We start from the raw sequence: 144,179 nt of genomic DNA on the forward strand, positions 1-144,179 counted from the left end.
CTTTTGTATTTAATATATTTGTATTTATTTGTTTTGCATTTATTGCATATATGTTTTTACGCACCGTCAGGATTGCTATTTTTTAATTTCGTTGTACTCGTTGCAACGACAATAAATGAATATTATTATTATTATTATTATTATTATCTTTCAGTTTGATGAGATAATCTGGTCTGTCAGGGCGATAAACCCCCAATGAACAGACGGCAGAGTGAGAAATGTGTGGCTGTGTCTTTGATGTGGTGTTTACGTGCAGTAACATGATTCCAAAGCTGTATCTTCACTTGTCATAGAGTCGTGCAGTATGTAAAAAAACTCATCCATGCCGACCAACGCGCACCATCTAAGCTCTAGTTTGGATATTCAGCAAGGAAACAGGCCCTTCAACCCACCGGGTCCGCGCCGACCAGCGATCACCCCGCACACTAGCACTATCCTACACAGTAGAGACAATTTACAATTTACAGAAGCCAATTAACCTACAAACCCGCATGTCCTTGGAGTGTGCGAGGAAACCAGAGCACCCGGAGAAAACCCACGCGGTCACAGGGAGAACGTGCAAACTCTGTACAGACGGCACCCAAGGTCAGGATCAAACCCGGGTCTTTGGCGCTGTGAGGCAGCAACTCTACCGCTGCGCCAAAGTGCCATCCTAATCCCACCTCCGCGTGTTTGCCCCATTTCCCTCTAAACCTTTCCTATCCATGTACCTGCCCAAATGTCTTTTAAATGTTGTTGCAGTCTTTGTGTTGTCTATGTGCTGTTGATGCCACTGCAAGCAAGGTTTTCATTGTACCTGTACCTCACCGTGCTTGTGCATCTGATAATAAACTCAACATGATTGTCCACTCGACATCTCAACCACTGTACACCACAGCTCGTGGGCGTGACAGCGCCCCCTCCCTCGGATGTCTCTCCGATCCCCATCACTGCAGACAGGCCACGGAGGCCAATCCCCAGCATCAGTGCCAACAGATAGGGCCAATTAGCTGGTTTTGAATGGCCACCTGAACCTGGTCAACCTGCTCCCTATAAACCCAGGCCATTCTGCCAGAGGTCAGGTCTCAGTGGCTGGAGCAAGCATGAGGCGCCAGTGCCTCTTCTGAGCCACGGACAATGAGGGACTGCACCCACACACAGAGACTGAGATGCCAGGACAAGCCCGAGACTGCCAGGACCCCCATTCACGAGCCCTCACTAAGATGGACAGCACCCCCTTGTGGTCCTGGACTTTCTTGTTGCTGTAATTTAAACATACCGCGTGGGTTCACTGTACTGCGAGATGACATCTCCCATGCCACAAGGTATATGGGCCAAACATGCGCAAATGGGACTAGAGTAGATGGGCAAAAAATTACAGCATGAATGTGATGGACTGAAGCACCAGTTTCTGTGCTCCATGACGCTAACCACCAAGCTCCTTTGTCAAGCCTTTAACTGTTTTAGTTTAGTTTAGGTTTAAGATTATTATTGTCACGTGTACAGAGGTAGTTTATTATTGACAGGTGTACTGAGACGCAGTGAAAAGCTTTTGTGTACTGTCCAGTTAGCGGAAAGACTATACAAGATTACAATTGAGCCACTCAGTGTACAGATACAGGATAAAGGGAATAATGGAAGGTAAAGTCCAATTAAAGATAGCCCGAGGGTCTTGAAGGAGGTAGATGGGAGGTCAGGACCCTTCTCCATTTGTTGACTGGATGGTTCGGTTCCCTGATAAGTCTACATGCCTGTGATGCTATTGCAAGCTGGTTTTCCATTGGCATCTATGGTGAGGTAGAGGTACAATAAACCTGACTTTGATTTGGTTGGTGAGGTGATTGGAGAGATAATAAAATACAAAAGCAAAACCAGATTTCACCTTGTACAAATGGAGTTGCTAAGCAGCAGCCAGCCATTGCAAATGACACTCCGTCTCTGCATTGAAAAGGCAGGAATGATGTTCAGCTGGATTGGAAACACAAATTGCTCACTTTGTTGTGATAATGCTGTGGATTTCTAACCCCAAATCAGACTGCCAGCTTGTTTCTTTACTCTGTCTGAGCCAAAGGGAATCATGGAACATGGAACATGGAACATAGAACATGCGGCACAATGTACGGCGGCACGGTGGCGCAGCGGTGGAGTTGCTGCCTTGCAGCTCCAGAGACCCAGGTTCGATCCTGACTACGGGTCCTGTCTGTACAGAGTTTGCACTTTCTCCCTGTGACTGAGTGGGTTTTCTCCGGGTACTCCGGTTTCCTCCCACACTCCAAGCACATACAGGTTGTAGGTTAATTCGATAAATTTAAAAATTGTCCGTAGTGTGTAGGATAGTGCTAGTGTACAGGGTGGTTGCTGGTCAGTGCGGACTCGCTGTGTCCAAGGGACTATTTCTACGCTGTATCTCTATAGTCCTAATTTGAAACTCAGAGCAAGAGAAAGTGGCGTCATAGGTAGACAGGGTGATGAAGAAAGCTTTCGGCACACTGGCCTTCAATCAGTCAAGGTATTGAGTACAGAAGTTGGGATACGATGCTACAGTTGTACAAGACATTTGTGAAGCCGCACTTGGAGTAATGTGTTCTTTTTTGGTCACCCTGCCGTTCGGAAGGATGTTGTTAGCTGGAGTGAGTGCAGAGAAGATTCACGAGGATGTTGCCCGGACTCGAGTGCCTGGGCTACGGGGAGAGGTTGAACAGGCTGGGATTATAATCCTTGGAGTGCAGAAGGCTGAGGGATGATCTTATAGAGGTGTATAAAATCATGAGATGAATAGATACGGTGAATGCACAGAGTCTTTATTCAGATAGGGTAGGTTTATAGGGGCACAGGCAGTGGGACTAGTGTAGATGGGATATGTTGGCCAGTGTGGACAAGTTGGGCCGAAGGGTCTGTTTCCACACTGTATGACTATGACTCTCGTTTGGGAATCAAGAACCAGAGGACATAGATTTGAGGTGAGAGAGGAAAGATTTAATAGGAACCAAAGGGGCAACCGAGGGTCGTAGGTGTATGGGATAAGCTGCCAGAGGAGGTAGTTGAGGTAGGCACTATAACTCATTTTGCATGGATAGGAAAGGTTAAGGGGATGTGGAGGGTTTCGCTCAAAGGAGAGGTAGGACGAACCTGGAACTCTTGGGGTTGTTTGGATTCATGATAGAAGTATATAAAATTAGGAGAGGTACAGATAGGGTAGATAGTCAGCAACTTTTTTCCCCAAGGTGGAAATGTCAAAGAGAGCATAGCTTTAAGGTGAGGAAAGTTTAAAGGAGATGTATGGGTCAAGGTTTTTACACAGAGGGTGGAACCATGCTGCCATGGGGTGGTGGTGGAGGCAGATACGATAGTGGCATTTAAACGGCTTTTAAACAGGCACGTGGATATGCAGGGAATGGATCATGTGCAGGAATTGGTTTAATTTGGCATCATATTCAACACCAACTTTGTGGGCCAAGGGCCGGCTCTTGTTTAGAGAGATATGAGCCAAACCCAAGTAAATTGGAACTAGTGTAGATGGGGTATCCTGGTCTGCATGGACGAATGGGGCTGAAGGGCCTGTTTCCGTGCTGTATGACTTCATGAGTACTTTTAGATTTTAGACTTTAGAGTTACAGCGTGGAAACAGGCCCTTCAGCCCATCAGGTCTGTGCCGACCAGCGATCACCCCGTACACTAACACGAACCTACACACAAGGGGAAATGTACAATTTCAACAAGGCCAATTAACCTGCAAACCTGGACGTCTTTGGAGTGTGGGGGGAAACCAGAGCACCCGGAGAAAACCCACGCAGTCACAGGAAGAACGTACAAACTTTGTACAGAGAGCACCTGTAGTCAGGATCAAACTCAGGTCACTGGTGCTCTGGGGCAGTAACTCTATCCCTGCCACCGTGCCACCTCTACCTTTAGAAACATATGTCTAGAGGGAGGCCATTCAGCCCTTCGAGTATGTTCTACCATTTAATAAGATCACGGCCGATCTAATTAAATTAGAGGTGAATCTGTGGAACTCATTGCCACAGACAGTGGGGGGAGGTTGTCATTGGTATTTTCAAAGCGGAGATTGACAGGTTCTTGGTTAGTAAGGGAGTCAAGGTTATGGGGAGCAGGCAGGAGAATGGGATTCAGAGAGAAAGGTAGATCGGCCACAATTGAATGGCGGAGTAGACTAGGTGGGCTGAATGGCCTAATTCTGCTCCTGTGACTTATGAACTTATGAATTGCAGCCTCAGTCAATCTGCCGATACTGGTTTACACCAAAGGGCACAGTGCTGGAGGAACAGCGAGTCAGGCATAACCTCTGGAGAACAGGGACCTGAAACATCACCTGTCCATCTTCTCCACAGATGCCGCCTTTTACACAAAGGGTGGAGGGTGTATGGAACGAGCTGTCAGAGGGGGTAGTTGAGGCAGGGACTATCGCAACATTTAATAAACATTTAGTCTGTTGCGTGGATAGGACAGGGTCAGAGCGATATGGGCCAAATGCAGGCAGGTGAGGATGAGTGTGGATGGGGCATGTTGGTCGGCGTAGGCAAGTTGGGCTGAAGGGCCTGTTTCCCTGCTGTAATGACGCAAAGACCTGCTGAATTTCTCCAGTACTTTGTGCCCTTTTAGTTACCACCTCATTTCAGTGCACTCAATAATTGTAGCCTCAGGTTTCACCCCCCACCCCCGTGGGTTGGGTAACATAGAAACATAGACAATAGGTGCAGGAGGAGGCCATTTGGCCCTTCAAGCCAGCACCACCATTCAATATGATCATGGCTGATCATCCAAAATCAGTACCCCAGATTTCTCCCCAGATCCCTTGATTCCCTTAACCCTAAGAGAATCGTTCTATTGGGAACCTGCTTCCAAAGTTTCAACACCACCCCACCCTCTCCCTCTATGTGTGTGTGTGTGTGTGTGTGTGTGTGTGTGTGGGGGGGGGGTATAACAAAATAACCTTTAATTCACACTTCAATTGATTGGTTTCCAAGGAAGTATGCGGAAAAGCATGCATCCCTCTGCAAATGTATGGATGTTGTTGTCTTGGAAACAGATGGGCAAAGGAGGGGTGGGTGGGAGGGAGGGAGGGAGGGGGAGTGACGGAGGGAAATGCTTCGAGCAACTAGTGAGCAGCGAGTTTTACCGTGTGAGCGAGCTGTCAATCAGTAGCCGGCTAAGGAGAGGCCGGCAGTGAGAACACACACAGACACAGAGGGGCAGAGAGAGAGAGAGAGAGAGAGGCAGAGCCGCAAGCATGGCTACAATAACATGTACCCGTTTCAGCGAAGAATTCCAGATGTACGAGGAATTGGGAAAGTAAGGAGCGTGGGTTTCTTACCGCCCTTGGCACTGGCGAGAGAGTATTGCCCTTTAACTTTCACTCTGACCGTAAGCGTGTGAGTGTGAGTCCGTGTCCATGTTCGTCTGTGTGTGTGGGTGTGTATGTTTGCCCGTGTATGTGTGTGTCCCCGTGTGTGTGCCCGTGTATGTGTCTCTGTGTGTGTGTGTCTGTGTGCGCCCATATGTGTGTGTCCCCGTGTGTGTCTGTGTGTGTGTGTGTGTCTGTGTGTGTGTGTGCGCCCATGTGTGTGTGTGCCCGTGTTTCTGTGTGTGTGCCCGTGTGTGTGTGGGTCTGTGTGTGTGTCCGTGTGTGTGACTGTGTGTGTGTGCCTGTGCGTGTGTGTGAGCCTGTGTGTGTGTGTGCCTGTGTGTGTGTGTATGTGCCCGTGTGTGTGTGCCTGTGTGTGTGTGTATGTGCCCGTGTGTGTGTGCCTGTGTGTGTGTGTGCCTGTGTGTGTGTGTGTGTGACTGTGTGTGTGTGCCTGTGCGTGTGTGTGAGCCTGTGTGTGTGTGTGCCTGTGTGTGTGTGTATGTGCCCGTGTGTGTGTGCCTGTGTGTGTGTGTATGTGCCCGTGTGTGTGTGCCTGTGTGTGTGTGTGCCTGTGTGTGTGTGCCTGTGTGTGTGTGTGTGCCTGTGTGTGTGTGTGTGTGTGTGTGTGTGCCTGTGTGTGTGCCTGTGTGTGTGGGTGGGTGTGTCTCTATGTGCGCCTGTGTGTGTGTGTGTGTGTGTCTATGTGTGCCTGTGTGGGTGTGTGCCTGTGTGTTCCTGTGTGTTCCTGTGTGTGTGTGCCTCTGTGTGCCCGTGTGTGTGTGCCTGTGTGTGTCTGTGCCTGTGTGTTCCTGTGCCCGTGTTCCTGTGCCCGTGTGTGTGAGTGAGTGAGTGTGCCCGTGTGTGTGTGTGTGTGAGTGAGTGAGTGTGTGTGACTGACTGTTCACTGTTTGCTGATTTCAGAGGTGCCTTCTCCATTGTCAAACGCTGTGTGAAGATTTTGACAGGACAGGAGTATGCAGCGAAGATCATCAACACAAAGAAACTGTCGGCCAGGGGTAAGTGCCCTTTGGTGCGGCGAGCCCGAGGCCAAGAGGGGGAGAGGCGTGGGGAGGGAGGGAGGGAGGGAGGGAGGGAGAGATTGTGTACCCCGTGTGTGAGTGTGTGTTCATTGCCAGAGGAAGGGTGGGGGGAGAGAAGCGTTCCTTCTGTCTGTATTTGGTTCACTGCGTTGGATTTGCAAATACATCCCCCTCTCCCCCCCCCCTCTCCTCCCCCCCCCTCTCCTCCCCCCCTCTCCTCCCCCCCCCCTCTCCTCCCCCCCCCTCTCCTCCCCCCACTCTCCTCCCCCCCCTCTCCTCCCCCCTCTCCTCCCCCCCTCTCCTCCCCCCCTCTCCTCCCCCCCTCTCCTCCCCCCCTCTCCTCCCCCCCTCTCCTCCCCCCCTCTCCTCCCCCCCCTCTCCTCCCCCCCTCTCCTCCCCCCCTCTCCTCTCCCCCCTCTCCTCCCCCCCTCTCCTCCCCCCCTCTCCTCCCCCCTCTCCTCCCCCCCTCTCCTCCCCCCCTCTCCTCTCCTCTCTCCCCTCTCCTCTCCCCCCTCTCCTCTCCCCCCTCTCCTCTCCCCCCTCTCCTCTCCCCCCTCTCCTCTCCCCCCTCTCCTCTCCCCCTCTCCTCCCCCCTCTCCTCCCCCCCTCTCCTCTCCTCTCTCCCCTCTCCTCCCCCCCCTCCTCTCCCCCTCTCCTCTCCCCCCTCTCCTCTCCCCCTCTCCTCTCCCCCCTCTCCTACCCCCCCTCTCCTCTCCTCTCTCCCCTCTCCTCCCCCCCTCTCCTCTCCTCTCCCCCCTCTCCTCTCCCCCCTCTCCTCCCCCCTCTCCCCCTTTCTTCTCCCCTCCCCCTTTCTTCTCCCCTCCCCCTTTCTTCTCCCCTCTCCTCCCTCCCCCTTTCTCCCCGTGGGAGGGGCTGCAGATAGCTAGTCTGGGCTCAGTGGGCCGAATGGCTTTAGTCTGTGCCTTCACTGAGGCAGGCAGGGAGGGGGTGATGATGGGAGGGTGGGGTGAGGGGAGAGAGGTGGGAGAGGAGAGAGGGTAAGGAAGGGGGTGAGGGGCAGGGGTTTGAGGGGAGGAAAGTGAAGGGGAGGGATAGGGGAACGGCCAGGAGTGAGATGGGAGAGAGGGGATGGGGAAGGAGCGGGAGGAAGGGAGGGGGTGAAGGGAAGGGAGGGAGCAGGATGCGAGAGGGCGAGAGAGAGGGTGGTGGTGAAGGGGAGGAGAGGAGAGGGGTTGAAGGGGTGGCTAGTTTAGTTGAAGCAAGTCTCTCCCCCCCCCTGTTGTTCCCCCCCTGCCCTGGGAAGGGGCCATTATAGGTCACCTCCCTCCCCTTCTGTCTGCACAGGAGATTCAGGAGGGGGGAGAGTTTAACAGACCCCCTAAGCCAAGGGGTGGTGCAGTGAGAGGGCCACGTAGTTTCCCCCCTCCCCATGGGGACTGTTCCTGCCCCCACCCCTGTAACTGGGAATGGGGCTCACAAACAACCCCCCACACCTGCCCCCTACTCCCACCCCTCCCTCCTCTTCATCCTCTCCTGCCTCCTCCCCCTCCCTTTCACTCCCTCCCCCTCTCCACCCCGACTTCTCTCCTCACTCTCTCCCTTCCCCCTCCCTTTCACTTCCTCTTCCTCTGCCCCCACTCACTCTCCCCTGACCCTGCTCCCTCCTCCTTCACCCTCCCTCATCCACCTCGTTCAACCCCCTCTCTTCCCATCAACTCCCTCCACCTTTCCCTTTACTCTACCCCTCCCCTCTCTCCATGCTGTCCCTCCCCTTCACTCCACTCTGCTCCTTTGGATACAGGGTGGAGGGGGGGTGGAGGGGGGGTGATTGGGAGATGGTTGGACATAGGCCAAAGATGAAAAGACAAAATATGTGAGATAATGAGGTGTAAAATGTGAAGCCAGAAGACAAAATACCCAAAGTGGGTCAGGCAGCATCTCTGGGGACATGGATAGTTGACATTTCGGGTCAGGAGCCACCTCTTTTGTGTCCTTTTGTGTAAACCAGCATCTGCAGTTCATAGTTTTTAAGAAGACTGCATTTTAAGAGATCCGAAACGTTGCCTATCCATGTTCTTCAGCGATGCTACCTGAGCCACTGAGTTACTCCAGCACTTTGTGCCCTTTCACCATCTGTGTGTGAAGTTTGCACGTTCTCCCGGTGACCGTGTGGGTTTTCTCCGGGTGCTCCGGTTTCCTCCCACGTCCAAAAGACGAGCGACTTCGTAGTTTAATTGGCCCTTTGTAAAGTGTCAAAACGAGGAACTGCAGATGCTGGTTTACCAAAAAAGACACAAAGTGCTGGAGTAACTCAGCGGGTCAGGCAGCATCGCTGGAGGACGTTTCAGGTCGGGACCCTTATGCAAGCCATGCTGAAGAACACATTAAACCCTCTGTTTTATTTCCCCATTGAGATAATAGTCTGCTTTTAGATTCCACTTAACTGCATCACCTCACACATCCCCACATTATCTCTCCTTGCCAAGATTCCACCCACTTGCTCCACCTATCTAGATCTTGCTGCGGTCTTAATCTTGCAACCTGCCCTCCCACTTACTTTCATGCCAGCCGCAAACTTGGACACCAGGAGAGAGAAACAAATTCTTTGCTCCTGTAATCCGAGAACAGAACAAAGAATAGTGCAGCACAAGAACATGCCCTTCAGCCCACAATGTCCGTGCTAGACATGATGCCAAGACCAACTATTATCAACCTGCATGTAATCCACATGCCTTCACCACAGTGGTGCAGAGGTAGAGCTGCTGCCTTACAGCGCCAGACACCTGGGTTCGATCCTGACTACGGGTGATGTCCATACAGAGTTTGTATGTTCTCACTGTGACCGCATTGGATTTTCTCCAGGTGCTCTCACATGCCAAGCCCGTGCGGGTTTGTAGATTAATGGGCCTCAGAAAAAATTGCAAATTTTCATTACTGCTAGTGTACGAGGACTCGATGGGTTGAAGGGTTTGTTCTAACACTGTATCTCTAAAGTCTCGTTCCATATCCATGTGCCTATCCAAAAGCCGATCTTAAATACCACTATCATAACTGTTTCCCGGGCAGAGAGTTCCAGGCACCCACCAATCAGTGTAAAAAAAAAAATTGGCCCGCACATCTCCTTTAATCTTTGCCCCTTAAAGCTATGCCCTCTAATATTTGATATTTCTATCTTGGGGAGAAAAAGGTTCTGACTGTCTACCCTATCTATACCTCTCATCTTTAAGCTATGCAAGCTAGTATGTGATTTTTAATAATGAAACGTAATGCACTTGAGTGGAGCTAAGAAACAAAACAAACACCCTGTGGGGAGTTGTCTCTGGTCTTCCAAACAATTGTGCTACCGTTGGGTAGAGTATAACTAGAGGTTAATGTAACAAAGGTGGAGTCTTTAATGCACATATTATCTGCGTAAGACAGGTGAGTTTATAAATTGGATCAACCAAATGAACAGTGATCATGCGGCGGGTGAATTTGCAAGATGGTATGAGAGTCAGTATGTTGTGGGAACAGTGAGGAGCACAGCGCATTGGTGGAGCAGTAAACTTGCTGCCACAGCGTTGGTGACTGAAGTTTTGATCCTGACTCGATGTGGTGTCTGTGCGAGTTTGTAAAGCTCCCTGTGACCACTTGAGTTTTCTCTGGGTGCTCTGGTTTAGTCCCACATCCCAAAGACGTGCGGGTTTGTAGATGAATTGCTTCTGTAAATTGTAAACTGTCACTAGTGTACGGGTTGATCGCTGGTCGGCATGGATTCGGTGCACTGAAGGGCTTGTTTCCACGTTGTATCTTTAAACGAAACTAAACGACACTAGACTATTTTAGATCAATTATTATGCAATCAGAAAGTGTCCATTGATGAGTTGGTAACTGATCACTTTGGGGAAAAGTGATCATAATGTGAAAGATTTTTCTACATAAAGTGATTTACATAAATGACTGGAAAATGTGGTTCAAAAGTGGTTGACAAGAGTTGAAGGTAATATATAAAAAGCAAATGTGGATAACTTTGTGGAAACAAAAGTAGTGAACCTGATGGTGGGGAAATTTCACGATTCAACAGACGCAAAAATAATGATAAAGGGAACTTGGAGTCCTAGGCTAGGAAGAAGCTGATTGTAAGAACCTGCGTGGGTGCACAAAAAGAAAACGATGAAGGAAGGTTGATAGGGGTCTCCTAATGAAGTTATTTTGGGGAAAAGGGAAATAGCAGAGAAATTAAACAACATGGGTTCTTTCAGTATTTATTGCCTATTGTCTCTCAAAACCCATCCCTATTTTAACCCCAACTCCCCATTTACTGGTGGCCTCCCCCATTCTTCATTTACTGGTGCCCACCCCCATTCTTCATTTACTGGTGCCCACCCCCATTCTTCATTTACTAGTGCTTGGGTAATAGAATTGGGGGGAGGGGGGGGAGTAAATGGGAATGTAGAGGGAGTCAATGGATTATAGGGCTCAGGTGTGCCTGTTTCTGCGCTGAATGATTCTATGGTTTGAGTAACGAAGAGGAGGGATCTTCTTCGTAAGACTGCATTTGGAATGCACCAAGGCAAATTCCTTGTACGTATACATACTTGGCGAATAAAATTTATTCAATTCAATATTGTGATAGAAATACATAAAATCATGAGAGGCATAGAAACAGGGTAGACCCAGAATCTTTTCCCCAGGGTGGAAATGTCCAACACTATAACTAAGAGGTGAGAGGGGGAAAGTTTAAAGGCGATGCGCTGGGCAAGTTCCTTTTCTACAGTGAGGGTAAGTAGCAATTGTTTTTACAGTGAGTGTGGTGGGTGCCTGGAACGTGCTGCCAGGGGTGGTGTTGGAGGCAGATACGATAGTGGTATTTAAGAGGCCTTTAGAAGTGGGATAGAGGGATATGGATCACACGCAGGGAGATGAGATCAGTTTAACTTGACATCACGTCTGGCGCGAACACCGTGGGTCGCAGGGCACGGTTCCTGTGCTGCACGGTTGTTCTGGTTGATGTTCTGTGTAACTCCTGGAATCTTGAGGAAAACACAAAATGCTGGAGGGACTCAGCAGGTCAGGCAGCATCTGTGGTGAGAAGGGACCAAAGACCTTTCTCCCAGCAACTGCAGTCTCTTGCAACTACATTAAGCTTCAATGAGAGTCGCGAGCATGTCTCCAAGATTGCTTTCAATCCTGTCCAGGGTGAGGTGTGATTGCAAGTGACTGAGGGCACAGGTCCCATACATAGGGCGCTGGTTGTAGCTTTCAATCAGGCCTTGGAGGAGGCGATCCAGTGATGCGTGACTCACTTTCATGCATGTCGATAGTGCAAAAAACAATTATTGTGGAAATTATCATAAATGCAATGAATGTGGCTGAAAACCTGAGTGTCGAGAGTGGGAAGTGAAAAAAGGTGGGTGTCAAAAATGTTCACCAACTTAGAGTGGGTGTGTGAATTATCCGGGCAAATCTAGAACAATGAGCAGATTTAATTAATTTTACTATTTAACTGTTTTGGCTCTTGTTGGGGTACTGTACAAGTGGGGATGGGTCTGTCTCTGTATAACACTGGGGTACAGTACTGGTGGGGATGGGTCTGTCTCTGTATAACACTGGGGTACAGTACTGGTGGGGATGGGTCTGTCTCTGTATAACACTGGGGTACAGTACTGGTGGGGATGGGTCTGTCTCTGTATAACACTGGGGTACAGTACTGGTGGGGATGGGTCTGTCACTCTATAACACTGGGGTACAGTACCAGTAGGGAAGGGTCTATTGTTGTATAACATTGGGGTACAGTACCGGTGGGGACGGGTCTGTCACTGTATAACACTGGGGTACAGTACTGGTGGGGATTGATGCTACAGAACATTGCATTTCAGTGAGATCTGGGGTTCAGGTAATTGAATTGCAAATATGTTAGCGGCAGGAACAGAAAGCCGGCTTTTTTTGCAAGAATAGTGCAGGAGAAATCTACTCCAAGTCTTAAAGGCTTTGGTGAGATGGCGTAATGTTTCATTGAAGGGCCGATGAACATGCGTTACAGGCAAGGTGGTGGGTGTGCAGACCGAGCTGCCAGAGGAGGTAGATGAGGCAGGTACTATCATAACATTTAATAGACACGCATTTAATGGACAGGTAAATGGCTAGGAAAGTTTTAGAGAGTTATGGGCCAATCGCGAGCAGTGGGACTAGTGTAGATGGGCATCTTGGTCAGCATGGACGACTTGGGCCGCAGGGCTTGTTTCCGTGCTGTATGACTCTGAGATGTGCCAAATATACTTTGGAACTAAACAGTCAATCCAATTATTTTATGAGTTTTATCGTATTTGAATAATCTTGACATTAGTGAGGCAAGTAATGTTCATTATTTTGTACAGTGTTCTGCAAAATGTCGTTACTTGACTGACTTGACATGCTAAATAGCTTTCCTGAGATGTGCAACTCCTGGATAATGGGACCCTGAAGAGCTTTATTTAGCCACAATGTATTGGAGGTTGAATTAGACTTTTGATTTGCAAACAGTTGCAGTGAAGATCCACTGATAACTATTGGTAATGTACATTTCCTTCCAGCTACTTCATGGACATGACAAATGTGTGCATTTTGGAAACTGACCCTCAAGGCCAGGATTATGTGCAATCCAACTTCATCTGCTGTTCTAGGTGGGGACGATGTCAGCGAGACCAAGCACAGACCGGGCGATCGTTTCGCTGCACATCCCCGCTCAGCCCGCCTTGGCCTATGCGATCTCCTGGTTGTCAAACACTTTAACTATGTGGTCAAATCAAATCAGACTGTACATGAAGCCATGCACAAGCACAACAGGGTGGCACAACAGGGTGGCACAACAGGGTGGCACAACAGGGTTCGATCCTGACTATGGGTGTTGCCTGTGCTGCATTTGTACGTTCTCCCTGTGACCGCGTGGGTTTTCTCCGGATGCTCTGGTTTCCTGCCACTTCCCAAAGACGTACAGGGTTGTAGGTTAATTGGTTTCTGTAAATTGTCCCTAGTGTGTGTGATAAAACTAATGTACAGGCACCCGCTGGTTGGCATGGACTGGATGGGTTGAAGGGCCTGTTACTACGCAGTCTCTCGAAAGTAAACTAAAGATAAGAAGGAAAATGAGACTACCCCAATATGTCATCTTGGTCAGCATGGGCAAGGTGGGCTGAAGGGCCCGTTTCTGTGCTGTACAGCTACAATACACAATAGACAATAGGTGCAGGAGTAGGCCATTCGGCCCTTCAAGCCAGCACCGCCGTTCAATGTGATCATGGCTGATCATTCACAATCAGTACCCCGTTCCTGCCTTCTCCCCATACCCCCTGACTCCGCTATCTTTAAGAGCTGTATCTAGCTCTCTCCTGAAAGCATCCAGAGAATTGGCCTCCACTGCTTTCTGAGGCAGAGAATTCCATAGATTTACAACTCTCTGACTGAAAAAGGTTTTCCTCATCTCCGTTCTAAATGGCCTACCCCTTATTCGTAAACTGTGGCCCCTGGTTCTGGACTCCCCCAACATTGGGAACATGTTTCCTGCCTCTAACGTGTCCAATCCCTTAATAATCCTATATGTTTCAATAAGATCCCCTCTCATCCTTCTAAATTCCAGCGTATACAAGCCTAGTCGCTCCAGTCTTTCAACATACGACAGTCCCGCCATTCCGGGAATTTAACCTAGTGAATCTACGCTGCATGCCCTTAATAGCAAGAATATCCTTCCTCAAATTTGGAGACCCAAACTGCACACAGTACTCCAGGTGCGGTCTCATTAGGGCCCTGTACAACTGCAGAAGGACCTCTTTGCTCCTATACTCAACTCCTCTTGTCATAAAGGCTAACATGCCATTAACTTTCTTCACTGCCTGCTGAACCTGGATGCTAACTTTAAGTGACTGATGAACAAGGACACCCAGATCTCTTTGTACTTCCCCATTTCCTAACTTGACACCATTCAGATAATAATCTGCCTTCCTATTCTTTCCACCATAACCTCACATTTATCCACATTAAACTGCATCTGCCATGCATCCGCCCACTCACATAACCTGTCCAAGTCACCCTGCAACGTCATAGGATCCTCCTCACAGTTCACACTGCCACCCAGCTTTGTGTCATCTGCAAATTTGCTAATGAAATTTCTACATATCTTCATGGTTGAGAGTAAACTATCTCTGTGGTTAAGCTGAGAACTCATGACCCATGTTTTACCTGTTAGGCAAATGAGTTAGAAGTGGATTTGCATTATTACATAGAATGGACATAGGCAAATGTTGGGACAGACTATTGCACACAGTTTTTCCCTAGGTGACTGTTCTCTGCAAAATTGTATTTAGCGATACAGTGTGGAAACAGGCCCTTCAGCACACCGAGTCCACGCGACCAGCAATATCCTACACACTAGCACTATTTTACACACTCGAGACACTTTACAATTTTTACCAAAGCCAATTAACCTACAAACCCGCACTTCTTTGGGATGTGGGAGGAAACCGGAGCACCTGGAGAAGCACTCCCTGTAACACAGGCCCTCGAATCCCGGCAACATCTTCATAAATTATCTCTGCAGTCTTTCCAGTTTAATGACATCATTCCAAAAGCAAGCTCACCAAAGCTGAACACAATACTCCAAATGTGGCTTCACCAATATCTTGTACAACTGTAAAATAAGGTTAAAGGGAACTATAAACCTGCACTCCTAGATGGCCCCTGCTCTACAACACTCCCTATCTACCTGTGATGCCACTTTCAGGGAACTGTGTACCTCTGCTCTACAACACTTCCCAGGGCCCTGCCATTCACTATGTAGGTCCTGCCTTGGATTGACTTCAAACCTGGTTTGACACAGTGCTGGAGGAACTCAGCGGGTCAGAGAGCATCTCTGGAGGATATAGGTAGGCAATGTTTTGGGTTTTCAAACCAAGGCCGTGGTCGTGCAAGAGGTGGTCCATAGTGTTCCGTTGCTGAGGGAGGATTAGCGTTGTGCAGGTCGCTTCAAGAACCTGATTGTTGTAAGAAAGTAGCTGTTCCTGAACCTGGTGGTGTGGGACTTCAGGCTTCTGTACCTCCTGCCCGATGGTAGCAGTGAGAAGAGGGCACAGCCTGGATAGTGGGGATCCTCTATGATAGATTTTGCTTTCTCGGGGCAGCGCCTTTTATGGAAAGAGTGTTAATGCTTCCGGTTGAAGATCCATCATCAGAGAATATTGAGATATCATTGGATGGACTTTCTGAGATGAGGAAGCAGCAGTTTAGTGGTGAACTGTAGGGGTGAAGATTGGAAAGAGTGTTACTGTATTGGTAACTTTGAAGACTCTCCCACAACTGGTGACTGACACAGGTTCAATGATTAAGTTTAGATCTAAGACTGACGGACATTTGATCACAAAATTATTCCAGGATAAAGTGCATCCAAAGTGAGGTGACGTAGGGCAGCACGGTGGTGCAATGGTAGAGTTGCTGCCTCACGACGCCAGAGACCGGTGTTCAATCCTGACCACGGCTGCTGTCTGTACGGAGTTTGTACGTTCTCCCTGTGACCGCGTGGGATTCCTCCAGGTGCACCGGTTTCCTCCCACACTCCAAAGACGTGCAGGTTTGTAGTTTAATTGTCTTCTGTAAATTGTCCCTAGTGTGTAGGATAGAACTAGTGTGCGGATGATCGTTGGACCGAAGGGCCTGTTTCCACGCTGCTCATGTAAACTAAATTAAACTGAAGTCTCTCACTGACTGACAGAACAGGTCAAAGTTCCAAAAACTAACTTGTTTTCCTATGTTTCTGACCGATGCAAAGATTGGTGTATTTGTTGGTGTCATCTCTCTGTCCTCTGTTGACATGGAATATAGCCCGAGGAAATAGTCATGTCACACAACACGGGAGCAGGCCCTTCAGCCCAACTTGCCCACGCCGACCAACATGTCCCACCCACACTAGTCCCACCTGCCTGCGTTTGGTCCATATCCCTCTAAACTCTTGACTCAGGACATTTCATGAGAACGGTGCCACAGAAATGCAAGTTCTTTATGAGTCTGCTCTGTTGAGTTCTTTGAACGTAACTGCACTTTCCCTTCATAAGCCACATCTGTTGATGGAGTCTGTGGTTTGTTGTCACGGTGGCAATGGAGCATGAAATGTTTTGGAAGGCAGTCTGGTAAATCACATCAATTAAACCAACGTGGTTATGCTGCCTGACCTGCTGAGTACTCCAGCACTTTGTGTTTTGCCCAAGATTCCAGGATCTGAAGTTTCTTGTGTCTCCAAGCTTACTTGTTGTGTGCAGAGGGTGCAGAGGAGGTTTACTAGACTGATACCTGGATCAGGGATAAGATTTGATAGGAACTTTTTTCACACAAAGGGTGGTAGGTGTATCAGAACAACCAATTGCAGTGAAAGGTAGTCACAATAGTGTCCGTGGCTGAGTTAATCCAGGCTGACCAAGTTCTTTACCTTCATCGAGACCTTGCATAGGCAGGGCACGCAGATACCAATGTCCGGAGGCAAATGAAAGTCACAAGAGTCATACAGCATGGAAACAGGCCCTTCAGCCCAAATTGCCCATCCCGACCTACATGCCCCATCGACACTAATCCCACCTGCTTGTTTTTGGCCATATCCCTCTAAACCTGCCCTATTCATGTACTTGTCTAACTATCTAACGATGCGATAGTATCTGCCTCAACTACCTCCTCCAGCAGCTCGTTCCACTCACCTCTGTGCAAAAAGGTTACCCCCTCAGGTTCCTGTTAAATCTTTCCCCTATCACCTTAAACCTATGTCCTCTAGTTCTCAATTCCCCTACTCTGGGCAAGACTCCTAGCCTACTCAACCTCTCCCTGTAGCTCAGGCCTCGGCTCGCATCCTAGCAACATCCTCGTAAATCTTCTCTGCCCCCTTGACGACATCTTTCCTATAACATGGTGACCAAAACTGGACACAACAATCTAAATCTGGTCTCACCAACTTCTTATATAACTTTAGGCTTTAAAGATACAGCGTGGAAACAGGCCCTTCGGCCCACTGAACCTGCACTGACCAGCGATCACCCCATACACTTGTGTACACAACTAAAATTGTGTTTTCGTCTTTTAGCTCATTAACGAAATGCCATATTTTCTAAAATCACGACAGTTTACTTACAGCAAGCTTACTGAAGAAGGGACCCGACCTGAAATACGGCCTTAGCTTTCCTTACATAGATGCTGCCTGACCTGCTGAGTACTCCAGCACTTTGTGTTTTGCCCAAGATTCCAGCATCTGCAGTTTCTTGTGTCTCCAAGCTTACTTGGAGTCTTGTGTGCAGTTCTGCTCGCGCCATTACCGAAAGGATGTAAAGGCTTTGGAGAGGGTGCAGAGGAGGTTTACTAGACTGATATCTGGATCGGGGGATAAGATTTGATAGGAACCTGAGGGGTAACTTTTTCACACAAAGGGATGTGGGTGTATGGAACGAGCAGTCGAGCACGTAGTTGAGGCAGGTACTGTAACAATATTTAAGAAACATTTGGACAGGTTAATGGATAGGACAAGTTTGCAGGGAGAGGAAGGACAGACTTGGATTATTTTCTCTGGAGCATCGGAGTCTCGGGGGAGACCTCATTGAAGTTTATAAACTTACGAGATGCACAGTTAGGGTACGCAGTCAGAACCTTTTCCCTGGGATGGAAATGCCAAAGTCCAGAGGGTCTAGCTTTAAGATGAGAGGGGCAAAGTTTAAAGATGGCGCAAGGTTTTACAGGTGGGGCACAGGGAAGTTCGTGTTAATAGACAATAGACAATAGGTGCAGGAGTAGGCCATTCAGCCCTTCGACCCAGCACCGCCATTCAGTGCGATCATGGCTGATCACTCTCAATCAGTACCCCGTTCCTGCCTTCTCCCCATACCCCCTCACTCCGCTATCCTTAAGAGCTCTATCCAGCTCTCTCTGGAAAGCATCCAACGAACTGGCCTCCACTGCCTTCTGAGGCAGAGAATTCCACACTTTCACCACTCTCTGACTGAAAATATTCTTCCTCATCTCCGTTCTAAATGGCCTACCCTTTATTCTTAAACTGTGGCTCCTTGTTCTGGACTCCCCCAACATTGGGAACATGTTTCCTGCCTCTAATGTGTCCAATCCCCTAATTATCTTATATGTTTCAATAAGATCCCCCTTCATCCTTCTAAATTTCAGTGTATACAAGCCCAATCGCTCCAGCCTTTCAACATACGACAGTCCCGCCATTCCGGGAATTAACCTAGTGAACCTACGCTGCACACCCTCCATAGCAAGAATATCCTTCCTCAAATTTGGAGACCAAAACTGCACACAGTACTCCAGGTGCGGTCTCACCAGGGCCCGGTTCATAAATTATCGGAGCAGAATGAGGTCATTTAGCCCATTGAGTCTACTTTGCCATTCAATCATGGCCGATCTATCTTTCCCTCTCAATCCCATTCTCCTGCTTTCTCCCCATAACCCCTGATACCGTACTAATCACGAATCTGTCAAACAGCACGTTAAAAATACCCCATGATTTGGTCCCCACAGCCATCTGTGGCAATAAATTCCACAAATTCACCACCCTCTGATTAAAGAAATTCCTCCTCATCTCCTTTCTAAAGGTACGTCCTTTTATTCTGAGGTTGTGCCCTCTGGTTCTAGACTCTCCCACTAGTGGAAACATCCTCTCCACATCCACTCTATCCAGGCCTTTCATTATTCGGGAGGTTTCAAGGAAGGCCGGGAGGGGGGGGAGTGGGGTTGTTTGAGGTTACTTAAAATTCATACCTTTGGGTTATAACCTACCCAAGCGGAATATGAGCTGCTGTTCCCCCAGTTTGAGTGTGGCCTCACTCTGGCAATGGGGAGGTTGCTTACTAAAACATCATGAAGATTTATAGATTGGAAACTGTGTACCAAATCATGAGAGGAATAGATCGGGTAGACGCACAGGAACTTTTGCCCAGAGTAGGGGAATCAAGAACCAGGGACATTGGTTTAAGGTGAGGTAGGAAAGATTTGATAGGAACCTGAGGGGTAACTTTTTCACACAAAGGGTGGTGGGTGTATGGAACGAGCTGTCGGAGCACGTACTATAACAATATTTAAGAAACATTTGGACAGGTTAATAGATAGGATTATCGGGTCTCGACCCGAAACGTCACCCATTCCTTCTCTCCCGAGATGCTGCCTGACCTGCTGAGTTACTCCAGCATTTTGTGAATAAATCGATTTGTACCAGCATCTGCAGTTATTTTCTTATATTAATAGATAGGACGTTTAGAGGGATATGGGCCAAACGCAAGCAGGTGGGACTAGTGTAGATGGGGCATGCTTGTCAGTGTGGACAAGTTGAGCCAAAGGACCTGTTTCCAAGTGGTATGACCATGACTCTAAATTGATTTATAAACGACATTCATCACAGTTTCTCTTACTACTGTTTAAAACCTGTCTAACGTCTACAGAAGGTGATCCTCATTTGAATTACACTGTGTGAGTACTCAAAGCAGCAATATAATGCTGTATGATTAATTCATGAAGCCCTTCTGTTCAACTAACCCACACGTGTCACATCACTTAAAATACACACCTATAGGAAGGTGGCAGCGGATGAAAGTTCAGAAGTTATAGAAGCAGAATTAGGCCATCCGGCCCATCAAGTCCATTCCGCCATTCAATTATGGCTGATCTATTATTCCCTCTCAACCCTATTCTCCTGCCTTCTCCCCATAACCCCTGAACACACTAACTAATCAAAAATCTGAGAATCTTCATCTTAAAAATACCCAATGACTTGGCCTCCACAGCCGTCTGTGGCAATGACTTCCACAGATTCACCACCCTCTGGCTAAAGACATACCTCATCTCCTTTCTAAAGGTATGTCCTTTAATTCTGAGGCTGTACCCTCTGGACCTAGACTCTCCCATCAGTAGAAACATCCTCTCCACATCCACTCTATCCAGGCCTTTCACTATTCGGTACGTTTCAATGTGGTCCCCCCTCATCTTTCAGCGAGTACAGGCCCAGAGCCGTCAAATACGCCTTACTCATCAACCCAATCATTCCTGGGATCGTTCTCGTAAACCTCCTCTGGACCCTCTCCAACGCCAACACATCCGTTCTCAGATATGTCACCCACCAAAGCAGTGGTATTACTGAAAACATTTGCAGAGAAGCAAAACTTTCCCTCCGCTGAGAATCAAAAGGTGCATGAATGAAATAATGAAACTTCCTTATATCTACTGATTGCCACAGACGGCTGTGGAGGCCAAGACAATGGATATTTTTAAGGTGGAGATCGATAGGACCTTGATTAGTAAGGATGTCGGGGGTTATGGGGCGATGGCAGGAGAATGGGGTTGAGAGGGAAAACTGATCAGTCATGATTGAATGGTGGAGTAGACGCAATGGGCCGAATGGCCTAATTCAGCTCCTATAACTTATGAACTTATGAGCTCCATTGCCAGAGTGAGGCCACATGCAAATTAGCGGAACAGCACCTCATATTCTTACAACCCAAGGGTATGAACGTTGAATTCTCCAATGTTAGGTAACTAATCAACAAATAACCTCCTCTCTTACAGCTTTCTCCTCCCCCTTACAATTACTCTGAAGAAATGTCCCGATCAGAAACATCTCCTATCCATGTTCTTCAGAGATACTGCATGACCCGCTGAGTTACTCCAGCACTTTGTGTCTTTGTTTGTAAACCAGCCTCTGCAGTTCCTCGTGTTTACTGATATGCTCCGTTGCCAGGGTGAAGCCACACACAAACTGGAGGACCAGCATCTCATAATCCCCTTGGGTAGCTTACAGCCCAGTGGTATGAACGTTGAATTCTCCAATGTTAGGTAACATCTAACAAGCCCCACCCCTCCTCCCCTGTGTTCCACCTGTAAAACTTTGCGCTGTCTTTAAACTTTGCCCCTCGCATTGTAAAGCTTTGCCTCGAGTCTTTGTAATGTTCAGCCTGGGAAAACATTTCCAACTGTCTACCTGATCTGTGCATCTCATAATTCCGTAAACTTTATTCACCCTATCTATTCCACTCATGATTTTGTATATGTATATGATCACTTCATTTGTGTGTGGAGTTTGTACGTTTTCCCTGTGACTGCATATGTTTTCTCTCGATGCTCCGGTGGTTGCCTCCCACCTTCCAAAGACGTGTGGGTTTGTAGGTTAATTGGTTTCTGTAAATGATCCCTGGTGGGTAGGTTAGTACTAGTGTATCGGTGATCACTGATTGGCTTGGACTCGGTGGGCTGAAGGGCATGTTTCCACGCTGTATCTCTGAAACTAATACCCAATAATAAACTTAAGCTAAACCCCAATTAGTCTGAGTGAGAAGAAGAGGTCAGGCAGGCAGGCCGGGGCTTTATTCCTTGGAGAGCAGGAGGCTCTTATAGAGTTGTGTAAAATCATGAGAAGAATAAATAGGGTGAATGCACAGTTTTTCATAGTGGAATCGTGAACAAGAGGACGTAGGTTTAAAGTGAGGGAGAAATTATTTAATAGGATTCTGAGGGGCAACTTCTTTACAGAGGGTGGTGGGTGTATGGAACAAAATGCCAGAGGAGGTACTGTAACAGTATTTAAAAGACACTTGGACAGATACATGGATAGGAAAGATTTAGAGGGATATGGGCTAAACGTGGACAAGTGAGATTAGTGTCGATGGGACATATAGGTCGGCATGGGCAGGTCGGGCCGAAGGGCCTGATTCCGTGCTGTATGACTCTATGATAAGTCTACATCCATCCTGAAGTAATACGTTTGTGTTGCGAAAGGAAATGTAGGGACCAAGAGACAGATTCCTCCATCAATAAACTTAATCCAATCACGAAGCAAAATTATTTTAAATATGTTTTCGAATAGTTTTTTGCACCAGTTGATCAATTAATCAGCCCAATGGCTGTTTCCAAGCACTGATTTGCCAAAGTTGACCAATTCTTAGACAAGAGCAATCAGTCAATTGATCGGAAATGAGTTGCAAAACTGTTATTACTTTTTGAAATGTTTTAAAATTTAAAGATACAGCATGGAAACAGGCTCTTCCGCCACCCCCCCCCCCCCCCCCGAGTCCACAGCGACCATCGATCACCCGGTCACACTTGTTCCATGATATCCCACTTCCCACACTTGGGGCAATTTACAGACAGCCAATTAACCTATAAACCCACACGTCTTTGGGACGTGGGACGAAACCGGAGCAACCAGAGGAAACCCACGCGGTCACAGGGAGAACATGCAAACTCCACATAGACAGCACCCAAGGTCAGCATCGAAGCTGTTTGGCACAGATATTGTGGGCCGAAGGACCTGCTCCTGTGCTGTACCGTTCTAAGTTAAGCTATCCGACAGTCAAACCCATCTCGGTTAATGAAGAAAGACACATAATGCTGTAGTATCTCTGCAGATCAATCAGCATTCCAGGAGAAAAGGAAAAGAGTTATAGAGTCATACAGCATGGAAATAGGCCAACTTGCCCACGCCGACCAACTTGCCCCATCTACGCTAGTCCTACCTGCCTGATCTTGGCCCATATCCCTGTAAACCTGCCCCATCTATATATCTGTCTAAATGTTGCCTCAACTACCTCCTCTGGCAACTCCTTCTATATACCCACTACCCTATGTGTTTACCTGATCTATTCCTCCCGTATACCTCTATAAGGTCATCCTACACTGCCTTGAGTAAAGTCCTATCCTGTCCAAACTCCCCCTACAGTTCAGGCCCTTGAATCCTGGCACAATCCTGGTAAATCTTCTCGACCCAAAACATCACCTATTTCTTTTCTCCAGAGGTGCTGCCTGAGTTACTCCAGCATTTTGTGTCTATCTTCGGCTAAAACCATCATCTGCTGTTCCTTCCTACACCATCTCAGTTGACAATCTTATATTAAAGATTTGCACCCAAAAGATATCACACATTTATTGCTCAACCCCACCCATTGCATTGACAAAAAATAATTCCCAGTCTTTGCCGTAATACAACATTGCTAAATAAATAAATTATCTGTTGCCGTGGCAACAGGAATTTAGCTCCTCCAGCCTACTACACCATTCCCTTAGGCTGTCAGAGAATTTTACCTCGGCCGTCTCTGCTTTTAAACATTATGTACGCTTCTTAAAGCTGTCAGTGTGTCTCAGTCACCTCAGAATCTCCCCTCTGAGAATTCAGCATCAAAGCCCCATGACCGTTTGTTTTAGTTTAGTTCAGAGATACAACACGGAAACAGACCCATCGGCCCAACTCGTCCTTGCCGACCAAGATCCCCCAAGCGGCACAGTGGTGCAGTGGGTAGAGTTTCTGCTTTACAGCACCAGAGACCCGGGGTGCTGTCTGTACGGAGTTTGGGCATTCTCCCTGTGACCGTGTGGGTTTTCTCTGGGTGCTCCGGTTTCCTCCCACCCTCCACAGACATACAGGATTGTTAGTTAATTGGCTTCTGCAAAATTGTAAATTGTCACCAGTGTGTAGGATAGTGTTAGTGTAAAAAGGGTGATCGCTGGAATGCCCGGGCTCAGTGGGCTGAAAAAACAGATTTCGCTCTGCATCTCTAAAGTCTAAAACTAAGCTTGTCCATTTGCCCACATTTGGCCCATATCTCCCTAAATGTTTCCTATCCGTTTATCTGTCCAAATATCTTCTGAAAATTACAATTATAGAGTAATTGAGTCATGCAGCATGGAAACTGGCACTTCAACCAACTTGTCAATGCCGACCAAGATGCCCCATCTACACCAGTCCCACCTGTCCACGTTTGGCCCATATCCCTCTAAACCTTTCCTATCCATGTATCTGTCCAAATGTCTTTTAAATGTTGTTATAGTACCTGCCTCAACTACCTCCTCTGGCAGCTGGTGCCATACACCCATCACCTTCTGTGTGTTCCTGGGCCGTGGGAGGGGATTCAGTGGGTGAGGAGCATATAAGATTGATGACGGAGAGTATCCATGAGATTAAATAGTTGCAGTTAACAATGGCAATGGGCTTGTACTTTAGACTTTCAAGATACAGTGTGGAAACAGGCCCTTCCGTGCCAACGAGCGATCACCCCGTGCACTAGCACTAACCTACACACAATGGACAATTTACAGTTTTACTGAAGTCAATTAACCTATAAACCTGTGCGACTTTAGAGTGTGAGAGGAAACCGGAGCACTCGGAGAAAACGCACGCGTTCATGGGGAAAACGTGCAAACTCCGTACAGACAGCACCCGTGGCCAGTATTGAACCCGGGTCTTGGCGCTGCGAGGCAGCAACTCTAGCACTGCACCACCGTGCCGCCCTTCTTGTACCTATGGAAAATATATTGCCTCAGGCACGGGATCACGTTGTCAGTGAAGTTGTCAGGGCTCAACCAGTCTCAGTGCGGACCCCTTCAGCCGTTGTCAAGCTAGTTATTACGCAGTTAGTCACCTTCTGAACCTCAGCGCCTCTGAGTGGTTCCGGAACTTTCACCCGGGTAATCATGCTGGCAGCCGTGCCCTGACCTGGGGCATGGATAAAACATTACGACCTCTTGGAGCAAACACTGTGTTTATCCACCTCCTCCACACGGCCATACAAGGTTAAGAACAGGGAGGCATTTGGACTGGAGTTGACACAAGCAGCTGCAATTATGGTACAGCAGGTCGAGCTGCTGCCTCACAGCCCCAGATACCTGGGTTCAATCCTGACCTCAGCCAGTGTCTGTCTGTGTGTGTGTGTGTGTGACGTTTGCGTGTTCTCCCTGTGACCATGTGAAATTTCTTTGGTGCTCCGGTTTCCTCCCACAATTTCTTATTGAGATGCAGGCCCTTCGGCCCACTGAGTCCGTGCCGACCAGCGATCAGCGTACACTAGCACTATCCTACACACTAGGGACAATTTACAATTTTACCAAAGCCAATTAACCTACAAAGCTGCACGTCTTTGGAATGTGGCAGGAAACCAGAGCACCCGGTTAAAACCCGTGCAGTCAGTAGGAGAACGTGCAAACTCCACACAGACAGCACCCATAGTCAGGATTGAATCTGGGTCTCTGGCCACCGTGCCTTCACATCCCAAAGACGTGTGGGTTTGTAGGTTAATTGTCCCTCTGTAAATGGTCCCTAGTGTGTAGGGAGTGAATAAGAGAGTGGGATAATGAAGAACTAGTGGAAATGGGTGATGGAAGGGTGGCGTGGACTCGGTGGCTGAAGGGCCTGTTTCCTTGCTGTATCTCGAAACTAAACTAAAATAAGCTGAAGTTCCAGCTAAACAAATTTCCTTCAGTCACGGGGAGAACATGCAAACTCCACATGCTCACATGCAGCACCTGGGGTCAGGATTTACCCACTGCCCCACTGTTGCGCCCCAGTGAAGCAGCTTTGGATAACATAGACACAAAGTACTGGAGTAAATCCGCGGGTCTGGCTGCTTCTCTGGATTTTGAAAGGGTTCCGACCCGAGACGTCACCCATCCCTTTCTCCAGAGATGCTGCCTGACCCGCTGCGTTACTCCAGCACTTTGTGACTGTCTTCAGTATAAACCGGCATCCGCAGTTCCTTTCCACACAAGATCACACTTCATTCTTGCAAATGCCAGGTAGAAACTCAAGCTTCTGGAAGTGAAGCAATATTTTGTTATTCCCAAGCAGAGGTGAAAATTTTCCTCTGCAGTCCTTGGTTTGAAGAAAGAATTCAATAAAGGCCAGCTAAGATTGACTGACAAAATAATGCAGCAATTCTCTAGATCTGGAAGAACAGCACACAGCCCAGCGATCTGAAACACAGCGGGTTTCCATAGCAACATTCAACCTCCTCACTGCAGTCTTAATGCACTCATGTGTTGGCAGAAGATGCGGGAAGAAGCGGCCCCTGGCTAAACTAATATTGCGATCGTTGTGTTACGTTCCCGGGTGTGGGGAGTGGCAGTTTGGTCCAAGTCACAGAGCCATACAGCATGGAAACGGGCCCTTCAGCCCAACTTGCACACGCCGACCAAGATGCCCCATCTACGCTAGTCCCACCTGCCTGTCTTTGGCCCACATCCCTCTAACCCTAAACTAGGGAGGAATCTCAAGACAAGGCTGGCTCCTTTAGAACTGAGATGAGACAATTTTCATACAGAGTTTCGGACCACTGAGTCCATGCCGACCATCGATCACCAGTTCACATTGGTTCTATGTTATCCCACTTTCTCATCCACTCCCTGCACACGAGGGGCAATTTACAGAGGGCCAATTAACCTACAAACCCACACATCTTTGGGATGTGGGAGGAAACCAGAGCACCCGGAGGAAACCCACGTAGTCTCAGGGAGAACGTGCAAACTCCACACAGATAGCAGTTTAGTTTAGCATAGTTTAGTTTTATTGTCACGTGTACCGGGATACTGTGAAAAGCTTTTTGTTGTGCGTAATCCAGTCAGCAGAAAGACTATATATGGTTACAATTGAGCCGTCGACAGTGCACAGATACAGGACAAAGGGAATAACGGTTAGTAAAGTCCAATTAAACATAGTCTCAGGCCGATATCCTTCTAAACATTTCCAAATGTTATAGTTTAGTTGAGAGATACAGCGTGGAAACAGGACCTTTGGCCCACTGAGTCCACGCCGGCCCTTGATTACCCAATTGAAGAACTGGAGAAAGCACCATTCATACCGCTGGGTTGTAAGCTGCCCAAGCGGAATAGGAGGTGCCATACCGCCAGTTTGCATGTGGCCTCACTCTGACAGTGGATGAGGCCCTGGACAGAAAGGTCAGTGTGGGAATTGAAATGGATTCATTCTGTGTGTGACTGACCCCAAGAGTGTGTGATGGGATGGTGAAGAGGGAGCTTCACTCTGTGACTGACCCCAAGAGTGTGTGATGTCCTGGTTGGGTTGCTGGTGGGCCTGGCCAAGCTGGCCATCCGCGACTCACGGCACCAGGCGGAAGAGGGCTCTGCCCGAGCCGGCTGCCTGCCCCTTTTCCGGGGTTATGTCCGCGCCCGGGTGGTGTTGGAGAGGGACTACGTGCTGTCCACAGGCACCCTGGGGGATTTCTGGGACCGGTGGGCACCGTGGGGGATTGGATGCATCCTGGATAGGGATTGTAATATAGTTGTATAATAGTTTCATTTGGTATATTTGTTTGTATTGTATTCTGGTGGTGGGTTCTGTTTTGTTTTATTGCATTGTAAATATTGTTTTTAAATAATTGAATACATTTTTTGATTAAAAAAAAGAGTGTGTGATGGGACAGAGGGAGCTTCACTCTGTGTCTGAGCACAGGAGTGTGTGATGGGACAGTGTAGAGGGAGCTTCACTCTGTGTCTGAGCACAGGAGTGTGTGATGGGACAGTGTAGAGGGAGCTTCACTCTGTGTCTGACCCTGGGAGTGTGTGATGGGACAGTGTAGAGGGAGCTTCACTCTGTGTCTGACCCTGGGAGTGTGTGATGGGACAGTGTAGAGGGAGCTTCACTCTGTGTCTGAGCACAGGAGTGTGTGATGGGACAGTGTAGAGGGAGCTTCACTCTGTGTCTGGCCCTGGGAGTGTGTGTTGGGACAGTGTAGAGGGAGCTTCACTCTGTGTCTGAGCACAGGAGTGTGTGATGGGACAGTGTAGAGGGAGCTTCACTCTGTGTCTGAGCACAGGAGTGTGTGATGGGACAGTGTAGAGGGAGCTTCACTCTGTGCCTGAGCACAGGAGTGTGTGATGGGACAGTGTAGAGGGAGCTTCACTCTGTGCCTGACCCTGGGAGTGTGTGATGGGACAGTGTAGAGGGAGCTTCACTCTGTGTCTGAGCACAGGAGTGTGCGATGGGACAGTGTAGAGGGAGCTTCACTCTGTGCCTGAGCACAGGAGTGTGTGATGGGACAGTGTAGAGGGAGCTTCACTCTGTGTCTGACCCTGGGAGTGTGTGATGGGATGGTGTAGAGGGAGCTTCACTCTGTGACTGACCCCTACAGTCACCCGGGAGAGCTGTGTGCAGTTCGTAACGCCTGTCCCTTTAAACGACGATCTCCAGACTGAGTAATTTAGTGGTAATCTGCAGTGTTTGAAGTAACAGCTCATGTACAGTTGCCAGCACAGAGTGTGGGTGGCTGTGTAGTGGGAGGACGGGGGATTAATGGGATAGGCATTAATCACAGACACTGCTTCGAGTGTGTGTCAAAACAACCCAACAAACAACTCATCTTCCACTCTCCCTCTGTGCTCCAGCACCCACCTCCAGTGCAGGGCGGCTGCTAAGTGGGACATAAACACAGGGAACTTCAGATGCTGGTTTACAAAAAAGGACACAAAGTGCTAGAGTAACTCAGCAAGTCAGGCAGCAATTCTCGAGGTCTGTATATCTAAAGATGTGCCGTTGGAAGCATTTTATAGAGTTGTAGAGTCATGCAATGTGAAAACAGCCCCTTCAGCACCACTTTCCCCCACCGACCAACATGTTCCATCTACACTAGTCCCACCTGCCTACGTTTGGCCCATTATCACTCTAGAACCTTTCCTTTCCATGTACCTGTCTAAATGTTTCTTAAACATTGCGATAGTACCTGCCTGAACTACCACCTCCGGCAGCTCGTTCCATATACCCACCACGCTCAGTGTAAAAAAAAAAAAGAATCCTCAGGTTTCTATTAAATATTTCACCCCTCACCTTAAACCCATGTCCTCTGGTTCTCAATTCCCGATTCTGGGCGAGAGGCACTGTACGTCTACACAATCTATTCCAATAGACAATAGACAATAGAAAATAGGTGCAGGAGAAGGCCATTCGGCCCTTCGAGCCAGCACCGCCATTCAATGTGATCATGGATGATCATTCTCAATCAGTACCCCGTTCCTGCCTTCTCCCCATACCCCCTGACTCCGCTATCCTTAAGAGCTCTATCTAGCTCTCTCTTGAATGTATTCCCGGTCTATTTTATTGGGATGGACCACAGCTTGGTTTGGGAACAGCACCAGACTACCACACAAACCAGCCTCCCTTCCATTTATACCTCATGCTGCCTCAGCAAGGCCACCAGCATAGTCAAGGATCAGTCTCACTCTGGCCACTCCCTCTCTCCCATTGGACAAAACATATAGAAGTGTGAAAACGCACACCTCCAGATTCAGGGACAGTTTCTTCCCAGTTGTCAGGAAACTGAACCATTCTATCACCAACTAGAGAGTAGCTATGACCTCCCTTCGCCATCATTGGAGACCCTCGGACTATCTTTAATTGGACTTTACTGGACTTTATCTTGCACAAAACGTCATTCTCTTTATTCTGTGTCTGTACACTGTGGACTGCTTGATTGTAATCAGGTATAGTCTTTATGCAGGCTGGATAGCACTTAACAAAAAGCTTTTCACTGTACCTTGACACATGTGACAATAAACTAAACGAAACTATACTCGGCTAGAGGGCATGTGGGGTGGTCTGTTACTGACCCCCTTTGATGCCCCCTCTTGGCATATTCCATTGTAAGGTCAGAAGGAGTCAGGAAATCACGATGCAGCTTTATAGGATTTCGGTCAGAGTGCATTTGGAGTATTGCGTGCAGTTCTGGTCACCCCATTGCAGGAAGGATGTGGAGGTTATAGAGAGGGTGCAGAGGAGATAGGGTGAATGTACAACCTTTTACCAGAAATACACATATCGCTGGAGTAACTCAGTGGGTCAGGCAGCAGCTCTGGAGAACATGGATAGGTGGCGTTTTGTGTTGGCACCCTAATCGTAGGTTTAAAAGAGGGGAAAGATTTAATAGGAACCTGAGGGGCAACCTTTTTACACAGGGGGTGGTGGGTGTATGGAATGTGCTGCCAAGGGAGGTAGTTGAGATGGGTACAATGACAGCGTTTAAAAGACATTTGGACGGGAACTCTGATTAGAAAGGTTTATTGGGATATGGGTTGAATGTGGGTTATTGGAACTCAGATGGGGCATCTTGGTCGGCATGGGCGAGTTGGGCCGAAGGGCCTGTTTTCGTGCTGTATGATTCTATGACTAAATGGGACTAGTGTAGATGGGACCACTTAGCCAGGATGCTAGGATGCCAGTATGGACAAATTGGGCCAAAGTTGGGCCAAGTCGTTTCCATGCTGTACGACTCTATGACTTGAAGTAATGATATGAAAGGGTTAAAACAGCAAAGTAAAATGAGCACATACTTAATTATTCCAGCTCCTCCACGATTAAATTCATGATATTTCTTCTGATCCGTGGGAAGAAAATGGCAAATGCAGTTGTTACAATTGTGAGCGTAATAATTACCTGGGAGCGGGTGAAAAGTGCGAGTGAGGAGTGGACACATGGAACCAAGAGTGCAATAGGGCTTTCTTTGTGAAAGGTGCCGTTCAGCTGGAAAGGATGCAGAAGAGATTCACCAGGATGTAACTGGGCAAGTGGGCTTGAGACTGAGGGAGCGGTTGGACAGGCTGGGACTTTTTTCTTCGGGGCATCGGAGGCTGAGGGGTGACGTTGAGCTGTGGGGGATCATGAGGGGCACAGAGAAAGTGAACACCCACTGTCTTTCGAAGGACACAAAGTTACTGGAAAAACTCAGTACTTATATTTTGCTTGGGTACTTTACAGCCCAGCGGTATGTTCACATTCTGTGAGCAGAATTAGGCCACTCGGCCCATCAAGTCTACTCCCCCATGAAGTATCTTTCCCTCTCAACCCCATTCTCCTGCCTTCGTCCCACAACCCCCGATACCCGCACTAATCAAGAATCGGTCAATCTCCAGCTTTCAAATATCCATAAGCCGTCTCTTGCAATGAATTCCACAGATTCACCACCCTCTGACTAAAGAAATTCCTCCTCATCTTTCTAAAACTATGTCCTTTATTCTGAGGCTATGGCCTCTGGTCCGAAACTCTCCCACTAGAGGAAACACCCTGTTCATATTCATTCCACATTTACATTCACATTGAACATTGAATTCTCTAATTTTTAGTAATTTCTACTCACACTCTCCTGCTCCCCCCACCCCTTGCCTCCTGCCTCCACCCTGGTCGTTTAACCAGTTCTATCATTCTCCACATTGTTTCTCTAGAGATCACACCATCTCTAGCCAACAATGGATCTACCAGGCACTGCCCTGCCAGCCACCATTTGTGGCCGGCCCTGATTTGTCCTGGTCTTTTCTCGCCCCCCAACTCTTCACCTCCCACCCTCCCCACATCCCCTGCTTTAGGTCTGAAGAAGGTTCCCGACCCGAAACATCACCCATCCTTTTTGTCCAGTGATGCTGCCTGACCATCTTTGGTATAAACCAACATCTGCAGCTCCTTGTTTCTACTTCTATCTTTGAGAACATGGATCAGGGACGTTTCGATTTGAGACCCTTCTTCAGACTGCTCAGTCTTTTTGCGAGGGTTCTAAAACTAGAGGGCACAAGCTTAAGGTGAGGGGGGAGAGGTTTAAGAGGGACCTCTAGGGCAATATTTTACATTTCCACTCAGAGGGTAGTTAATAGTTGTTTATGCCGAACAACATGCCCCATCTAAGATAATCTGATTTGCCCATGTTTGGTCTCTATTCCTCTAAGCCTTTCCTACCCATGTACCTGTCCAAATGTCATTTCCATGTACGAACCAACCTCTGAGTGAAAAAGGTGCTGTTCCTCCAATTTGTGTGTGGCCTCACTCTGACAGTTGAGGTGGGCCAGGCCAGAAAGGTCATTGTGGGAATTGAGTGGGGATTTAAAATGGTTTGTAACTGGGAGATCCAGCAGTCCTTGACCTGTTGTTATAGTACCTGCCTCAACTACCTCCTCTGGCAGCTCATTCCATACACCCACCACCCTCTGTGTGAAAAGGTTGCCGCTCAGGTTCCTATTAAATCTTTCCCCTCTCACCTTAAACCTATGTCCATCCCCTGGTTCTTTCATTCCCCCACTCTGGCTAAAAGACTCTGTGCATTCACCCTATCTATTCCCCTCGTGATTTTATACATCTCTATAAGATCACCCCTCATTCTCCTGCGCTCCAAGGTATACAGTCCTAGCCTGCCCAACCTCTCCCTGTAGCTCAGGCTGTCGAGTCCTGGCAACATCCTCGTAAATATCTGCACTCTTCCCAACTTAATGAGATGATTACAGAGTTGGATATACGAGGATGTGCTGTGTGAGGACACAGCAAATGTTGAATGCAATCAGCTGTGAGGTGATGCATGTAGAAAGAAAAAATGGTAACAGACAATAAAAATTAAAGGGCAGGTTCCTATTAAATCTTTCCCCTCTCACCTTAAACCTGGGTCCTCTAGTTATTGATTCCCTTACATTGGTAATAAAGACTGTGCATTCACCCAACCTAATCTCCCCATGAATTTTATACAACTTTATAAGATCACACCACAGCCTCTTGTTTTCCAAGGATTATCCATAAGCTTAGGTTAGTTCTTTTTGGAGATACTGCGGAAACGGGCTCTTCGGCCCATCGAGTCCATACCCTACCAGTGACTATCCCACAGACTAACATTATCCTGCACACATTTGGGACAATTTACACTATTACCAAAGACCATTAACTACAAGTTTGTACGTCTTTGAAGTGTGAGAGAAAACCCAGGGAAACCCACATATTCACGGGGAGATCATACAAACTCGGTACAGACAGTACCTGTAGTCAGGATCGAACCCGGGTATCTGGCGCTGTTAGGCAGCAACTCTACCGCTGCACCACCGTGCCGCCTTCGTTATTCCAATAAATATATTTTACAGGGTCTGCGGCAACAGAGAGACCAGGGGTTATATGTATATAAAGATAACAGGTCAGGTTGAGGAAGTTTTAAAAGCCCTGTGGGTTCCTTTGTGATTTATTAATGAGGGAAAAGCTCATTAAAATAAGCAAGCTATGCCTAATCATTATAAAAGGCTTCTGGTTTGGAGCCAGTCCTCTGAATAACCCCAATGGAGATGAGTGACTTTAACTATTCTTTAGAGATACAGTGAGGAAACAGGCCCTTCGGCCCACCGAGCCCACCGAGTCCAGCAATCACCCCAAACACAGCACTATCTTACACAATAGGGACAATTTACAATTTCTCCTGAAGCCATTTAACCAACAAATCTGCACATTTTTGGGGTGTCGTAGGAAACCAGAACACCTGGAAGAAACCCATGCGGTCACACGGAGAACGTACAAACTCCGTACAGATATCACCCAAGATCAGGATCGAACCCGGGTCTCTGGCACTGTAAGACAGCAACTCTACCACTGCCCCACTGTGCTGCCCTAGTGGGGGGGCAAGAGGATTGGGAGGGGGACTGTACATTTCCAAATGCTCTCCAGATCCAAGGTTTGGTCTGATATTTCCCAAAGGTCAATGCGTTATTCAAGACTGGTAGGCAGGAGTTACTGGAATATTAATCATCCACCGGTTGAACATCAGATCAAGGGCAATTACTGGAACTGATGAGCCATGAACTGAGCAAGCATGAGGTGTTGCACTTTGGGAGGTCGAATGTAAGGGGAAAAGAAACCATCAATGGCAAAACCCTTAATAGCATTGATGTGCAGAGGGGTCTTGGGGTCCAAGTCCAGTGGTCCCTGAAAGTGGCAACACAAGTAGATCGAGCAGTAAAGAGGGCGTATGGTACGCTTGCCTTCATAGGTCGGGGCATTGGATGTAAGTTAGGAAGTCATGATGCAGCTCAATTGGACTATGGTTATGCTGCATTTGGAGTTCTGCTCGCCCCATTATAGGAAGGATTGGAGGCTTTGGAGAAGGTGCAGATGAGGTTTACCAGAATGATGCCTAGATTTAGAGGGTTTCAGCTAAAGGATGAGGTTGAACAGACTTGGATTGTTTTCTCTGGAATCTACAGGAGCCAGGAAAATCAGAACAGCGTGATTTTCTAGAATCAGAGTGATTTTCTAGAAATAGAAGATAGACAATATGCACTAGTTCTATCCTACACACTAGGGACAATTTATAGAGGGCCAACTAACCTACAAACCCGCTTGACTTTGGAGTGTGGGAGGAAACTGAAGCATCCGGAGAAACCGCGCAAGGTCACAGGAAGAACGTACAAACTCCGTACAGACAGCGGTGGAGGAATTGGGTCATTGGGTCTATTTTGGGTTACGGGGAGAAGGCTGGAGAATGGGGTTTAAAGAGAATGATTGAATGGAGGAGAGACAATGGGCAGAATGGCCTCATTCTGCTCCTATAACCTATGAGAACATACAAACTACAGATAGCACCCGTAGTCAGGATCGAACCAGGGTTTCTGGCACTTTAAGGCAGCAACTGTACTGCTGCACAACTACTCACTGAAGCCCAGTGAACTGTTATTGCAGAGACAGAAACTGCTCTCTCCCTCTGAAATGAGTTCATGTGCACGACGGTGCACCATGCAGGGGAGATCACAGGCAATCCCCTCTGCAGAGGACCTTTGTTGGGTTGAGCAACCCTGGGTCTTTCTAATCCTGCAATCTTTTTAAACCCGAGTGTTTTATCAGCAAAAGCTCTCTTTGTTCCATGTGCCAAAGTGATAACGTATGGCGGTAATTATTGCTGTGAGGACTAATAACATGAATTGCTCTAACGCTGACCTGACATTGTGTCAAGAGTATCGAATTCCACTCAAAGAAAGACTTTAACACGGAGTAAATGGTTGAGCTAGAACAGAAAATGAGGGCAGGATTCACAGGAGTGAACCAGAAGCCATAGGTTTGAGGTGAGGGGGAAAATAGGAACCTAATGGGCACGTTATCACTCAGAGTGGTGGGTGTATGGAACGAGTTGTTGAGGCAGGTACTATCATAACATTTAAGAGACATTTGGACAAGTACATGGGCAGGAAAGGCTTAGAGAGATATGGGCCAACGCAGGCAGTTGGGTCGAGGCATGGAGTCACGAGGAACTGCAGATGCTAGAAGCTTGAGAGAAAAAAAAACAAAGTGCATGAGGAACTCAGTGGTTCAGAACATCTTAGTTTAGTTTAGTTTAGAGATACAGCATGGAAACAGGCCCTTCGGCCCACCGAGTCCACACCGACCACTGATCACCCGTACGCTCGCACCATTCTACACACTAGGGCCAAAGTACAGGACCCAATCAACCTACGACCTACACGTCTTTGGGATGTGGGAGGAAACCGGAGCACCCGGAGGAAATCTAGGTGGTCACAGGGAGAATGTGCAAACTCCACACTTACAGACAGCACCCGTAGCTAGGATCGAACCCGAGTCTCTGGCGCTGTGAGGCAGCAGCTGTGCCGCCCCATGGAGGGAATGGACAGACACCATTTTGTGTCAGGACCCTTCTTCTGACTGACTGAGTGGGGGTGGGGGGGAATAACTGATGGAACGAGGTAAGGGGGCGGGGGAGAGTTGGCAGGTGATAGATAGTTTCAGGCAAAGATACCAAAGCAACAAGGTGGACCACTCTGTTGAAATCGTCTATACTGAAGTGTAGTACACAAGGAGTGTAACGGCCGCCATTTTAGTAAGCAAAACCCGCCGTTCGCTATGCCTCTCGCAGTGTAATCAGTGTTTTGGGGGAACAGTATGTGTGATGATACCATAAAAATGCAGAATATATCTCATCTATCAATTCACAGATTTTTGTTATTTTTCTTTTTAAATGTTTGTGCAAGTTTCTGCCTACTAAAATGGCGCCGTGACACACTACGGTTTTTAGGGTCGAGTGGTCTATATTGCTCCTCTAGTATCTTTGGTTTCAGGTGAGAAGGTGGAGTGACTGGCAGATGGGATGGGTGGGGGAGGGATGGGTGGAGATCCTAGGTGTAGGTGATCAGTGGAGATGGCAAAAGGGTGAAGATGGTGGAATCTAATAAGGAAGCACGGTAGAACCGGAGAACAGATGATGGGTTGGTACAAGGGGCTAGCATAGATTCAGTAAGCTGAATGGCCTGTTCCTGTGCCATAAATAGACACAAAATGCTGGAGTAACTCAGTGGATCAGGCAGGATCTCTGGCGAAAAGGAATAGGTAACTCTTCTGCACTGTAACACTTGCACTTGCGCGGCATGGCGGCACAGCGGTAGAGTTGCTGCCTCACAGCGCCAGAGACCCCGGTTTGAACCTGACTATGGGTGCTGTCTGTGTGGAGTTTGTGCCTTCTCCCCGTGTCCGCGTGGGTTTCCTCCGGGTGCTCAGGTTTCCGCCCACACTCTAAAGACGTGCAGATTTGTAGGTTAATTGGCTTGTGTAAATTGTAAATTGTTCCCTGTGTGTAGGATAGTGTTGGTATTCAAGGTGATCACTGGTCAGCGGGAACTCGGTGAGCTGTTTCCTTGCTGTGTCATCATGAGGTCGTGCAGTGTGGAAACAGGCCCTTCGGCCTAACTTGCCCACTTCACCAACATGTCCCGTCTACACTAGTCCCACTTGCCCGCGTTTGGTCCATATCCCTCTAAACCTTTCCTATCCATGTATCTGTCTAATTACTTCTTAATTGTTGCAATCGTCCTTGCCTCAACTACTTCCACCGGCAACTCATTCCACCACCCTTTGTGGTCGAATGAGTGGAACTCAGGTTCTTAAAAATACTTTGCCCCTTCACCTTAAACTTATGTCCCCTTGTTCTCGATTTCCCTACCCTGGGCAAGAGACTCTGCTTTTACGCGATCTACCCGTATCTCTAAACATTTGCACCATTGGTGGATTTATCACTGTAACTGTGTTACTCCATGGGGATTGTGAAGGGAGTGTGGAGGTCACATTGTGTAATAAAAATGGTTTAGGGTTGTCTGAAGCAGCAGACAACAGTTTATTGTGTTGTCAACGTGATTGGCAGCGAAAGGCGAGACCTAACTGTAATTAAACACTTGCCTTTCATGAGGAAAGTCACCGCTTTGAGCAAGATGGGATAATTATTGGTCCTTGGTGGTTTGCAGACAGTTTCACTAGAGGTGTTAGGGAAAAGCCCAAGACTGGAATTTTTTCTTCTAAACAGTCCCCCTGGTGTTTCGGAAAATCCAATCAGAGCCTTGGCAATCAGGATGGAGGAACCACCCAATCTTTAGCACGGCCTTAGTGGGCCGAAAGGTCTGTTCCTGTCCTGTACTATTCTGTGTTCTATGTACTATTAAGGCCAATAATGATCGTAGAGTTGCTGTCTTACAGCGCCAGAGATCCAGGTTTAAACCTGACCACGGGTGCTGTCTGTACGGAGTTTGCACGTTCTCCCTGTGACCACGTGGGTTTTCTCCTCCCACATCCTAAAGACGAACAGGTTTGTAGGATAATTGGCTTTGGTAAAATTGTAAATTGTCCCTAGTGTCTAGGATAGTGTTAGTGTATGGGGTGATCGCTGGTTAGCATGGACTCGGTGGGCCAAAGAGCCCGTTTCCATGCTGTAACTTGAAAGTCTAAAAGTCTAAAGGTTTGTAGGTCAATTAGAAACATAGAACTATAGAAACATAGAAAATAGGTGCAGGAGGAGGCCATTTGACCCTTTGTGCCAGCACCGCCATTCATTGTGATCATGGCTTGGCCAGCTCCTCTCTCATGCCTTCATTGACTTCTGTAAATTGTAAATTGTCCCTAGTGTGCAGGATAGTGCTGGTGCATGAGGTGATCATTGGTTGGCACGCACTCGGTGGGCCGAAGGGCCTGTTTCCACGCTGTATCTCTAAACTAAACCACAACATGTGAGTTCTACGCACAGCTCTGATCACAGCACTACAAGAGAGATGTGATTAAACTGCTGAGGTGCGGAGGAGGCTGAAGAGAATGTTGTCAGGACTGGGGAATTGCAGCAGGGAGCATAGATTGGATTAACTGTGGAGACTTAATTGAAGTATTTACGCTTAAGAGAGCTTGAGAGGGAGTAAAGAGGGAAAATCCATTTCCCTCGGTAGTTTCATGGGGGAATGAAAGGGAGGGGTATCTTTGTTGAGGGGGACAGTTCGTGGTGGGAGAGGATTCACCGAGGAGAGGTTTTACTGAGGGACGGGTCTCACAGGGATAGGAGATAGAACACACAGGAACAGGCCCTTCGGCCCACAATATCTGTACTGAACATGATGCCAAGCTAAACTAATCTCCTCTGCCTGTAATCGATCCATATATCTCCATTCACAGAACACAGACCAGTACAGTGCAGAAACAGGCCCTTCGGTCCACAAGGTCCGTGCCAAACTGATTAGACTTTAGACTTTACAGAGCACTGCCACCCACCGAGTCTGGGCCAACGAGCAATCGCTAGCACTATCCCACACACTAGGGACAATTTACAATTTTACTGAAGCCAATTAACCTACAAACCCGCAGGTCTTTGGAATGTGGGAGGAAACCGGAGCACCCGGAGAAAACCCACGCAGTCACAGGGAGAACGTACAAACTCCGTACAGACAGCACCCATTGTCAGGGTCGAATCCGGTTCTCTGGCGCTGTATGGTAGCAACTCTACCGCTGTGCCACCCTGTGCAAATCCCTTCTACCTACACATGATCCATATCCCTCAATTCATAGAACATAGCACAGCAGGAAGGATATTCTTGCTATTGAGGGCGTGCAGCGAAGGTTCACTAGGTTAATTCCCGGAATGGCGGGACTGTCGTATGTGGAAAGACTGGAGCAATTAGGCTTGTATACACTGGAATTTAGAAGGATGAGGGGGGATCTTATTGAAACATATAAGATAATTAGGGGATTGGACACATTAGAGGCAGGAAACATGTTCCCAATGTTGGGGGAGTCCAGAACAAGGGGCCACAGTTTAAGAATAAGGGGTAGGCCATTTAGAACGGAGATGAGGAAGAACTTTTTCAGTCAGAGAGTGGTGAAGGTGTGGAATTCTCTGCCTCAGAAGGCAGTGGAGGCCAGTTCGTTGGATGCTTTCAAGAGAGAGCTGGATAGAGCTCTTAAGGTTAGCGGAGTGAGGGGGTATGGGGAGAAGGCAGGAACGGGGTACTGATTGAGAGTGATCAGCCATGATCGCATCGAATGGCGGTGCTGGCTCGAAGGGCTGAATGGCCTACTCCTGCACCTATTGTCTATTGTCTATATAGCACAGGAACAGGCCCTTCTGCCCACAATGTCCTTGCCGAACATGATACCAAGTTAATCTAACTTCCTCGGCCTGCACGTGATTCATATCCCTCCATTTCCTTGCACATCCATGTGCCTACCTAAAAGCCGCTTAAACCCCACTATCGTTTCTGCCTCCCCCACCTTCCCAGTTACTGGGAAAAGGCCTCACTAGGCAAGAAGGTCACATTTAGGACTGGGCTTGAGCTGTACCCAGAGATGGAGCCACAACTAAGGACGGTGGTGGGGGGTGGGGTGTAATGAGGCCACAGTTGTGGCATGGTGGTGCAGAGGTAGAGTTGTTGCCTCACATTGCTAGAGGCCTGGGTTCGATCCTGACTATGGGTGCTGTCTGTACGGAGTTTGCATGTTCTGCCTGTGACCGCGTGGGATTTGTCCGGGTGCTCTGGTTTCCTCCCACACTTCAAAGACGTACAGGTTTGTAGGTTAATTGGTATTGGTAAACTTGTCAATTGGCCCTAATGTGTACGATCGTGCTAGTGTATGGGGTGTTCGCTCAGTCGGCCTGGCTCAGTGGGCGAATAGCCTGTTTGCACAATGTATCTCACGATTAAAGTCTAAAGGTGGATCTAATTCTCACCACAAGGTTTCTGACGCTGGAGAAGGGGGTCGGGAGCCTATGATGCCTCACCATAGTTCACTAGTTGAGCATCTGGGAGGTGGCACTCTCTGACTAGTGTAGATGGAGCATGTTGGTCAGCACGGACAAGATGGCCGAAGGGCCTCTTTCCATATTGTGTGATTCTATCAGATGGGGTCGATCATCAGGATCCTCCAGCACCAATTCGTAATGGGATAGAGCTACCAAAATGAACAGAATGGCCTTATTAGGTTCTGTAACGAAGCAAAAGTCATGGAAACGATGGACCGAAGAGCATCTGTTGTACTGTACGACGATGGCGGTGACGGCTTTGGTCACCCTGCTACAGGAGGGATGTTGTTAAGCTGGAAAGGGTGCAGAGCAAATTTATGAGGATGTTGCCGGGACTGGAGGGCCTGAGCTACAGGGAGAGGTTGGGCAGGCTAGAACTCTTGGAGCACAGGAGGAGAGGGGTGATCTTACAGAGGTGTATAAAACCATGAAGAAAATAGATAGGATAAATGTCCAGAGCCTTTTACCCAGAGTTTGGGAATCGAGAACCAGATGGCTTAGGTTTAAGGTGAGAGGGGAAAAGATTTAATAGGAACCCGAGGAGCAACTTGTTCACACAAAAGGTGGTGAGTGCATGGAATAAGCTGCCAGAGGAGATAGTTGAGGCAGGTACTATAACGGCATTTAAAAGCCATTTGGACAGTTGCATAGATAGGAAAGGTTTAGAGGGATATGGGACTAAGTAGTGCAGGCGGGGCAGGTGCAGAATAGGCATCTTAGAAACATCGACATAGAAACATAGAAAATAGGTGCAGGAGGAGGCCATTTGGTCCTTTGAGCCAGCACCGCCATTCATTGTGATCATGGCTGATCATCTACAATCAATAACCTGTGCCTTCCTTCTCCCCATATCCCCTGATTCTGCTAGCCCCTAGAGCCCTATCTAACCCTCTGTTAAATTCATCCAGTGAATTGGCCTCTACTGCCTTCTGTGGCAGAGAATTCCACAAATTCACAACTCTCTGGGTGAAAAGGTTTTTTTCTCATCTCAGTTTTAAATGGCCTCCCCATTATTCTTAGACTGTGTCCCCTGGTTCTGGACTCACCCAACATTGGGAACATTTTTCCTGCATCTGGCTTGTCCAGTCCTTTTATAATTTTATACATTTCTATAGGATCCCCTCTCATCCTTCGAAATTCCAGTGAATACAAGCCCAGTCTTTCCAATCTTTCCTCATATGACAGTCCCGCCATCCCGGGGATTAACACCATGAACCTACGCTGCACTGCCTCAATAGGATGCCCTTCCTCAAATTACGAGACCAAAACTGCACACAATACACTAGATGTGGTCTCACCAGGGCCCTGTACAATTGCAGAAGGACCTCTTTACTCCTATACTCAAATCCTCTCGTTATGAAGGCCAACATGCCATTAGCTTTCTTCACTGTTTGCTGTACCTTTCAGTGACTGGTGAACAAGGACATCCAGGTCTCGTTGCACTTCCCTTTTTCCTAATCTGACACCATTGAGATAATAATCTGCCTCCTTGTTCTTGCCGCCAAAGTGGATAACCTCACATTTATCTACATTATACTGCATCTGCCATGAGTGCCCACTCACTCAACTCGTCAAGCCACCCAGCAACCTCCTAACATCCTCTTCGCAGTTCACACTGCCTCCCAGCTTTGGGTCATCTGCAAATTTGCTAGTGTTACTTTTAATCCCATCATCTAAATCATTAAATAGTTGAGGCCCCAGCACCGAGCCTTGCGGCACTCCACTCGCCACTGCCTGCCATTCTGACAGGGACCTGTTATTGCTACTCTTTGTTTCCTGTCTTAGTCAGTTCATATATATAGATGTGTATGTGTTTGCAAGTATATTTATATATGTATATTGATATACACACACACATATATATGCTGTTTTTTATACACAGATCAGCCAAAATATTATGACTAATGACAGGTGAAGTGAATAACATTGATTATCTTGTTACAATGGCACCTGTCAAGGGGCGGGATATATTAGGCAGCAAGTGAAGTTACTTTTTGAGGTTCGTGTTTTGGATGCAGGAGAAATGGGCAGGAGTAAAGACCTGAGCAACTTTGACAAGGGCCAAATTGTTATGGTCAGACGACTTGGTCAGAGCATCTCTGAAATGGCAAGGCTTGTGGGGTGCTCCCGGTCAGCAGTGGTGAGTACCTACCAACAGTGGTCTGAGGAGGGACAAACCACAAACCGGCGACAGGGTGTTGGGCGCCCAAGGCTCATCGATGCGCGAGGGCAACAAAAGCTATCCCGTCTGGTCAGAACCGACAGAAGGTCGACTGTGGCACGTCACAGAAAAGTTTAATGGTGGCTATGGGAGGGATGTATCACAATACACAGTGCATTGCAACCTGCTGCGTATGGGGCTGCACTCGGAGGACCAACAGCATATTAGGCAGGTGGTCATAATGTTTTGGCTGATCAGGTCATAATGTTTTTACTGATTGCTATATATATATATATATATACACAGACGCACACGCACACGCACACGCACACACGCAATATCATCTCCCTGGCAACATCATTAATCTCTGCACTCTTGAATGAAGAGTTTAAATGGAGACCCTTGCTGTTTAATTCCTTTAACGAGAGACTAGGTCCTCATGTGTGTGTGTGTGTGTGTGTGTGTGTGTGTGTGTGTGTGTGTGTGTGTGTACGCGTGCGTGCAGCAGTCCCAGAAGTTTAATCTCGGGCTGGGAGAGAGTGCGGGGGAGGATTTTACACACATCATGGTGCCTGTCAGAAAACAGTACACCCTTGTCCATCAGAGGGGAGCGAGCTGCCCTTTCACCCTGCTCTGATGAGGTAGCGCTGTTAAATGATCAACCAAGAGATCGCTTTCTCCATCCCGCCCTGTGGATGTCAATGGTGACTCTGATGTTTCCCAAGCTCTATCTCTCGTCTGAACTCTACGATTTACTCCTAGGATTGCACTGTCAGATCGGAGGGGTGTGGTGTGGGGGCTCGTGTGGGTAACACAGACAGTACAGCACAGGAACAGGCCCTTCGGCCCACAATGTACGTACCATACATGGTGCTAAGACCGTAGCGCGTAGAATAATATAGCAGAGGAACAGGCCCTTCAGCCCACAATGTACATACCGTACATGGTGCCAATACTATAGCGCATAGTATATTAGAGCACAGGAACAGGCCCTTCGGCCCAGAATGTCTACCCCAAAAATGATGCAAAACCATAGAACATAGAACAGTACAATGTAGGAAGGAACTGCCGATGCTGGTTTACAACAAAGATAGACACAAAATGCTGGAGTAAATGAGCAGGTCAGACAGCATCTCTGGAGAAAAGGAATAGGTGACTTTTCGGGTCGAAACCTTTCTTCGGACTGAGAGTTGGGGCAAAGGAAACTAAAGATATGAAAACGTACAGAACAAATCAAAGCTGGCACTGATGGCCATGGAGTCCACAAGGCCCCATTATTGGCTGTAGATTCTTATTCTCCAGAGATGCTGCCTGATCCACTGAATTACTCTAGCACTTTGTGTCTATAGAACAGTACAACACAGGAATAGGCCATTTGCCCCACAATGTCCATGCTGAAAATAATGCCATCCTATCTACACATGATGCATTTATAGAACGGAACAGAACAGCACAGGAACAGGCCCTACATCCCTCAATGAATGTGCTGAACATGATGTTAAGTTAAACTGATCTTCTCTGCCTGCACGTAATCCATATTCCTCCATTCCCCGCACATCTAAAAGTCTTTTAAAAACAACTATCGTATCTGCCTCCACCAACACCCCTGGCAGCGAGTTTCAGGCACCCAACACCCTCTGTGTAGAAAAACCTGCCCCACACATCTCCTTTTATACTTTGCCCTCTCACCTTAAAGCTATGCCCTCCAGTCTTTGATTTCTCCATCCTGGAATAAAGGTTCTGGCTGTCCACCCTATCTATTCCTTTCACAATTTTACAAACATCTCTCAGGTCTCCCCTCAGCCTCGGGTGTTCCAGAGAAAGCAAACCAAAGGTCTTCCCTCCATCTCCAATCCTTCATAAAAAAAACCAATCCAAGTCTGTCCAACCTCAGTAACAAATACCCTTAAATCCAGTCAGAATCCGAGTAAAATTGGTGAGTTCCTTTTCTCTTTTGTTCAACGGGTCTGCGATGTCACATGGCGTTTACATTTCGAAGGACAGCAGATAGAATCCTCGTAAAATGTGTAAGAAGGAACTGCAGATACTTGTTTACACCGAAGATAGGCACAAAAAGCTGGAGTAACTCAGCGGGTCAGATAGCATCTCTGGAGAGAAGGAATAGGTGACGTTTCGGGTCGAGACCCTTCTTCAGACTGAGAGTCAGGGGAGAGGGACCCAAGAGATATGAAAAGGTGCAAAGAACAAATTAATTTAAAAATATGCACAAAAGACAGATCAAAGCCAGAAACGATGATCAAGGAAAGGTGGAGCCCACAATGGTCCATTGTTGGCTGTGGGGAAGGTGATAACGAGTGATGCACACCGTGAAACTCAGCAGGGCGACAGTGAAACTAGTATGACGATGTTGGGAGAGGGATGGAGAAAGAGAGGTGATGCAATGGTTACTAGTAAAATTGTTGGGATCCCTTTCTCTTTAGTTCAACAGCTCTGTGATATCACATGGCGTTTACACTTTGAAGGTCCGTGTTGGAATTAATAATCAGCAGGAGTTCTTGCCATTACTGTCTCCAGCCATATCGCAGAGGGCTGGAGTGAGAGGAATCTGTCTCTGCTTCACTGCCTCCCACTCCATGCACAGTGGCCCAGAGGTCAGAGTGGGGAGAGGCGGAGAGGAACCAGAAGTGTGCCTTGATTTCCCCAGAGAGTCTCCCGATGCAGCCTGCAAAGGCAGAGCGATGGGGTACATTATAGCTCCATCCAAGACTGCGAGAAGTTGCAAAGAAGCATGGACTATTGCAACGCTTAAGAATCATTTAGACAGGTACGTGGATAGGAAAGGTTTAGAGGGACACCAGACCAAGTGGACCTGTTGGGCCCAAACCTCTCCTGCATTGGTGCAGCACCCTCTCCTCCCCCACTCCCCCCTCCCCCCACCTCTTCCCCCTTCCCCCCTCCCCATCCCCCCCTCTCTCCTCCTCCCCTCCCCCCCTCCCCCCCCTCCATCCACCTCAACCCTCCTTATCCTCCCTCCTTCCCCCCTCCCTCCCTCCACCCCCCTTTCCCCTTCCCCCTCCCTCCCTAGGAGATAGATTTAAACTTTAAAATTTGAATAACTTTAGAAATATAATACCAATTTCAATGAAACTTCTTCCATTAGCACCAAAGGGACAACGGTGAGTAAGGTGGGCCTAAAATTGTTGCGTTATTGGGTACCGTTTTGGCTGTAGTTCAGGAACAAACAAACAAACGAGACTTTTAGTAATATAGATGGGCCAAGTGCTGGCAGGTGGGACTAGTGTAGATGGGCCGGGTTGGTTGGTGTGGGGAAGGTATGCTGAAGGGTCTGTTTCCGTGCTGTACCTGTTGCCTGATGGCTCTGACTCCACGCTATGACTCTATGATGAAGGTACAGAGTTTAGTTTAGTTTCGTTTAGTTTAGAAATACAGTGCGGCCACAGGTCCCTTTGGCCCACCGAATCTGCGCCAACCAGCAATCATCCCGTAAACTAACTTACACATTAGGGACATTTTACATTTTTACCGAAGCCAATTTACCTACAAACCTGCACATTTTTGGGACGTGGGAGGAAACCGGAGCACCTGGAGAAAACCCAAGCGGTCACAGGGAGAACGTGCAAACTCTGTACAAACAGCAGCCGTAGTCAGGATCGAACTCGGGACTCTGGCATTGTAAGGCAGCAACTCTACCGCTGCCCCACCGTGCCGCCCCGGGTATGTCAGCTCCACCATCCAAGACCACAAGTTGTGGACAATGCCTCATCACCAACTAGAGAGCGGTCCTGACCTCCCATCTGCCTCATTGGACTTTAATTGGACTTTATCTTGCACTAAATGTGGCCCTCTTTCCTTCTCCCCATTGTGTGTTGCAGATCACCAGAAGCTGGAGAGAGAGGCTCGGATATGTCGCTCGCTCAAGCACGCCAACATCGGTAAGAGAACGTTGTCCTTTGATGACCGACTACCATTAGAGGTGCCAGGCAATGAATTCTTTGGCACACTTCCACAGAGTTTGTAATGCTGAGAGCTTAATCAAATGTGAGTCGTGATGTGTTGAATAACTTGGACCAGATTGTTTTGTACTTGGAGTCGATTTGTCAGAACACAATCTAAAACTTTCTGAAGTACGTTGTCTTAAAAAACAGGTCCTTCGGCCCACCCAGTCCACACTGATCATCAAATACCAATTTGTACTTTAGACTTCATACTTTAGAGATACAGTGTAACAGTCGCTTCAACCCACCGAGTTCATACTGTCCATCAAATATTAAATGTTACTTTAGACTTTAGAGATATATAGCGGAAACAGGCTCTTTAACTCACCGAGTTTGTACCGACCAGTGATCAACCCCACACACTAGCACTATCCTACACGCTAGGGACAATTTACTATTTTTACCGAAGCCAATTAACCTATAAATCTGCACGTCTTTGGAATTTGGGAGGAAACTGAAGCACCTGGAGAAAACCCATGTGATCACTGGGAGAACGTGCAAACTTCACACAGACAGCACCCATATTCAGGATCAGACCTGGATCTCTGGCGCTGTAAGACAACAACTCAACTGCTGCGCCACTGTGCCACCTCTATAATAATCTACATTACTATCTATAATCTACATTAATCCCATTCATCAGTACCTGATCGTAACCTACTATGTCGTAGAGTCATACAACAGGGACACATGCCCTTCGACACATCCTGTCCATGCTGACCAATGTAACCCTATCTGCGTTAGTCCCACCTGCCTGCATTTAGCACATGTCCCTCTAAATCTTTCCATTCCATGTACCTGTCCAAGTGTCTTTTAAATGTTGTTGCAGTATCTGCCTCAAGTACATCCTCTGGCAGCTCATTCCGTACACTCACTACCCTCTGTGTGAAAAAGTTACTCCTCAGGTTCTGATTTAAATCTCTCAGGTTCATGATTCCCCTACTCTGGGTTAAAGACTCTGTGCATTCACCCTCTCTATTCCTCTCATGATTTTATATACCTCGATAAGATCACCCCTCATCCTCCTGAGCTCCAAGGAATAAAGCCCTACCCTGCTCAACCTCGCCCTATAGCTCAGGCCCTCGAGTCCTGGCAACATTTATTGCCAATTCAGTTGCTCAACCGTTAAAGTTCAAGAATGTTTCATTGTTATTTGCTGCCTGACCCATTGATTTACTCCAGCACTTTTGCACACGATACCAGCATCTACTGTTGCTTGTTTCGGTTAGTTTAGTTTAGAGATACAGTAGAGAAACAGGCCCTTCAGCCTACCAAGTCCATGCTGACCATCGATCACCTGTTCACACTAGTTCTTTGTTATCCCACTTTCTCATTCACTCCCCACACACTTGGGGGCAATTTACAGAGGGCCAATTAACAAACATGCAAACACACATGCACACACACACATACATGTGCACACTCACTCACTCACACACATATACGCACACACAGACACAAACACACACATACACATATATACACACACAGAACACACATGCACACAGGGACACACACACCCATACACACACACACTCCCATACACTTACACACATTCTCACACTCTCTCACACATTCTCACACACACATACAGCGTGCACCCACAGCACACACACACACACACACACACACACAGGTGCACACTCACACACAGACAAACTCATATATACACACACAGACATAAACACACACGCCACACCTACACACACAAATATACACACACAGACACACACACACCCATACGCGCACACACCCCCATACACTCACACACATTCTCACACTCTCTCGCACACACACACACACACACACACACACGCGGATCTTTGGCACTGCTGCCAATTGCATCTCCAGGTGAAATTCTGTTGTTTTAAGTCCTGTTATTCTTGTTGATTTGCAACAACAGTCTCATTTCCAGATCTCAGTAGAGCTGTTCCCCTTCATGCGTTTTGCCTCATGAATAATTCACTGTTGAAATCCAGAGAATTGCTTTGAACTGATTGCTTTCAGAAGGTGCTTTATAATTGAGTCGCCCAACAATTAGCGAGGCCGTGGGTGTCGGATTAACATTGAACACACACAAGGATCTGTAAAAACCAACTGGCCTTGACACAAATTTGCATAATATCTAAAACCATTAGACATTATGATGTCGCAAAAACAAGACAGACAAAACTGGCAAACATGCAAGCAGAACACAGAATTCAATGCGCATTGTAAATCGCACTAATTCAGTAAACACTGAATGTAATAACTCTTTAAATTAATTACCACGATTGAGAGAGATTTATTAAAGTGGCAAAACCACTCCAATAATGCACGCAGAATGTTCTAGCCGGGACCACTGTGTGTGTGTGTGTGTGTGTCGCCACTTCAACACTTGCCCCAACATTGAAGTATAAATCACAGCAAGAACCAAAATTAAGAGCACAGATAATGGATTTCTACACTTTGTTTTGAAAAATATTTTATTTCGTAGCAAAACTTCTTTGGAAAATATAAGACAATAAGTCCTAGGGGAGGAATGAGGCCAAAGAAAGACACAAAACCTTTGAAGCCTTTTGAAACAAAGTGATGGAGTAACTCAGCGGGGTCAGGCAGCATCTCTGGAGAACATGGATGGGTGATGTTTCGGGTTGAGACCCTTCCTCAGACTGAGTATCAGGGGAGAAGGAGACGAGAGATTTTCCAGAGATGTTGCCTGACCCGCTGAGTTACTCCAGCAGTTTATGTTTTTTTACATTATTAGTGCCTTGACCTGGTTGACCAGAGTTGAAAACCAACTGAGCAGGTCCATTCTTACATAGGTTGCAATACAAGTAGCCAATCATAGACCCAAGCAAACACATGCCTTATTAATGACTTAGGTTTATTATTACCATGTGTATGGAGGTACAGGGAAAAGCTTTGTTTTTCATAGTCATACAGTGTGAAAACAGGCCCAACTTGCCGGCGCCGATCAACATGCCCCATCTACACTAGTCCCACCTGCCTGCGATTGGCCCATATCCCTCTCAACCTGTCCTGTATATACCTGTCTAAATGTTTCTTAAACGTTGCAATAGTACCTGCCTCAACTACCTCCTCCGGCAGCTCGTTCCATACACCCATCCCCTCTGTGTGAAAAGTTACCCGTCAGGCTCCTATTAAATCTTCCCCCAAGGTCATTAGGGATAGAATTCGGCCATTTGGCCCATCAAGTCTACTCCACCATTCAATCGTGGCTGATCTATCTCTCCCTCCTAACCCCATTCTCCTGCCTTCTCCCCAAAACCTCTGACACTTGTACTAATCAAGAATCTATCTATCTCTCCTTAAAAATATCCACTGACTTGGCCTCCACAGCCTTTTGTGGCAAAGAATACCACAGATTCACCACCATCTCACTAAAGAAATTTCTTCTCATCTCCTTCTCAAAAGAACGTCCTTTAATTCTAAGTCTATGACCGCTAGTCCTAGACTCTCCCACTAGTGGAAACATCCTCTCCACATCCACTCTATCCAAGCCTTTCACTATTCTGTAAGTTTCAATGAGGTCCCCCCTCTTTCTTCTAAACTCCAGCGAGTACAGGCCCAGTGCCAACAAACGCTCATCATAGGTTAACCTGCTCATTCCTGGGATCATTCTAGTGTTCTCTGGTTCCCGCTTCCCCTGCCCATGGCAAGAGACTCGTTTATCCGATCTATTCATATGATTTTGTACAACTTTGTAGGATCACCCCTCATCCTCCTGCACTCCAAGGAATAAAGTTCTAGCCTGCCCAACCTCTGCCTACAGCTCAGCCTCGAGCCCTGGCAACATCCTTGTAAATCTTCTCTGAACCCTTTCCAACTTGACAACATTTTTCCCATAACATGGTGCCCAGAACTGAATACAATTCTTTAAACGTGGTTTCACCAACGTCTTATACAACTGCAATATGACCTCCCAACTTCTATACTCAATACTCTGACTGATGAAAGCCAACTTGTCAAAAGCCTTTTTACCACCCTGTCTACCTCTTCTCTCCTCGTTCCCACACCCTCAGCTTCATCTGCCCGTCAGTTCCTTCCACACACCCCCCCCCCCCCGCCCCCACCACTTCTCCCCCAGTTTCCCACCCAAACATGTTGCAGGAAATCAGAGCAGGCTGAGGAAATCCACACGGTCACAGGGAGAACATACAATCTCCACACAGACAAGGTCACGCAAGGTCAGGATCGAACCCGGATCTCTGGCGCTGTGAGGCAGTGGCTCTACCCGCTCCACCACTGTGTCGCTGGAGATTGTTGGTACGCGCTAGATCCCCTGCAACCTGATCAGCAGGTAACCTGCCTACCCTCCTGCTAATGCACACTCTGTGATGAAATCCAATTATTACCAATCTAAAATAAAAGGGTTCTGGTTACGAGGACATCTTATGATCTCTCGCCTTGAACGTTTCATTGCTAATAAGATTCGATAGCTGTTATTCTGCAGGTTGGGAATGTAATTATCTCATTCAGGCTGTGAGACAGCAAGGCATCAAAGCTTTCAGTACATTACTGGCACTCTCATCTACAGGTATTCCATTGACATGGTGAGTGGATGTCTCGGTTGCAGCATCCATGAATCACACCCGAGCATCAGTCTCTTGAAAGGTGCAGCGGTAGAGTTGCTGCCTCAGAGCACCAGAGAACCGGGTTCAATCCGGACTATGGGTGCTGTCTGTATAGTGTTTGTACAGCCTCAGCACCGCACTGCCGTATTGGAGGTTGGGTATTTATCACGCATGAGTGATAATGTTGCCTCTAATGGAGGTGTGGCCATTGTTATTATGGGTGTTGTTTTGCTGATGGAGGTATGATGGGACTGTTTTGCAGTTGTTTGTATTATTGGTGTTGATGATGATATTCTGGTGGTGTTGTGTTGGCGGTCTTGTCCTTGTAGTTGTGTTAATGTTTCTGTTATTGACATTATTGCAAAGTTTAAAGGATCTAGAGTCATAGAGTCTACAGCACGGAAACAGGCCCTTTGGTTCAACTCATCCGTGCCGACCAACATGACCCTTCTACACTAGCCCCACCTACCTGCATTTGGCCCATATCCCTCTATACCGTTCCTGTCCATGTACCTGTCCAAATATTGTTTATGGTACCTGCCTCAACTTCCTCCTTTGGTAGCACGTTTCATATACCCACACTCCTCTGTGTGGAAATGTTGCCCCTCAGGTTCCTATTAAATCTTTCCCTTTTCATCATAGAGTCATACAGAACGGAAACAAGCCCTTCAGCCCAACTTGCCCATGCCGACCAACATGTCCCATCTACAATAGTCCCACCTGCCTGCGTTTTTCCCATATCCCTCTAAATCTGTCCTATCCCAAGTTCCTGTCCACATGTTTCTTAAATGTTACAATAGTACGTGCCTCAACAACCTCTTCCGGCAGCTCATTCCATACACCCACCACCCTTTGTGTAAAAAAGTTACCCCTCAGGTTCCTATTAAATCTTTTCCCCCTTACCTTAAAACGATGTCCTCTACTTCTTGATTCCCCTATTCTAGGCAAAGACTCTGGGCATTTACCTCATCTATTCCCCTCATGATCTTCCCCTCTATAAGATCCCCTCATCCTCCAGCGCTACATGGAATAAAGTCCTAGCTTGCCCAACCTCTCCCTATAGCTCAGGCCCTCGAGTCCTGGTAATATCATTGTAAATCTTCTCTGCACCTGTTCCAGCTTAACATCTTTCCAATAACAGGGGCACATTTTGTGCAGGGCTATACATGATTCCAATCAAACCGTCCACAGTGTACTGATACAGGATAAAGGAAGTAACGTTTAGTGCAAGACAAAGTCCAGTAAAATCCAATTAAAGATAGACCGAGGGTCTCCAATGAGGTAGATGGGAGGTCAGGGCCGCTCTTTAGTTGGTGTTAGGACGGTTCAGTTGCCTGATAACAGCTGGGAAGAAACTGCCCCTGAATCTGGGGGTGTGCGTTTTCACACTTCTGTACCTCTTGCCTGATGGGAGAGGGGAGGAGAGGGAGTGATCGGGGTGGGACTGGTCCTTGATTATGTTGGTGGCCTTGCCGTGGCAGCGTGAAGTGTAGATGGAGTCAATGGAAGGGAGGTTGGTTTGCGTGATGGTCTGGGCTGCGTGCACAACTCTCTGCAATTTCGTATGATGCGGATGGGATATTTTGGGCCGAGGGGCTTGTACTTGGTGGCCTCCTGATAAAGAATTCATGCCGCACACATTTCCATTAGACGGCGGATTGCTTTCTCAGTTCATTCCTTGTAGAAGGGCAGCAGGATTTCACGCTGTTGACAGAGATGTAGTGAGGATATTGTCGGCGATGGTACGCACAGTTCCCAGCCGGTGAGCTGTGAAATATGTAACGCTGATGTGAACTGATAGGGATATGAATTATAAATCAACCCTGACAGAGTAACACAAACCACATCCATTTATCTAGCGCCTTTAACTCCTTGAAGCCTCCCAAAGGGGCCTGTCAGAACCAATTATCAGACATTGGCCGAGATAGTGGAAGAGAGAGGTTAGGACAGTGACAAGACTAAGTGGCAGAGGGAGACTTGAGGAGGGGAGAGGGACTGTGAGGATTGGGGAGGGAGTCATAGGCTGGGGCCGATGGAAATAGAGGCCAGATTTAGGGCAGGCGAACTGGGAGAGGCCATGAAAAAAGAGATTGGTTAAAGCTGTGGGATATTAAACCACAGTGATAAAACAAGTAAATACTCACCCTCCAATTCACTGCATCCTACACACTACTCTACACACACATACACACACACACACAGACTGCGCCCGAGGTCAGGATTAAACCCGGGTCTCTGGCGCTGTGAGGCAGCAGCTCTACCCGCTGCGCCACTGCGCTGCACCTTGTTTTCACCTAAACAAAAGTGAGTAGGTGTTGTAGAATTGTGTGCGGTCAGGGATGTTAGTTAGATGTCACCGTGTGTTCAGTCTCACACTAGTTCCCACTATCAGACTAAAGTCCACTATCAAAGTAATGATTCCATTCTCAGTACTTCACTGTGATGTGCATCAGGATTTTTTTTAACAAAAGTAAGTTTATTTACAAGTACAAAATGATAGTAAAACACTTCGAAGATAATGGCAATTCAAAAAAAAAGAATATGCATACAATGGAGCAGCAGCCTCACGGCACCAGAGACTCGGGTCCGATCCTGACCTCAAGCACTATCTGTGTGGAGTTTGCACGTTCTCCCTGTGACCGAGTGGGTTTTCTCCGGGTGCTCCAGTTTCCTCCCGCATCCCAAAGACGTGTGGATTTGCAGGTTAATTTACCCTTTCTAAATTACCCCTTGTGTGTAGGGAATGGATTAGAAAGTGGGGTAACATGGAACTAGTGTGCAAACGGACACAAAGTGCTGGAGTAACTCAACGGGTCAGGCAGCATCTCTGGAGAACATGAATAGGTGACATTTTGGGTCATTATTATTCAGCATCTGATTCCCAAACTCCAAAGACATACAGGTTTGTAGGTTAATTGGCTTTGGTAAAATTGTAGATTGCCCCTAGTGTGTAGGATAATGTTATTGTACAGGGTGATTGCTGGCCGGTGTGGACTCAGTGGGCCAAAGGGCCTGTTTCTACGCTGTATCTCTGAAGTCTAAAGTCTAAAAGTATGTGACTTCAGACTTTTGTACCTCCTGTCTGATGGGTGAGGAAAGAGGGAGCCTCATCAACACCCTGCACAACTTTATCAACACCTCCCTTTTCATAAACTCCAACCCTCTTAAAATAAAAGTCAATTTCCTGTTTGCCTTCTTAACTACTTGCAGCACCTGTCTGCGAGCTTCTTGTGATGCATGCACCAGAACTCTGAGATCCCTCTGTACTCCACTTACTTGCAATCCCTCTTCATTTAGATGATAATTTGCCTTCTGATTCCTCTTACCAAGATGCTCGCACTTCCCCACATAATCTCCATTTGCGGAATCCTCGCCCACTCTCCCAATTGTTTCTATCCTGAAGCAGACTCTGCATGTCCTCATTACTGAGCTGTACAGCACTGAAACGGTCCCTTCCACCCAACTCCTCCATGCCGACCAGTGCACCCAATCTATGCTAGTCCCACCTGCCCATGTTTGACCTACCTTTCCTGCATGTAGCAGTCCAAATATCTTTTAAATGTTGTTATTGTACTTGCCTTAACTACCTCCTCTGGCAGCTCATTCCATAAACCTACCACACTCGTGTGAAAAGTTGTACCTCAGGTTCCTATGAAAGCTTTCCCCCTTCACATTTAACCAATGCCCCTACCCTAGGTAAAAAAACTGCATCTGCCCTATCTATTCTCATCATGATTTTACACACCTCTGTAAGGTCACCCCTCAGCCTCCTGCGCTCCAGGGAATAAAGTCCTAGCCTGTCCAACCTCTCCCTGTACCTCAGGGCCTCGAGTCCTGGCAACATCCACGTAGATCTTCTCTGCACCCTTTCCAGCTTAAAGACATCCTTCCTGAGCAGGGTGACCTAAACTGAACACAATACTCCAACTGTGGCCTCACCAACGTTGTGTACAACTGTAACATAATGTGCCAACTTCTATTCTCAATACCCTGAATGATGAAGGCCAATGTACCAAAAGCCTTCTTGACCACCCAATCTACACGTGACAGCACTTTCAGGGAGCTATGTGGCTATGAAACAAAGAACTGCAGATACTGGTTTACAAAAAAAGACACAAAGTGCTGGAGTAAGTCAGAGGGTCAGGCAGCATTTTTGAAGAACATGGATAAGTGACTTTTCAAAAAGAAGCTAACAAAACTAGCTAGTGTCTGAAGGCAGTTCAAACCCCCCCCCCCCCCTCCCCCTCCCCCCATCTCAAGGGCAATTGGGGATGGGCAACACACACACGCTGGCTTCGTCAGCGATACCACGACCAAAGAAAATGACTGTGGCAAATGGTGTCCGTGGACTGGAGTTTCGAAAAGACTGGAATATAAAACGAGGGATGTAATGCTGAGGCTTTATAAGCCATTGGTCAGACTGCATTTGGAATATTGTGAGCAGTTTTGGGCCTCAAATCTGAGGAAGGATGTGCTGGCGTTGGAGAGGGTCCAGAGGATGTTTACGACAACGATCCTAGTGATGATTGCTTTAATGTATGACGTACCTTTAGAAATTAGATGAGGAAGAATTTCCCTTAGTCAGAGAGGATGGTGAATCTGTGGAATTCATTGCCACAGACGGATGTGGAGGCCAAGTCAAAGGGGAATTTTTAAGGCAGAGATTGATAGGTTCTTGATGGGTGTCAGGAGTTATGGGGAGAAGGCAAGAAAGAGGGAAAGATAGATCAGCCATGATTGAATGGCGAAGTAAACTTGATGGGCAGTAAGGCCTTCCCCTGCTCCTATGACTTATGACTGTACCTGGAGTCTGATACTAGTCCCCAGCCCCTCGTCTCTTGCCTGTTCTAACCAATGTCATTATGTTTCTTTCTCTTGCAGTGCGACTACACGATAGCATATCGGAGGAGGGACATCACTACCTGCTCTTTGATCTGTAAGTCGCTTACTTTTAGTTTTGGAGATACAGCGTGGAAACAGGCCCTTCGGCCCACCAAGTCCCCGCCGACCAGCGATCACCCCATACACTAGCACTATCCTATACACTAGGGACAATTTACAATGTTACTGAATCCAATTAACCTGTAAACATGTACATCTTCGGAGTTTGGGAGGAAACCAGAGCCAATATAGACAATAGACAATAGGTGCAGGAGTAGGCCATTCAGCCCTTCGAGCCAGCACCGCCATTCAATGCGATCATGGCTGATCACTCTCAATCAGTACCCCGTTCCTGCCTTCTCCCCATACCCCCTAACTCCGCTATCCTTAAGAGCTCTATCCAGCTCTCTCTTGAAAGCATCCAACGAACTGGCCTCCACTGCCTTCTGAGGCAGAGAATTCCACACCTTCACCACCCTCTGACTGAAAAAGTTCTTCCTCATCTCCGTTCTAAATGGCCTACCCCTTATTCTTAAACTGTGGCCCCTTGTTCTGGACTCCCCCAACATTGGGAACATGTTATCTGCCTCTAATGTGTCCAATCCCCTAATTATCTTATATGTTTCAATAAGATCCCCCCTCATCCTTCTAAATTCCAGTGTATACAAGCCCAATCGCTCCAGCCTTTCAACATACGACAGTCCCGCCATTCCGGGAATTAACCTAGTGAACCTACGCTGCACGCCCTCCATAGCAAGAATATCCTTCCTCAAATTTGGAGACCAAAACTGCACACAGTACTCCAGGTGCGGTCTCACCAGGGCCCGGTACAACTGTAGAAAGACCTCTTTGCTCCTATACTCAACTCCTCTTGTTACGAAGGCCAACATTCCATTGGCTTTCTTCACTGCCTGCTGTACCTGCATGCTTCCTTTCATTGACTGATGCACTAGGACACCCAGATCTCGTTGAACTCCCCCTCCTCCTAACTTGACACCATTCAGATAATAATCTGCCTCTCTATTCTTGCTTCCAAAGTGAATAACCTCACACTTATCTACATTAAACTGCATCTGCCATGTATCCGCCCACTCACACAACCTGTCCAAGTCACCCTGCAGCCTTATTGCATCTTCCTCACAATTCACACTACCCCCAACTTAGTATCATCTGCAAATTTGCTAATGGTACTTTTAATCCCTTCGTCTAAGTCATTAATGTATATCGTAAATAGCTGGGGTCCCAGCACCGAACCTTGCGGTACCCCACTGGTCACTGCCTGCCATTCCGAAAGGGACCCATTTATCCCCACTCTTTGCTTTCTGTCTGTCAACCAATTTTCTATCCATGTCAGTACCCTACCCCCAATACCATGTGCCCTAATTTTGCCCACTAATCTCCTATGTGGGACCTTGTCGAAGGCTTTCTGAAAGTCGAGGTACACCACATCCACTGACTCTCCCTTGTCAATTTTCCTAGTTACATCCTCAAAAAATTCCAGTAGATTTGTCAAGCATGATTTCCCCTTCGTAAATCCATGCTGACTCGGAATGATCCCGTTACTGCTATCCAAATGCTCAGCAATTTCGTCTTTTATAATTGACTCCAGCATCTTCCCCACCACTGATGTCAGACTAACTGGTCTATAATTACCCGTTTTCTCTCTCCCTCCTTTCTTAAAAAGTGGGATAACATTTGCTATCCTCCAATCCACAGGAACTGATCCTGAATCTATAGAACATTGAAAAATGATCTCCAATGCTTCCACTATTTCTAGAGCCACCTCCTTAAGTACTCTGGGATGCAGACCATCAGGCCCTGGGGATTTATCAGCCTTCAGTCCCATCAGTCTACCCAAAACCATTTCCTGCCTAATGTGGATTTCCTTCAGTTCCTCCATCACCCTAGGTTCTCCGGCCCCTAGAACATTTGGGAGATTGTGTGTATCTTCCTCAGTGAAGACAGATCCAAAGTAATGGTTTAACTCATCTGCCATTTCTTTGTTCCCCATAATAAATTCCCCTGCTTCTGTCTTCAAGGGACCCACATTTGCCTTGACTATTTTTTTCCTCTTCACGTACCTAAAAAAACTTTTGCTATCCTCCTTTATATTATTGGCTAGTTTACCCTCGTACCTCATCTTTTCTCCCCGTATTGCCTTTTTAGTTAACTTTTGTTGCTCTTTAAAAGAGTCCCAATCCTCTGTCTTCCCACTCTTCTTTGCTATGTTATACTTCCTCTCCTTAATTTTTATGCTGTCCCTGACTTCCCTCGTCAGCCACAGGTGTCTCTTACTCCCCTTAGAGTCTTTCCACCTCTTTGGAATAAATTGATCCTGCAACCTCTGCATTATTCCCAGGAATACCTGCCATTGCTGTTCTACCGTCTTCCCTGCTAGGGCCTCCTTCCAATCAATTTTGGCCAGCTCCTGCCTCATGCCTCTGTAATCCCCTTTGCTATACTGTAATACCGACACTTCCGATTTTCCCTTCTGCCTTTCCATTTGCAGAGTAAAACTTATCATGTTGTGATCACTGCCTCCTAATGGCTCTTTTACCTCTAGTCCCCTTATCAGATCAGGATCATTACACAACACTAAATCCAGAATTGCCTTCTCCCTGGTAGGCTCCAGTACAAGCTGTTCTAAGAATCCATCTCGAAGGCACTCTACAAACTCTCTTTCCTGGGGTCCATTTCCAACCTGATTTTCCCAGTCTACCTGCATGTTGAAATCTCCCATAACCACCGTAGCATTACATTTTTGACACGCCAATTTTATCTCCTGATTCAACTTGCACCCTATGTCGAGGCTACTGTTTGGGGGCCTATAGATAACTCCCATTAGGGTCTTTTTACCCTTACAATTTCTCATTTCTATCCATACTGATTCAACATCTCCTGATTCTATGTCACCCCTTGCAAGGGAATGAATATCATTCCTTACCATCAGAGCAACCCCACCCCCTCTGCCCACCTGTCTGTCTTTTCTATACGTTGTGTACCCCTGAATATTCAGTTCCCAGCCCTGGTCCTCTTGTAGCCATGTCTCAGTGATCCCTACAACATCATACTTGCCCATGACTAACTGAGCCTCAAGCTCATCCACTTTATTTTTTATACTACGCGCATTTAAGTACAACACTTTAACTTCTGTATTTACCTCCCCTCTCACATCGTTCACAATTGGCCCTGCCCTTAATTTCTTTTCCCCTCTAGAACTTCTGTTCCCATTCTTCCGAGAGTCTTTTGCAATATCTCCTGTATTCCCTTTTACCTCATCTTCATATTCACAATTTGTTAACCCCTCCCCCCCACTACTTAGTTTAAAGCCACAGGTGTCACACTAGCAAACCTGCCTGCCAGAATGCTTGTCCCCCTGCCGAACAGACAAACTCCATACAGACAGCACCCGTAGTCAGGATCGAACCCGAGTCTCTGGCGCTGTGAGGCAGCAACTCTACCGCTGCACCACCTGCCGCCCAATCGTAATTAAGTGAAGATGTTCACTTGTTAAGTATTGGAACATAGAACAGTACAGCACAGGAACAGGTCCTTCAGCCCAAAATGTCCGTGCCGATCAGGATGCCAGTCCAACTCTTACTAGCCTGCACATAATCTATATCCCTCCATTCCCTCCATATCCATGTGCCTATCTAAAAGCCTCTTAAACAACAATATTGTATCTGCCTCCACCACCATGCCAGGCAGCACATTCTAGGCCACCACCACCCTCTGTTTAAAAAACTTGCTCACATATCTTTAAACTTTGCCCCTCTCACCTTAAGCTATGCCCTCCGGTGTTGAACTTTTCCAACCTGGTTCTGACTGTCTCCCCTATCTATGCCTCACATAATTTTATGTATATCTATCAAGTCGTCTATTCCTGTGAAAGTTCAGTTTGGTTTAGTTTATTATTGTCACATGTACAGTGTAAAGCTTTTTTGTTTGCTATCCAGTCAGCGGAAAGACTATACGTGATTACAATCAAGCCGTCCACAGTGGACAGATACAGGATAAAGGGAATAGGACCAAAGGGCACAGCCTCAGGATAAAATTACACACCTTTAGAATGGAGATGAGGTGGAATTTCTTTAGTCCAAGAGTGGTGAATCTGTGGAATTAATTGCCACAGACGGCGGTGGAATCCAATTCAGTGGCGATTGACGTTCTTGATTAGCAAGGGTTTTAAAGGTTACGGGGAGAAGGCAGGAGAATGTGGATGAGAGGGAAAAGTAGATCAGCCATAATTGAATGGCGGAGTAGACTCAATGGGTGGATTGGCCTGATTCTGCCCTTGTGACTCATGAACTTATGAAGTTTTCCATGTTCTCCAGGGATGCTGCCTGACCCACCAGGTTGCTCCAGCACGCTTGTCCTTTGTCATTGTACCTGTACCTCACCATACTTGTGCAGATGACAATAAACTCGACTTGACAGAAACAGAGATGAGTAACTGTGAATAACTTTGTTTTGTTCTGCGCCCGTTAATAGGTTCTTTCTCACTTTTCCCACAGAATAACAGGCGGGGAGCTGTTTGAAGATATTGTGGCCCGAGAATACTACAGCGAGGCTGATGCCAGGTAGGAACGCAAGGTCAAGTATCACAGAGTCATACAGAGTGGAAACAGGCCATCCAGCCCAACTTGCCCATGTCGACCAAAATGCCCCATCTACACCAGTCCCACCTGTCCACGCTTGGCCCTTATCCCTCCAAACCTATCCGATCCATGTACCAGTCCAAAGGTTTTTTAAACATTGCAATAGTACCTGCATCATGTACCTCAGTCCCTTTGGCCCAACTCACACATGCCGACTGAGATGGCACATCTAAGCTAGTCTCATTTGCCAGTGTTCAATTGGAAATTGGCGAGAAAGTGGCCAGATTCCATGTTGGGAAATTAATGTCATAGTCATACAGCATGGAAACCTGCCCTTCGGCCCAACTTGCCCATGCCAACCAAGATGCCCCATCTATACTAATCCCACATACATGTATTTGGCAATCTATACCTTTCGTATCCATGTACCTGTCCAAATGTCTATTAAATGATGTTATGGTACCTGCCTCAACTACCTTCTCTGGCAGCTTGTTCCATATGCCCTTGACTCTCTGTGGCCACACCGTTGACTTGAAGAAAGTGAAAGGCCTGGATAGAGTGGAATTGGAGAGGATGTTTCCACTATTGGGAGAGTCTAGGACCAGAGGGCGCAGCCTCAGAAAAAAAGAACATACCTTTAGAAAGGAGCGGAGGATGGATTTCTTTAGCCAGAGGGTGGTGAATCTGCCTAATTCATTACCACAGACGATGGTGGAGACTGTCATTGGTTATTTTCAAAGCGAAGATTGATCGGTTCTTGATTAGTAAGGGCATCAAAGGTTATGGGGAGAAGGCAGGAGAATGGTGTTGAAAGGGAAAGATAGATCATCCATGATTGAAGAATGTAGATTCAATGGGCTAAATGTCCTCATTCTGCTCCTATGACTTATGAGGGAAGTCTAAAGAGAAGCTGTTGAAGGTGAGGACAAGTTCCACCAGGTGCAGGAGAGTGTTAGCCAAGGGAAAATGATTGGGTCTCAGTCCAAGGGAGAATGGAGGGCCTTGAGACCTTCTTGGTGGGGGATGGAGGTGCACAGGGATTGGACGTTCATGGAAAAGATGACGTGATGGGGCCCTAGGAAATGAAAGCTATTGAAGAGTATGTGAAGTGTCTCAGATGTAGGTGAGAAGGGACTGGACAAGGGGAGATAAGATAGAATCAAAGAATTTGGAGATGAGTCCAGTGGGTTTCGGTTTGTGGTTAGAATGACGGAGCAGACTTGATGGGCCAAATTGCCCAAATCTGCTCAGATATCTTATTAACTTATGAACTTTAGGGTTAGGTTTATTATTATTGTCCCGTGTACTGAGGTAGAGTGAAAAGCTTTGTTTTACATGCTATCCAATGAAATCAGATGGCACTATACATGACTACAATCAAGTCAAATTCAACTACAATAGGCAGAGCAAAGGAGAAGATACAGAGTGCAGAATATAGCTTAGCATTGTCCAATGTCCGCAATGGGGTAGAGGTGAATCGGACAGTACCCTAGCTTATGGAAGGACCGTTCACAAGCCTGATAACAGAGGGGAAGCAACTGTTCCTGAGGACTGAATGATTCTACCAGGGCAGTCCTGTTTGTAGATTCTGGGAAGGAGATAGAAGCAGCCAATGTGGGGCTGGAGAAATATGAGGTTGGTGGAGGGGAGATGGCTATCGGTGATGAGATCGGTGGTGGTCCAGGAGATGGTGGCCTGGTGTTCGGCTTTGGGGTCATGGTTACAGGGTTTGAGAGGGAACGTAGAGGGAACATTACACAGCTCCATTTAGATCTTGTGGTAGGAAGGAGCTGCAGATTCTGATTTACATCAAAGATGGACACAAAATGCTGGAGTAACTCAGCAGGTCAGGCAGCATCTCTGGAGAAAAGAACTTAGTGACGTTTCAGGTCGGGGCCTTTCTTCAGACTGTGAGTCAGGCAAGGAAGTGGGGCTCCGTCAAATGGCTGTCCCGGGAGGACGATGGGCCAAATGGCTTCCTTCCGGGCCTTGCTCTCAGTCTGAAGAAGGGTCTTGACCCGGAACGTCACCTATTCCATTTTCCCCAGAGATGCTGCCTGACCTGCTGAGTTACTCCAGCATTTTGCGTCTATCTTCCTTTTAGATCTCCTTGTGCTGGCTTCAAGGTCCTGGGTCTGTGGCACACAACAAGCCTCTCAGACCAAGCGCGCCATCTGTTTGTAGCTGGCATTGATCAAGAGTTTGAAGAGGAAAAGTCGATAATTAGGATTATTTTCTATCCTGGCACAGATTGTGAGAATCAAGGCCAAGCCCAGCCTTTATTGTTTGTTGCTAGGCAGCAGTGAGATGTGTGATTACTGCTCAGAAAAAAAAGCCATTTGGTCCACGTGGGACAGCCCTTTGAAGGAGCCCCACTTCCTTTCTTGATATGTATACAGTATGTCCCCCTTCCAGTTCCTCTCCGCTTCCCCTCAGAGAGTTCCTTTCAGCCTGCTGTCTCATCCCAGATTATACAAACTTGATGCACTCAAACATTTTCCACCTCTCTCATGTATCTAGCTACAGTGATTTTTTTTCTTTTTGCATACAATCCAGTAAAGCCGTACAGCAAACCTCACCCAGGCAGCACACAAGAGTAGCCACGTTTCTGGCACTAACAAAGTGACCTTAAACCTTAAACCTGTGACCTCTGGTTCTTGATTCCCCTGCTTTGGGCAAGAGATTCTGTGCATTCACCCTCTCAATTCCCCTCATGATTTTCGACATCTCTACAAGATCACCCCTCAGCCCCCTGCGCTCCAGGGAATAAAGTCCTAGCCTGCCCAACCTCTCCCTGTCTATAGCTCAGGCCCTCGAGTCTTGGCAACATCTTCATAAATCTCTGCACCTTTTCCAGCTCAACAACATCACTGACTGCATTCTTCTGCCTGCAATGTTTTATTTTGTAGTCACTGCATCCAACAGATCTTGGAGGCTGTTCTGCATTGTCATCAGATGGGAATCGTACATCGGGATCTCAAGGTGAGCTTCCAGCAACAAAACAATTCATTACTTTAGATGCTAGACTTCAGAGATACAGTGCGGAAACAGGTCCTTCGGCCCACAGAGTCCATGCCAACCATTATTCACCCGTTCACACTAATTCAAAGTTATCCCACTTTCTCACCCACTCCCTGCACACTAGGGGCAATTTACAGCAGCCAATTAACCTACAAACCTGCGCGTATTTGGGGTGTGGGAGGAAAGCTGAGCACCCGGAGAAAACCCACACAGTCAGAGTCTGAAGAAGGGTCTCGATCTGAAACGTCACCCATACATTTTCTCCAGAGATGTGGCGTGTATCTGTGCTGTTTGATTCTGTGACTCTATGACTTTTTGAGGTTAAACAATGCAGAAATTGAAGGAGAGCATTGAGTCATACAGTGTCTAAACAGGCCCTTCAGCCCAACTTGCCCATGCCGACCATTCATGCCCTATCTACGCCACTCCCACCTGCCTGGGTATGGTCCATATTCCTCTATACGCGTTTTATCCTTGTACCTGTTGTTGCTATAGTACCTGCCTCAACTACCTCCTCCAGCAGCTCGTTCCATCCACCACCCTCTGTGTGAAACAGTTACCCCTCAGGTTCCTATTAAATCTTTCCCCCCTCACCTTAAACCTTGCCCTTCTCTGGGCAAGAGACTTTGTGCGTCTACCGGATCTATTCCTCTCATAATTTTGTATAGATGTGTACAACCTCTCTGAACTAACCTTATAATCACCCCTCATCTTCCTGTGCTCCAAGGAATAAAGTCCTAGCCTGCTGAACCTCCCCTTATAGCTCAGGCCCTCGAGTCCTGGCAACAACCTCATAAATCTTCTCTGCACCCTTTCCTGCTTGATAACATTTCCTATAACATTGGTGCCCAAAACTGAACACAATAACTCTAATTGTGGCCTCACCAACGTCTTATATAATTGCAACATGGCCTCCAAACTTCTATACTCAATACTCTGACTGATGGCCACCCCTTCTACCTGAGATGCCACTTTCAATGAACTGTGTACCTGGACTCCTAGATTCCTCTGCTCCACAACACTCCCTACCTACCTGTGACACCACTTTCTGGGAATTATGTACCTGTAATCCTGGATTGTCTATTAATGCATTATTGCCTATTAATGCATTCAAGAGAGAGCTAGATAGAGCTCTTAAGGATAGCGGAGTCAGGAGGTATGGGGAGAAGGCAGGAACAGGGTACTGATTGAGAATGATCAGCCATAATCACATTGAATGGTGGTGCTGGCTCGAAGGGCCGAATGGCCTACTCCTGCACCTATTGTCTATTGTCTATTGTCTCTGCAACACTCCCTGTCGACCTGTGATTCCCCTTTCAGGGAACTATGGACCTGCACTCCTAGATCACCCTGCTCTACAACATTCCCTTTCTACCTGTGATGCCCTTTCAGTGAACTGTGTACCTGCACTCCTAGATCCCTCTGCTCGACAACACTTCCCAGAGCCCTGCCATTCCATGTGTAGGTCATGCCCATGTTAGTGCTCCCAAATTACAACACCTCACATTTCTCAATATTAAATTCCACTTGGTATTAAATGGCAGACAGCCACATCCTTTGTACCCCTCGACTCTGGGTTACTGATGCTGTGACTTGGCACGCTGCCTCAGTGGCTGCGTGGGAGAAGTTGGCAGCAGCAGCGTGTTTGCATCCGCCCACTCGCTGTCGAAGCCAGCAGCGCCACACTCTACATTTAAAGCACCAACCCCTGACAGCTTTCAGTCTCTGATCTGTCTAATTGCTCGCGTTGACGGCAACATGCATTTGTGTAGCACCATTAGTGTGCTGTAGGGAAGAGGCAGTAAAAGACAGGGGAAGGGGAGCACAAGATAGACACAAAGTGCCAGAGTAGCTCAGCGGGTCAGGCAGCATCTCTTGAGAAAAACCATGGGTGATGTTTCGGGGCAGGACCCTTCTTCAGAATTAAAGTAGAGGCGAGGGAACTAGAGGTAAGGAAAGGCCAGAACAATTCTCATGGCCAGCAACAGTGGCGGCACGGTGGCGCAGCGGTAGAGTTGCTGCCTTACAGTGAATGCAGCGCTAGAGACTCAGGTTCGATCCTGACTACGGGCGCCGTCTGTATGGAGTTTGTACGTTCTCCCCGTGACCTGCGTGGGTTTTCTCCGAGATCTTCGGTTTCCTCCCACACTCCAAAGACGTACAGGTTTGTAGGTTAATTGACTGGGTAAATGTAAAAATAAATAAAAAATTGTCCCTAGTGTGTGTAGTGTTAATGTGCAGGGATCGCTGGGCGGCACGGACTCGGTGGGCCGAAGGGCCTGTTTCCGCGCTGTATCTCTAAAATCTAAAAAAAATCTAAACAGATGACCAAGGAAGGGTGGAGCCCATAATGACCCAGAAGGGAACACAGTCACGTTTCCTACCAAGAACCCCTTCCTGGGCCACAGGTACAATGAAAACAGACACAAAATGCTGGAGTAACTCAGTGGGACAAGCAACTACCCTGGAGAACATGGATGTTCATAAGTTATAGGAGCAGAAATAGGCCATTCAGCCCATCGAGTCTACTCCACCATTCATTCGTGGCTGATATACAGTATCTTTCCCTCTCAACCCATTTCTTCTGCTTTCTCCCTATAATCCCTGACACCCGTACTAATCAAATATCATTTTCCTCTACCTTTAAAAATACCCATTGACTTGGCCTCCACCACAGATGAATTCCACAGATTCACCACCCTCTGACTAAAGAAATTCCTCCTCATCTCCTTCCTAAAGGTATGTCCTTTTATTCTGAGGCTGTGCCCTCTGGTCCTAGACTCTCCCACTAGTGGAAACATCCTCTCCACACCCACTCTATCCAGGCCTTTCACTATTCAATATGGCTCCCCCTCATCCTTCTCAACTCCAGTGAGCACAGGCCCAGTGTCGTCAAACGCTCATCACATGTTAACTTAATCGTTCCTGGGATCATTCTCCGTTGTCAGAGTGAGGCCACACACAAATTGGAGGAACAGCACCTCATATTTCGCTTGGGCAGCTTCAAACCCAGCGGTATGAACATTGACTTCTCTAACTTCAAGCAACCTTTGCATTCCCTCTCTCTCCATCCCTTCCCCCACCCTAGTCATCCTGCCAGTTTCACTGTTCATATCCCTTCGTTATCATCTCCTCCACAGCCAACAATGGACCATTGTGGGCTCCACCTTTCCTTGGTTATCGGTGCCGGCTCTGATCTGCTCTGTACCTTTTCTTAACTCTAATTTCCCTCTCCCCGACTCTCAGTCTGAAGAAGGGTCTGAAGATTCTGCCTGACCCACTGAGTTACTCCAGCATTTTGTGTCTATCTTCAGTGTAAACCAGCATCTGCAGTTCAAAGGGAATATCTCTGATAAGGAACAGGTCAAAGTGCCTTGGTGGGATATGTTACAGGTTAGAATCATGGAATTAAACAGCACCGAATCAGCCCAACTCATCCACACCGACCAAGATGCCCCACCTGCACTAGTCCCACCTGCCCATGTTTGGTGCATATCCGAAAGAACAGTACAGCTCAGGAACAGGCCCTGCGGCCCACGATATCTGTGCCGAACATGATGCCAACTTAAGCTATTGTTGCCAGGACAGGAGGGCCTGAGTTATAGGGCGAGGTTGGGAAGTGTAGGACTTCATTTCTTGGAGCACAATGAGATGAGAGGTGTATAAAATCATGAGGAGAATAGATAGGGTGAATGCACAGTCTTTTACCCAGAGTGGGGGAATCAAGAACCAGAGGACACAGGTTTAAGGTGAGAAATTATTAAGGTGGAAATTATTTAATAGGAACCTGAGGGGCAATTTTTCACACAGAGGGTGGTGGGTGCAAGGAACGAGCTGCAGAGAAGGTGGTTGGGACATCTACTATAACAACATTTAAAAGAGAAGACTTGGACAGGTACATGGATAGGAAAGGTTTAGAGGGATATGGGCCAAATGTCCACAAATGGAACTAGTTCAGATGGGCGGTGTGAACAAGTTGGGCCGAAGAACCTGTTTCCAAGCTGTATGACTCTGTAACTTCTTAATTAGATTCTGGGCACCATCTCGACAATTCCTTTTTGACCATCCCCATTGAATCTGCTTCTCTTGGCCTTTTAGGCAGTTTGTCCTGGAACCTGAGACATAGAATGTAGAACAGTACAGCACAGGAACAGGTCCTTTGGCCCATAATGTCCATGCCAAATATGATGGCAAGTTAACCTGATCTCCCGTACCTGCACAAGATCCACATCCCTCCATTCCCTCCATATCCATGTGTCCATCTAAAAGTCTTTTAAACATCACTCTCGCCTCTGCCTCCACCACCACCCCTGGCAGTGTGTTACAGGCACCCACCACACTCTGTGTAAACAATCTTGCCCCACAGGTCTCCTTTAATAGACAATAGATGCAGGAGTAGGCCATTCGGCCCTTCGAGCCAGCACCGCCATTCAACGTGATCATGGCTGATCATTCACAATCAGTACCCCGTTCCTGCCCTCTCCCCATACCCCCTGACTCCGCTATCATTAAGAGCTCTATCTAACTCTCTCTTGAAAGCATCCAGAGAATTGGCCTCCACTCCCTCCTGAGGCAGAGAATTCCACCGATTTACAACTCTCTGAGTGAAAATCTTTGCCGCTCTCTCCTTAAAGCTATGACCTTTGACATTTGTATTTGACATTTCTACCCTGTGAAAAAGGCTCTGACAGTCTACCCAATCTAGGCCTCTCATAATTGTATTTACTTCTATCAGGTCTCCTCTCAATCACCGATGCTGTAGAGAAAACAATCCATGTTTGTCCAACCTCTCCTTGTAGGTAAAATAGACACAAAGTGCAGCAGTACTCAGTGGGTCAGGCAGCATCTCTGGAGGACATCAATAGGTGACGTTTCTCGGACAACTCCTCAAGCCTACCCCTTTTTTGTTGTTTATTATATTATCTTTAGAGTAATGTGTCTACAAACCTGCAAATAAGAATTGTCATGTATACCTCGGTACACGTGACAATAAGACAAAACTAAATTAAACTAAGTGCTGGAGTAACTCAGCAAGTCAGATAGCACAGGCATTGTGCTGTCAAGGGCTCGTTCCTGTGCTGTACTGTTCTATGCTTATGTACTTTCTAGCAGTCTATTATTTGCAATTCAATTAACATCCCGGATGCTCACTGCCTGCCCTCTGTCTTTGCTGTCAACAGCTTTCCATACTGCTTTACATCTGTTTGCATACAGTATCTGTTCACTGTGAGGTGGCAAGGCAGAACCTTATTGACAACATTCAACCTTGCAGCAAGCAATTACAGTCATAGAGTCTTTCAGCACGGCAACTGGCCCTTCGGTCCAAATCGTCCATGCCTATCAAGATGCCCCATCTAATCTAGTCTCACCTGCCTGCATTTGGCCCATATCTCTCTGAACTTTTCATAGAAACGTAGAAGTAGGTGCAGGAGTAGGCCATCCAGGCTTTTGAGCCAGCACCGCCATTCAATATGATCATGGCTGATCATCCAGAATCAGTACCCTGTTCCTGCTTTTTCTCCATATCCCTTGATTCCGTTAGCCCTAAGAGCCATATCTAATTCTTCATTGGATGCATCCAGTGAATTGGCCTCCGCTGCCTTCTGTGGCAGAGAATTCCACAGATTCACAACTCTCTGGGTGAAAATGTTTTTCCTCATCTCAGTCCTAAACGGCCTACCCCTTATTCTTAAACTGTGACCCCTGGGTCTGGACTCCCCCAACATTGGGAACATTTTTCCTGCATTTAGTCTGTCCAATCCCTTAAGAATTTAATGTTTCAATAAGATCCCCTCTCATCCTTTTAAATTCCAGTGATTATAAACCCAGCCGATCCATTCTTTCCTATGCATATACCTGTCCAAATGTACCTGGCTTTAAATGTTGTTATAGTACCTGACTCAACTACCTCTTCTGGCACCTCGTTCCATAAACCCACCACCCTCTCTGTGTGAAAGGCACTTTGTAGTAGGATGAATGAGGTCGATATTTATCTCTGAAAATATTAGTGCTGTAGAATTATTTAGCACACAAACAGGACTGGCTCACTTACACCAATCCTGACCCTGGCTGCTGTCTGTGTGGAGTTTGAATGTTCTCTCTGTGACCGCGTGGGTTTCCTTGGGGTGCTCCGGTTTCCTACCACATCCAAAAGACGTGTGGGTCTGTGCGTTAATTGGCCCTCTGTAAATTGTAGGGAGTGGCAAATGGGAATGTGTGGAGAATAAAGATGGGATATTGTGTGGTGGGTGCCTGGAACACAGAAGGCAGTGGAGGCCAATTCACTGGATGTATTCAAGAGAGAGTCATATATAGCTTTTAGGGCTAACGGAATCAAGGGAAATGGGGAGAAAGCAGGAACAGGATACTGATTTTGGATGATCAGCCATGATCATATTGAATGGCGGTGCTGGCTCGAAGGGCCGAATGGCCTACTCCTGCACCAATTTTCTATGTTTCTATGTAACACACTGCCGGGTGTAGTGGTGGAGGCTTTTGGATAGATACATGGATATGCATGGAATGGAGGGATATGGATAATGTGCATGGAGTCAAAGAGTCAAAGAGAATCATAGAGTTATACGGTATGGAAACAAGCCCTTCGGCCCAACTTGCCCATGCTGACCAACAGGCCCCATCTACACTAGTCCCACCTGCCCGTGTTTGGCCCATATCCCTCTAAACCTACCCTGACCAAATGTTTTTTAGACATTGTGATAGTACCTGCCTCAACTACCCCCTTCGGCAGCTCATTCCAAATGGCCACCCTTTGTGTAAAAAGGTCGCCCCTCAGGTTCCTATTGAATCTTTCCCTCCCTCACCTTCAACCTACGTCTTCTGGCTCTTGATTCCCCTACTCTGGGTAAAAGACTCTGTGCATTCCCCCCATCTATTCCTCTCATGATCTTTCACACCTCTATAAGATCACCCCTCAGTCTCATGCACTCCAAGGACTAAAGTCTTTAGACTTTACTTTAGATATACAATTCAGAAACAGGCCCTTCGGCCCACCGAGTCCACGCCGACCAGCCAGCACTCTGTACACTAACCTACACACACTAGGGACAATTATACAACTTACCAAAACCAAATTAACCTGCAAACCTGTGCGTCTTTGGAGTGTGGGAGGAAATCAGAGCACCCGGAAAAAATCTGCTCGGTCACAGGGAGAACGTACAAACTCCACACAGACAGCACCCTTAGTCAGAATCGAGCCCGGTCTCTGGCGCTGTAAGGGATGCAACTCTACAGCTGCGCCACTGTGCCCTGCGATCCCTAGCCTGCCCAACAACTCCCTGTAGATCAGGCCCTCCTGGCAACATCCTTGTATGTCTTCTCTGCAGTCTTCCCAGCTTAGTTTTCTCTGCACCCTTTCCAATGCAGGCAGAGTAGGTTAGTTTACATTGGTATCATGTGCAGCACAGACATTGTGAGCCGAAGGGCCTGTTCCTGTGCTGTACAGATTGTATAGATTGTTTCCACGTTCAATCTGACCTCTTCCTCTCCATTTCTTTCTAGCCGGAGAACCTGCTTCTCGCCTCCAAGAACAAAGGAGCCGCCGTGAAATTGGCCGACTTTGGCCTGGCCATTGAAGTTGAAGGGGACCAACAGGCCTGGTTTGGTGAGTTTGCTGTGTGCAGGGTCTTATTCTGGTGGAAGTAAGGTAATGGACGATCTGATCTTGATCTCGATCCAAAAGACCCAGAGTGATGGAGTAACTCAACAGGTCAGGCAGCATCCCTGGAGAAGATCCCAAACTGAGATGGCATCATGGTGGTGCACTGGTAGGGTTGTTGCCTCATGGACCCGGGTTCCATCCTGACCACAGGTGCTGTCTGTACAGAGGTTGTACATTCCCGCTGTAAACACGTGGGCTTTTTCCCGGGTGTTCCGGCTTCCCCCCCACATCTCAAAGGCGTGCACATTTGTAATTTATATGGCCTCTGTTCCCCCCTGGTCATTCCTCCTACTTCCCGCTCCCATACGGCAGAAGATACAGAAGCTTGAAAGCGAGCACCACCAGGTACAGGAACAACTTCTTCCCCTCTGTTATCAGGCTCTGAATGGTCCTTCCGTAAGCCAGGGTATTATCCGATTCACCTCTACCCCATTGTGGACATTGGGTCCTGATTATAGTGGGATGGGGAGAAAAATGGAAGAGAAGTGGGAGCAGAACAAAGCCTTGCAAGTGATAGGTGGATACATGTGAGGGGTGGTTGATAGGCAGATGGGTGGACAAAGGCCAGAGATGAAATGATAAAAGGTGTGAGATAAAGATAGAAGGGGCACAGTGACACTGCGGTAGAGTTGCTGCCTTACAGCACCAGAGATCCGGGTTCGATCCTGACTACGGAGTTTGCACGTTCTCCCCACTGTGACCCTGTAAGTTTTCCCCGGGTGCTCCGGTTTCCTCCCACACTCCAAAGACGTGCAGCTTATTTGGTTAATTGGCTTCTGTAATTTGTAAATTGTCCCTAGTGCATAGAATCATGCTCATGTGATCGCTGGTTGCCGAGGACTCGGTGAGCCAAAGGGCCCGTTTCCAAGCTGTATCTCTAAAAGGTAAAGGTGAGAAGTGTAAAGCCAGACTAAGGAATGTAGGTGGAAGGGGGTGGGGAAGGGAAGGAATGGGTGCCAGTCCAGGGTGGGGCACAGGGAAGGGAGAGGGAAGGGGGGGGGAGGAATGCGTGCCAGTCCAGGGTGGGGTACAGGGAAGGGAGAGGGAAAGGGGAGGGGGGGAAGGAATGGGTGCCAGTCCAGGGTGGGGCACAGGGAAGGGAGAGGGAGAGGGAGGGGGAAGGAATGGGTGCCAGTCCAGGGTGGGGCACAGGGAAGGGAGAGGGAGAGGGAGGGGGGAAGGAATGGGTGCCAGTCCAGGGTGGGGTACAGGGAAGGGAGAGGGAGGGGGGGGAAGGGGTCATTTTTTGAACAGTAGAAACAAGGAACTGCAGAAGCTGGTTTACAAAAAAATTGGCAGAGTGCTGGAGTAACTCAGCAGGTCAGGCAGTATCCGTGGAGAATATGGATAGTTTAGTTTAGTATTTTAGTTTAGAGATACAGCATGGAAACAGGCCCTTCCGACCATCGAGTCCATGCTGACCAGTGATCACCCCGTACACTAGTTCCATCGTACACACAGGGGGCAATTTACAGAAGCCATTTCACTTACAAGCCCACACGCCTTTGAGCACCCGATAAAAACCCACGCAGTCACAGGGAGAACGTACAAACGCTGTACAGACGGCTCCCAAGGTCGTGATCGAACCCAAGTCTCCAGCGCTGTGAGGCAGCAGCTCTACCGCTGTGCCACCGTACCACCCCAGGTGATGTTTCTGGCCGAGACCAGACTTGTTGGACAGTACCCTAGCTTACGGAAGGACGTTCAGAAGCCTGAAAATAGAGGGGAAGAAACTGTAATTATAATATTTGGTTTTGGATCAAACAGAAGGAGGCAAATGGATTACACGCGAGTTGTATATGTAATCTGTAGACATTCACAAATAGAGTTATCACTGCATTGTGAAAATATTCACAGCACTGCATTGAAAAGCCACACACAGGAAACCTTCAAGGTCTGTAATGTGGTGCGTGTTTGTCAGAAAATTCACCATCTCTCTCTTTAAGAAACCATTATCATCTGCTGACTCACACAACAACTTTCATTTATATAGCACCTTTAATGTAGCAAAAGTGTTCCAAAGCACTTCATCCAAGAGACCAGGGAATGGAATTTCTTATTGGATTCGAAAAGGGTGATTAAGCACAAGCAATTTACCAGACGTCATGTTCAAAATTTGATTCATTCATAGGTTTGGACATTGCTGACAATGCCAGCATTTATAAGTTCATAAGTCATAGGAGCAGAATTAGGCCATTTGGCCCATCGAGTCTGCTCCGCCATTCAATCATGGCTGATCTATCTTTCCCTCTCAACCCCATTCTCCTGCCTTCTCCATATAACCTCTGACACCCTTACTAATCAAAAACCTGTCAATCTCTGCTTTAACAACACCCAAAGACTTGGTCTCCACGGCCGTCTGTGGCAATGAATCCCATAGATTCACCACCCTCTGGCTAAAGAAATTCCTCCTCATCTCTCTTCTAAATGTACATCCGTACATTCTGAGGATGTGCCCTCTGGTCCTCGACTTTTGCATTAGTGGAAACATCCTCTCTACGTCCATTCTATCCAGATCTTTCACTATTCGGTAAGTTTCAATGAGATCACCCCTCATCCTTCTAAACTCTAGCGAGTACAGGCCCAGTGCCTTCAAACGTTCCTCGTACATAAACCCAATCATCCCTGGGATCATTCTCGTAAACCTCCTCTGGACATTCTTCCTCCTCAGAAATGGGGCCCAAAACTGCTCAAAATACTCCAGATGCCGTCTGACCAGTGCCTTATAAACCTTCAGCTTTTTTCAAAGCTAATTGTCCACAAATTTTACTATTGATATAGTGTTGAAACAGGCCTTTCGGCCCACCAAGTGCATGCTGACCTGCGATCACCTCGTACACTAGCACTATACTACACACTAGGGACAATTGACAATTTTTACCAAAGCCAATTAACCTATAAACCTAACCCACATGAACAGCACCAGTGGGTATCTCTTCCCAGTCCAGGGCTAAACCTGTGGGCTTGTAGTGGCAAGAAGGGTCCCAACCTGAAACGTCTCCTATCCATGTTCTCCAGAGATGCTGCCTGACCCGCTGAGTTACTCCAGTACGTTGCGTATTTGTCTGTGATCAGACGAATTGTTTTTTAGCAATGTAGAACATAAAGTGTTGGAGTAACCAAGCCGGTCAGGCAACATCTCTGAAGTACATGGATAGGCGACGTTTCGGGTTGGGACCCTTCTTCAGGCTTCTTGAGTCTGATGGAAGGTCCCAGACTGAAACGTTACCCAGTCCGAAGAAGGGTCCCGACCCGAAATGTCACCTACCCATATCTTCCAGAGATGCTGCCTGACCCACTGAGTTACTCCAGCACTTTATGTCATTTTTAAATGTTACAATTAACGGAACTGGGGGAACAAAATTGGCTACAGAACTCCACACAGCAGAGAGAGGAGCAGTGTTGTTTCCAGCCCCCACTGGGGAGTGAAAGGAAGATTGAAGAATCACTTCATTCAAACAGTTGGACAAATTCCAATATCTGTGCACAAATGTGGAACAGATCGGGTGGACAAACTCATGAGAGGAATAGATCAGGTGTACAAACTCATGAGAGGGATAGATTGGGTAAGTGTGCAGAGTAGGGAAATCGAGAACCAGAGGACATAGGTTTAAGGTGAGGGAGGAAAGTTTTAATAGGAACCTCAGGGGTAACATTTACACAATGGGTGGTGGGTGTATGAAACAAGCTGCCCGATGAGGTAGTTGCGGCAAGGACTATTTGCAAAATTTAAGAAACATTTAGATAGGTACATGGATAGGGTAGGTTTAGAAGGATATGGGCCAAACACAGGCAGGTGGGACTGGAGTGGATAGGGCATGTTGGTCAGCGTGGGCAAGTTGGGCTGAGGGGCCTGTTTCCGTGCTGTATGAATCTATGACTCTATCTGTTGTTTTTGTCCTCTCTCTAGGCTTTGCCGGCACCCCTGGGTATCTCTCCCCTGAGGTCTTGAGGAAGGATCCCTATGCTAAACCTGTGGACCTGTGGGCTTGCGGTGAGTATAATAATAACATTTAAAAGACATTTGAACAGGTACATGGATAAGAAAGGTGTAGAGGAATATGGGCCAAACACCGGTGAATGGGATAATGTTTAGTGGGGCATCCAGACCAGCATGGGTGAGTTGGTCTGAAGGGCTTGTTTCCATGCTGTATGACTCTATGACTCAATGACTGTGGAGGGAATGGACAGAAAACATTTTGGGTCGGGACCATTCTTCAGACTGATTCGTCCAAATCCTGATCTGGGTCCTGATCTGAAACATCCTTTGTTCATTTCCCTCTACAGATGCCGCCTGACCTGCTGAGTTCCTCCAGCACTTTGTGCTTATCCTCCAGAGATTGGCATGATTGTCTGATGTTGTTACATCCACAGAATGAAATTGAGCACATATCCTTTAAAACCTTTCCTATCCATGTACCTGTCCAAATGTCTTTTAAATGTTGATATAGTCCCTGCAATCAGTAGCCTCCTCTGGCAGCTCATTCCATATACCCACCACCATCTGTGTCAAAAAGATGCCCCTCATGTTCCTATTAAATCTTTTCTCTCTCACTTTAAACCTATGTCCTCTGGTTCTTGATTCCCCTACTAGTAAAAGACTGAGAAAGAACACCTCCAGATTATCAGAGAACTGAACTATTCTATTACCAACTAGAGAGCGGTCCTGACCTCCCATCTACCTCATTGAAGTCCCTCAAACTATCTTTAATCGGACTTTGCTGGACTTTAACTTGCACTATATGTTATCCTGTATCATCAGTACACTGTGGTCAGCTCGATTGTAATCTTATCGTTGACCGGATAGCATGCAATAAAAAAATCTTTTCACTCGGTACACGTGACAATAATTATAAACTAATCATAATCATAATCATAATTTATTAGCCAAGTATGTTTTGCAACATACAAGGAATTTCATCTGCCATGCAGTCATACCAATAGAATGCAACAGAACACAAACAATACATTTGAACATGAACATCCACCACAGTGACTCCTCCGCATTCCTCACTATGATGGAGGGCGAAAAAAAGTTCAATCTCTCCCTTCTTTGTCCTCCAGCGGTCGGTGGCCTCTAACCTTCCGTTGACGGGACGATCTTGATTCCCGTAGCCGGCGGCGAGCCTTCCTCTTCGGGGCGATCAAGCTCCTGCATCGGGGCGATTCTCAACTCCCCCACGCAGGGCGATCTACCACGGTCGGGGCTTGTCGAATGTCGTGCGGCTTTGGAGCTTCACGACATCGGTCGCAGCCCGAGACTGCGAGCTCCTTGATGTTAAAGTCCACAGGCCGCGGTTGGAGCGTCGATCCCAGGCAAGGAATCGGCTCCAATGGTATGTCCACGCCCCACGGTGGGGCTCAAAGTCAGTCCCGAACAACTCCACGATGTTAGGCCGCAGAGCGACCGGAGATACGATCCAGAAAACAATCGCATCTCCGGCAAGGTAAGGGATTGAAAAAAAGTTTCCTCCGACCGCCCCGCCCACACCCCACATAAAACAAACCAGGGAATATTAATACATACTTTCTCAACACACCAAAAATAACAAAAAAAAGACGAAAAAGACAGACAGGCTGCAGGCGAGGCTGCCATTGTGGCGCCACCCAGTGGAAAAACGAAACTAAACTAGTAACAGATTCTGTGTATTCACCCTATCTGTTCCCCTCATGATTTTATACAAATATTATTCCAGCAAGACATCATACAAAAGCAGAACAATATTTGTGATTTTTTAGTCGAGGTGAGCCAATCTGAGAGTGTTGTTGTGGAACATATATCTCCAGGGTGACAGGGTTAGGACCCAAAGGAGATCAGGTGGTTAGGGATAGGGTGTTCCTTGCAAAGTCAGTCACAGCCAGCCATCTTACCCTGGTGGGACTGTTGCCTCCCAGCCAGAGATTCATGAGTTCAAATCCCACTCCCAACAAATCGTGGTTGGTTATTTGTGTTGCACTTCACACAGAGTGCTGGAGTAACTCAGCGGGTCAGGCAGCATCTCTGGAGAACATGGATAGCAGCTGTCGTTTCTGGTCGAGACCCTTCTTCAGACTTGAAGAAGGAGGTTTATCTCCAGAGGAGGTAAACCAGCATCTGCAGATCCTTCCGACACACGAGGTTGGTTAGTTAGTTTAGTTTACTGTCGTGTTTAGCTCAGTTTAGTTTATTTTTGAAATACAGCGCAGAAACAGGCCCTTCGGCCCACCGACTCGTTACCGACCAGTGATCACCCCGTACACTAGCACTGCCCTACACACTAGGGACAATTTGCAATATTTACCGAAGCCAATTAACCTACAAATCCGCACGTCTTTGGAGTGTGGGAGGAAACCGGAGCACCTGAAGGAAACCCACGCTGTCACGGGGAGACTATACAAACTCCGTACAGACAGCACCAGTAGTCAGGATCGAACCTGGGTCTCTGGTGCTGTGAGGCAGCAACTCTAAAGCTGCACCACTGTGCCGCCGAGATACAGTGAAAACCTTTTTTGTTGCTTGCTATCCAGTCAGCAGAAAGATGAAACGTGATTACAATCAAGCTATTCACAGTGTACAGAAACAGAATAAAGTGCAAGATAAAGTCGAATAAAGTCCGATAAAAGCTAATTCAATGGTCTCCAACGAAGTAGAAGGTCCCACACAAGAGATTAGTGTGCAAAATTAGAGCACATGGTATTGGGGGGTAGGGTATTAGAGTCATAGATTCAGAGAGTGATGCAGTGTGGAAACAGGCCCTTCGGCCCACCTCGTCCACACCGGCCAACAATGTCCCAGCTACACTAGTCCCACTTGCCTGCGCTTGGTCCATATCCCTCCAAACCTGTCCTATCCATGTACCTGCCTAACTGTTTCTTAAAGGATGGGATAGTCCAGCCTCAACTACCTCCTCTGGCATCTTGTTCCATACACCCACCACCGTTTGTTACCCCTCGGATTCTTATCAAATATTTTCCCCTTCACCTTGAACCTATGTCCTCTGGTCCTCGATTCCCCTACTCTGGGCAAGAGACTCTGTGCCTCTACCCGGTCTATTCCTCTCATGATTTTGTATACCTCTATAAGATCTTCCCCCATCCTCCTGCGCTCCATGGAATAGAGACCCAGCCCACTCAACCTCTCGTGTAGGAAAGAACTGCAGATGTTGGTTTAAATCGAAGGTAGATACAAAATGCTGGTATCTTTCCTGTAACATGATGCCCAGAACTGAACCCAATATTCTAAATGCAGTCTCACCAATGTCTCATACAACTGCAACATGACCTCCCAATTTCTATACTCAATACTCTGACTGATGAAGGCCTAAGTGCCAAAAGCCTTTTGACCACCTTATCTACCTGCAACTCGACCTTCAAGGAACCATGCACCTGTACTCCTAGATCACTCTGCTCTACAACACTACCCAGAGGCCTACCATTTACTGTGTAGGTCCTGCCCTTGTTCGACATCCCAAAATGCAACAACTCACACTTCTCTGTATTAAATTCCATCAACCATTCCTCCGCCCACCTGGCTAATCGATCCAGATCCGGCTGCAATTGTTCACAACCATCTTCACTATCTGAAAAACCACAAACTTGCTAATCTTGTATGTTCTCATCTAAATCATTGATGTAGATGACAAACAGTAACGGGCCCAGCACCAAACCCTGAGGCACACCACTAGTCACAGGCCTCCAGTCCGAGAAGCTACCTTCCACTGTTACCCTCTGCTTCCTTCCATGGAGCCAATTTGATATCCATTCAGCTATCTCTCCTTGGATCCTATGTGATCTAACCTTCCAGAGCAGCCTACCATGCGGAACCTTGTTGAATGCCTTCCTGAAGTCCATGTACACAACATCTACAGCTCTGCCCTCATCAACCTTTTTGGTCACGTCTTCAAAAAAATCAATCAGATTTGTGAGACACAACTTCCCACGTACAAAATCATGCTGACTATCCCTAATCAGCCCCTGCCCATCCAAATGCCTGTCTAACCTATCCCTCAGAATACTCTCCAGTCACTTACCAACGACAGATGTTAAGCTCATCGGCCTATAGTTCCCAGTATTTTCTTTGCAGCCCTTCTTGAAAAGAAGCACAACATTTGCCACCCTCCAGTCTTCCGGGACCTCTCCTGTATTTAAAGACGACTCGTAAATTTTAACCAGGGCTCCTGCAATTTCCTGTCTAGTTTTCCGCAATGTCCTCGGATATATCTGATCAGGCCCTGGAGATTTGTCTACCTTCAAACACAACAGTACCTTGAGTACTTCTTTGACGGTAACCCTGATTGCTCTCAAAGACACTTCCAGTGATTGCTCCAATTACCTCTGTCCAACTGTCTTTCTCCTTGGTAAATACAGAGGAGAAATACTCATTGAGGACCTTGCCCATCTCCTGTGGCTCCACACAGAGGTGACCACTTTGATTCCTGAGAGGTCCCACTCTCTCTCAAGTTACCCTTTTCCCCCTTATGTATTTATAAAATATTTTGGGATTGTCCTTAATGCTACCTGTCAGAACTATTTCCTGGCCCCTTTTTGCCCTTCTGACTTCCTTTTTTAGTATACTCCTTAGTTCCCGAAACTCCTCCAGGGTTGCACTTGATCCCCGCTGCCTATACCTGTCCCATGCATCCTTCTTGTTTTTGACTGACGTCTCAATTTCCCTCGTCAGCCAAGCTTCCTTACGTTTGCCTGCTTTGCCCTTCACTCTAACAGGGACGTACATATCCTGAGCTTTCTTCAGTACACTTTTAAAAACATCCCACTTGGCCGATGTTCCTTTCCCCTCAAATAACCTGCACCAGTCAACTTGAGTGAGACCTTCTCTCATACCCTCAAAGTTGGCCTTACCCCAGTTGAGCATTTTAACACGTGGACCCTCTCCGTCCCTATCCATGACTATCTTAAACCTAATCGAACTGTGGTCACTGGTCTCAAAAGGCTTCTCCACACACGCCTCATTAACTTTCCCTTCCAAATTTCCCAATACTAGATCCAGCGTTGCCCTCTCACATGTGGGGGCCTCTACACTGCTTGAGAAAACTCTCCTGAACACTTTTGCGGTATTGCACCCCATCTAAACCCTTCACACTATGTTTTCCCCAGTCTATATTGGGAAAGTTAAAATCCTCCACTACAACAACCTTATTTGACCTGCAGCTGGCTGCAATCTCCCAGCACATTTGTTCTTCTAATTCCTGTTGACTATTTGGGGGTCTGTCATACGCCCCCAACAAGGTGATCATCCCTTTCTTGTTCCTCAGCACCAACCATATAGCCTCACGAGACGAACTGTCCGTAATGTCACCTCTGAATGCAGCCATGACATCCTCCTTAATCAACAATGCAATTCCCTCCTGTAGCTCATAGATAGAGAACTGGTTGGCAAACAGGAAACAAAGAGTAGGAATTAACAGGTCGTTTTCAGAATGGCAGGCAGTGACTAGTGGCTTAGTGCTGGGACCCCAGTTATTTGCAATATATATATATGTTTTAGACGAGGGAAATAAATGTGACATTTCCAAGTTTGCGGATGACACAAAGCTGGGTGGCAGTGTGAGCTGCGAGGAGGATGCTATGAGGCTGAAGGGTGACTTGGATAGGTTGGGTGAGTGGGCAGATGCATGGCAGATGCAGTATAATGTGGATAAATGTGAGGTTATCCACTTTGGTGGCAAGAACAGGAAGGCAGATTATTATTTGAATGGAGTCAGATGAGGAAAAGGGGAGGTGCAACGACACCTAGATGTCCTTGTACATCAGTCACTAAACGTAAGTATGCAGGTACAACAGGCAGTGAAGAAAGCTAATGGCGTGTTGGCCTTCATTGCGAGAGGATTTGAGTTTAGGTGCAAGGAGGTCCTACTGCAGTTATACAGGGCCTGGTGAGACCGCACCTGGAGTATTGTGTACAATTTTGGTCTCCTAATTTGAGGAAGGACATTATTGCTATTGAGGGAGTGCAGCGTAGGTTCACCAGGTTAATTCCCAGGATGGCGGGACTGACATATAATGAAAGAATGGGTTGACTGGGCTTGTATTCACTGGAATTTAGAAGGATGAGAGGGGATCTTATAGAAACATATAAAATTCCTAAGAGGATTGGACAGTGTAGATACAGGAAAAATGTTCCCGATGTTTGGGGAGGCCAGAACCAGGGGTCACAGTTTAAGAATAAGGGATAGGCCATTTAGGACTGAGATGAGGAAAATTTTCTTCACCCAGAGAGTTGTGAATCTGTGGAATTCTCTGCCAATTCACTGAATGTTTTCAAGCGAGAGTTAGATTTAGGTCTTAGGGCTAAAGGAATGAAGGGATATGGGGAAAAAGCAGGAACAGGGTACTGATTTTAGATGATCAGCCATGATCATATTGAATGGCGGTGCTGGCTCAAAGGGCTGAATGGCCTAATCTTGCACCTACTTTTCTGTTTTCTATGGGAGGTCAAAAGCAGTCTCTAGTTGTTGACAGGAGGGTTCAGTTGCCTGATAACAGACGGGAAGAAACTGTACCTGAATTTGGAGGCATGTATTTTCACACTTCTGTACTTCTTGCCTGATGGGAGAGGGGATAGAGGGAATGACCGGGTGGGTGAGACTGGTCCTTGATTTTGTGGTGGCCTCGCCGAGGCAGCGTGAAGTGTAGATGGAGTGAATGGAAGGGAGGTTGGTTTGTGTGATGGTCTGGGCTGCGTCCACAACACTCTGCAAACACGTTATCACCTATCCCACAGACAGCAATGGGCCAGTGTGGGCTCTACATTTCCTTCATTATTGTTGCTTTCTGCATATCTTCCATTTATTTGTTCTAAGTACTGTCTGTACATCCCATTCTCCGTTCCCCTAACTCTCAGTCTGAAGAAGGGTCTCGACCCGAAACGTCTCCTATTCCTTTTCCCCTGAGATGCTGCCTGACCCACTGAGTTAGTCCAGCTTTTCGCATCTGTCCAGCCCTCCCTACACATTTTCTCTGCAATTTCTTGTGGTCTTGGATGGAGCTGTTCCAAAACCATGCTGTGACGCATCCTGATAAAATGCTCTCTACAGCACATGTGTAGTAGTTGGTGTGGGTTGTTGGAGACTCACCAGGATATCACCAGGGACTAATTTAATTTATTGTATTAATTTATTTTTTGTGTTAACAAAAAATTATGTTTTGTAGTTTAGCACAATCCGCAGGCGTTGCCACTTTCATTTCACTGCACATCTTGCATATGTATGTGACAAATAAACTTGACTTGACTTGACTTGAGACAGTTTCTAGACGAGGTTGTGACTTGCTCCATACGGATGTGGGGGATCTGCGCTTCGAATGGCCCAGGAGCTCCCCCTGGTGTCCAGTATCATATTCCCCGCCCAGCCAACATTACAAGAGAGTGAGGCCCGCCGGAAATTGGAGGAGCAGCACCTCATATTTCGCCTGGGCAGTTTGCAGCCCGGTGGTATGAACGTCGACTTCTCCAACTTTAGATAGCTCCTCTGTCCCTCCCTTCCCCACCTCCTTCCCAGATCTCCCTCTATCTTCCTGTCTCCACCTATATCCTTCCTTTGTCCCGCCCTCCTGACATCAGTCTGAAGAAGGGTCTCGACCCGAAACGTCACCCATTCCTTCTCTCCCGAGATGCTGCCTGACCTGCTGAGTTACTCCAGCATTTTGTGAATAAATCGATTTGTACCAGCATCTGCAGTTATTTTCTTATATTACAAGAGCAAATATGGAGATAAAAGAACTGCAGATGCTGGTTTATACCAAAGATAGGCACAGTGCTGGAGCAACTCAGCGGGTCAGGCAGCATTTCTGGAGAACAAAGATGGGTGACCAACTCTTATAAAGTCATAGAGACATACAGCATGGAAACAGCCCCTTTGACTCAACTTGCCCACGCTGACCAACATGCCCCATCTACACTAGTCCCATCTGCCTGCATTTGGCCTATATCCCTCTGAACCTATCCTATCCATGTGCCCGTCTAAATGCTTCTTAATCATTGCAATAGTACCTGCCTCAACTACCTCCACTGGCACCTTGTCCCATACACCCACTACCCTTGGTGTAAAAAAGTTATTCCTCAGGTTCCTTTAACATATCCCCCCCCACCTTAAAGCTATATCCTCTGGTTCTCGATTCCCCTACTCTGGGCAAAAAGACTCTGTGCTTTTACCCGATCTATTCCTCTCCTAATTTTGTATACCTATATAAGATCACCCCCTCACCCCTTGCCTTGTGTTGCACCCATCACAGTCATTAATGTGATAGTTATGGTCCCAACACAACACTAGTTAGGGTTTACCAACCCTACAATGACCCCTTTCAGATGGCCGTCTGTTTTCTGCTCATTAGCCAAATATTGATATAATTTCACCATTCCTTCCTGTTTGCCTTGCAAACTCTCAGCGCAATTAAATTAATGAAAATATCAATGTCCCCATTGAGAAATTTTCAGATCCTTCAGTACTACCGACAAATCTCATTATGCAAGTGAGAAATTATATTAAAATCGGATCCTGCAACCATTGATATGCGTCAGAGGTCTGGAAGGAGTGAGGGATTTATCAGAACAGACACAAAATGCTGGAATAACTCAGTGGGACAGGCAGCATCTCTGGAGAGAAGGAATGGGTGACATTTCGGATCGCAACCCTTCTTCAGACTGGTTAGGGGTAAGGGAAACGAGAAATATAGGCGATGATGTAGATAGATAAAGAACAATGAATGAAAGATATGCAAAAAAAGTAACAATGATAAAGGAAACAGGCCATTGTTAGCTGTTTGTTAGGTGAAAATGAGAAGCTAGTGCGACTTGGGTGGGGGAGGGATGGAGAGAGAGGGAATGCCGGGGCTACCTGAAGCTGGAGAAATCAATACTTATACCACTGGGCTGTAAGCTGTCCAAGCGAAATATGAGATGCTGATCCTCCAAATTTGCGTTTAGCCTCACTGACAATGTAAATCAGACACCAAGAGACCTAGATAAACACTGGGAGGTTGTGAGGAAAAACGCAAGCAAAATAAATCAGCTTGCATTTCTGCATCGACTTTAATAAATATCATAGAACAGTACAGCACCGGAACAAGCCCTTCGGCCCACAATGTGTGCCGAACCTCATTTCGTTTCTTTTATTTTGTGAGGAAGTGTATGAAATCATGAAGGGAATAGATCAAGTAAACGCTCAGAGTCCTTTGACCAGAGTAGGGGAATCAAGAACCAGAGAACATGGGTTTAAGGAGAGGGGCGATGATTTAATAGGAACTTTTTTAATACAAAGAGTGGTAGGTGTATGGAACGAGCTGCCGAAGGAGGTAGTTGAGGCAGGTACTATCATAATGTTTAAGAAGCATTTCATATCATATCATATCATATCATATCATATCATATCATATCATATCATATCATATATATATAGCCGGAAACAGGCCTTTTCGGCCCACCAAGTCCGTGCTGCCCAGCGATCCCCGTACATTAACACTATCCTACACCCACTAGGGACAATTTTTACACTTACCCAGCCAATTAACCTACATACCTGTACGTCTTTGGAGGTAAGACGTACATTTAGACAGGTAATGGATAGGATAGGTTTAGAGGGATATGGGCCAAACACAGGCAGGGGGGACAAGTGTAGATGGGGTATCTTGGTGAAAGCCATTGGGTCATTCAGCACGGAAACTGGCCCTTTGGCCCCATTTACCCACCTATGTTAAGTCCCCATGATCGTCATGGACAAGTTGGATTGAAGGGCCTGTTTCCACGCAATACTACTGTATGGCATCACCTATACACATGGCAATAATGAACCAATACCAATCCCCATTGACGTCTTGACCTTGTTGGTTCTTTCACTAGGAGTCATCCTGTATATTCTCCTGGTTGGCTACCCCCCATTCTGGGATGAAGACCAACACAGACTCTACCAACAGATCAAAGCTGGAGCTTACGATGTGAGTGCTCAGACCGTGCGTTACTGCTGAGAGTGTGGGTCGCAGAGGTTGAGGGGTGGGGCGTGGGGGTTGTGAGGGTGCTGATGGCTCGTTGCCTTGGGTTGGACTGCAACCAACAGCAGATGCAGTAACCAGTAACACAATGAGTTAAAAAGAAGACATAAAGTGCTGGAGTAACTTAGCGGGTCAGGCAATATCTCTGGAGAACACAGAGAGGTAATGGTTTGGAAGAAGGGTCCTGACCTGAAACATCAACTATCCATGTTCTATCCAGATTATGGGGAGAAGGATGGGGTTCGGAGGGAGAGATAGATCTGCCATGATTGAATTGCGGAGTAGACGATGGGCCGAATGGCCTATTTCTGCTCCTATATGTTCTCCAAAGATGCTGCCTGACCCGCTGAGTTATTCCAGCATTTTGTGTCTATTTTGGTAAACCATCATCGTCAATTACTCGCAGAATAAAAGGAAGCGCCTTTAGATGAGGAGAAATTCCTTCAGCCAGAGGGTGGTGAATTCATTGCCAGAGATGTCTGTGGAGTCCACATCATTGGGTATTTTTAAGGTAAAGATTGATAGGCTCTTGATTAGTATGGGTGTCAGGGGCTATGGGGAGAAGGCAGGAAAATGGGGTTGAGATGGAAAGAGAGATCAGCCATGATTGAATGGCAGAGTAGACTTGATGGGCCGAATGGCCTAATTCTGCTCCTATGAACTCATAGACATGGCCTACTGGTTGCTGGGGGTGACATAGGCCTACTGGCTACTAGGGGTGACCTTGGCCCACTGGTTGCTAGGGATGACCTTGGCCTACTGGTTGTCAGGGCTGACCTTGGCCTACTGGTTGCTAGGGGTGACTTTGGCCTACTGGTTGCGAGGGATAACCTATGCCTACTGGTTGTTAGGTGTGCCCTAGGCCTACTAGTTACGAGGAATGACCTTGGCCTACTGGTTGCTAGGGGTGACCTTGGCCTACTGGTTGCTAAAGGTGATCGAGGCCTACTGGTTGCTAGGGGTGACTTGGGCCTACTGGTTGCTAGGGGTGACCTAGGCCTATTGGTTGCTAGGGGTGATGAGACCACGTGTGGTAGTTTGCTGTTGTTTTCTTCCCCTCTGCAGTTCCCGTCTCCGGAGTGGGACACGGTGACACCTGAGGCCAAAGATCTCATCAACAAGATGTTGACGATAAACCCTGCTAAACGCATCTCGGCCGCCGAGGCCCTTAAACACCCCTGGATCTCGGTATGTTAAAGCATCTGGCAATGCCCCCAATGCCATCGGAACACCATGGTATCTGATATTGGCATGGAGCTCGGCGGCTTGGGTGGGGTTTGGGGATAGCCGTTTGGAGGGGATTCAGTGGGTGGGGAATCGGTGATGGGGAAGGGTGTCCATGGGAGGGGGATTCAGTGGGTGGGGAGAGTGGGTGGTGGGGAAGAGTGTGAGGGGATTCAGTAGGTGGGAGGGTCAGTGATGTGAGAGAGAGTCCATGGCAAAGGACCGGTGGGTTGGGAGAGTCGGTGATGGGGGATAATCTGAGTGTACTCTCTGTGTTCACAGCACCGGGCCACGGTGGCTTCTTGCATGCACCGGCAAGAGACTGTCGACTGCCTGAAGAAATTCAATGCCCGCAGGAAGCTTAAGGTGAGTGAGAAGTCCCAACCCAAAATGCTGTCTGTCTGTTCCCTCCACAGATGCTGCCTGACCCGCTGAGTTCTTCCGGCACTTTGTGATTTGCTCAAGATTCCAGCATCTGCACTCTTCTCATTTCTTCACCTATCACTTCCCAGGCTTTGTCCTGCCCCCACCTCTATTTTCCAGCTATCTCCCCCCTACTCAAATCAGTATGAAGAAGGGTCTTAACCTGAAACTTTTCCCTCCCCAGTCTCCCGTCCATTTCCCTCCCCAGATGCTGCCTGAACTCAATATTGATACATCTGCAGATCCTTGAAATGGTTAAAAAAGCGTTTTTGGAAGATCAGAAATGTAATAAAAAGCACAACCTTAAAACCCTTAAACTAATTCTATGTGTAATAAAGGTTCCACTTGTCCGACTCCACAGCTCTTGTCTATTGACTCTGCGCCAACTTGATACCAGACTTGGTAGGATTTTGAAGAAGGGTCCCGACCCAAAACGTTGTCTATTCGTGCCCCTCAAAGATGCTGCCTGTCCCATTGACTTCCTCCAGCACTTTGTATTTTGATCACATTCTAATGCCTGTAATCTCCTGTGCCTGCATTCCACTGTGAAATCTCCTCAAAGCACTTTGAATAAGTTCAGTTCAGTTTAGATTAGAGAAACAGCGCGGACACAGGCCCACCGAGTCCACGCCGACCAGCGATCCCTGCACATTAACATTATCCTAAACACACCAGGGACAATTTTTACAGTTACCAAGCTAATTTACCAACATACCTGTACGTCTTTGGACAATGGGAGGAAACCGAAGATCTCGGAGAAAGCCCACGCAGTCACGGGGAGACCATACAAACTCCGTACAGACAGCGCCGGTAGTCGGGATCGAACCCAGATGTGCGATGCTGCAAGCGCTGTAAGACAGCAACTCTACCACTGCGCCACTGCCTGCCCTCCTGAAGCAGAGTCCCGACCCGAAACATCAACTGTCCATCCCCTCCACAGATACTACCTGACTCGCTGGCTTCCTCCAGCACTTTTGAGTCCGTTTTTCTCTTGTTTCTTTTCTCCATTCCCTGGTTCTGTTCAAGAGGTTTTGACTGCAACGTTAACTGTTTCTCTCTCTGCAGATGCTGCCTGGCCTGCTGAGATTCTCCAGCACTCTGTGTTTTGCTCAGGATTCCAGCATCTGGAGTCTCTTGTGTCGACGTTAACAGCCAGTCCACTGTCTAATGTGTTCATCGCTTCCTTTAAAAATTCAGTTGGGTTTGTTAAATGTAGCCTGCCCTTTGCAAATCGATACTGGCTCCCGAAAAGCACTTTACATTTCTCAAAGTGTGCTCTCACTCCATTCTTAACTATAGTTTCCAATAGCTTTCCATGTCATAGCAGCAGAATGAGGCCATTCGGTCCGTTGAGTCTATTCTGCCATTCAATCATAGCTGATCTATCTTTCCCTCTCAACCTCGTTCTCCTACCTTCCCCCCGTAAACCCAGACACTCTTACTAATCAAGAACCTGTCAATCTCCCCTTTAAAAACACCCAATGCCTTGGCCTCCACCGCTGTCTGTGGCAATGAATGCCACAGATTCACCACCTTCTGGCTAAAGAAATTCCTCCTCATCTCCTTTCCAAAGGTACGTCATTTTATTCTGAGGCTGTGCCCTGTGGTCCTAGACTCTCCCACTAGTGTAAACATCCTCTCCACACCCACTCGATCCAGGCCTTTCACTATTCGGTAACTTTCAATGAGGTCCCCCCTCATCCTTCTAAACTCCAGCGCGCACAGGCCCAGAGCCATCAGACGTTCAGTTCTACCAACTCCATCGCTCCGAAGAAGGGTCCCGTTCGAAACATTATCTGTCCACTCCCTCCACAGATGCTGCCTGATCTACTGAGTTCCCCCTGCACTCTGTGTTTTGCTCAGGATGCCAATGTCTGCCGTTCTTTGTGTCTCTGTGATGTATCACGTTGGTGAATAGTGTGAATAATTTCCGTCCTCACTGGCTCTTTCTTTGTTTCCAGGGTGCAATACTCACCACAATGTTAGCTACACGGAACTTCTCAGGTAAGACAAACCTGTCTCCATGCCTGTACCCACTCTATTCACAGCATAGAAGGGAGCTGTTCAGCCCATCAGCCTTGTGCTGGCTTTCACAGCAATCCCCATTATTAGATAGAGTCATAGAGTTATACAGCATGGAAACAGGCCCTTCGGCCCCACCTGCCCACTCTGGCCAACATGCCACATCTATGCTAGTCCCACCTGCCTGCATTTGCCCCATATCCCTCTAAACCTATCCTATCTATGTGCCTGTCTAAATGTTTTTTAAATGTTGTGATAGTACCTGCCTTAACTATCTCCACTGGCATCTCGTTCCATACATCACCACCCATTGTGTGAAAAAGATACCCCTCAGGTTACTATTAAATCTTTTCCTCTTCACTTAAACCTATGTGCTCTGATTCTCGATTCCCCTACTCTGGGATTCTCGATTCCCCTACTCTGGGTAAAATACTCTGTACAGGCACCATCTCTGGAGAACATGTAAACTCTGTGCATTTCCCCAATCTATTCCTATCCTTTTTGCACTTATTCTTCCTGTAACCTTCTTCCATTAACACCTCTTTAATCACCTGCCCCTCACCTGCACACGAGGGGCAATTTTACCCTACAAACCCAGGAGAAAAGGGATAGGTGAGGTTGAACAGGCTAGGGCTTTATTCCTTGAAGCGCAGGACGATGAGTGATGATCTTATAGAGGTGTATAAAATCATGAGAGGAATAGTTTGAGTCTTTTGCCCTGAGTAGAGGAATCGAGAACCATAAAAGATAGGTTTAAGGTGAGGCTGAGTGAGGCATGTGGGATCTCCCAGTTCCTAACCGTTTCAACTCCTCTTCCCACTCCCACACTGATCTTTCTGTCCTGGACCTCTTCCATTGCCAGAGTAAGGCCACATGCAAACTGGAGGACCAGCACCTCATATTTCACTTGGGTAGCTTAGAGTATGAACGTTGAATTCTCAAATTTTAAGTGACTTCTACTTGCACTCCCTTCCTTCCCCCTTGCCCCCTTCCTCCACCCTAATCATTTAACCAGTTCCACAGTTCTTCTCATTGTTTCCCTCTTGAGATCACACCTTCCCCGGCCAACACTGGGCCAAGCAGGCAACGCTCTGCCTGAGGTCATTTGTGACCGGCCCAGATTGGTGCTGGTCTTTTCTCACCTCCACCCTCTACTTCTAGACTGAAGAAGGGTCCCGACCCGAAACGTCACCCACCCTTTTTCTCCAGAGATGCTGCCTGACCCGCTGAGTTACTCCAGCATTTTGTGTCTATCCTTGGTACAAACCAGCATCTGCAGCTCTTTGTTTCTAACATTGTTGTGTTTGCTTGTAGGAGGGAAGAACTCAGGCGGCAGGAAGGCCGATGGTGTGAAGGTAAGTTTAGATTTCACATTTTTCCCCGTCAACTCTGTCCCGTTGTCTCTGACCAATGGTGTTTGGGTATCGTTGCTGGGACGTGGGAGACATGATTAGCAAGTTGAGAGGCGGCTGAATATTGGTAATGTTACTCATACCTTGGAGGATGGTCATGGAGTCATACAGCACGGAACCAGGCCCTTCGGCCCAACATGTTCATGCCGACCAAGATCCCACATTTGGTCCATTTCCCTCTAATTTCCTATCCCATGTACCTGTCAAAATCTCTTTCAACAGTATGAACATTGAATCCTCTAATTTTAGGTAACTACATAACCCTCCCCCTCTCTCTTCTTCTCCCATATATCCCTTCCTCTCTTCTGTGCCCCACCTAGACTCACGCCTATGTCTCCCTCCCCCCCCCCCTTCCTCCATACATTCCTTCCTCTAGCTTCACAATTTGCAACTCTTCAATCTTTTTGTCACGCACCTTCTGTCTTTTCATCTCTAGCCTTTGTCCAACCATCTGCCTATCAATCCCACCCTCTCCCACCCCTCACCTGCATCAACCTATTATGCGTCTGCCTTTGTTTTGCTCCTCCTTTCTTCCAGCTTTCTCCCACTCCTCTCCCCACTTCAATCAGTCTGAAAAAGGGTCCTGACCAGAAACACCACCAAAGATAGACACAAAGTGCTGGAGTGACTCGGTGGGTCAGGCAGCAACTCTGGAGAAAAGGTGACATTGTGGGTCGGACACCCTTCTGAAGAAGCATCTTCAGTAAATCAGCTTTTGCAGTTCCTTCTTACTCTGAAATGTCACCTATCCATATTCACCATAGATGTTCCTGACCCATTGAGTTACTCAAGCACTTTGTCCCTTTTTAAACCCAGCATCTGCAGTTCCTTGGATCTCCACCTATCACTCACCAGGCTTTGTCCCGTTCCCACCTTTCTTCCACCTTTCTCCCCACCAGTACAATCACTGTGAAGAAAGGTCCCGGCCCGAGATGTCCCTTATCCATATTCTCCAGAGACGCCGTCTGACTCACTGAGTTACCCCAGCACTTTGTGTTCTCCCTGGTTACCTTTCTTTGTGCCTTTACCTAGGAGTCGTCAGAGAGCACGAACACTACAATCGAAGACGAGGATACCAAAGGTAAGATTCACAAAGGGTAGGGAATCTTTCCTCGGGTGGCATTTCTCAGCTCTCAACTTTCCTCAGCTTCATCAGTCAGAGTAGTGGGTGTAGAAGGAGGGAGGTCATGCTGCATCTATATAAGATGTTGGTGAGACCACATTTAGAGTATTGTGTTCAGTTGTCATAGGAAAGAGGTTGTCAAGTTGGAAAGGGTGCAGAGAAGATTTACGAGGATATTGCCAGTATATCTAAAGGGAGAGGTTGGGCTGGCTGGGACATTATTCCTTGGAGAGTAGGAGGGTGAGGGATGATCTTGTAGAGGTGTACAAAATCATGAGAAGAATAGGTCGGGTAAATTCACAGTCCTTTGCCCAGAGTAGGTGAATTAAGAACCAGAGGAGATGGGTTTAAGGTGAGGGAGGAAAGATTTAATAGGAACCTGAGGGGTAACTTTTTTACCAAAAGGTTGTTGGGTGTATGGAACGAGCTATCAGAGGAGATAGTTGAAGCAGGTACTATCGCAATGGATAAGAAACATTTGGACAAGTACATGGATAGGATAGGTTTAGAGGGATATGGGCCAAATGCAGGCGGGTGGGACTAGTGTAGATGGGGCATGCTGGTTGGTATGGACAAGTTGGGCCTGTAAGACTCTATGACTCTGTTATACCAACAGAGGTTATCACCACGCCAGGCCCCAAGGATACACCCCTCACTCGGAGGGCAAAACAGGAGAAAGTCACATTTTAATCTTACAATAGGTTTTTATTAACTCCAGAGACCCGTGTGCTGGCTGTGAAGAGTTTGCACGTTCTCCTTGTGACCGCATGCGCTTCCTCCAGTTGCTCTGGTTTCTATCCAGATCCCAAAGACATGCAGATTTGTTGGTCAATTGGCCCTCTGTAAACTGTACGGAGTGGACGAGAAAGTGATATAACATAGAATGAGCATAAACGCGTGATCAAATGTCGGCATGGACACAGTGGGCTGATGGGCCTGTTTCCATGCTGTACCTCAGTCTAAACTAAAACACAACTAGTCCCAACTCAAACGGTCACATATCCATGTTCTCCAGGGATGCTGCCAGGCCCATTGAGTTACTCCAGCATTTAGTGTGTTTTTTTTTGTAAACCAGCATTTGCAGTTCCTTGTGCTTCCTGGAACAGTAATAGCTTGTTGATTGAATTGATTGAAAGAAACAGCATGGTGTACTGCTACAAAATGCGTGTAGATAATGAGGAGACCTGACCCACTTTTCTCTTTCCTTCTCGTTCTTTCAGTCCGTAAGCAGGAGATCATCAAGGCCACTGAACAGCTGATTGAAGCGATTAGTAATGGAGATTTCGAGGCCTACACGTGAGTTCTGGTCCGAGACAATCAAAATTATTGTCGTTCCAACCAAAGCCACAGAGCATTAACTCGTGAAGTTACCGCCGAGAGTGAAATACCGTCCATTGGTTCACAGCGGCCCCTGCTTGGGGAAACGTCTGGCTGCAAATCCACCTTCCGTCGATTCTCTCACGCCATCTCTTCACCTCTCCAGTTATCCATCCCTTCATCCGTTTAACCAATCACCCACCTCTCTTTCTCTCTCTCCCTTCCATTGACTCCATCCACACTTCACGCTGCCTCGGTGAGGCCACCAGCATAATCAAGGACCAGTCTCACCCCGGTCACTCCATCTTCTCCCCTCTCCCATCAGGAAAGAGGTACAGAAGTGTGAAAACACACACCTCCAGATTCAGAGACAGTTTCTTCCCAGCTGTTATCAAGCAACTGAACCGTCCTATCACCAACTAGTGAGCAGTCCTGACCTCCCATCTACCTTATTGGAGACTTTAATAAGACTTTACTGGAGTTTATCTTGCACTAAATGTTACACCTTTTATCCTGTATACGTACACTGTGGACGGCTTGATTGTAATCATGCATAGTTTTTCTACTGACTGGTTAGCTCGTAACACAAAAGCTTTTCACTGTTCCTTGTTACATGTGACAATAAATAAACAAAACTAAATCTTTCAACCATTCTTCAATCCATCTCTCCCTTCATCTCATTGCTCCATCCATCCTATCTTTCATCTTCTACCCATCTCTCTATGTCCCATTTTATCCATATATCCACCCCTCTCTTTCTCTCAACTTCCATTCCACCCATCTCCACCTCTACCTCTGATCCTCCATCTATCTCTCTTCCTCTCATTCTTCAACATTACTGCCCTCACTTCCTTTATCCTCATCACATTATGTACTTCTTTCTGCTGCTTTACTCTTCCCACTGATCCGACAATCCGCCTGCCTGTTAATACACTTCTGCACTATTTCCTCCTCCCACATCTCTCTTTTCCTCCAACCTTCCATCCCTCTCGCCCTCCACTGCCCTACCACGCCTTCCTCTTCCCATGGTCCTCCATCCTCCCATCTCCCAACCTGTGACTCTGTCCAAGGTTTTTGTCCGTACTCGGTAACAGTCCCCTGCCTTTCCAAAGTTGATCAACCTTCTGAGCATCTCCTCAGTGAGGCCAAGCTAATTGTCCCCCCCCACCCCCCCTCCCCCTTGTGCCTTTCAGGAAGATGTGTGACCCTGGGGTGACTGCGTTCGAACCAGAGGCACTGGGAAACCTGGTGGAGGGTCTTGACTTCCATCGGTTTTACTTTGAGAATCGTAAGCAACTATCTGTGTTTGGATCATGGGGTGGGGGTGGTGGGACTGAGAAGGAAACAGCTTTGAGTTGGAGTTTGAGTTCGAGTTTAATGTAATTAAGAAAACATTAAAACACATCACGAAGATGGGGATAGGCATGCAAGGGGGTCACCGTGGCACAGTGATAGAGTTGCTGCCTCACAACACAAGAAACCCTGGTTCAATCCTGACTACTGGTACTGTCTGTATGTTATTCCTGTGACCATGTGGGTTTTCTCCGGGTGCTCCGGTTTCCTCCCATACTCCAAAGATTTGCCGGTTTGTAGGAAGGGACTATCAGAACATTTAAGAAACAATTAGACAGGTATCTGAATAGGACAGGTTTAGAGGGATTTGGGCCTAACGCAGGCAAGTGGGACTAGTGTAGATGGGACAAGTTTGCCGGTGTGGGCAAGCTGAGCCGAAGAGCCTGTTTCCTCACTGTATGGCTCTATGGCTCTGTGACTCTTTGACATGTTGGTCGGTGTGGGCAAATTGGGAAGAGAGGCCTGTTTCCACACTGTATGGCTCTATGGCTAAGAGCATAATATAAGTAAAATGCTGCTACTGGAGTAGAGGTTTGAAAGAGCGGAGCGATTGTAATGCGTGAGTGCAGATCCACCTCTGTGAGCAGCACACGAGGAGTTGCCTGGCTTGGGAAGCATCTTGGTTGGTCTGTACCTCACTGACCGTTCCCACCTTGTTTGCAGTCTGGTGCAAGAACAACAAGCCGATCCACACCACCATCCTCAACCCTCACATCCATCTGATTGGGGAGGAGGCAGCTTGCATCGCCTACATCCGCATCACCCAGTACATCGACAGTAACGGGGTGCCTCGCACCGCCCAGTCCGAAGAGACGAGGATCTGGCATCGTCGTGATGGCAAGTGGCAGATTGTCCACTTCCATCGATCGGGAGCCTCGTCCGCCCTGGCCTAGTAAGTGTCTCTTACATGTTATACTTCTCCAAGATTTAAGATGCATTTGGACAGGTGTACGGATAGGACAGGTTTAGAGAGATATGGACCAAATGGTGGCAGGTGGGACTAGTATAGATAGAACATGTTAGTCAGTGTGGGCGTTGGGCTGAAGGGCCTGTTTCCACACTGTCTAACTCTATGACTCTATTTCCTCTGAAGTTACTTGATATTTGTGAGCATTTGACGGCAATGGGTCTGTACTCGGTGGAGTTTAGAAGGATGAACGGGGAACTCATTGAAACTTACCGAATAGTGAAAGGCCTGGAGAGTGTAGATGTGGAGAGGTTGTTTCCACTTGTGGGAGAGTCTAGGAACAGAGGGCACAGCCTCAGAATAAAAGGATGTACCACCAAGCTTGAAAGGGTTCAGAGAAGATTTACCAGGATGATCCCAGAACTCAAGAGCCTAAGTAATAGGGGGAGGTTGAGCAGGCCAGGACTCTATTCCTTGGAGCGCAGGAGGATGAGGGGTGATTTTGTAGAGGTGTACAAGATCATGAGAGGAATGGATCGGTTAAACACACAGAGTAGGGGACTCAAGAACCAGAGGACGTAGGTTTAACGTGGGAGGGAAAGATTTAACCTGAGGAGTAACTTGTGTACACTAAGGATGGTGGGTGTATGGAACAAGCTGCCAGAGGAGGTAGTTGAGGCAGGCACATGGATAGGGGAGATTTAGAGGGATATCGGGCTCACGCAGGCAGGTGGGACTATTGTAAATGAGGCATGTTAGGTGATGAGTAAGTTGGTCCAAAGGGCCTGTTTCCACGCTGTATGACTCTATAACTTTGGGATGGAGATGAGGAGGAATTTCTTTAGTCAGAAGGTGATGAATCTGTGGAATACATTGCCACAGGCAGCGATGAAGGCCGTCATTGGATACTTTTAAATTCTTGATTAGGGTGTTAAAGATTATGGGGAGAATGGAGTGAGATGGAAAAATAGAACAGCCATGATTGAATGGCGGAGTAGACGATGGGTGGAATGGCCCAATTCTGCCTCTATGACATGAACTTATGAAAATGCATATCTTTATTTTTTGTTGTTCTCATTTTCTCTCTCTTTCTCTCTCCCTCTCTCCAGCTGAAGTCTCTCCAGCCCCATCTCGTAATGCTGTCCATGATTGACTTGCACGCAAGCAAGATCACCCCCCTGTCAATTCCCCATTGGGCCCTGCCTCCCCTGGAGGTGAGGCAGGCAGCTTGGTGGAACCATGGTTAGATCGGACGAACGCCCCCTCACCACCCCACCCCACCCCCCCCCCCCCCCCCCCCCCCCCCCCCCATCTCACAACCCCAGCACAGAGAGAGCATTGAGTCTCATAACACATCATCCTTCTTTTGTACCCCCTGAAAGGCAATATCCGTCGTTATGGCATGTTTACAGTGATATCTATAACTCCAATCGGTTTACAGTGTAGGTGTATTTTTAAATCGTGATAATCAGTGATGACTTTTCGACTTGGCCAAGATGCATGTTTTTAATCTTTAACGCTAGATGCAAAAATTAATCCGAGCATTTGCAATTTGAACGTGGACTTTGGGAGAGAGATTTAAAATTGTGTTCAGCTCAGTCACAGCGGATGTTATTGAGAGAATCCATCTCAGGTTATGGGATGGGAGATACTTCATCTCAACAAGGCTGGGTAAGTTAGTAACAGGGTGGTAAATGTATCTAACTCTGAGTGTTTCAGCAAAGATTTCCCGGGATAGGACCTTTGCAATCCTACTCTGAATCCTCACCCGTGACTGAAACAGTTCGAAGCACTTTCTTCTAGATGAATCTCGCGGTCCATGATGTCAGTAGGGAAACAGGCTCCAGGTTCTAGAGAGATCGAGAGGCTGCTGGCTGGTGGTGGTTAATCCTGACACCTCCTTTCCTCCATGGAGACCGGTGATTTTCAAACTCAGTTTGTACATTTGCAAATTGTAGATCTTCCAAGCGAGCTTCCTCCAACTATTGTGATGTTGATTTTCTGAGACTTGGGCACCTCTCTCCTCTGAGAGCCATGGCTGATGTCTTCTTTCCTTCTCCAGGGAGGGGTGTCCATCCTTGAGTGAGGTCCTGACCACCTCATGGTCTGTGGGCCCTGCCTTTTGTGCGACTTATTTTCACCTGTCAGTTCAATGTGATGGAGAACAGGCAAGGAATTGGACAAGGTTCAACCTTGTGCGCTGCTGGAGTTGTCATCCAAAGGCCACAAGGCTTTCTAAAGTCACCAACAGATCTGGCTAATTGACCTTCATCAGGTCAGTGAAGAGTCACAGTCATACAGCTTGGAAACAGCGCCTTCGGATCAACTTGCCCGCGTTGACCAATATGCCCCATCTACATACACTAAACCCACCTGCCTGCGATCGGCTCATATCCCTCTAAACCTATTCCATCCATGTTCCAGTCCTAAGTGCTCCTATTTCCTCCAACGTCCCAAAGACGTGCGGGTTTGTAGTTTAATTGGGCCTCTGTCAAATTGCCCAGAGTGTGTAAGGAGTGGATGCGAAAGTGGGATAACATAGAATTCGTGCGAACGGGTGACCGATGATCATCATGGACTCAGTGGGCCGAAGGGCCTGTTTCCATGCTATATCTTTCAATCCAAACCCTCCCTTCCTCAAACTCCCATGGGTCGCTCAAGATCATTGAACAAAACGTTGACCATTCAGCCCATCATGTATTTTGGTCCTGTTCCTCAGAATCCTGCCACTTTCTCCCCTTCCATGTCTCTCCCTGACACCTTCCAAAACCTCCTGTTGAAACGGCTTCCACTATCCTTTCACGCCCCCCTGTCCTTAATCAGAGCAGGTTGCTACACACAGATGGTCTGCCCCTCTCCCTCCTTCCTGGAAGTGTTTTGCAAATAGGAATGAACCTCGCTCGCAATTCTTTGCAAGGGTGTCAACTCTGCAACATATATCTAATCACCACACTACACCCTTCCCAACATTATCACTTTCCTGGAGTGCGATGATCAGAACTGTACACAATACTTTCAGACTGGCCTAATCAAGGTTTTGTAAAGTTACCATTCCTACATTAACCTTTGCTATGTCACCAATTAACCTTCCTGCATGTCTTTGGCATGTGGAAAGAAACTGGAGCATCTAGAGGAGCCCATGCAATCATGGACCATAGGGAATCACTGTGGCACTGTGGTAGGGTTGACATGGGTTTGATCCTGAGCTCGGGTGCTGTCTGTATAGAGTTTGAACGTTCTCACTGTTACCGCCTGAGTTTTCTTCGAGTGCTATGGTTTCTTCTCACATTTCAAAGGCACGCGGGTTTGTAGGTTAATTGACTTCAGTGAAGATTGTACATTGTCCCTAGTGTGTAGGATAGCGCTCGGATAGTGCTCATGTATGGGGTGATTGCTGGCCGGCACAGACTTGGTGGGCCGAAGAGGCTGTTTCCACGGTGTATCTCTAAACTATCTCTAAACTAAATTAAACCATGATGCTGGTCCTCTGGGATAGAGGGGACATATCTCAGGTCTTTGTTTGTCAGAGTGAGGATTTCTCCATTCCCACTGTAGAACATCATTGTTCTACCTATGTTCAGATGTTCAGCTTGGACACCCTCCAATCCAGGCAGCCTTCCAGTCAACCTCCTCTGCACCCTCTCCAAAGCCTTCACATCCTTCCTGTATCAGGGCGACCAGATTTGCACGCAATACCTCAAATGCAGCCCGACCGATGAGATATGGCCCAGAGATATGGATGGGAGGAATTACACCAGTAGTTTTCTCTGCACAGCGAGTGGCCTCTGGTTGTCTGCTGACCCTAGCAAGGCTTCATATACAATGAGATGGGACCCACTGTTCTATACGGGGTCTTTGCAGGGTAGAGGAAAGGAGGCCTGCCATCAGGGTTTTAGCTCATCATAGTGGTATTGTTGGCAGCCATCCTTTGGCCATTAGCAACCAATCCTAAGGGCTTTAGCAACCAGCCCATTGACCATTGACCCTTAGTAACCATGCCATGACCCTTAGCAACCAGCCGCATGGCCCCTGCAACCAACCCATTGATTCCGAACAACTATGGCCTTTAGTAACCAGATCATTGACTCTTAGTAACCATCCCATGGGCCTTAGCAACCAGCTCATTGACCCTTAGCAACCAGTCTCATAGCCCTTAGCAATTAACCCATTAACCTTTAGCAACCATCCCATTGCCTTTAGCAACCAGTCATATAACCCATAGTAACTAGACCATTGACCCTTAGTAACCTTCCATGGCCCTTAGCAATCATCCCACAGCAAACAATTCCATGTCCCTTAATGACCATCCCACGGTCCTTAGCAACTAGTTCCATAGCTCTAACAACCAGTCCAATGGTCCTTAGCAACGTCCCATAGCAACCATCGCACAGCCTTAGCAACTAGTCCAATAATATTTAGCAACCAGCCCCATGGCCCTTAGCAACTGACCTGTGGCCCTTAATAATGCATCCCATTGATGTCAGCGACCTGTCCCATTGAAGCCAGACTGCCCCTTGACCCACTGCCTGACCTGCCAACCGCCCTGTGCCAAACTAGCTCATAACCCCTCTGGACATCACCGCAAGGATCAATGACATTCAAAAGCCTTCCCAAGCTTGTGCCCCCTTCTACTGCTGACCGGCAATGCCACGCTGCCCCTTGACCCCGTTGTACAGGAGCGCTTGGAGGTCATTGGGCCCGAGTCTGCTAGAGACCGAAGAGAAGGCCAACCAGCCTCTGGAACCTCGCCCAGTATTCCTTCAGGAACGTTGAGCCTTGGTGAGGGAGGGGTACAGATGGGTCAATCGCTCTACTTTTTAACCACTTCAGGAGAAGGGTCTCTGTCCCTTCCCACTATTGCTTGCTTCTCCTCGAGAAACGAACTGAACTTGATGATCACGCACTGTTTTTTTGGTGTCTGTGTTTGCGTGCCCAGCCTGTGCCCTGGACCCGTGTGCATGGGCAGACAGTTGCTTCCGTGCCTCCGTATCGTATCGGTGCCTCCAACATCTCCCCAAGAAACTTTATCGTGAACTCTTTGTGACACTGAAGAAGTTTAATTGATCGCGCAAAGCTTGCGTCCTTGGAGTCTGGTGCAACTCAAACGTAAGGTGGTTGTGGATATGTTTGTTGGTGTATCGCAAATAAAAAGATTTTATCAGTTTGTCTTGCACAAAGTGTGTCCACGTTTCCTTTCTTAAACAGATTCTCATAGAGTCATGCAGCATGGAAACAGGCCTTCATCTGCATTAGTCCCGCCTGTGTGTTTGGCCCATATCCCTCTAAACCTTTCCGATCCACGTACAGTCCATGAACACAAAATGCTGGTGTAACTCAGCGGGTCAGGCAACATCGCCAGAGAAAAGGAGTATGTGACGTGTCGGGATGGCAACCCTCTTCAGACTCGAAGACTCTTTGACCCGAAACGTCACCCTACTCCTGTTCTCCAGTAGCTATACCAGCTGAGTTGCTGCTCCACCCTAAGTGTATTAATCAATAAGTTACATTCTGAGACTGATGTTTATCCCTGAGCAACTCTCAGTGTAAAACAAATCTTTCCCATCAGCTCGCTCTCTGTGCAGTTTTTGCGCCTGTGTTGTGTCATCGGCTGTGGGGCTCCAAGCTGCGCTGCTGGGTCGCACTGTAGTGCAGCGGGTAGAGCCACTGCCTCATACAGCCAGCGACACAGGTTCGATCCTGACTATGGCTGCTGTCTATACTGTACTGTGACTTGGATAGATTAAGCGAGTGGGCAAATGCATGGCTGATGCAATATAATGTGGATAAATGTGAGGTTATCCACTTTGGCGGCAAGAACAGGAAAGCAGAGTATTACCTGAATGGTGGCCAATTAGGAAAAGGGGAGATGCAACGTGACCTGGGTGTCATGGTGCACCAGTCATTGAAAGCAAGCATGCAGGTGCAGCAGGCAGTGAAGAAAGCGAATGGTATGTTAGCATTCATAGCAAGAGGATTTGAGTATAGGAGCAGGGAGGTTCTGCTGCAGTTGTACAGGGCCTTGGTGAGACCGCACCTGGAGTATTGTGTACAGTTTTGGTCTCCTAATCTGAGGAAAGACATTCTAGCCTTAGAGGGAATACAGAGAAGGTTCACCAGATTGATCCCTGGGATGGCAGGACTTTCATATGAAGAAAGACTGGATAGACTGGGCTTATACTCGCTGGAATTTAGACGACTGAGGGGGGATCTTATTGAAACATATAAAATTCTTAAGGGGTTGGAGAGGCTAGATGCGGGAAGATTGTTCCCGATGTTGGGGAAGTCCAGAACCAGGGGTCACAGCTTAAGGATAAGGGGGAAGTCTTTTAGGACTGAGATGAGAAAACATTTCTTCACACAGAGAGTGGTGAGTCTGTGGAATTCTCTGCCGCAGAAGGTAGTTGAGGCCAGTTCATTGGCTATATTTAAGAGGGAGTTAGATGTGGCCCTTGTGGCTAAAGGGATCAGGGGGTATGGAGAGAAGGCAGGTACGGGTCACTGAGCTGGATGATCAGTCATGATCATATTGAATGGCGGTGCAGGCTCGAAGGGCCGAATGGCCTACTCCTGCACCTAGTTTCTATGTTTCTATGTTTGTACGTTCTCCCTGTGACTGCATGGGTTTTCCCCGAGTGCTCCGGTTTCCTCCCACACTCCAAGGTTAATAGGTTTGAAGGTTAATTTGGCTTCGATAAAAAAAATTATAAATCATCCCCAGTGTGTAAGATAGTGCTCGTGCACGGGGATCACTGGTCGGCGTGGACTCGGTGGGCCAAAGCGCTTGTTTCCCTGCTGTATTTCTAAAACTAGAACTAAAACGTGCAGGTTTGTCGGTTAATTGGCCCTCTGTAAATTACTCCCTCGTGTGTAGCGAGTAGATGAGAAAGTGGGATAAAATAGAACTCGTGTGAATGGGCGATCGATGGTCGGCACAGACTCGAGGGGCCTGTTTCCGCACTGTGTCTCTAAACTAAACTAAACTAATGTGTAGTTCTGAGAATTTTGGTTCATGCATTCACAGTAGTGATAGCAACCAGGAGAGGGCGCCCATGCCTCAGGTCTCAGGGAACTAGGAACTGGTCAACAGAAGTTTCAGCTGAAAACACAAAGTGCTGGAGTAACTCAGCGGGTCAGGCAGCATCTCTGGAGAACATGCATAGGTGATGTTTCAGGTTGAGACCCTTCTTTAGAACCTTGGAAACATAGAGTTAACATCCATTGCCTGGAAACATCTTTGTAAATCTTCTCTGTGCCCTTTCCAGCTTGACAACATCTTTCCTATAACATGGTTATAACATGGAGACCAAAACTGAACACAATACTCTAAATGTGGCCTCACCAAAGTCTTATATAACTGCAACATGACCTCCCAAATTCTCTACTCAATACTCTGTTGCCTCTTGATGGCCTTTACGTGATCTGGGAAGAGAATGGATCTTGCGTTGGTGAAGAGAGGTGCTGGATTGGAACGTGAGTCAGTATTGATTGAAGCACAACGGAGAAATCAATAAAACGAATAGACCAACAGCCATTAGCAAAAAACAAACATGGTTGCTGGGGACCTCAACCACCTGAGAAATTGTGCCTTAGAATTCTACGTAGATGGAAGTATGTTCCCATTTCCATGGTACCTTTCTTTGCATTTAGGAAAGACACAAAATGCTGAGTCACTCAGTGGGTCAGGCCTGGATAGAGTGGATATGGAGAGGATGATTCCACTAGTGGGAGAGTCTAGGACCAGAGGTCATAGCCTTAGAATAAAAGGACAAACCTTTGGAAAGGTGATGAGGAGGAATTTCTTTAGTCAGAATGTAGTGAATCTGTGGAATTCTGCCACAGATGGCGGTGGAGGCATGTTAATGCATATTTTTCAGGCGGACATTGACAGATTCTTCATTAGTACGGGTGTCTGGGGTTATGGAGAGAAAGTTGAGCAGGAAAGGTAGATTAGCCATGACTGAATGGCGGAGTATTCGCTTGATGAGAATGGCTTGATCGGCCGAATGGCCTAATTCTGCTCCTAGAACTTATGAACTTAACTCTGAAAAAAAGGAATAGGTGATGTTTCGGGTTGGAACCCGACTTTCAGACTGAAGAAGGCTTCCGACCAGAAACATCACCTATCCCTTTTCTCCAGAAATGCTACCTGACCTGCTGATTACTCCAGCATTTTGTGCCTATCTTCGGTATAAACCAGCATCAGCAGTTCCATCCTTGTATTTAGGAATTTAGTTTCTTAGTTCATTATTGTGTCACACACCAAGAAACAGCGAAAGACTTTGTTTAGTTTAGTTTGGAGATAGAGCATTGAAACAGGCTCTTCGGCCCACCGAGTCCACACTGACCATTGTTCACCCATTCACACTAGTTCTATGTTACCTCACTTTCTCATCTACTCCCTACATACTGGAGGCAATTTACAGAGGCCTGAGTAATCTATCTACCACGCACGTCTTTGGGATGTGGGAGAAAACCGGAGCACCAGGAGAAAACTCACCCGGTCACAGGAGAACATGCCAACTCCACACAGACAGCACCAAGGTCAGGATCGAACCTGGGTCTCTGGTGCTGTGGGGCAGTGGCTCTACCCACTGCCCCACTGTGCTGCCCTCCCTCTTTGTTTTCATAAGTTCATAAGTGATAGAAAAAGACATTCGGCCCATCAAGAATATTCCGCCACTCAATCATGGCAGATCTATTTTTCCCTCTGAACCCCATTCTCCTGCATTCTCCCCAAAACCTGACATCAAGAGTCTATCACATCTGCCTTAAAAATACCCATTGACTAGGATGGGGTAGAGCGGGTAAGAGAGCGGATGCAAGGGTTACTTGAAATTAGAGAAATTCATATTCATACCGCTGGGCGGTAAGCTGCCCAAGCAAAATTATGAAGTGCTGTTCCTTCAATCGGCATTTGGTCTCACTCTGACAGTGATGGAGGCCCAGGACAGAAAGGTCAGTATGGGAATGCGAAGGGGCAGTTAAAATGGTTAGTAATTGGGAGACACAGTGCGGAAACCTCTTTAGAAGAAGGTTGGACCTAACCCGTAGCACAACTTCCCAACAACCTCTGGCTCAGGAAGCATTAATCTGGGGCATTGTCAAGGCCGTTTGCATCCAATCAATGCAATAAATCTATACAACTCCCCAACGGTCTCGCTCATAAACCAACTTTCCATAAGCCATAAATTGATTAGCCGTTAGTTAATTATTAACTAGAAGTGATCTGGTTCTAAGAATTTTCCCAGCCCATCGGTTACCTGTTGTTGAAGTAATGTGCAAATAAGTCCAATGCTCCTGAAACGAGTTTCAGCGGTTCCTTCTCAAAACCCATACTCATTGTCACCTATCTTCACTTTTAAAACATAGGTGGCGAAGCGTGTATAGCTGTGTGTGTGGAGTTTGCACGTTCTGCCTGTGACTGCGCAGGCTTTCTGCAGGTGCTCCGGTTTCATCCCACATCCCACTGTGTGCGGATTTGTAGGTTAATTGGCCCTTTGTAAACTACCCCTCCCGTAGAGTTGGCGTGTTCCCCTGTAATGGGTGGGTGAGAAGGTGGGATAACATGGAACTAATGTGAATGGGTGATCGATGGTCGGCATATTCTCGGTGAGCCGAAGGGCCTGTTTCCTGTGCTATATCTCTAAACTAAACTAAATATAGAACAGTACAGCTCAGGAACAATTCCCTCAGCCCACAATGTCCGTGCCGAACAAGATGCCAGGTTAAACTAATCTCCTCTGCCTGCACGTGCTCTATCTGCCTCCATTCCCTGTATATTCTTGTGCTTATCTAAAAGTCTCTGAATCTGTCTCCACCACTACCTAAGTTTGTCGGTTAATTGGCTGCTGTAAAGTATCCCTAGTGTGTAGGCTGGAACTAGCATCGTTGGTTGGCGTGGAGTCGGTGGGCCAAAGGGCCTGTTTCCATGCTGTATCGCTAAAACCAATACCCTCTAATTCAGGCAACATTCTGGCAAACCACCTCTGCACCCTCTCCGAAGCCTATACATCCTTCCTGTAATGGGACGACCAGACCTGCAGAGACACTCCAAACCAGGTCTCAACACATTTCTATACAGCTGCAACATGACTTCCCAATGGGAAGGTTGGGCCTGTCGTTTAAAAGCTCTCCGAGAATGACAAATAATGACAGTGTTATTAGTATGCTTTGTGTATTCAAGAATTAAATTCCAGCTGTACTGTGCAGCAGGTCTGGTGTAATTATTCCACTGTGATTTAAGGTGCTGCATAATGTCATCCTTAACACAACTGTAATGGGTCATAATTGTTTACAGTTTTAGCTTGGTAAAAAATGTTAATGCTTTTATATTAAACGAAAAATATAATCACACAAAACTGGCAGAGCTGCTGCCTCACACCAGAGCTGCTGCCTCACAGCCCCCCCCGAAGAGCATGGACTGTATGTCCCTTTTTAAGTCTAGATTTAGGTTTCATTCTTACATGTACCGACCGAGGTACAGTGAAATTAATTGTTTTTGGCTGATATCCAATTAACTCAGATGTACCATACATAGATACAATCAATTTAAACTAAAAAAACAACAGTTAGAGCAAAGGGGAAGATACCGAGGGCAGAATATAATTCTCAGCATTGTAGCGCATCAGTTCCAGAGACAAAGTCCAATGTCAAATTCATAAGACATAGGAGATAGAATTAGGTCATTTGGCCCATCAGGTCCGCTCCACCATTCAATCATGGCTGATCTATCTTTCCCTCTCAACCCCATTCTCCTGCCCCCCCCTCCCCTCCCATAACATTTGCCACCCTTACCAATCTGCCAATTTCCCCATTAAAAATCCCAAATACTTGGTCTCCACTGCTATTGTGGCAATGAATTCCACAGATTCACCACCTAACTAAAGAAATTCCTTCTCATCTCCTTTCCAAATACCCAATGATTTGGCCTCTACCACCACGGTCTGTGTCCACAATGGGCTAGAGGTGAATCAGACAGTACCCTAGCTTCTGGAAGGACCATTCAGAAGCCTGATAACAGAAGGGAAGAAGCTGTTCCTGCGTTTGGTGGTCTTTCAAGGTTTTCAAGCTTCTGTACCTTCTGCCGAACGGGAGGGAGGGGGTTTCCTCCGGGTGCTCCGGTTTCCTCCCACATTCCAAAGATGTACGTTAATTGGCTTCTGGAAATTAGAGTCATAGAATCAAACAGCATGGAGACAGACCCTTAAGCCCAACTCATCCATGCCAACCAACATGTCCCATCTCCACCAGTCCCACCTGCCTGTGTTTGGTCCATGTCCCTCTAGACCTTCCCATTCATGTACCTGTCCATATTTTTCTTAAACGTTGCAATAGTATACCTGCCTCAACTACTTCCTCTGACAACTGCTCCCAGTGTGTAGGATAGTGCTGGTGTCCGTGATTGTTGGTTGGCAGGGACCTGTGGGCCAAAGGGCATGTTTCCATGCTGCATCTCTCAGTCGAAACTAAAGTAAACTGGACTGGAGTTTCATGAATAAAAGCTCGCTCGCATCCAGACCCACATCGCTCTTTACACCCTGAGACGAGGTGAAGCTGGGAACACGATGACTTGAACGGGTTGGAATTTACAGCCCTTAGTAATCACACACACACGTCATCTTCCTTCCACATCCGTCACCGTATCCACAAACGCACAACCCTTACACTGTAAACATAACGACACAGTTCATCTCTGCCTAGTTTTAGTTTGTGATACACCATGGACACAGGCCCACCCAACCATCGATCATGCGCATTAGTTCTATGTTATCCCACTTTCTCATCCACTCCCTACACGCCAGGGGCAATTTACAGAAGCCGATTAACCTACAAACCTGTACGTTTTTGGGATGTGGGAGGAAACCGGAGCACCAGGAGAAGACCCACGTGGTCACAGGGAGAACGTGCCAATTCCACACCAAGACAGCACCTGAGGATGGAACCCGGATCCCCGGTGCTGTGAGGCAGCAACACTACCACTGCGCCACTGTGCCATCCCTATCTCCATCTCCATTCTCTTCCATGGAAAGCAGAAATGGAGGTAGATCCTTCCTACAGTGCCTGGCACGTTGTCCATGGCCATGTGTCCATCCAGTCTCCAGACCTGGAGTCACCCCAGAAGTTGGAACGTTATGTTACAGTTGTACAAGACGTTGATCATACAGTCATAGAGTTCTAAAGCATGGAAACAGGCCCTTCTGCCCAACTTGCTCATGCTGACCAACATGTCCCATCTACACTTGTCCCACCTGCCTTATCCTATCCATGTACCAGTCGAAATGTTTCTTAAACATTGTTATAGTATCTGCCTCAAATACCTCCTCTGGCAGCTCGTTCCATATACCCACCACCATATGTGTAAAACAGTTGCCCCTCAGGTTCCCATTAAATCATTCCCCCCTCGCATTAAACCTATATCATCGGGTTCTCGATTCACCTACTCTGGGTAAAAGAGTCTGGATTCTCCTTTTCTACTCCTCTCATCATCTCACCCCTCAGCATCCTGCGCTCCAAGGCCTAGCCTGCAGTTCAGCCCCTCGAGTCCTGGCAACACCCTTGTCAATCTTCTCTGCACCCTTTCCATCCTGACAACATCTTTCCGAGAACACAGTGACCAAAAGTGAACACAACACTCTAGGTGTAAGAAGGAACTGCAGATGCTGCTTAAAAACCGATGATAGGCACAAAAAGCTGGAGTAACTCAGCGGGACAGGCAGCATCTCTGGAGAAAAGGAATAGGTGATGTTTCAGATCGAGACCCTTCTTCAGACTCTTCTTCAATTGGTGTGTGTGGCCTCGCCAATGTTTTGTACATGCTGTATAAAATTATGAGGAGAATAAATAGGGTGAATGCAGAGTCTTTTAGCCAGATGAAAAAAATCTGGGTAATCAGGAATCAAGAAACAGAGGACAGAGGTGGTAAAGTCCTTCATATCAGGGACTGTATGCGATTGACTCCTTGTGCTGTGGGCGTGCTTGGACTTTTTGCCACAGTCACACTGCCAGGGAGGGCAATAGCCCCCAACCTCTTCAGACCCACTTCACGCCCCATACACATCCACACAGAAGCTGCGATGGGGTACAAAGATCCAGTTTACTTCAAACAACAAAATTTACAGCAAAGTTTGAGAATTGTACAACCGTTGAAAAGGTGTAAGTTCTAAAGATCTGCAGGAGGTGACGGGGAGAGGGGGGGGGGCGGGATGGGGGATGGGGGGTAGGGGATGTGGAGAGCGGCAAATCTTGCAGCAACCCAGCGGTCCATCGCTGTCAAGTCACGGTGATCCCAGGACACAAGGCAGAGGCGAGGCTTGGAGTACGCTCCATGGGTGGCGTAGGGCACACAACGTTCCAAGCATCCCACTTTCCCATCCCCGAGTCACAAGGTGAGCGGTTCAAGCCCCAGTCCAGACCATGTTTAGTTTAGTTTATAGATACAACTTTGAAACACTCCCTTCGGCCCACTGGGTCCATCGACCATTGATCATCTGTTCATACTAGTACTATCCTACACACTACGAACAAGTGACAGAAGAAAACAAACCAACAAACCTGTACATCTTTGGGATGTGGGAGGAAACCAGAGCACCCGGAGGAAACCCACACAGTCCAAACTGGAGACCTTTAATCGGACTTGTTTTGCACTAATCATTATTCCCTTTATCCTGTGCACTGTGGACAGCCTGATTGTAATCATGTATAGTCTTTCCAGTGACTGGAGAGCATGCAACTAAAAAGCTTTTCACTGAACCTTAGTACTCATGACAATAATAAACTAAACTGAACCAAACTAAAACTAAGCATTCCCCATTCCAACACTTCTTAATTAGTAGTGAAGGTTTCCCTACAACCATCAGGCTATTAAACACTACAACCTCCAAATTGGTTCTGAACTATATAGACTTGGCGACATTATTTTTGCATTATTATTGTCTATTTATTTGTCTATTGTATTTTTAATATATATACGGAACATTTTTGTTGTTGTTTACTATGATGTTTACAATGCAGTATGAACATTGATTTCTCACATTTTAAGTACCCCCTGCATTCCCTCCCTTCTCCCCCCCTAGTCATCTTACTTGTTCCACACCCCTGTATCCCTTCCTTATCACCTCTTCCCCAGCCAACAATGGGCCATTATGGGCTCCACCCTTCCTTGGTCATGTGTTGCTAACCCTGATGCATTCTGGCCTTTTCCTATCTCCAGTTCCCTCCCCTCTACTTTCAGTCTGAAGAAGGGCCCCGACACAAAACGTCACCCATCCTTTATCTCCAGAGGTGCTGCCTGACCCGCTGAGTTACTCCAGCACTTTGTGTCTATCTTCGGTATAAACCAGCATCTGCAGTTCCTTCCTACACATGTTTAAATATCTGTTGTGCTGCTGCCAGTAAGAATTTCATTGTTCCATTTCGGGACATATGACAATAGAACACTCTAGACTCTTAAAATAGTTTTAAACGAACAGATCTATTTCCAAACCCCCTTGTGATTATTCTGCCTGAGGTTTGAATGTAAAGATCAAGTGTAACGTATCTAAATTTGTTGATGACATAATCTTGGTGGAAATGTTAGCACTGAGACAGATACTGAGGGTGTTACATAACCAAGCAAGGATACGGCAGATGGATATTGTAGAGGAAAATGTGAGCTCCTCAAAATCGGTGGAAAAAATACCAAATTGTATTTACTATCTGATAAGAGATTGATAGTCAGGGATATCTCAGAATAAAAAGACATACCTTTAGAACGGAGATGAGGAGGAATTTCTTTAGTCAGAGTTGAGTTTAGTTGAGTTGAGTTTAGTTTATTGTCACGTGTAAGAGGTGCAGTGAAAAGCTTTTTGTTGCGTTCTATCCAGTCAGTGGAATGACGATAGACAATAGACAATAGACAATAGGTGCAGGAGTAGGCCATTCAGCCCTTCGAGCCAGCACCGCCATTCAATGCGATCATGGCTGATCACTCTCAATCAGTACCCCGTTCCTGCCTTCTCCCCATACCCCCTCACTCCGCTATCCTTAAGAGCTCTATCCAGCTCTCTCTTGAAAGCATCCAACGAACTGGCCTCCACTGCCTTCTGAGGCAGAGAATTCCACACCTTCACCACCCTCTGACTGAAAAAGTTCTTCCTCATCTCCGTTCTAAATGGCCTGCCCCTTATTCTTAAACTGTGGCCCCTTGTTCTGGACTCCCCCAACATTGGGAACATGTTATCTGCCTCTAATGTGTCCAATCCCCTAATTATCTTATATGTTTCAATAAGATCCCCCCTCATCCTACTAAATTCCAGTGTATACAAGCCCAATCGCTCCAGCCTTTCAACATACGACAGTCCCGCCATTCCGGGAATTAACCTAGTGAACCTACGCTGCACGCCCTCCATAGCAAGAATATCCTTCCTCAAATTTGGAGACCAAAACTGCACACAGTACTCCAGGTGCGGTCTCACCAGGGCCCGGTACAACTGTAGAAGGACCTCTTTGCTCCTATACTCAACTCCTCTTGTTACGAAGGCCAACATTCCATTGGCTTTCTTCACTGCCTGCTTTACCTGCATGCTTCCTTTCATTGACTGATGCACTAGGACACCCAGATCTCGTTGAACTCCCCCTCCTCCTAACTTGACACCATTCAGATAATAATCTGCCTTTCTATTCTTACTTCCAAAGTGAATAACCTCACACTTATCTACATTAAACTGCATCTGCCATGTATCCGCCCACTCACACAACCTGTCCAAGTCACCCTGCAGCCTTATTGCATCTTCCTCACAATTCACACTTCCCCCCAACTTAGTATCATCTGCAAATTTGCTAATGGTACTTTTAATCCCTTCGTCTAAGTCATTAATGTATATCGTAAATAGCTGGGGTCCCAGCACCGAACCTTGCGGTACCCCACTGGTCACTGCCTGCCATTCCGAAAGGGACCCATTTATCCCCACTCTTTGCTTTCTGTCTGTCAACCAATTTTCTATCCATGTCAGTACCCTACCCCCAATACCATGTGCAATGGATTGGATTGCAATCGAGCCATCCATGGTGTACAGACAGGATAAAGGGATTAATGTTTAGTGCAAGATAAAGTCCAGTAAAGTCCGATTAAAGACAGTCCAAGGGTCTCCAATGAGGATGGTGAATCTGTGGAATACATCACCACAGATGTCAGTGGAGGCCAAGTCATTGGGTATTTTTAAAGCGGAGATTGATAGATTCTTGATTAGTAAGGGTGTCAAAGGTTACGTAGAGAAGGCAGGAGAATGGGGTTGAGTTGAGAAACATATGTCAGCCATTCGATAAACTGAATGGCCAAATTCTGCACCTACAGTATGGCTTAGGAACATGAACCTAAAGGAGTGCCATGGACTCATAGAGCTGTACAGCACAGAAACTGGCCCTTCATTCCTCCTTGTCTATTCTGACCAAGTTGGTAAACTGGACTAGTCACATTTGCCTGCCTTTGGCCCATATCCTTCTAATCCCTTCCTTCCCATGGACCTGTCCAAATGCCTTTCAAAAGTCGTAATTGTATCTGCCTCCATAGCTTCCTCTAGCAGCTGGTTCCAGACACAGACTACCGTCTGAGTGAAAAAGTTATGGAGTTTAAACACATAATATATATTCTCTATTTTCAAAAATAGGCACTTTAACCTCATGAAGTATTTTACAGTATCCCAAAACATTGCTGGAAAAGCCAAAGATAGATACAAAGTGCTGGAGTATCTCAGCGGGTCAGGCAGCATCTCTGGAGAACATGGATAGGTACAAAGTGCTGGAGTATCTCAGCGGGTCAGGTAGCATCTCTGGAGAACATGGACAGGTACAAAGTGCTGGAGTATCTCAGCGGGTCAGGCAGCATCTCTGGAGAACATGGACAGGTGACGTTTTGGGCTGGGACGCCTCTTCAGGCTGAAAGTGGTCTGTCTTGAAACGTCACCCATCCCTTTTCTCCACAGATGCTGCCTGACCCGCTGAGTTACTCCAGCACTTTGTCTATCTTTGTCTTAAACTAAAACCCATTTTTTTCTCTCTACATTCCCATCAACCCCAGATTCAGGTCAAATTTAAGAGGAAAATATACAGGTTATTTTCGGGACCCTTCTTCAGACTGAAAGTAGGGGGGAGGGAGGAATAAAAGGAATAAACTTGAGGCGAGTAACGACATACTTGGCATTTAGTGCTCATCTTCAGTATAAACCAGCAGCAGTTTCTTCCTACTGTACATATTTCATCTGTTCCACACGGAAAACCTCGCGTTAGGAGGGAATTGGTCCCTAAAGGATATTTGTCAGAGACAATTTTCTATTCGATTTTGTGCCTTTAAAGACGACAACAAAGTCTTTTCAATGATTTGACATTTGGGGAGGGTGGTGGGGGAGGAACGATCAGATGTCTTGCACTGCTCTTAAACAACCAGGTTCCCCCCTCCCCAATACCCACTGCACAAAGTCCCTCTCACTACCTCTCCCCTCTCTGTTTTTAGTTTGGAGATACAGCACGGAAACAGGCTGACCAACGATCACCCGTTCACACTGGCTCCATGTTATCCCACTTTCTCGTCCACTCCCTGCACACAAGGGGGCAATTTACAGAAGCCAATTAACCTACAAACCAAATCATTGGGATGTGGGAGGAAACCGGAGCAACCGGAGAAAACCCATGTGGTCACAGGGAGAATGTACAAACTGCACAAAACTGTTTAGTTTAGTTTAGTTTAGTTTAGTTTAGTTTAGTTTAGTTGAGTTTAGTTTAGTTTAGTTTAGTTTAGTTTAGTTGAGTTTAGATTTGTTTAGTTTAGTTTAGTTGAGTTTAGTTTATTTAATTGTCAGGCGTACCGAGGTACAGAGAAAAGCTTTTTGTTGCGTGCTATCCAAAGACTATACACGGTTACAATCAGGCCGAAGAGTGGAGCGATTGTAATGATTAATTGCAGATTCGCTTCTGGGACAGCAGAAGCAAAATAACAGACAGCGTTGGAGGACAGGATCGAACCCGGGTCTCTGGTGCTGTGAGGCAGCAGCTCCACCCGCTGTGCTGCCCAGTTGAGGGAGTGGAGGTGGAGTTAAGGGTGTCCCAAGAGATTGCTGTCCCAGCTCTGGTGGGATGATGAGATGTTGGTCATGTTGAACTGTTCAGCAGCCACTTATTTCCGGATTGTTTGAGTCTATGATGCACGCTGCGGTACGGTGAAAGGCTTTGTTTCGCACGCTACCCGCTCCGGGCGGCTCGTGACACAGCGGTAGAGTTGCTGCCTCACACCAGAGACCCGGGTTTGATCCTGACGGCGGGTGCTGTCTGTACGGAGTTTGCACGTTCTCCTTGTGACCGCGTGGGTTTTCTCCGGGTGCTCCGGTTTAATTCCCACACTCCAAAGACGTGCAGGTTTGTAGGTTAATTGGCTCCAGTAAAAATTGTAAATTGTCCTGAGGGTGATGGACAGTGCTAGTGTACGGGGTGATCGCTGGTCGGCGCGGACTCTGTGGGCCGAAGGGTCTATTTCCACTCGGTATCTCAAAGGGAAGTTAGGGCAGGTACTCCTCCTTGATGTTGAAAGGGATGGGTGGGGGGATGAGGTTGCTGCTGCTACTGACCAGCCCGGCCCTGGGGCTGGACGTGCTGCTGCTCGCTTGCTGGCTCTGCTGCTGCTGCTGTCTCTTCTTCGTGATCTTCCTCTCCTTCGCCCGTCGGTTCTGGAACCAAATCTTCACCTGGGAAGATGAAGAGGTGAGAAAAAAGGATCACAGAGTCAGCACAGCCCACCACGTCCATCCCCGCCATTGATCGTGTGGAATTGATGGCTTTGTGGCCAGGTTTGAGGATGGTACACGAACAGGTGGAGGGGCGGGTGGTGTAGAGGGAGCATGGTGTAGAGGTAGTGATGATCAAGCTTAACTCAGGTACAATAGAGGTTATATACAATAGACGTTATAGTGCAGAATGTAGTTCTCAGCATTGTAGCGCATCAATGTCAGAGGCAATGTCCAATGTCTGCACTGCGGGAGAGGTGAATCGGGCAGTACCAGGGGGTGGTGTGTGCCCGGAACGAGCTGCCGGGGGTGGTGGTGGAGGTGGATACAAGGGTGGTGTTTAAGAGGCTTTTCATCTCCAATTATGTAACCCCCTCAGTATCCATCTCACTGCTAACTTTGTCACCAAGATTATGTCATCAAGCATTGTGAGGGAGAGCTGACAGGAGTACATAACCTGATGAGGGCCAAAGATAGGGTAGACAGTCAGAACCTTTTCCCCAGGTTGGAACTGTCAAACACTAGATGGCTCAGCTTTATGGTGAGAGGGGGAAAGTTTAAAGGAGATACGTGGGGCAAGCTTTGTTTACACGGAGGGTGGTGGGGGCCTGGAACGTGCTGCCGGGAGACGGTGGTGGCGGCAGATACGATAGTGGTGTTTAAGAGGCTTTTAGATCGGCACATGGAAGTGCAGGGAGTGGAGGGAAATGGATCACGTGCAGGCAGAGGAGATCAGTTGAGGACACTGCTCCTGGTTTTAGAACGAAATGCCTAACCAAAGACTGTCCTTGTTTGAGACAAGAGAACCAACCTCTCCATCCCACGTCCTCCACTCTCAGCCTTGTCAAACAGTATAAGTCCACGTGTTGATACAATCATCTGTCGTTCATCATCGGCGGGTGGAGGAGATTAAACTGCATCTGCCATGCATCCGCCCACTCACAGCGGGTGGAGGAGACCGGTACAATAGTGGTGTTTAAGGATTAGAGTACAGGGAGAGGTTGGACATTCTTGGATTGTTTTCTTGTTGAAGGTCCTGTTTCCGCACTGTATCCCTAAACTAAACTACACCTTGTGCCGAACGGCCTATCCCTATGCTGTATTGGTTGGGCTGAAGGGCCTGTTCCCTGTGCTGTACTGGTTGGGCTGAAGGGCCTGTTCCTATGCTGTACACTGTGGGCTGAAGAGCCTGTCCCCATGCTGCACACTGTGGGCTGAATGGCCTGTTCCTGTGCTGTACACTGTGGGCTGAAGGGCTGAAGGGCCTGTTCCCCTGCTGTACACTGTGGGCTGAAGGGCCTGTTCCCCTGCTGTACACTGAAGGGTGAAGGGCTGAAGGGCCTGTTCCTCTGCTGTACACTGTGGGCTGAAGGGCCTGTTCCCATGCTGTACTGATTGGGCTGAAGGGTTTGTTCCCTGTGGTGTGCTGGACGGGCTGAAGGGCCTGTTCCCGTGCTGCACACTGAATGGCCTGTTCCTGTGCTGTACACCATGGGCTGAAGGGCCTGTTCCCGTGCTGTACACCATGGGCTGAAGGGCTGAAGGGCCTGTTCCCTGTGCTGTACTGGTCGGGCTGAAGGGCCTGTCCCCGTGCTGTACACCACGGGCTGAAGGGCCTGTTCCCTGTGCGGTACTGGTCGGGCTGAAGGGCCTGTCCCCGTGCTGTACACCATGGGCTGAAGGGCCTGTTCCCGTGCTGTACTGCCCTGTGAGTTACACTGACCTGCCGTTCCGAGAGCCCCAGTGACTGAGCCAGCTCGGACTTCCTGCGGATGGTGATGTAGCGGCTGTAGTGAAACTCCTTCTCCAGCTCCAGCCGCTGGTGATCCGTGTACACCACCCGATACTTGTCTTTCGTCCTGGTCTTGGCTGCGGACGAAAGCCGATCATTAGATAGACTGGTCTGGGGAAGGATCCCGACCCGAAACGTCACCCATCCATGTTCTCCAGACCAGCTGAGTTACTCCAGCACTTTGTGTTCATCGTTAGCTGCATTAGGCAGGCTAACAAATCTACAACAGGTAGAGCAAAGGGGAAGATACAGAACGCAGAATATAGTTCTCAGCATTGTAGCACACCAGTTCCAGAGACAAAGTCCAATGTCCACAATGGGGTAGAGGAGAATCAGACAGTAACCTAGCTTATGGAAGGACCGTTCAGAAGCCTGGTAATGGAATTATCATAAAGTCATAGTTATATAGCACCGAAATAACTCATCCATCCTGACCAAGATGCCCGTGCTAAGCTAGTCCCTGCATTTGACCCATATCCCTCTAAACATTTTCTATCCATGTACCTGTCCAAGTGTCTTTAAATGTTGTTATGGTACCTTTCCCAACTATCTCCTCTGGCAGTTCATTCCATACATCCACCACCCTCCTTGTGAAAATGTTGCCCCTCAGGTTCCTATTAAATCATTCCCCTCTCACCTGAAACCTATGCCCTCTGGTTCTTGATTCCCCATCCCTGGGTAAAAGACTGCATTCACCCTATCTATTCCCCTCACGATTTTATACTCCTCGATAAGATCATCCCTGGCAACATCCTTGTAAATCTTCTCTGCAATCTTTCCAGTTTAACAATATTCTCCCTATAGCTGGCTGACCAAAACTCACCACAATACTCCAAGTGCAGCCTCACCAAAAATATTTTTACAATTTTGTTATTTTTGTGGGTTTTTCTTTTTTTTTGCAACATTGGTTTATTTTTTAATGTGTTGTCTAAAACTTTATAATGAATTTTCTTTTACTATTTTAAACTCTTCAACACATCAAACAATGTAGCGGACTTTAATTAAAGCAGTGGAATCAACCCTGGCTGTGACTGCGTACATTAAATTCGTTGTGTTTTGGGAGTGGCGATTGAGGTTTTTTCTGCGGTTATTGAAGGATGGTGATGTTGTTTGAAGCATCTAAACACACAAAGTGTGTTCACAAAAATCTTGACAAACATTTCTACACACTTATCCACAGGGTGTGGACATCTTTAGTAACATGTATTACCCATCCCTACTCAGCCATGCACAGATACAGCAGAAACACACGCCCTTCGGCCCATTGAGTCCAACTGACTATCAAACACCCATCCTGCATTGAACTACAGGTTCGATCCTGACCTCGGGTGCTGTGTGTGTGTGTGTGTGTGTGTGTGTGTGTGTGTGTGTGTGTGTGTGTGTGTGTGAGTGTGTGAGTGTGTGTGTGTGCGTGTGTGTGTGTGCGTGTGTGCGTGCGCGTGTGTGCGTGTGTGCGTGTGTGCATAGGTATGTGTACGCGTGTGTGTGAGTGCGTCTGTGTGAGTGTGTGTGTGCTGTGTGTGTGCTGTGTGTGTGTGTGTGTGCACATGTGTGTGTGTGTGTGAGTGTGTGTGTGTGTGGTATGTGTGTGCTGTGTGTGTGTGTGTGCATGTGTGTGTGAGTGTGAGTCTGCGTGTGTGTGTGTGGTGTATGTGTGTGTGTGTGTGTGTGTGTGTGTGTGTGTGTGTGTGTGTGTGTGTGTGTGTGTGTGTGTGTGTGTGTGTGTGTGTGTGTGTGTGTGTGTGTCTGTGTGAGTGTGCGTGCGTGTGCGTTCTTGTGTGTGTGCGCGTGGAGTTTGTACGTTGTGACCGTGTGGGTTTTCTCCGGGTGCTCCGGTTTCCTCCCACATTCCAAAGACATGCATGCTTGTAGTTTTATTGGCCCTCTGTAAATTGTTCCTAGTCTGTAGGAAGTGGATGAGAAAGTGGGATAACATAGAAACAGTGTTAATGGGTGGTCGATGGTTCGCATGGACTCGATGGACCGAAGGCCTTGTTTCCATGTGCTATCTCTAAACTAGACTAAAACACGTTTTTTCTCGCTACATTCCCATCAACCCTAGATTCAGGTCAAATGTAAGTGATAAATATACAATGGATAGGAAAAGTTTAGAGGTATATGGACCAAATGTGGGCAAATGGGACTAGCTTGGTTGGGACATCTTGGTCGGCATGGATGAGTTGGACGAAGGGCCTGTTTCTGTTCTGTGTGACTCTATGATCAACAGAGAAAATGTCCGTGAGAGTGCAAGAGGATTAGGGGTGTCATAGAGTTATAGTCATACAGTGTGAAAATAGGCCCTTCGGTCCAACTTGCCCACGTCGGCCAACACGTCCCATCTACATTAGTCCCACCTGCCCACGCTTCGCCAATATCCCAATAAACCTTTCCTATCCATGTGCCTGTCCAAATGTTTCTTAAACATTGCAGTAATACCTGCTTCAATTACTTCCTCCAGCAGCTCATTCCATATACCTACCACCCTTTGTGTAAAAATGTTACCCCTCAGTTTCCAATTATATTTTTCCCCCCTCACCTTAAATCGATGTCCTCTGGTTCTTGATTCCTCTATTCTGGGCAAAGGACTGTGCATTCAACCAATCTATTTCTCTCCTAATTTTGTACACCTCTGTAAGATTACCCCCTCATCCTGCTGCACTCAATGGAATAAAGTCCTAGCCTGCTCAACCTCTCCCTCTCGCTCAGCCCCACCTGGCACCATCATCGTAAATCTTCTCTGCACTCTTTACAGCTTGACAATATCTTTCCGATAATATGGTGACCAAAACTGAACACAACACTCAAAATGTGGCCTTACCAATGTTTTATACAACTGCAACATAACCTCCCAACTTCTATACTCAATACCCTGACTGATGAAGGCTGAAGTGCCGATAGCCTTTTTGACCTCCCCATCTATCTGTGGTGCCACTTTCAATGAACTATGTACCTGCACACCTCAATCCTTCAGCTCTACAACACTTCCCAAAGCCCTCACAATCGCTGTTTAGGTCCTGTCCATGTTGGACTTCCAAAAATGAAACACCTCACATGTCTCTGTATTAAATTCCAACCATTCCTCAGCCTACCTGCCCAATCGATCTAGATTCTGCTGCCATTTTCAATGACCATCTACAATACCACACACTTTTGTGTCATCTGCAAACTTGCTAATCATGCCACGTACGTTCAAAATTTTTTTTGTTTAGTTTTGAGAAACAGAGAGGAAAAAGAACCTTCGGCCCATTGAGTTCGCACTGACCAGCAATCCCCGCACACTAACAACATCCTACACACACTAGGGACAATTTATAATTTTACCAAGCCAATTTCCCTACAAACCTTGGAGTGTGGGAGGAATCCGGAGCACCCAGAGAAAACCTACACAGGTCACGGGGAGAACATGCAAACTCCATACAGACAGCACCCGTAGTCAGGATTGAACCCGGATCACTGGCGCTGTAAGATAGCAACTTTACCGCTGCGCCACCGTGCCAACATGCCACACTATCAAATCATTGCTATAGATGGCAAACAGCAATAGGCGCAGCACGGAACCCTGAGGCACTGCACTGGTCATGAGGGACATCTTGTCTACCGCTGAAGCCACCCTACCATCGTTAGTTCAGACACATTTAGTGTCTAGGCACAGGAGAGTAGGGCAGGTTTCCTCCTTGTTTTGTTGTTGCAAGGCACACAGAGAACCAGCTGGCTCTGTGGTTGAGGGACAGGGACAGCACAGAACAAGGGACATAACATCAAGACCACAAAGAGCCCACTGGAAAGAATGTCTCCTCACTCCAAGCCAAACCAGACACTGCCCATGTGAGTCACTGCTCACTGGCACTCTGTCCTCACTCACTCTGCTTTAACCCATGCAAACGAATGCTCATCCCTTCAATTAATCACCTCACAAGAGTCAAGAGTCAAGAGTGTTTAATTGTCATGTGGTCAGCGTGGACTCGGTTGGCTGAAGGACCTGTTTCCGTATTATAACTCTGACTGCTGGGGCAGCATGGTGGCACAACGGTAGAGTCGCTGCCTTACAACACCAGAGACCCAGGTTTGATCCTGATCTCGGGCGCTGCCTGTACAGAGTTTGTATGTTTTCCCTGTAACCACGTGGATTTTCATGGTGCTCCTACACTCCAAAGACTTGCGGGTTTGTAGGTTAATTGGCTTCGGTAAAGATAGTAAGTTGTCCCTAGTGCGTGGGATAGTGTTAGTGTGCGGGGTGATCGCATGTCGGCATGGACTCGATGGACCGAAGGACCTGTTTCCGCCCTCGAAATCCAAAGAATGGAGGAACACAGCTGGGGTCACAGAGCACAGTAGGATTAGGGGGGATCCTTTAGTGTATAAGATCACGAGGGAACAGATAGGGTGAATGCATGATCTTTTACACAGGGTAGGGGAATTAGGAACTAGAGGACATAGGTTTAAGGTGAGGGAGGAAAGATTTAACGGGAACTTGAGGGGCAATTTTTTCACATAGAGGGTGTATGGAATGAGCTGCCGGAGGAGGCAATTGAAGCAGGAGCTATAACGGCATTTAAAAGACATTTGGACAGGTACTAGGATTGGAATAGTTTAGAGGGAAATGGGCCAAGCATGGGCAGGTGGAACTAGTGTAGATGGGACATTTTGGTCGGTATGGACGAGTTGGGCCGAAGGGCCTGTTTCCATGCTGTATGACTGACTCTGTGACTCTATCCCGAGGCAGATTCATTGTCTTCATTACATTGTAGTTTGGGGGCAAAATTGTCTGGTACGATTCAACAGGGTTGGAAGAGAATTACATTGACTGCAGAGATGATATGATGTATCTTGTGCGACAGAAATCCAGCTAGTCTCGGCTGAAATAAGATGTGAAGACACTGCCATAGCTTGATGGAGACCCAAGGAAGTGCAGATGCACCCTGCCATTGATTCCATCCACACTTCACGCTGCCTCGGTAAGGCCACCAACATAACCAAGGACCAGTCTCAACCCGGCCACTCCCTCTTCTCCCATCAGGCAAGATGTACAGAAGTATGAAAATGCACACCTCCAGATTCAGGGACAGTTTCTTCCCAGCTGTTATCAGGCAACTGAACCGTCCCATCACCAACAAGAGAGCGGTCCTGACCTCCCATTCACCTCATTGGACATCCTCGAACTCTCTTTAATTGGACATTATCTTTCACTAAATGTTGTTCCCTTTATCCTGTATTCTGTGGGTGGTTTGAGTGCAATCATGTATAATCTTTCCACTGACTGGTTAGCACGCAGCAAAAAAAGCTTTTCACTGTACCTCGGTACATAACTGTGTGACAATAAACTAAACTGAAAGTGCTGGAATCTTGAGCTAAGCACAAAGTGCTGGAGGAACTCACCAGGTTAAGCAGCATCTGTGGAGCGAATGGACAGACGGCGTTTCAGGTAGGGACAACTCTTCAATCTGTCAAGTGCCGAAGAAAGACATGGCCGTCTGAAAAAGAGTCCCAACCCGAAATATTGTCTGTCCATTCTCCCCACAGATGCTGCCTGACTCACTGAGTTCCTCCAGCATTTTGTGTTTAGTTTAGTTTAGTTTAGTTTAGCTTACTTCAGTGAGTTTTGTTTCATTTATTTCAGTTACAGCATGGAAACATGCCCTTCGGCCCACCAAGTCCATGCCAACCAGCGATCAACCATCCACTAGTTCTATCCTAAACACTAGGGACAATTTACAGAAGCCAATTAACCTACAAATCCGCACGTCTTTGGAGTGTGGGAGGAAACCGGAGCAGCTGGGGATCAGATCAACCCACGCGATCAGAGGGAGAATGTACAAACTCCGTACCCCTAATCAGGATCGAACCCGGGTCCCTGGCACTGTGAGGCAGCAACTTTACCAATGCACAACGTGCCACCCGTGTTTTACCAGGTGGCACAGTGGCGCATTGTGTCAGAGCTGGTCCTCTCTCCCATCCCCGCCCTCAGCCCTTGTTTTGACAGTGAAGTCCAACTGAATTTTATTGCCGAGGGAACACACTTTGTGTCTTAAATTATCCATCTGTCGTGTCAACAGAATCAAAGGTCAGTTGCACAATATCTCAACTGACAGAGAGTTTATGGTGAAAAAGTCGCTCCCCCTCAATAGCAAATCTTGAGGGACCCAACTGCAGCTCTCGATAAGGAGATTATCTCGGTTAATGGGTAATGCAGCGTTTATGCTCAATCACTCGTTAAATGCAGCATCAACTCTTTGCGTTTCCACAGCGCTAACGCTGCACTAAAGCATTCGACAATCACAAACTCCAAACCGGCCGTCAATATTCCCTAACTATTTAAAAGAAGGAACTTTCATTTATGTGGCGCCTTGCACAACCCCAGGGCATTTTACAGCCGCTGAGTGCGTTTGAAATGTTCCCCACTGTTGAAGTGTAGGGAGTTACACTTTCAATTAGCAAAATCCAGCAAGGGGTAGGAACTAAGTTTGAAGAATGGTCCCAACCCAAAACGTTGCCTATTCCTTTTCTCCAGAGATGCTGCCTGACCCGCTGAATTACTCCAGTTTTCAATGTCTACCTAGAGGGCTAGCACTTGGAGCGCGCAAGATTGAGGGGTGATTTTCTAGAGCTGCACAAAATCATGAGAGGAATAAATATTTTATTTTAGACTTTACACTACATAGATACAGCATGGAAACAAGCGGTTCTGCCCAGCGAGTCCATGCCAACCAGCAATCACCCTGGTACACGAGCACCATCCTACACACGAGGGATAATTCACATTTCACAGAAGCCAATTAACCGACAAACCTGCACATCTCTGCAGTGTGGGAGGAAACTGGAGCATCCAGTGGAAATCCACGAGGTCACAGGGAGAACATGCAAACTCCACACAGACAGCACCCATAGGCAAGACCGAATCCGGGTATTTGACGCTGTGAGACAACAACTCTACTGCTGCACCTCTCTGCAAGTCTGAAGATAGAGTTGCAATATGGGAAACAGGCCCTTCAGCCACCGAGTCCATGCTGTCCATCTATCACCTGTTCACACTATGACCATAAGACATAGGAGCAGAATTAGGCCATTTGGCCCATTGAGTCTACTCCACCATTCAATCATGGTTGATCTTTCCCTCTCAACCCCCACCCTCCCCACCCCCCTCCATTCTACGCTTTGTTCCCGACACTCTTACTAATCAAGAAACTGTCAATCTCCGCTTTAAAAATACCCAACGACTTGGCCTCCACAGCCGTCTGTAGCAGTGAATTCCATAAATTCACCACCCATTGGCTAAATAAATTCTTCCACATCACCTTTCTAAAGGTACGTCCTTTTATTCTTAAGCTGTGCCCTTTGGTCCTAGACTCTCCCACTAGTGGAAACACCCTCTCCACATTCACTCTATCTAGGCCTTAGTTCGATGTTATCCCACTTTCTCATCCACTCCCTGCACACCAGGGGGAATTTACAAAGGATTAATTAACCTACAAACCCGCAAGTCTTTGGGATGTGGGAGGAAACCAGAAACTAAACTGAACAAAGCTTTTCACCCTACCTCAGTAGATGGACACACGAACCATCCTATCACCAACTAGAGAGCGGTCCTGACCTCCCATCTACCTCATTGGAGACCCTCGGACTATCTTTAATCGGACTTTACTGGACTTTATCTTGCACTAAACGTAATTTTCTTTATCCTGTATCTGTACACTGTGGACAGCTTGATTGTTATCATATGTAGTCTTTCCACTACCTTTTTAGAACATTACAAAGAAGCTTTTCGCCTTTCGGTACACATAACAATAAATAAAACTAAACCAAACGGGACAATAATAAACCTAAACCTCGGGTGCAGATTGTCTGCATGGACCACGTGGGTTTCCTCCAGGTACTCCAGTTTCCTCCCACATCTCAAAGACGCGCAGGTTTGTAGGTTAAATGGCCCTCTGCAAATTGCCCCCTAGTGTGTAGGGAGTGGATGAGAAAGTGGGATCATCTAGAACTAGTGTGAACATTGTGATTGATGGTCAGTGTGGACTCAGCAGGCCAAATGGCCTGTCTTCTTGCTCTATCTCTAAACTAAACTAAGCATAGAACATAGAACAGTACAGCATAGGAATGGGCCCCTCAGCAAACAGTGTTTGTGCTGAACCAGAGGCCAAGTTAAACTGCTCTCATCAGCCTGGATGTGATCCATATCCCTCTATTCCCTGCACTTCCATACTGCACTGTGGCACTTTTTTGGCATTCCACAAGGAGCGCTGTGTAACAAGGAGATAGACAGAAAATGCTGGAGTAACTCAGCGGGTCAGGCAGCATCTCTGGAGAGAAGGAATAGGTGACGTTTCGGGTTGAGACCCTACTTCAGACTGAGAGTCAGGGGAGAGGGAAACGAGGTATGAAAAGGTTTGGAAAAAATGAACGAAAGGAATGCAAAGAGACAGATCAAAGCCAGCAACGATGATCAAGGAAAGGTGGAGCCCACAATGGTCCATTGTTGGCTGTGGAGAGAGTGATAACGAGTGATGCACACAGTGAAATGAGTAGGAGGGCAGCGAAACTAGGACGACGACTAGGGTAGGGGAGGGACGGAGAGAGAGGGGATACAAGGGTTGCTTGAGAGTAGAGCAATCAACATTCATACCGCTGGGCTGTAAGCTTCACAAGCAAAATATGAGGTACTGTTCCTTCAGTTTCCATGTGACCTCACTCTGACAATGGGGGAGGCCCAGGACAGAAAGGTCAGTGTGGGAATGGGAAGGTGAGTTAAATCTTTGGCAATAGAGCGATGGCGTAGGCCAAGGCGGACTGGACCTCTGATGTGAGGGAGTGCAAGACAGTGCTGGTCCCCATGAGGAGGGTGATGTGACTGTTGCCTGTCCACCTCCTCTGTGTACGGGACTCCAGGCCTCACTGTTTCCACTCCCTGCCCTCCTCCCCATTGTCTCCTCCACTCCCTCTATCTCCAGTGAATGATTTACAGGGATGACTCACAGTCAAGCTGTGCTCCGGCTCTGAACCCAGTGACTAATTGTGCCACGAGGGAGATAACAGGGTAATGTATCACCCACTGTCCAGTGCCCATTCCTGTTTTTAGAAGCCAGAAGTCTGAAGAAGGGTCTCGACCCAAAACATCACCTCTACATGTTCTCCAGAGATGCTGCCTGACAGGCTGAGTTACTCCAGCACTGTGTCTCTATTGAAGCCAGTCGCACGGAGAGTTGGTGGGCAAATTAAGATTTTAGAGATAGAGCATGAAAACAGGCCTGTCGGCCCACCGAGCCCACTCCGACCCGCAACCACCCTGTACACTAGCACTATCCTACACACTAGGGACAATGTATAACTTCACCAAAGCCAATTAACCTACAAACCTGTATGTCTTTAGAGTGTGGGAGGAAACCGGAGCACCGGGTGAAAACCCACGCCATCACAAGGAGAACGTACAAACTCCATACAGACAGCATCCGTTGTCAGCTTTCGAACCCGGGCCTCTGACACTGTGAGGCAACAACTCTACCGCTGCTGCCTTACAGTCATACAGTCATACAGCATGGAAACAGGCCCATCTGCCCAACTCATCCGTGCCGACCAAGATGCCCCATCAACATTAGTCTCACCTGCCCGTGCGCGTTTGGCCCATATCCCTCGAAGTCTTTCCTTCCCATGTACCTGTCCAAATGTCTTCTAAATGTTGTTACGGTACCTGCCTCAACTACCTCCTCTGGCAGCTCTTTCAACACACCCACCACCCGCCCGCCATGTGAAAATGTTGCCCCTGCTTTATGTTCCAGCTTCCAGCTGTCCCTTGTGTGGTTCCATTGTGAGACAGAATGGACAGTGGGCTGAATGGCCTTTTGTAACCTGATACCCCATTATTGGTATTGGTTTGTCATTGTCACATGCACTGATACAGTGAATAGCTTTGTTTTGGTGCTATCCAGTCACATCATACCATACATGAGTTCAATCAAACCACACACAAGTACAACAGGGAGTGCAAAGAGAAGAATACCAGAGTGCAGAATATAGAGTTACAGCGACAGAGAAACATTAAACCAACGTCCAACGTTTATCTCACAAAATGCTGGAGTAACTCAGCAGTTCAGGCAGCATCTCAGGAGAGAAGGAATGGGTGACGTTTCGGGTCTGACACGAGAAGTGCACTGATTAGGAGACACTAGATGCTGGAATCTTCAGCAAAACACAAAGACTTTAGACTTGAGAGATACAGCACGGAATCAGGCCCCAGCCCGCTGAGTCCACGCCAACCATCGATCGCCCCGTACAGCAGCACGATGCTACATACTAGGAACTATTTTTACAGAAGCCAATTAACCTACAAACCAGCACGTCTTTGCAGTGTGGGGCTCAACCGGACCATCTAGACTGTGGGTTTAGGCTTTAGACCAGATTGAGGGTTAAAAACTCAAGCAGGACAAATACACCCCTGCCCACCCGCCACCCTCTCTATCCCCTCAAACAGCCTGTGGGGTCAAAAGACAAACACAAACAGGACCAATAACCCCCCCAGCCCTCTCTCCCTCCCTTAGGTCAAAACTTAAACGAAAAGTAAACTCCCCATCCCTCACGACCCTATGACCATTCCTTCCCCCCCCCCCCCCCCCCAAAACACAAACAGGACCAATTCTCACCCATTACATCCACCCCTACCACCCCTTCCTCCCCCCCAACCCCACACCCCTCCCCACCCTCCCTCCTCTCCCCCACTCCCCTCCCCTCCCCTCTCCTCCCCCCCTCCCCCCCTCCCCTCCATCCCCTCCCCCCCTCCATCCCCTCCCCCTCCCCCCCTCCCCCCCTCCCCTCCCCCCTCCCCTCACATCCCCTCCCCCCCTTCCCTCCCCTCCCCCTCCCTCTCCCCTCCCCCACTCCCCTCCCTCTCCCCTCCCCTCCCCCTCCCCCCTCCCCTCCCCCTCCCCCCCTCCCCTCCCCTACCCCTCCCCCCTCCCCTCCCCGTCCCCCCCTCCCCTCCCCTCCCCCTCCCTACCTTGAGGGTTGGTCTGCAATTCACGCCTCATCCACTCGTAAGGGTTGCGTTTGGGTGAGTGGGGGGAGAGGGGGGTCACCACTGAGGGCAGGAGACCCCCGGCTGGCCCCTGGAGCTGTGACGGGGCAAAGTCCAGGGGTCCGTAGGGGAGGGGGACGCTGCCGGGGGGAGGGGAGAGCCCATACCCCGGCCAGTCGTCACGAGGGGGGGGGATGTAGGGGGAGCCCCAGGCTGCTGCAGGCTGCCCTTGGGGAGTGTCTGCGGGCAGCCCGGGGACGTGGGAGGGGTAACCGGGGTAGTCAGGGTACTGAGGGGGGGCGGGGAGCGGGGGGGCAAAGCTCTGGCCCTGGAGGTTGAGGCCAGCATGTCTGATGGGGCCTGAGTACATGCCCCCTTCCTTATCCAGAAGATAGCTCACATACATGTTGGCGGCTCCCAGCCACACGCATGCTGACGCCCGCTCACCGCCAAGGAACACACCTGCAATCCACGCTGGGATCGATACACGCCTTCCGCCCCACACACACACGTGCACACGGACACGTAAACAGACACGGACAATCACGCAGACACACACAACGACAACAAAACCAGGTTTCTCATTAACTAACTCTTGCTTCAAATACACCCTGGCACCTCTGTCTCTCTCTCCCTCTCTCTCTCTTTCACACTCCCTTTGTCTATGTCTCTCTCTCTCCCTCCATCTCTTGTTCTCTTTCTCTCTCACACTCTCCCCCTCACTCTCTTTCTCTCTCACTCGCTCTCACTCTCTCTCTCTCTCTCTCTCTCTCACACTCTCTCTCTCTCTGTCTCTGTCTCTCCGACTCTCTAGCTCTCTCTCTGTCACTCTCCGTCTCTCTCTCTCTCTCTCTCTCTCTCTGCGTCTCTCTTTTTCCCTGTCACTCTCTCTCTCTCTCTCTTTGTCACTCTATCTCCCTTTAACAGATTCACAAGTTTACTTTGAAGGAGATTAGAAGGTGAAAGAGGGAGGAGATATTTATTCCCTTCCCCTCTCCCACTGTTAGTGAACAGGTGGGACACACTAACTATCATTTCCGGCCGAGAGAGAAAGACTGGGGAATTAGGTGAGGAGATAATTGAGGTTTCACTGAAGTTATACAGCATGGAAACAGGCCCTTCAGCCCAACATCCATGCTGTCCAACTTGTCCATGCCCCATTTGACCCATATCCCTCTAAACCTTTCCTATCCATGTACCTGTCCAAATGTCATTTGAATGCTGTTACAATACCTGCTTTAACTACCTCCTCCAGCAGCTCATTCCATATACTCACCTCCCTTTGTGTAAAAAAGTTGCTCCTCAGGTCCCCTTTAGATTGTTCCCCCTCTCATTTTAGGGCTGTGCAGTGTCATAGCGGTAGAGTTGCTGCCTCAAAGCGCCAGAGACCCGGCTTCGATCATGACTACGAAAGCTGCCTGCATGCAGTTTGTTCGTTCTCCCTGTGACAACGTGGGTTTTCTCCGGGTGCTCCAGTTTCCTCCCATGCTCCAAAGATGTACAGGTTTGTAGATTAATTGGCTTCGGTAAAATTGTACATTTTAAAGTGTAGGATAGAACTAGCGTACGGGGTGATCGAAGGTCAGCAAGGACTCGATGGGCCGAAGGGCTTGTTTCCACGCTGTATCTCCGAGGTCTAAAGTAAAGTGTTCTCTTTACAATTGGCCACACATTCAAACCAGATGTGACAAACTGCCCTTCACCCCCGAGACCTCTGACCCAGAGATCAGCAGTGATTGGGATAATCGTGCCTGACCTCAAACAAGGAGTTTACCAGGTTCGGAGGAGTCTAACCTCCCACCCTTCCAACACTGGGATCTCCCTGCGATTTAACTGCTGCAGCTTTGTGAGCAGCTACTCAGTTTGGTAGGGAACATGAAAAAAAGTATTTGGTTCATAGAATCATAGTCAAGTGTTTTATTGTAATATGTATCGAAAACAGAACTCTACACGAGTCCCACCTGCAGCACAACAGGCCTGTAAACACAGTAGTTTAGTTTAGAGATACAGCACAGAAACAGGCCCTTCAGCTCACCGAATCCATGCCGATCATTAATCACCAATACACTAGTACTATCCCACACACTAGGGCCAATTGACAATTGAAAACTGCCCCTAGTGTGCAGGATAGTGTTAGTGTACGGGGTGACCGCTGGTTGCTTTGAAGGGCCTGTTTCCACGCTGCATCTCTAAAGCAAATTAATATGTAGGAACAAGACCCTTTTTGAAGAAGGATCCCGATCAAACTTCACCTATCCCTATTCTCCAGAGATGCTGCCTGAGTTACTCCAGCAGTTTGTGTATATCATTAGTATAAGAAAATAACTGCAGATGCTGGTACAAATCGATTTATTCACAAAATGCTGGAGTAACTCAGCAGGTCAGGCAGCATCTCGGGAGAGAAGGAATGGGTGACGTTTCGGGTCGAGACCCTTCTTCAGACTGATGTCGGGGGTGGGACAAAGGAAGGATATAGGTGGAGACAGGAAGATAGAGGGAGATCTGGGAAGGAGGAGGGGAAGGGAGGGACAGAGGAGCTATCTGAAGTGACGGACATTTATTACAAGCCCACCGACTCGCACAGCTATCTGGACTACACTTCTTCCCACCCGGTCCCCTGCAAAAAGTCTATCCCCTACTCCCAATTCCTCCGTCTACGCCGCATCTGCGCCCGGGATGAGGTGTTTCACACTAGGGCTTCCGAGATGTCCTCGTTTTTCAGAAAACGGGGCTTCCCCTCCTCCATTATAGATGAGGCTCTCACTAGGGTCTCTTCTACATCCCGCAGCTCCGCTCTTGCTCCCCATCCCCACACTCGCAACAAGGACAGGATCCCCCTCGTTCTCACCTTCCACCCCACCAGCCAGCGGATCCAACATATTATCCACCAACATTTCCGTCACCTACAACAGGACCCCACCACTGGCCATATCTTCCCATCCCCTCCCCTCTCTGCATTCCGCAGAGACCGTTCCCTCCGCAACTCCCTGGTCCACTCGTCCCTTCCTACCCAAACCACCCTAACCCCGGGCACTTTCCCTTGCAACCGCACGAGATGCAACACCTGTCCCTTTACCTCCCCCCTCAACTCCATCAAAGGACCCAAACATTCTTTCCAGGTGAGACAGAGGTTCACCTGCACCTCCTCCAACCTCATCTATTGCATCCGCTGCTCTAGATGTCAGCTTATCTATATCGGCGAAACCAAGCGCAGGCTCGGCGATCGCTTCGCTGAACACCTGCGCTCGGTCCGCATTAACGCAACTGATCTCCCGGTGGCCCAGCACTTTAACTCCCCCTCCCATTCCCAGTCTGACCTCTCTGTCATGGGCCTCCTCCAGTGCCATGGTGAGGCCCGCCGGAAGTTGGAGGAGCAGCACCTCATATTTCGCCTGGGCAGTTTGCAGCCCGGTGGTATGAACGTCGACTTCTCCAACTTCAGATAGCTCCTCTGTCCCTCCCTTCCCCTCCTCCTTCCCAGATCTCCCTCTATCTTCCTGTCTCCACCTATATCCTTCCTTTGTCCCACCCCCGACATCAGTCTGAAGAAGGGTCTCGACCCGAAACGTCACCCATTCCTTCTCTCCCGAGATGCTGCCTGACCTGCTGTGTGTATATCATTAGTCTGGGCATGTGGGTGTAATACGCCTTTGTCACCACTGGGTGACAGCCACGGTCTACATCAGGGAGACCCGACCGGGAGAGAGTTGTATTGTGCAGGGTGATGGAGAGGTGGCTGGGGAGAGTTGGGCGTGGGGGAGAGAGTCCATGGAAGGGAGTCCATGGGAGGGGATTCCGTGGGTGGCACGGTGGCACAGCGGTAGAGTTGCTCCCTCACAGCACCAGAGACCCGGGTTCAATCCTGACTACAAGTGCTGTCTGTACGGAGTTTGCAAGTTCTCTCTGTCACTGTATGGGTTTTCTCCGGGCGCTCCGGTTTCCTCCCAAATCCTGAAGATGTGCAAGTTTCTAGGTTAATTGGCTTCTGTAAATAGTAAATTGGCCCTAGTGTGCAGGATGGCTGGTCAGACCGGACTCGGTGGGCCAAAGGGCCTGTTTCCACATTACATCTCTAAAGTAAAGTCTTCAGTATAGGGAGAGTCAGTTACAGGGGAGTGTGTCAGTGGACTAGCTCAGCAGAATGGGCTGTGTAATCATTCAATGGATTTTTAAATATACAGTATATTATCTAACTTATAAAATCTGTTCCTGGCACAGGGATGATGCTGAAGTCTTGGATAAGGAGTGAGGTTCTTGCGATGTGATCTGTGCTGAACAAGTAGTTTCAGAGGGAGTGTCACAACGTTACGTGGCTGAAACTAAACCAGTCCAAAAACGCAGAGTAATTATCCACAGTAGACAGAAAATGCTGGAGTAACTCAGCGGGTCAGGCTGCAACTCGGTAGAGAAGGAATCGGTGATGTTTCGGGTCGAGACCCTTCTTCAGACTGATTATCCACAGGCTGAGTTTCAAACCCGACAGGGCTGCTGTGGATTTAAATAATGTGTCAGAGAGTCATACTGCACAGAAACAGGCTCTTCTGCCCAACCTGCCCCTGCCAACCTCGATGCCATCTACACGGGTCCCACCTACTAGCGTTTGGCTCAACCTTTCCCATCCATGTATCTATCCAAATGTCTTTTAAATGTTGTTATAGTACTTGCCTCAACTACCTCCTCTGGCAGCTCGTTCCAAACACCCACCACCTTCTGTGTGAAAATGTTTCCCCTCAGGTTCCCACTAAACAATCCCAACCCATCTGTCCATCTCCCTCCACAGACGCTGCCTCACCTGCTGAGTTCCTCCAACACTTTATCACCTACCCATATTCTCCAGAGATGCTGCCAGATCTGCTGAGTTACTCCAGCACTTTGTATCCCTCTAAACCTTTCCTATCAATGTACATGTTCAAACGTCTCTTGACTGCCTCTTCTGGCAGCTGGTTCCATATGCCCGCTGTGGGCAGGTGGGACGTAGCATTGATGGGGCATTTTGGTCGGCACGTACGAGATGTTTCCATGCCGAGTTGTATGACGTTGACATGTGACTGAACTAATCTAAACCATCAGTACGTAGGTGAAGCAGGTACAGTGACGGCATTTGAAAGACATTTGACAGATGCATGGATAGGAGGTTTTAGAAGTATACTTGACCAAGTGGACCCGTTGGGCCCAAACCTCTCCTGCATTGGTGCAGCACCCTCTCCTCCCCCCTCCCCCTCCCCTCCCCCCTCCTTCCCCCTCCCTCCTCCCCTACCCCTCCCTCCACCCCACTCCCCCTCCCCTCCCCTCCCCTCCCCTTCCCCCATCCCCTCCCCCCTTCTCCATCCCCCTCAACCACCCTTATTCTCTCTCCTTCCCCCCTCCCTCCATCCCTCCCCCTCCCTCCCTAGGAGATAGATTTAAACTTTAATATGTGAATAACTTTTAAAATATCACACCAATTTCAGTGAAACATCTTCCATTAGCACCAAAGGGACAACAGTGAGGGGGGTGGGCCTAAAATTGTCACGCCATCGTGTACCGTTTTGGCTGGAGTTCAGGAACAAACAAACAAACAAACAAACAAGAGTTTTAGTGTATAGATGGGCCAAACACGGGCTGGTGGGACTAGTGTAAATGGGGCATATTGGTCAGCATGGGCAAGTTGGGCCGAAGGGCCTGTTTTCAGGCTGTATGACTCTATGAATAGGTTGCTTTGAGGGATTTGCAAATGAAATGCCCAACAGATTTGTTGTCTTCTCAATCTCTCCACGTCGAACAGTTTGTGTGTCTAGTTATTTTAGGAATACAGTTGGCTGCAGAGGAAATGATGTGGTTTGGAAAAAAAGTTCCAGTAAAATTTTGTTTAGGAAAACAGTTTTCTGCGCTGGGTTCAGAGATGGAAAATGTAACCAAAACTAATTGGCAGAAACAACTTGTGCAAAGTCACTGCAAAATCTCAAAGCCCGGCCTCAGATAGGAGCGTTGTTAGTGTTACATTCCTGTCTCCCCCACCCCCCCTCTTTTCTCACTGCCAGAGGATGAATGTCTGATACCAGGGGGGGAAGGAAGGATAGCGTGCAGAAAAACAAAGTCAGGTGGCTCAATAACAATATTTGTGGGCAGCACAGTGGCACAGTGGGTGGAGCTGATGCCTCACAGCCCCAGAGACCCGGGTTCAATCCTGACTATGGGTGCTGTCTGTACGGAGTTTGCAAGCTCTCCCTGTGACCACATGGGCTTTACCCGGGTGCTCCGGTTACCTCCCAATGATGAGCAGGTTTGTAGGTTAATTGTCCCTCTTTAAATTGTCTCTCGTGTGTAGGGAGTGGATGCAAAAGTGGGATAACATAGAACTAGTGTTAATGGGTGATTGTTGGTCGGCACGGACTCGGTGGGCCAAAGGGCCTGTTTCCACGCTGTATCTCTAAACTAAACTAAACTGAATCACAACTTCCAATGTGACACCTAAGTTAAACTAAACTAAACTAAACTAAACTGAACTAAACTCAACGGAACTTGGAGACAAAATGAAACAGCAGATGCTGGAATCTGGAGCATAGAACATGGAACAGTACAGCACAGGGACAGGCCCTTCAGCCCACAATGTCTGTACCCAACATGATGCCAAGTTACACTAATCTCCTCTGCCTGCATGTGATCCATATCCCTCCAATCCCTGCATATCTGTGTCATAGTCAGAGAGTCAAACAGCACAGAAACAGACCTTTCGGCCCATCTTCATCCATGCCGACAGAGGGAGGTGGAGGCCTTGAACGTGCTGCCAGGGGTGGTGGTGGAAGCAGATACAATAGTTGTGTTTAAGAGCCTTTTAGATAGGCACCTGGATATGCAGGGGGTGGAGGGATATGGATCATATGCAGGCAGAGGAGATTAGTTTAAGTCTGAGGACAGGTTCCAACCTGAAACGTCACCTTTTCATGTTCTCCAGGGATGCTGCCTGACCCGCTGAGTTATTCCAGGATATAGTGTCTATTTTTAACATCCGTGTTTGGCACGGACACTGTGGGCCGAAGGGCCTGTTCCTGTGCTGTACTGCTTTCTGTTCTATGATCTAACACTTAGTACTTGAACTTGAACTTGAACTTGAACCATAAGACAGAGAAGGCCGCATATATAATGTGGGGAAACACTGATAGGTATGAAGTTAGCAGAGACACGATGGGCCGAAGGGCCTCTTGTTATGCTGAACAACTCTATGATTCTATTAATAAAATTAAGTTTCCCTGATTCTTAAATCCCCAATTAGTAAAGGACTGAAAACGCACACGTCCAGATTCAAGGACAGTTTCTTCCCAGCTGTTATCAGGCATCTGAACCGTCCTCTCACTAACTAGAGAGCGGTCCTGACCTCCTGTCTACCCCATTATACCCATGAACTATCATTAATTGGACTTTACCGGACTTTATCTTGCACTAAACATTATTCCCTTTATCCTGCTTCTGTACACTGTGGACGGCTCGATTGTAATCATGCATAGTCTTTGCGCTGACTGGATAGTGTTGCGCTGACACGAAAAAGTGTTCCTCGGTACACGTGACAATAATAAACTGAACTACACTAAACTAAAATAAATAACAATCACCATTCTCTTGCAAATATTAACACATTCACAAATTCCCTGTAAATATTAGCACTCTTACAGATCCATCTGTGTAAGTATTAATGCAATAGTCATAGAGTCATACAGCAGGAAACTGGCCCTTCAGCCCAACTTGCCCATGCAAACCAACATACCTCATCTACACTAGTCCCACCTCCTTCTAAACCTATCCTACCCATGTAGAAACTGCAGATGTCGGTCTATACTGGAGATAGACACTAAGTGCTGGAGTAACTCAGCGGGTCAGGCAGCATCTCTGGAGAACATGGATAGGTGACGTTTCAGGTTGGGACCTATCCATGTACCTTTCTAACTGTTTCTTAAATGTTGCAATAGTACCTGCTCCAATGGCAGCTCGTTCCCAAAGCCCACCACACTTTGTGTAAAAATGTTACCCCCTCAGATTCCTATTAAATCTTTCCCCCCCCTCACCTTAAACCGATGTCCTCGGGTTCTCGATTTCCCTACGCTGGGCAGGAGACTCTGTGTGTTCACCCGATCTACTCAGAGGTTACAGGGATGGAGATGGGAATACAAGGGGCTCAGGAGACCAGTTGCTCTCAGGATCCAGTGGAAAGATGGAAATAATATATCGTGGGAAAGTGAGAAGGGGGCCTCTGAAACACAACTGGGCCTGCCAAGAATATAAATAAATAGTTCTCATTTTGTTCCAGAGTTGGAATCTTGCCTCAGCGAGGGACCTGGAGCTGTAGAAGAGGTCACAACATCTGGACAACAGGATGTGGAAAGATTTCAAAGAATGTCACAGAGTCTTACTGCAGGGAAACAGGCCCTTCGGCCCAACCCTTCCATGCTGGCGAAGATGCTGGTTCCGTGTTGTATCTCTAAAGTCTAAAGTCTAAATTTTGTTCCATTTGCTCATGTTTGCTCCAGATAGGGGTAGAGGCCCAAACTGTTGTCCTCCGGCTCTCGATTCCCCTACTCCGGGTAAAAGACTGTGCATTGCCCCTATCTATTCCTCTGATGATTTGTGCACACCTCTCTGAGATCACCCCTCATCCTCGTGCGTTCTTGGAATAAAGTCCTAGTCCGCCCAACCTTTCAGGCCCCCCGCGTCCTGGCAACATCCTTGTAAATCTTTTCTGCACCCTTTCCAGCTTAGCATCTTTCCTATAGTAGGATGACAAAAACTGAACACAGTATTCCAACTGAAGCTCACCAACGCCTTGTACAACTGCAACACAACGTCCCTACTTAGTGCCCTAATGGACAAAGGCCAATGTGCCAAAAGCCTTCTTAACCACGCTGTCTACACGTGAGGCCGCTTTCATGGAACAGTGTACCTGCACTCCTAGATCCCTCTGCTCTACACCAGAATGGCCCTGCCATTCACTGCGAAAGTTTGGAGCTGTAATGATCTTTTAGAAGCTGAATAAGTTCGAGGGACCAAATGGGGTGGCACGGTGGCAGCACTAGTGATGCTGCCTTACAGCGCCAGAGACCTGGGTTTGATCTTGACTATGAATGCTGTCCGTATAGAGTTTGTACGTCTACCTGTGACCACATGGGTTTTCTCCGGGTGCTCTGGTTTCCTCCCACACACCAAAGCTTGTAGGTTAATTGTCTTCGGTAAAATAAATTGTAAATGTCCCTGGTGTGTAGAATAGTGCTCGTGTACAGGGTGATTGCTTGTCTGTGGAGACTCAGTGAGCCAAAGGGCCTGTTCCCACGCTGTATTTATTCAGTTTAATTGAGATACAGCACAGAAACAGGCCCACCGAGACCACACCGACCAGCGATCCCTGCACACTTATACTATCCTACACACCCTAGGCACAATTTACACTTACACCAAGCCAATTCACCTACAAATCTGTACGTCTTTGGAGTGTGGGAGGAAACCAAAGATCTCGGAGAAGCCCCGCGTGGTCACGGGAAGAACATGCAAACTCCGTACAGACAAGCGCCTGTTGTCGGGAACCCGGGTCTCTGGCGCTGCAAGCACTGTAAGGCAGCAACTCTACCGCTGTGCCACTGTGCTGCCCTATCTCCAAAGTAAAGTAAAGTAAATGGCTTTGTCTTGCCCCAGTTTCCAAAACACTCTAGCGAGCTTACAGGGGGCTTGGAATTTGCTCTGGTGGTGTTAGTCACTGGAGGAATGTGAGTCTTGCCTTGTAAAGGAAACACAGAGCCTGGTGTAACACTAGTCCTGGGTAGCACTGACCTCTCTCGACAGGGTAAGGGCGTGTGTAGGGAGTATCCTAGAAATCAGAAGATTGGATTCACATATTGGTCTGGTTAGTGAATGCATCATCCCCTTCCCAGCTGCACTCGAGCCAAGCTGCAAAAATAAACTTTATCATTCCTGTCAGGATCTCAGAGATTGTGAAGTAAAGTTCCCCCATTCCCCGCCTCTATGCACATTACCAGATGAGAGTGTGTGTCACTACCCACTACCGACACTGATTACTCACCTCTGGAGTTACAGAGGACTAAATCAGGATGTTACGAAGCAGTTTTGGGCAGCAGAGCGGCACAGCTGGTAAAGCCACTGTTTCACAACACCAGAGACCTCGGGTGCTGCTGTGTGCCTGTGAGTGTGAGTGTGAGATGCATGTGTGTGTGTGTGTGTGTGTGTGTGTGTGTGTGTGTGTGTGTGTGTGTGTGTGTGTGTGTGTGTGTGTGTGTGTGTGCGCGCGCACGTGTTTATGGGTGTCTGTGTGTGTGTGTGTGTGTGTGTGTGTGTGTGTGTGTGTGTGTGTGTGTGTGTGTGTGTGTGTGTGTGTGTGTGTGTGTGTGTGTGTGTGTGTGTGTGTGTGTCTTTGTGTGTGTGTGTGTGCGTGTGTGGGTGTGTGTGTGTGTGTGTGTGGAGTTTGCATGTTCTCCCTGTGACCACATGGGCTTCCTCCGGGTGCTCCGGTTTCCTCCCATGTCCCAAAGATGTGCAGGTTTGTACTTTAATTGGCCCTCTGTAAATTGCCCCTAGTGCGTAGGGAGTGGATGAGAAAGTGGGATAACATTAAAAGCACAGTCTTTTACCCAGAGTGGGGGAATCAAGAACCAGAGGACATAAATTACTTAAATTATTGCATCGTATGGGAGGCGCATTCCCAATCTCGTTGTACCCCTGGGCACAATGACAATAAAGATATATTGTATTGTATTGTATTGTAGATTGGGGTTGGAAGTGAGAAGGGAAATATTTAACAGGAACCTGAGGGGCAATGTTTTCACACAGAGGGTGATGGGTGTTTGGAACGAGCTGCCAGAGGAAGTAGTTGGGGCAGGTACTATAACAACATTTAAAAGATATTTGGACAGGTACTGTTCATGGATAGGATAGGTTTAGAGGGATATGGGCAAACGCAGGAAGGTGGTACCTGTGTAGATGGGGCATCTTGGTCAGCAGGGACCAGTTAGGCAGCAGACCTATTTCTTTGCTGTGTGATTCTTTGACTCTACGATATGTAGAGCAAAGGGGAAGCTACAGGGTGAAGAACATAGTTCTCGCATGTAGCACATCAGACCCAAGGCAATTGCATCAATTCTTGAGCCAGATTTGGACGATATTTTCAGAGGGATGTGGGTCAAACACAGGCAAATGGGACTAGCTTAGATGGAAGGTATCACGAAATGCTGGAGTAACTCAGCGGGTCAGGCAGCATCTCAGGAGAGAAGGAATGGGTAACGTTTCGGGTCGAGACCCTTCTTCAGACATCAGTATATTCAAGGACCAGTCTCATCCCAGCCACTCAATCCCTCTCCCATCAGGCAAGAGGTACAGAAGTATGAAAACGCACACCTCCAGAATCAAGAACAGTTGCTTCCCAGCTGTTATCAGGCAACTGAACCATCCTATCACCAACTAGAGAGCGGTCCTGACCTCCCATCTACCTCATTGGAGACCCTCGGACTGTCTTTAATCGGACTTTACTGGACTTGCGCTAAATGTTATTCCATTTATCCTGTAGCTGTATACTGTGGTTGGCTTGATTGTAATCGTATATGGTCTTTCTGCTGACTAGTATGCACGCAGCAAAAGCTTTTCATTGTTCCTCGGTACTCGTGACAATAAACTAAAGTTAAACTAAACTCTAAAGTTGCTGCATCGCGCCGGAACGTGGAGACTCTCTGAGACTCTCTGTGTGCTATCCCAGAAGTGGATCTACTACCATTCACAACAATCGTTGCAGTATGTTATTTGTTGTTGTTTTATATATATATATATATATATAATAGACAAAGTGGACCCGTTGCGCCCAAACCTCTCCTGCATTGGTGCAGCACCCTGTCCTCCCCACCCCTCCCCTCTCTCCTCAACCCCCTCTCCCCTCTCCCCCACTCCCCCACTCCCCCTTCCCTCCTCCCTCATCCCTCCTCCCCTCCCCCCCTTTTAAACTTTAAAATGTGAATAACTTAAAAAATATAACACCGATTTCAATAAAACGATGTGCATTATCACTAAAGTGACAATGGTGAGTAAGGTGGGCATAAAATTGTCGCGCTATCGTGTACCGGTTTGGCTGAAGTTCAGTCACAAACAAGATAACAAACGAGAGTTTTAGTATATAGATATATAAATATATTGATCTTCTTCATGCAGTTATTGTGGTGCCTATTGAGAACTATGTTTACATATTTTGTTGTGTTACTTGCAAGTAAGAATTTCTTGTTCTGTTTTGAGACGTGGCCAAATATACCATCCCATTATACCAATAATAACCTAAACCAAACTAAACTAAATCAGCCGCATTTTCACCAAGTGCTTACGTTTCAATATTCTTTCCCAAAAGAACATTGTGAACCAGATGTTCTCCCACAATCCGAATGTTTCATGGTCATCTTTATTGAGATTAACATTTCTTTCCAGATTTATTTAAGGTTGCAGATTAATTTAATGTCTTATATACCAGAGTCAAATAAAATTCTTTGTTTGCATGAAGCTCACAGAGTAAACCATGTAGGTTGAGGCTTGGTCTTATTATTCTCACGTGTACAGAAATATGGTGAACTGTTTGGTTTTGCAAGTTATCCAATCAGATCAGACAATACTATACATAAATAAAATCAAGTCAAATTCAGGTACAATAGGCAGAGCAAAGGGGAAGATACAGAGAGCAGAATATAGTTCTCAGCATTGTAGCGCATCAGTTCCAGAGACAAGTCCAATGTCCACAATGCGGTCGAGGTGAATCGGACAGTACCCGAGCTTATGGAAGGACCATTCAGAAACCTAATAACAGAGGGGAAGAAGCTGTTCCTGAGTCCGGTGGTGCGCGCTTTCAAGCTTCTGTACCTTCTGCCGGACGGGAGCGGGAGAAGGACGAATGACCGGGGTGGGACAGGGATAAGTCTTTGATTATGTTGGCTGCTCTTTCCATGGTAGCGTTAATTGCAGATGGAGTCGATGGCGGGGAGTCTGGTCGGCATGGACTCATTGTGACGAAGGGCCTGTTTCCACATTGTATCTCTAAAGTCTAAACAAGTATAGTCTAAAGACAGTACAGCACAGGATCAGGCCATTCAGCCCACAATGTCCTTGCTGAACACGATGCCGAGATAAACCAGCCTCCTCTGTCTGCATATGATGCACTTCCCTGCACCTCCTCCACATCCACAAGTCTGGCCGCTGAGACTAGTCCCTGCAATCCTTGCTGACCAGATCTCAGTTCTGGCCTTGTGAGATGTGGTGAGGACTGGGAATGTAAACACTGCCGGTGCCTGGTTTACATTCCAGACCCGGCCAGACATGTTGTGTAGGAGTGTGCAGAACGGCCCACAGAAGGTTAAGCCAAGTGGGAGACAGTCAACATCAACACTTCCTGTTATTGCCTGGGCCCAAAGATCTTGCTGCCCCTGTCTGAGTATCTTGAGGGGCTGCTCCTCGCTTTCTGGCTGCACTTCACACCCACCATCCACATCTTTGGGCACCGTGTGCGTTGGGGAGTGGGTAGAGAAGGGGATGTCCTGGTTGGTTTGCTCCTGGGCCTGGCCAAGCTGGCCATCCATGAGTCACGGCGCCAGGCAGAAGAGGGCTCCGCCCAATCCGACTGCCTGCCCCTTTTCCGGGGTTACGCTCATGCCCGGTGTCCTCGGAGAATGAACACGGTGTTCATGGGCACCATGGAGGGGGATTGGCTCTATCCTGGATCGGGGATGTAATAGAGTCATTTGATGTTTAGGTTTAAGGAATACCTGTCAATTTAGTACTGTGGTGGTGTGTGTTTTGTTATTGTTTGTTGTGTAAGTATTATTGTAAATAATTGAATAAATTCCGTTTTGATTGAAAAGAAATATCTTGGTCGCTCACTCACTCCACCATCAGCAAGTCAGACATCCGCCAGCCACCACAATCATCTCGAGCCTCTGACCAACCATCAGCCTATCAATGCCAAACCTTGCATTCCATCCCTCCCCCTCATCCCTCCACCACCTTCATCGTCCAACCAGTTCCACTGTTCACACCCTTGTGTCCCTTCATTACCACCTCTTCCCCAGCCAACGATGGGCCATTATGGGCTCCACTCTTCCTTGGTCATCTGTTGCCGACCCTACTTTGTTCTGGCCTTTTCCGACCTCCAGTTCCCTGCCCTCGTCTTTCAGTCTGAAGACGGGTCTCAACCTGAAACGTCACCCATCCTTTTCTCCAGAGATGCTGCCTGACCCACTGACTTACTCCAACACTTTGTGACTGTCCAACCCCCCACCCCCTCGCCTGTATTCACCACCAGCACCTCTTCTCTCCTTACCTCACACCTGCCTTTTCATATCTGGACTTTGTCCAGTCATCTGCCTATCACACCCCTCCTCGCCTGTATTCCTCTCCCCAGTGCTCCACCTGGACACATACCTATTTCTCCCCTCCACCCCCCCCCCCTCCCCCCCCCTCCCCCTCCCCCTCCCCCGCCCCCTACCCCTCCCCCTCCCCTTCCATCTACATTCCTTCCTCTAGCTTCACAGGTCGCAACCCTTAGACTGTAATACACAGGAGCAGAAATTAGGCCATTCCACCCATCAAGTCCACTGCGCCATTCAATCATGGCTGATCTATTTTTCCCTCTCAACCCCATTCTCCTGCCTTCTCCCCGTAACCCCTGACACCCGTACTAATCAAGAATCTGTCAATATCCACTTTATAAATACCCAACACGGCCTCCACCACCATCTATGGCAATGAATACAATACAATACAATACAATACAATATATCTTTATTGTCATTGTACCCAGGGGTACAACGAGATTGGGAATGCGCCTCCCATACGATGCAATAATTTAAGTAATTAACAGCAACCCAACGAAACGAAACAATTGTAACAGTTTTTAGACAGGGTAAATTCCACAGATTCACCACCCTGTGGCTAAAGAAATTCCTTCTCATCTCCTTTCAAAAGGTATGTCCTTTTATTTGGGGCTGTGTACGCTGGTCCCAGACTCCCCTTTCCCTTCTACCCTAATCTCACACCTTCAGTCTTTTTATCTCTGGCCTTTGTCCAACCATTTGCCAACCAAAAACCTTCCACACGTTTAGACTTTAGAGATACAGCATTAAAACGGGCCCTTCGGCCCACCGACCAGCGATCCGTGCACTAGCACTATCCTACACACTAGGGACTATTTACAATTTATTTATCGATGCCAATTAACCTACAAACCTGCACGTCTTTGGAGTGTGGGAGGAAACCGGAGCACCCAGAGAAAACCCATGTGGTCACAGGAAGAACATATAATCTCTGTATAGACAGCACTGTAGTCAGGATCGAACCCGGGTGTCCAGCACTGTAAAGCAACAACTCTATCGCTGTGCCACTGTGCCGCCCCTGTATCACTTGGTGGCTTTGTCTGGCTGGCTGTCTGTACGGAGTTTGCACGTTCTGCCTGTCACCACATGGGTTTCTCAGGGGGGCTTGTTTCCCCCCCTACATTCCAAAGACTTGTGGGTTTGTAGGTTAATTGGCTTCTGTAAACTGTAAATTGCCCCTAGTGTGTAGGACAGAACTAGCGTACGGGTGATTGCTGGTTGGTGCAGACTCTGTGGGCTGAAGGGCCTATTTCCACTCTGTACCTCGAAACTAAACTAAACTCAAAGGGACCTAGAGACACAAGGAACTTCAGGGATGCTGGAATTTGGAGCATAGAACAGAACAGCATTGGAACAGGCCCTTCGGCCCACAATGTCCATGCTGTACATGATGCCTAAACATAACTAAACTAAACTCAACAGCACAGGAACAGTCCCTTTGGCCCACAGTGTCCATGCTGTACATGATGCCTAAACATAACTAAACTAAACTGAAAAGAACAGCACAGGAACAGGCCCTTCGGCCCACAATGTCCATGCCGAACATGGTGTATAAACTAAACTGAACTACACTAAATCTAATTAAACAAAACCTAATGAAACTAAACATAATTAAACAAAACCTAATGAAACTAAACATAATTAAACTAAACCTAATGAAACTAAACTAAACTAAACTAAATTAAACTAAGCTAAGCTAAGCTAAAGGAGAAAGGCTGGAAGTTGGAGCCACCGTTCCTGCAGTAGTGCGGCAGCTCTGAGTTCAAAGGTGTGGTGGGCCAAATGCTTGCCTTGCAGGGTTTGTGAGTGAGTGAGTGAGGCACAGACTTGCCATTCAGACGGGGACTCACGTACTTGCCTTGGCCCGGTTCCCGACAGCAGGGTTTACAGGCGCTGAGAGCCTGTAGCACACTGCGTGCTGTCATTTTGTGCCAGTGTTTCACAGAAGGTGCCTTGTCCAAGGCTCAGACACTGGTCGGTGTCTCTCCGGCAACACCTCCGCACTTTTACCGCGGCTCAGCGGGCAGGAACACCGGCGGTGACTGGGAATGGCACGGCCTCACGGATACCTGTCCGGCATTCACTCCAGGAAAGGGAGAGGGAGAGGGAGAGGGAGGGGGCAAACAGCTTGCAGACTGCCACACAGTCAGGCCAATCACTTCTACTAGCTTCCACGTTCCACACCACAGAGTCGTAGAGCTGTACGCCACACAAGCAGGCCCTTCAGCCATTTTGTCCACGCTGAACGTAGTTGGTATGTTGGACTTAGTTAAGTTTAGTTTAGTTTTATTGTAATTTACTATAGTTTAGTTTATCTTAGCTCAGCTTAGTTTAGTTTAGTGTCATGCGCAATAAGGTACAGTGAAAAGCTTTTTTGTGGCGTGCTATCCAGTCAGCAGAAAGACTATACATAATTACAATCAGGCGGTGATTGTGTCCTGTACAGACACAGTGTACAGATACAGGATAAAGGGTGATGTTTGGTGAAGATGAAGTCCAGTAAATTCCAATCAAAGATAGTTCAAGTGTCTCCAATGAGGTAGATGGTAGATTAGGGCCTCTCTCTAGTTGGTGATCGGATGGTTCAGTTGCGTGATAACAGCTGGGAAGAAGCTGTCCCTGAATCTGGAGGTGTTCATTTTCACACTTCTGCACCTCTTGCCTGGCAGGAGAGGGGAGAAGAGGGTGTGACCGGGGTGAGACTGGACCTTGATTATGCTGGTGGTCTTACCGAGGCAGCTCAAAGTGTAGATGGAGTCAATGGAAGGGGGAGGGTGGTTTCTGTGATGGTCTGGGCTACGTCCACAACTCTGCAATTTCTTAGTCTTGGATGGAGCTGTTCGCAAACCATGCCGATGAAATGCTTTCTAAGGTTATCTGGTGAAGCTCGTAAGAGTTGTTGGGGACATGCCAAACGTCCGAAGCCTTTTGCTAACCACCACATTCTACACACTAGAGGTGTGGAGCTGTGCAGCTCAGAAACAGGCCCTTTGCCCATCTCGTTCATGCCAACCAAGGTGGTACATTGGCTAATCCCATTTGCTTGCATTTGGCCCATTTCATTCTAAACCCTTCATCTGTTTATCTATCCAAATGTCTTATAAATGTCATAATTGTCAAAAATAATGTCCCCAATTTTATGTAGGTCAGAGCTTATTTGGAGGTTGTAGTGTTCAAGAGCCTGATGGTTGTTGGGAAGAAGCTGTTCCTGAACCTGGACGTTACCATTTTCAGGCTCCCTTACCTTCTTCCCGATGGCAGGAGTGAGATGAGAGCGGGGCCAGGGTGGTGTGGGTCTGATGATGCTGGCTGTCTTTTTGGGGCAGCGTCTCTTGTAAATCCCTTCAATGGTGAGGAGGTCAGTACCCGTGATGGACCGGGCAGTGTCCACCACTCTCTGTAATCTCCTTCTGGGTATAATGTCCGGATGCTCCGGTTTCCTCCCACACTCCCAAGTCGTACGGGTTTGTAGGTTAATTGGCCTTCTGTAACTCATCCCCAGTCTGTAGGATAGCGTGAACAGGTGATCGCTGGTCAGCATGGGCAAGGTGGGCTGAAGGGCCTGTTTCCATGCTGTGTTTCTAAACTAAACTAAAATAAAATAAAGTGGGAGCAGTGGAATTGCCAATGTTTTACACTGGAGATATAAACAGGAAGCAGGAGTGCATGGAA

The 144,179-nt window shown here is 47.5% G+C and overlaps 2 protein-coding genes across 2 annotated transcripts; one reads left to right on the plus strand and one right to left on the minus strand.

Annotated features, from left to right (window-relative positions):
• Positions 1-5,082: 5,082 nt before the first annotated feature.
• LOC144600182 (calcium/calmodulin-dependent protein kinase type II subunit alpha) lies at positions 5,083-99,759 on the plus strand. The gene is made up of 18 exons (XM_078411668.1): positions 5,083-5,289; positions 6,266-6,360; positions 45,954-46,013; positions 55,535-55,589; positions 60,049-60,114; positions 63,042-63,114; positions 70,672-70,774; positions 74,742-74,825; positions 84,663-84,757; positions 85,877-85,999; positions 86,318-86,401; positions 88,420-88,462; positions 89,795-89,835; positions 90,925-90,973; positions 92,236-92,311; positions 93,526-93,620; positions 94,349-94,577; positions 95,702-99,759. The coding sequence occupies exons 1-18, from the start codon at positions 5,228-5,230 to the stop codon at positions 95,703-95,705; spliced, it is 1,437 nt and encodes a 478-aa protein (XP_078267794.1). The 5' UTR covers positions 5,083-5,227; the 3' UTR covers positions 95,706-99,759.
• Positions 99,760-112,652: 12,893 nt separating this feature from the next.
• On the minus strand, positions 112,653-126,544 carry LOC144599886 (homeobox protein CDX-1-like). The gene is made up of 3 exons (XM_078411155.1): positions 126,121-126,544; positions 115,065-115,210; positions 112,653-113,302 (listed from the first exon to the last, which is right to left on the minus strand). The coding sequence occupies exons 1-3, from the start codon at positions 126,542-126,544 to the stop codon at positions 113,117-113,119; spliced, it is 756 nt and encodes a 251-aa protein (XP_078267281.1). The 3' UTR covers positions 112,653-113,116.
• Between the last annotated feature and the right edge of the window lie 17,635 nt (positions 126,545-144,179).

The sequence above is a fragment of the Rhinoraja longicauda genome, chromosome 14 (genome assembly GCF_053455715.1).
Source record: "Rhinoraja longicauda isolate Sanriku21f chromosome 14, sRhiLon1.1, whole genome shotgun sequence".
Lineage (NCBI taxonomy): Eukaryota > Metazoa > Chordata > Chondrichthyes > Rajiformes > Arhynchobatidae > Rhinoraja > Rhinoraja longicauda.

Bases quoted from the DNA above. Each gene is read 5' to 3' on its own strand.
- LOC144600182 (XM_078411668.1), top strand. From the start codon at position 5,228: ATGGCTACAATAACATGTACCCGTTTCAGCGAAGAATTCCAGATGTAC. The intron at 84,758-85,876 runs GTGAGTGCTCAG...TCCCCTCTGCAG, and splicing joins TCAAAGCTGGAGCTTACGAT to TTCCCGTCTCCGGAGTGGGA. The intron at 93,621-94,348 runs GTAAGCAACTAT...CCTTGTTTGCAG, and splicing joins TCGGTTTTACTTTGAGAATC to TCTGGTGCAAGAACAACAAG.
- LOC144599886 (XM_078411155.1), bottom strand. From the start codon at position 126,544: ATGTATGTGAGCTATCTTCTGGATAAGGAAGGGGGCATGTACTCAGGC. The intron at 115,211-126,120 runs GTAGGGAGGGGG...TTTCGTCCGCAG, and splicing joins ATTGCAGACCAACCCTCAAG to CCAAGACCAGGACGAAAGAC. The intron at 113,303-115,064 runs GTCAGTGTAACT...TCATCTTCCCAG, and splicing joins TGGGGCTCTCGGAACGGCAG to GTGAAGATTTGGTTCCAGAA.